The sequence below is a fragment of the Onychostruthus taczanowskii genome, unplaced genomic scaffold (assembly GCF_017590055.1).
Source record: "Onychostruthus taczanowskii isolate IOZ18803 unplaced genomic scaffold, ASM1759005v1 scaffold65, whole genome shotgun sequence".
Lineage (NCBI taxonomy): Eukaryota > Metazoa > Chordata > Aves > Passeriformes > Passeridae > Onychostruthus > Onychostruthus taczanowskii.
The window spans coordinates 3,794,438-3,934,275 of NW_024504233.1; the positions used below are offsets into that span (position 1 = coordinate 3,794,438).

The window sequence follows — 139,838 nt, forward strand, 5'->3', positions numbered from 1 at the left end:
TTGAGTAAATTAATTTATATTATTTCCTTTGTGGTATTTTTCTTTTGTAGGCCAACTGTAACCTTATTTGCAGCGATGAATATGGCCCAGAAACAAAGCACTCCATGGCTCAGCTGAACGAGAGAGAAACCTCTTTTGAACTCATTGAGGCTCTGCTGATTTATATCAGGACTCTGAATGTCCCAGGAGCTGTCCTTGTTTTCTTGCCTGGCTGGAACTTAATCTATACGATGCAGAAGCATCTAGAAATGAACCCACGCTTTGGTACAAGCAGCTATTTTATTATATTTCTTTTCCCAAGGAAACTACTGACTGTGTGAAGATGGGAGTTGGATGAGTGGCTTAGGGAGCTAATTTGTTGTGAGAGTGAATGGCCAGAAATTTTTGTTGTGGAAAGAAGACATGAGATTCACATAACAGTAGTTACTAACCTTTTTGTATTCCTGTTGTAGGAGGCCACCAGTACAGGATTTTACCTCTGCATTCCCAGGTTCCTCTGGAGGAGCAGCGTCGAGTGTTTGATCCTGTGCCTCCTGGGGTGACCAAAGTACGGATCCTTCTCTGTGCTCAGTTCTCTTGGGTTTTGGGGAACATATTGCTGGCTTCTTTAATAAATTCTGTAGTTTATCTTGCTGGGCATTATCAGCTTTTTCAAACCAAATAACGTCACTTTGCATTTCCTGGTTTTTATAGGTTATTTTATCTACCAGTATTGCTGAGACCAGCATTACCATCAATGACGTGGTCTTTGTTATCGACTCTTGCAAGTGAGTTATGAAGCAGCTTTTTGTTTCATAAACCCTGCCCTTGGGAATGCAGAAGAGGTTTTGGGAGTGCACAGAAGTGCCTTGTGTTCCCATGCTCCCTGAGCTGAGTTTGAGGACTTTAACTCCCTCGGGACAAATCAGCATTGTCTCTAGCTGGTCAGCACAGTGACACAACATGCTGGCATCTCAGGGGACTGGGTTGGTCACGCTGGCACTATTCATGGGAGGTGTCACTGGGTCTCCACACCAATTTGGTAGACGTCATCTGCCAAAGGAGTTTTACAAACTCTCAGTGTCTGGCTGATGATAAAGAGGAAGGTTTTTGTAGTCTGTTACAGTTCCTGCCTTGCTGTGCATGCCCTCTGAGAAAACTACACAGAGAGCTTGTGAATTAATGAGAATTCTATGCTTTTTGGACAGTTGTGAGAACATTATTCTGTGCAATAGTTTGGGGAGCTGCTTTTGAAAGAGTGTGATGCTTTAGTTTCCAGACTGATGCCTGACTAACACAAACAAGAGATGGTTGGCTTCTTAAAATCAGCGTGGCTGCAAGCCATAAAATATGAACTGATTTGGCAGGGCTTAAGATGAAGGACATTTGATCTTTAGTGGTGTTTTTCCTGTAACAGGCAAAAAGTGAAGCTGTTCACTGCTCACAACAACATGACAAACTACGCCACGGTCTGGGCCTCAAAAACCAATCTGGAGCAGCGGAAAGGCAGAGCTGGGCGCGTGCGAGCCGGGTTCTGTTTCCATTTGTGCAGCAGAGCTCGCTTTGAGAGGTGAGGCTGTGATCTCCAAAAATACCCTCAGGGAATTCTCCCAGAACTCTTGGGTGCTGCTTTGGGTCAAACTGGAGAAATCACTGCAGAAAGCACAGAGAGGAGATGGATGATGTTGGCTCAAAAAAAATGTACATATGTTATGTTTTTACCCATAGTATGAGGTGGATACATAGTTCATGATTTTAGTGTTAGGAATGTCACTGCAACCTACCAAACTTCTCAAGAAGAGAGCAATACTGCTTGGGAATTGAGGCAAAGGAAAGAGCTTTGTAATGAGGGCAAGGCTCTAGTCAGCCTTCAAACACTGGGGGCACCTGGCATTGCCATGTAACAGGCCATTTTGTCATGAAAGTGGTAAAAAGCAGGGATGGCAGATGTTAGTTTGCTCTCCATTCCCATTCCATGGCCAGGAAGCCACTTCCTGGTGCTCTAGCACGTTCCCTGTTGCTGAAACTTTTGATCTCTCTACCAGACTGTTTTTCCATTACTAGAGCCATGGAAATCTCTTTGGTTTTGATCTCTCTGTTTTTCCATTTTTCCATCCAGACTGTTTTTCCATTACTAGAGCCATGGAAATCTCTTTGCTGGTTGGAGAAGGCATCACAGCTGTTAGTTACACTTTTATCTCTCTCCTGAAAGTTTCAGTGCCCCTTTCTCTGGCTGTTACGGCATTGCTGTGTTTTGATGTTCAAATTTTTGTAAACTCTTGAAAGCCTCAGTTGATCAAAAACTCTCATTGTATTTCTCAAATTCATGTAGATCTGTTGTTCAGTACAATGCAATGATTTTAATTAATAATTTTTGACAGGTTACTGATTTTAGGCTACTGAAGTAATCATGGTTTTAAGGTTGCCTTCCTTCAGAGAATATACACCCAAAATACACAAGTTCCTTGGTGCTTAAGAAACCATGTGTGTGCACTTGTACAGATAGTTTTTTGAGAGAAATCATCTAAATCTGGTGCCAGCTGAATCAGGGTATCTGTTCAAGGTGTTTTGAAACCTTTCCTAGCTGCACTAGAAAAGTGCTTTTATGTAGAGCAGGCTGCAAGCAGGTTGTCTCTCAGGAGTATAAGAGCTTCCTTTTCAGAGCAGGAGAGGATTGTAAAGGACAAATGTGGGGCTGGACACAGCCATGCTGCTAACTCTGCTCCAGCCCTGCAGGCTCTCTGTGGTCAGCTCATGCTAGAACCCACAGTGGACAGGGGAGATGTGAGGACTATTCCCTCTGCATCCCCAGTGTAAATTTGCCCCAAGGAGAATGGAGAAGTACAGAATTTTGTGGTAGAAGGGCCCAAGTTCCAGGAGCACAGAGAGAGCCGATGGCTGGGCTTGGAGACAGAATTGACTTTGGAGGGCAGTGTTTTCTGCTGGTGGAATGACCCCTCATGGTGATCAAAGCCTGTGTTCACAGAAGTGAGACTTTGTTCTCATTCCAGACTTCAGACTCACATGACGCCCGAAATGTTTCGAACGCCCCTCCACGAAATCGCTTTGAGCATCAAGCTGCTGGGCCTGGGAGGGATCGGGCAGTTCCTGGCCAAAGCCATCGAGCCGCCCCCCCTGGACGCGGTGATCGAAGCGGAGCGCACGCTGAGAGGTATCCTGTGTGCCCACGGGGCTGTGTACTAATCCTGGCCTGGTGGAGCTGGCTCCAGGTGGTCTTCCATGTATGTGATCTCTGAGAAATGGCTTTACCACCTCGGGGTGGATTGGTGGAGCAGCATATTGTGGCTGACACAGCAACCTGGAGGCATCGTGTGGGTGGCAGTGGCTTGTGCAGCTGAAGAAATACTTGAATTCCCAGTGGAGTGTCATTCCTTTAAGAAACTTGAGCCTTCAAACTTGAGGCTTGTTTTGTTGTTTTACCAGTAAGTTATGTTAGCTTCCAGCTTCCTGTTTTCCAGCTGTGGCACTGCTGTGTTTGACACAGACTCAGTCCAGTGCTTGAGGCATTCACAAAGCTTCTCTAAAAGTACTGAAAAACAGAGGTTGGTAGTTTATTAAATAATTACCACTTTGTACAGTTTGCTGACCCAGTATCTCAGATTTTGTCAAGAAATTAAATCTCCAGTTTATGAATCTGCATGAAAAACAAAAAAACTGACGTGTGAGTTAGGTTGTCTCTCCACTCTCTTCATAAACTAGACTATGAGTAAAATAGAGCAGGCAAGAACTCTAAATTTGTGCTTTAGATGTAAAGCATGAAAGTGACCTCAAACCTCAGCACACTTCATAAATGTCACTAAATAAGCACTTCCTACAATTTTTAACAATGGAAATATCTATTTCATTGTTGATTTTGTGGAAGAATTGCGTGCTGAGCCTATGTTGCTTGTGTACAGGAGGGAGACCAGGATGAAAAAATATTGCTGGGGATATGTAGTCAGGTTTAATGACTTTCTGTTCTGAAAATTCTTAGTACTTTTCATGTTGTGCAGCTGAGAATTGCAGAGCCAGGGGAAAAGGCAAATGTTTTTGGTTCTAACAACAAATAGATGTGTCTTCAGGTGCCTCCCTTTTCTGGATGACTTGTGATTTTTCAGTGCAGGTACACTGCTAGCATGTTCTTAGGGAGGTGAAACATGTTATTCTTCAAAGTATTCTTTAAGCTTTTGGGTTCAATAGATACCAAGAAAATAGATTGATTTATGGTGGTCAAGGAATTCTTTGTCTTTCCTTTCCCATTTAATTGCTGAGGCTACTAAGCTTCTTTTTTATTTTATGTGAAAAAAAAACCCTTTGGTAGCTTTGAGGATGAATACACATGTAATTCTTAGGTAATGGGAGGAGGGCAAGGCAGGTAAAGCCTCAAGGAAGAGAGCCTGTGGTGTTTTCGTTTTGATGAAGAAGGTTCTGTAATTTAGCAATGGCAATGAAGACTCCACAGCTGGTTGTGACAGGAAGAAATTCTGAGGCAGAAATTAGGTTAGATTCATTAGATAATAGATGGTTTAATAGTGTAATAGGGGTTTGTACAGAAGCAAACTAAAAAGGAATGGGAAATTATGTATGTGAATTACATTGTGATTATTCTAATTGCAGAGGAGGTAGCAAAAATTCTGTAAAGCTAAAGTAAAACTTGTCTGACCTCAAACCAGTTTTGATAATCAGATTGGCAACAGTGTAACCAACATTAAATGTGAGTGGGACTCAGTTTAAGCGCAACTATTAAAAGTGTGAATTTCTTATCTAAAGATTTCTGGGGTTAGTTAATTCTCTTTGATAAGAAGGGATCTTGTTTCAGAGCTTGATGCCCTGGATTCCAATGATGAGTTGACACCTCTTGGAAGAATCCTGGCCAAACTTCCCATTGAACCTCGTCTGGGCAAGATGATGATCATGGGCTGTATTTTTTAGTAAGTTGAGTGGTCTCAGTGTTCATGTTCTTGTTTGTCTGAGTTCCTGAGCCTCTTGCAAGAAAGTAAAACCAATATATCTAGATGAGCAATAAATGCTTCAGCTGGGGAGAGGTGACTGAATCTTCATGGGAGCAGAGAAGAAATAACTTCCAGTGTAAGCCATAAAGTGGTCATGAAATTCAGTTAAAGGCAAGACATCAGTGGAAGCTGAGTATTTCTGAATTAGGAGTGGGGCTTGAAACACTTAGGTATAACAGTCAACTAGAAGTGAGGAGGTATGGAATTTAACAATGAGGCAAGGAGAGAATCAGTCTCCACGTTTTACTTTAGTAGATCTGTTCTTTGTCACAGTGATGGCTGTAGGATCCTGTGATTACTGTAGGGACCTTTTCACCAGAAGAATGTGGTGTATGGATGGGGGGGGGCGGGGCAGATAGAGCTAATTTGACATCGACTTCCAGGGAAGTGTTTCAGTGAAGGACTCTAGCAGATGAAGGCCAGATTCCTAAGGTTTCTAGCAGAGAAGCTTTCCCTGGTATCTGTAGCCTGCAGCAGGTGCTGGCAGCACTAACTCTGAATGATCCTGATCCCTTCTGTGGTTCCTTTCAGTGTGGGAGATGCTGTATGTACCATCTCTGCAGCTACCTGTTTCCCTGAACCTTTCATCAATGAAGGCAAACGCCTGGGTTATGTCCATAGGAATTTTGCTGGGACCAGGTATTCAGATCATGTAGCTTTGCTCTCTGTCTTCCAAGCCTGGGATGATGCAAGGTATGTTGTCTGGCACAGCAGGTGGTGGGGGGTTACAGGTGAAGAACACAGGGTGAGCTTTGCCTTGCCTTGGTCAGGCTTCTAATTCCCTCTGTTTGTTTTTCAGAATGGGTGGTGAAGAAGCAGAGAAAAGGTTTTGTGAACACAAAAGACTCAGCATGGCCACTCTTAGAATGACTTGGGAAGCAAAAGTCCAGCTAAAAGATATACTTATTAGTTCTGGCTTTCCTGAAGGTGATTCTGATTAAGTTCAATAGTTTAATGATGGCATTTTTCATTCTGAGAGGATAAATAAATAACCAGGATAATCTGTGTTGAGCACCCAAGCACAGGGGGAGTATAGTGGATTTGCCATAACACTACTGCACTTTTACAGCTGCGTTCAGGTGGAATTTTAGTGTTCTTTCCTAAAGTTGTGATGGCTGTGGTGCAAGATGAGGATTTTGGAGGTTGAGGTTAGAGTTTCAGGATTAAAACTCTATTAAACAAATGTCCTTAGAGCATTACCTCCCTGACTTTTTCTCCCTCACTTGTTGCATCTCCAAAACATGCTGTGCTGTGCTTTCCCCCTTCTTTCCAGTAGACCTTAGTGGGGAGTCTGTGTGATTGGAACAGAGTTCTGTGACTTCCTGGGTTTGTGCTGCAAGAGGGATGTGCAGCAGTGTGCCAGATTATTCCATTTTCTAGAGAAAAAAATTCTTAAACTTGACCAGGTTCTGAATTTTCTTGATGTTGCTGAGGAGCTCAGTGAAATGGCATGACTGCCTGGATTAAGCAGATGTTTATCACTGCTCCTTTTCATTTTTTTTTCTCTTTAAATTCCTTTAATTTTTTTCTCCTCATGCTGTTAGGATCACTGCTGCATTTATCCGTAACTTTTTTCTGGGCAAGATGACTTGAAAACAAGCCACCAGAGACCCTGGGGGAGATTTGTAACAAATGAACTAATAAAAACATCCATTTTAACCTCCCCCAAAAGATCTGTTTCCAAAACAAATGCAGTAAACACACTGTGGTACAGCACATTCTGGGCAAACCCATCTCTCCTTGTTTTTGAAGAGTTTGGGAGAGGAAAATATCTCTTTGTAGTAGTATTTTTCAGCTTTTCATTCTCCATTAAGAAATAAAAAATTGAATGTAGAACTTAAATGCTCTGAGTTCAGAGGTCGTTTGAGATAACATCTAGCAGTTGATTCAATCAGAAAAGGCATTGATCCAGGCTCCTAAACAGCTTTGCATTGATCCAGGATCCTAAATAGCTGTGTTGTGCTCTCCTACATGTCCCATGGATTTGAGCCACTCTTCTGTTCTCTGCCAACAGAATGTTTGATGACTCAGCCGTTTAACAACACTGGCCCTGATAACAACCTGGATGTTGTAATCTCCCTGCTGGCTTTTGGGGTCTACCCCAATGTCTGCTACCACAAGGAGAAGAGGAAGATTCTTACCACTGAGGGGCACAATGCTCTCATCCACAAATCATCTGTCAACTGCCCTTTCAGCAGCCAGGACATCAAGTATCCATCACCCTTCTTCGTTTTTGGAGAGAAGGTAGAGACTTTGGGTTTATTCTTGACAGGGATTTTGTCTTGACAGTCTGGATTCCCAATCCATAGTTCAGAGCTGTGGTGAGACTTTGCTGCTTCTTCACCGTTTGTATCCCAGGAGGGTTAGACCACCTTGACCATCTCTCAAGTGAGATTCCCCTAAATCCAGCAAAGAACTTTTGAGCTCAAAAGGTTTTGCTTTACTAAATGAAAAGTACACACAGCAAATGGAGAGTGACTAAGACGGTAGCTTAAGAGTGGCTTAGACAGCACCTGGGTGAGGCTGGGATGCAGGAAGAATTTTTGTGCATCTCTCTTCCTGCCCACTAGGTACCTCTTCTGTTCCTCTTTAAACTGAGGGGCAGGAGCCATTTAGCAGGGCTGTTACCTCTGGCTTGATGTTGTTCAAGTTCAAGCTCAAGGTCAGTGTAACATGATACAGCAGTGGCTGCATGGACATCTGGCAACTTCATGAGTAGGAGCCCACTAAAGCTTTTCATCACAGCCTCGGTAACTGAAGGGAGGGAAGAAAATTCAGATGTGCTCTGGTCATTTTAAGGCTAGCAAAGCATGAGGTGTCTCTTGCCAAAGCTGCATAACTGCAAACATGGAAAATGAATATTTTAAAATGGAAGATAGTTTTTGTTGAGGTTTTACACCAGCCTGTGCTGAATGCCTGTAAACTTCTGCCTGGCATTCAATTTTGTATGTGCACACGCTCTTGTAATTTCCTAACGTTATACCTGGCTTTGTTGTGTGTTGTTTGGGGTGTTTTTTACAAAATTCTCCAGTTTCAGTGTCCAGAGGAAGGTGCAGAACTCTGTTTTCCATTTCAAGAGTAATTTTCCTCTTTAACTTGCAGATTCGAACGCGAGCCATCTCTGCCAAAACCATGACCTTGGTGAGCCCACTGCAGCTGCTCCTCTTTGCTTCCAAGAAAGTCCTGTCAGACGGGGAGCTCATTCTGGTGGATGACTGGTATGGATCTGCTTGGTGCTCAGAATCATGGAATTATGGAGTGGTTTGGGTTGGAAAGGACAAAGCTCATCCAGTTCTGAGCCCCTGACTGAGGGGAAGTGCAGCTAATGCAGACCAAATGTCTGTAGAACAGGGATCCCAGAGCAAACTGTGCACCACAGGTGTGTTGGGAAGGCATCACCTTTCCTTCCTGTGAGGAAGGGACAGGTTAGTTTGAGCCCTGTTTCATGCAGATTATCTGCTTAAACTGAAAACAGGACAAGGCAGTTTCCATAAAAACTGCTGGTTTTTTCCCCTTTAACTGAAAGGAAGGCGTTATGTGTTTTTGACCTCCTCCTCTAGTGAAGGCTGAGGAAACCCTGTTTTCAAACCACAGAAACACAGCTTGAGGAGAGAAATGTCACTGGCAGTGTTAATTTTATGGTCATCACCAAATAACATCTGGATGGTTGTTTTGGTTTTTTTGCTTTTACCCCCTAGTTAGTAAAACAGAGACAAAGAAATCCTTTAGCTTAATTTGCTAACAATTTGAGGGTTGGACCTTTCAAAATCTTGGAGCCTCATGTTTTCAGTTTACTTTGTATTTTTGTATCTTGCTGTTTTGATGCAAGAGGTTACATATTGAATTTATCCCAGTGTAGAATGATAGGATCACAGAATGTTTTGGGTTGAAAAGAACTTTAAAGTACATCTCAGATGAACACCTTCCACTATTCCAGGTTGTTCCAAACCCAGTTCAACCTGGTCTTGGACACTCCCAGGGGATGGGGCAGCCACAGCTTCTCTGGGAAACCTGTGCTAGGGCTCTTCCCACCTTTACAAGGAAGAATTTCTTCCCAATATCCCATCTAATCCTGCTTTCCATAAGTTTAAAAGAATTCCCCCCTTGTCCTATCACTATCTGCCTGTATCTCCTTTTGAAAGTCCTCTTAAGGCAGTGGAAGAGGCTCTAAGCCCTCCCTGGAGCCTTCCTTTCTCCAGGCTGGACATCCCCAGCTCTCCCAGCCTGTCTCCAGAGCAGACGAGTTTTAGCCCTCAGAGCATCTTCATGGCCCTTTGTTAAATGTCAAGAGCAAATTTTACCAGAAGAACAGTTATGTTTTAACAATGCCAGATTTTAGCGATCTTTCAAATTTGCCTCCTGAATTTTTCACCCCTTCAGTGACAAATTAGAACTTCAGAGATGAGAATGTAGATCTGTGGCTCAATGAAAAGCCACTCTGCAAAACCTCTTCCTTCCCAGGTGCTCCCCTGGAAGCCATGGCAGCTCTAACACCCTCTTTGTGCTGCAGGATCAAGCTGAAGATGCCGCACACGGCGGCCGCCTGCATCACGGCTCTGCGCGCTGCCATGGAGGCCCTGGTGGTGGAAGTGACCAAAGAGCCTGGCATCATCCGGCAGCTGGAGCCCGCCTACGAGCGCATGCTGAACGTCATCCGGCAGCTGTCCCGCCCTGCGGCCGCGGGGATGGCACTCACGGCCGCCAGCACCAGGTCAGAGCCCGGAGGTGAGGGTGGGGACTGCAGGCTTTGTGTCCGTGCCCGTGAGGATGGGGACTGCAGGCTTTGTGTCCGTGCCCGTGAGGGTGGGGACTGCAGGCTTTGTGTCAGTGCCCGTGAGGATGGGGGCTGCAGGCTTTGTGTCCGTGCCCGTGAGGGTGGGGACTGCAGGCTTTGTGTCAGTGCCCGTGAGGATGGGGGCTGCAGGCTTTGTGTCCGTGCCCGTGAGGGTGGGGACTGCAGGCTTTGTGTCAGTGTCCGTGAGGATGGGGACTGCAGGCTTTGTGTCAGTGCCCGTGAGGATGGGCACTGCAGGCTTTGGTTTCAGTGCCCATGCTGTGAGATGTGTGAAATGCTTGCACTCAAAGCCTGATGCAGAGACATCACTGCCTGTTTGCACAAGGACACGCAGCTCTCAGGAATAAAAGCTGTCATCCCCTCTTCCAAAACACAAAAAACAAATTATCTTTTAAAGAAAAGATAATCCATATTTATTTTGGGCCAGAAAACACATACTTGGCTGGGCTTGCACCCCTCTGTTGCCCCTTGCTTCTGAAGCAAAGGAAACTTTTCTGAAGTGGAAAAGGTGCAAAAGTGCAACTGTAGTTCAACCATGGTATGAAAATCGAGGTGGCTTAGCTGAGGATCGTGCTCTTTGCCATCTTTTAGAGATGCAGTTTGTAAGATTGCCTCAAGTGTGTGGTGTTGTTCTTGGCCAGGTTTGGGGATGGCCCCCGCCCGCCCAAGATGGCTCGCTACGACAACGGCGCTGGCCTTCGAGGCTGGGGAGGATACGGCCACAGGGGCAGAGGCTACGGTGGCTACTCCAGCTGGCACTCGGCAGGAAGAGGATACCCAGGTAGTCCTGGAGGAGGCTACGGAGGTGGGGGTGGCTGCCGAGGAGGAGGAGGAGGATACCGAGGAGCAGGCAGGGGCTACCGAGGAGGCTATCGGGACATGGGCAGGAGAGGCTGGTAGTGATAGTTCAGTGGAGTCTTTCCACTTCAACAAAAGTGTGTTTCCTTCCCAAATTCCTGTCTTCCTCTTCCCAGTTTGTATGCCTCTTTTGGTTCCTTAGTACAAGTACAGCTCTGTAATATATCATGCCCTTAAGGAATTCCCTGCAAGTTGTATTATTTTTAATAAAGAGTTTGTTTCTGAAGACTTGAACGCTATACCCTTGATTTTGTGTTTGGATTTGAATTTTGCAGGCTTCTGTTGCTAATTGTGCTTGTTGGAGACTCAGGGCATTCTGAGGAAACCTTTTCAGTGTCTAAGACCGTTTCCTGCCAAACAGATTCCAAACCACATTTTAGGCTCAGTGGGGATTTCACTTCGGTGTCTAACAAGCTGTGCAAACAGTCTTTGCTGCAGTGGTTTTCAAACTGGAAGCATGAAGCAAAAGTCCAGTGGTTTTAAAGATAACTGCTTAATTTTAGTGTCACACAAGTCTGGGCTATGATCTAGTATCTGTTAAAGCTTTCTAATTTCTTCTGGCTGTAATTGGTCAGCATTTAAACAGGAGGCAAGAGATGGGTGCAAGGTGAAGAAGTAGACTAGGATACCAAGGATTATTTACAATATGAAGTACAATATTCTACAATACTAGCAAAAAATGGTTTTACTGGGGTATTTGATATTAAGTCCTAGCTAAAGGAGTGAAGTTGATCTTTCTCTAGTCTATTTACAGGACTGTTTCTAATTTGTAACTGTAAAGCTATTATTTACTATTACTGGGAAGAAAAGATTAAAAAACGTTGTCATTAATACCCTACTGGTTGTCCTGGGAGGTCTTGCTGATTCTGGTACTGATGCAGTGATGAATTTTGTAGCTCCCCAAGACATCTGTGCATCCTGGGTACAGCTCACCACCACAGCCCTGTTCATTCACATAAAGATCTATTTTATGTGATCCTTGGGGTGTCCTGTGCAAGGCCAGGAATGTGGGTTCCTTCCAGCTCAGGATGCTCTACTATTCTAATTTCATGTTGCTTTCAAGAACTGGCAAAAAAGTTAATGAGCTCTTAAGGGAACAGCCAGGTGTTGAAAAAAGTGAAAGTGTGTCTGGGAGCTCAGCTGCAGGTTGTGAAGGGAGAAGGAGCCACAGACTTCTTAGCATCTGCAAATGACAAATGGTTTTATTTATGTGCTTAGTGCTTTACATATTGAGTGTCAAACTGAAAGTACTGCTTAACAACATTCAGTCTGGTTTTTAATATCTAATCCTTCATGGCCAGTTAAGTGGGGAAGCAATAATCCTTGCCTGCACTTGGTGAATGACACAGTCTAAACAGGGATTGACATGCTAATGAGGAGCTTAAGCAGCCGGGATACAGAAGACCGAAAATTAACCTGAAATGACATGTACATTTTCCCAGTGAAGACAGAGCCAGCAGTGAGTTTACTGTGCCAGTGCATGGATCTGTGCTTTGCTTCAAAAAGCCAGAGGGTCAGAGCGCTATGGGTCTTGAGCAACATACCGAATTACTGAAATTCAAGAAGAAAGACCTGCCTGAGCCACGGTGCCGTTGACTGCTCTCTGCTGCACCCACCTGAGGCACCTTGGGTTTGTATATCACATATATCAAATATTTTTGGCTTTTGATATCACAGAGTTCTCATAAGGGGATTTGGAAACAATAATGATTTCTTCTGGCTTTCCAGTTCCAAGTGGAAAAGGAGAAAAGAAATATTAACAAGAGCCTCACAACCATAATTTGAAGGATAACACTTGACAGTTACTTGAATTTTTATCTTGAAAATTCGGCTTGCAACTCACTAACTGATCTGTTTTTTCTGCCTCCAAATCAAAAGAGTGAGGAGTGCCAGCCAGAGGAAAGCTAATGTCACGGGTACAACTTGACCAAGGTGAGTGGCTTAGCATGAAAGATCATGAGGCTTTATTTTTGTCTGAAAGCCATATGTTTGAGATGACCCCTCTAAATCTGGAACTGGTCTGCTCACCTGCAGCTTTGATGGGAAAAGTTCTGGAAATGGCTGTCTGGAAGCACTTTGTCAGTTCAAACATGGTCATAAACAGATTATTTGTTACATAATCTAAGATTCTAATTTCATGTTGCTTTCAAGAACTGCTAAAAAAGTTAATGTTAGTTAATATTATTTGATGTTAATATTAGTATCTGTTATTTGAAACAGATTTGTCACTGAATTCCTGTTCTCTGAATTCCATCAGTAGTATTTTTTGCCTAGGAAGTAGCTAACAAACTCTCCTCTGCTGTTTATTTTCTCACTGAAAGTTTTTAATCCCATTAAAAGCCCTGGGGAACTTAACAGTTCTCTGTCATTTGCTGAGAACCATTAATCAGGACTGTGTTGAGCTATGGTTCATAAAGGTAAATTAGAAGAGAACATAATACCAAGGCCCAATAATAATGTCTTTAGTTAACAGGGATAAGTTTACAGCCTCACATTCCCCTGGGAAAATGACCTCATGGTCTCCACTGTACCACTTACTAAAGCCACTTTCAAATTATGTTGCAGAAATGGAGGGTCTGCAGGAAAGTCACCTCACAAAGTTGAGCACGACTTCCTATATTTGAGCAACTTTAAAAAAAAAAGGAAAGTTTCCAATTTAAGAGCAATCTATAAATCTGCCCCGCCCTGTTTCCTGCAGTCAGTTCCTTTTGCAAAGAGGTTTTAGATACCAGGACTGTATTATAGAATTCCAGGTTTTCCTCCTGCCATCTGCAATGAGATGTTCAGAAAGATTATACTGGAAAATACATGGAGAACTGGTTTTTTTTTCCCCATAACTACTGGTTTCATGCACATCTCAACTCCTAACCTATAGTCAGTGCCTAATGTGTATTTCCTCACTTTTCCTCTTACTTTCTACTGAAAGAATTAATAGCCATCTGGATGTTTTGGGAGAAAGGGGAGTAAGAGTTGTCCCAGCTGCGTCAGTGCATTTTCCAAAGAAGGCAAGTGCAGAAAATCTCCATTATGGTGAGCAGAAAGAATAATAATATCAATATATAAAGTCATGTGACTCTATTGCCGTAATGATGGCCCAAAATTCCAACCTATGGATGGAGAACAGGAAGTCAGAGGTCCAGTCATAAATCATAGAATCACAGAGTGGTTTAGGTTGGAAGGGACCTTAAAGATCATTCCATTCCACCCCCTGCCATGGGCATGGACACCTTCCATGACCAGCAGAACACAGTCAGTTGTACACAAAATAAGCAAAACTCTCTTAAAGAGAAAAATTTGAGATGCACTGACATTATTAGCTGCTCCAAGGCATCTCCCAAATACATCCCTGCAGAGATAAAGCTGAAGGAAGTGAGAACCTGTGAACTCTCTGCAAAGGCCACTGTGGAAGAAGAAGGAAAGGCCTACTAAATTCGTAATACAAAAATTAAGCACAGCAATGGAAACTGCCTGGTTTTGATCTTAGGAGAAGCCAAAAAGTTTTCTAGTACATCCCTGAATGTGAGACAACTTCAGACTTCTAGATATTTATAATCTCCTGGAATTCCCCCATGCTTATAAACAAAGAAACCCAGAAGCTCTGGGGTTTGCACGGATTTATGCAGGAAAGGCAGAATGTGTATAATCAGATAAAAGTTTCCAAGTGTTACAGGTTTTGAGACCCATCTCAGAATAACCAGTCTCCCACTGGACAGAACAACCCCAAATTAATGAAGTAAATTTTGCTAATTCTCTAGTTTGTAATGTGAACCTCGCAAAGCCAGGAGAGAGCTTTGAATCACTGACTCTCATACAAACAACTCACGCATCCAAGCTGCTTGGATCACTGGGAGAGCAGATGAGCAGCAGCGCAGGTGTTTACTCCGTGACCTTTTACAGCTGCCATGAAATGGTTCATTCCCCTCCCTTATGGCTAGTGCAGACATTTGCTTTGGCTAGTGGAGCTGGCAGGCTGCTCACAGGAAGCTCAGCAATGCTTCAGGAATGGAATTTGGCTTTGCTCATCCTTTGGGCGTGGCAGTAGTCTGCCACAAGAGCAGAAAGAAAGAAGAGGGTGTAAAAAATACCACCCCTGTGTCTGCAGAGACCAGTTCTGTGCAGTCAGATGGGAGAGATGCTCCTGTATTAGCCCAGCAGCAGCACAGTGGCCCTGCTGTGCTGGTAAAGTTGAGCAAGGGCAATGAAGTTGAGGGGCTAAGCCATGCTGACCAAAAAGAACAGACCAAAAATAGACAGCAGTGGGTCAGCACCTTCATCTTGCACCAATCCTGCCCACAGCAGAGACCAACAGTACATTTCCAAGGGCTTGCTAAGGAACTTGAAACTTTCCTGTGCCAGGAGAGGCACTGGAGAGGTTGTGAGCCTCAGGAACATCTCTAGTGCATCAATTATAGAAGATACTATTGTTTTATAAACAAAGATAACTTTGCTTCCAAAGACTTTTCCTTGTTTTCAATAGGAGTGCCCATGGTAATGGTTCACAAAGCATCTACACCAGGACATGGATAATAGGTAAAAATTGAACGTGCAACACACATTGACCTTGGTTTGATATAAATTAGGATAAATCATGCAGAAAGATATTTCTCTGCACACTGCTAAGGATCATAGCCATCACCAGACAATGGGAGAATCAGAGCAAATCTCTGTATCAGTTTGTCCCCAAAGCACCAACACCTCTCCATTAAACAGGTGAGTGGAGGGTTCTGTAGGGCCCTCACCTGCTCTGCTGTGAGGTTGTGCAATTTTTTAAGCTGGCTATAACACATAACAAAGAGGAAAACAAAACCAAACTCTGAGCAGAAACATCTTAAAAGTTTCAGGCTGCTGTTTGATAGTCTTTATTCAAAGGGTGCAGCACCAATGAGCAAAACAAATCAACAGCTGAATGTGAAAGCATTTTCAGGTTTGCAGACTCTCAATACCTTCAGATTAAGATTTTTTTCTTCTTCCCTCACTCAGGACAAAATCCAAGAATAATTTTCTCAAAACTCAGAAGTTTTGTGTTTGAGTGTTCGCAGTCACATGCACTCAACAAAGTTTTAAAACAATTTAGTTAGTTCTTTTTCCCCCAGAGAAACATGTCTGGGATTCAGACTGATTGTGTCACCTTAAGTGACTGTAAAGTCTCTTTAAACTGTCACTTTAAATTTATCACTGGGACAAGCCAATGTTACAACAACCTTAATCTCCCTGAAAGGCTCTCAATCATGAGAGCCATCAGGATCCGTGCCAATGTTGCCTACTTGATATTTTTGACCAAAAAGATGCTTTAAAATGTCTGTCAGCTCTTGAGATAAATTGCTATAGCCTTAAAAACGCCATGTGTGGAGAATAGTGAAGCAACATGGAACAATTGCCTGTGGAATAACAAGAGCAAGGTGGGAAGCAGAAACACAGCTGGAGTGAGGAGACTAAGGTCAGAGATTTCTGTACAGCCAAGACTGTATTATCTATCTACAAGCTCATAGATATTTCTGTGTGAGGTCAGCTGAGCCAGAGAAGTTTCTGAGCAATGTGACATTAACATTTCCAGGCATACAAAGAACCAGAGAGCTGGACATAGCTGGATGGTCTTGTGATTCAGCTCACAAAGCTACTTAGATGAATGGTCTGTAATGTAAACCAAAAATCAGCACTTGTGAGAACAGCACCTTATCCTTCTGCAGTTCTTTCCAGGTAGAATGCTTGCCCAGACTCAAAAGTATTTAAAAAATATACATGAAAAAGAATGGCTACATCAGGTAGCCATAGTAACCAACATCTACAAGTGGGCAACAAAGAGCATTGAAGCTGTCCCAAATGCTGGTTTCTGTATTTACTTTTTAAAGGATGGCTCCTTTTCTCATTGCCCACGACTTCATCTATCCAAAGCTGTCTAAACAATGCAAGTAACTTGGCTTTTTCCCACATTATGTAACTTACTTTGCTTCCAGCTTCCATGGAGCCTTTGCTTTTGGACTGAAGATTTCCAGGTTCAGCCTCAGTAAGGTGACCTCTAAACTGAGTAGAGACTCTCCAGCAGAGACAGTGGAGGAGGAGTTACTGTGAACTTAATTACAGACTCAGGTCTGGTTTGTAAATGTCAATGATCTTTGTCAGGAAAGCAAGTTTAGTAAAACCACATCTTCAGAAAGCATTCTCTGAAAAGGGCTTAGAAATAATTGTAAATAAATAAGGGAAGAAAGAGACCTGAACACATAGTGGCTGCAAAGACATTTGTATAAAAACCATTTATATTATTTCTGTGTATCCTAATGAAAAGATTACTTCTAAATTGTACCCAAATCTCACATCCAGCATTTTTACACTGTTAAAAATTTGGAGAGAGTTCAAAGTGGTAACAAAGTATCTAAATTGGCAATCCCCACCACAGGATGCAAAGGGAGTAACACACTGGGAGAACATCTGCTATCCCAACTGTGACCTGGAAGGGAATGTGAGTGAGAGTACTTGGGTTAAATATAAGAAAAATGCCAAATATCTGCTACATACTTCAAGGGACTAACAAAGTCATGTGCCATCCATTTGTGCCGTGTTGTTCATTCTGTTTGCTCTGGAAAGCCAGATGTTGGTAAACTGGGACCTGGCCAGATGGCTTCCAGTTAGGGAATGGTTGTTGTTGCCTCTTGTCCTGAGAAATTGAATTTCTTAAAACTGGGGATAACTATACTTGTCTGCAGATGAGCTGGAGATGAGGTGAAAATGAGCAAAAGCTTTCCAGCCTGAGTTTTACAGGTTAACAAACCAGCAAAGTCTCCTGCTGCTCAGCTCCCTTGGGACTTGTGGTCTGATATCTAGGAACAGCAAAGAATGGCTGGAAGACATAAACACAAGGTGGGGCAAAAAAAAAAAAAAAAAAAAGAAAAAGAATATTTTAAATATTTTAATGGAATAATAGAATCCCAGAATAGTTTGGGTTGGAAAGGCTCTTAAAGCTGATCTTGTTCCACCCCCTGCCATGGGCAGGGACACCTTCTAGTAGACCTGGTTGCTCCAAGTCCATCCAGCCTGGCCTGGGACACTTCCTAAATTTAGATGAGCTGAAAAGAATTCTTGGTGATTACCTGGAAGCTTATGATGCCTTCAAGTACTGTGTGGGGAACTACATTTTTATTTGTATAAATTAATTGGAAGGGAGCAACCCTGGGGGTTTTGCTGGAAAAACTCATTAAATCAAATTTACCTGTTATGCGATCAACTTCATTGTAAGAAGAAACATGGGTAGTTCAGCAAAATGAGGGAGGAGCTGAATATTTCTGTGGATTTGTAAAGCCCTCAAAGAAGGGTATAAAATTAATACAGTTGTTATGTGGTGCTGTCAGCTGAATTAAAACCATTCAATATGGCAGTCTTCCCTGCTCATGGGCACACCTGGGGAAATTTCTTAATTTTAACTATAGGAAAATGCAGGACAAACACATATGAAGTTTCCAATATGATTTTGGAGCTTTGGGAATTGCACCAAAGCATTGGTGGCAGTGGTATGGTATCTATTACTGCATAAAGATGTTCGTGTTCTGGAGCCCTTTTGTTTTCTTAACCTTTGAAGTCAAACAGTTCAGGTGGCAAAAATTTGGTTGTCACAAACCACTGGCTGATGGGGAGGTGTGAAATGAGTTTTGAGAATGACTCAAGTCAAAAAGTAGTCCAAGAAAAACTACATTCTAGGTTAAAAAAACACTGGGCAGTCACAGTGAGATGCTATTTTAAAGAGCATTCTGTGATTTAAAATAGTATCTAAATCTCCAGTGTTGATTCAATGCTACTTAAAATACCTTTCACTGACAGGAATCTTAATCTTTGTGAGAAAACAGGAGCAGAAGAGATTGACAGTGTCATTCTAGAAAGATGCAGGTTCTCCTCTGCAACCTCCCCTGGTGTTTATTGTAAGTTAACTCTATCACAAACAATTACAATTCATTGTTTAATAAGTCAACATGCTAAATCTTGATTTTGCTTCTTCATGTGATTTTAAAATAACGGGCTTATAGCTGGAGGTAATTTACTGTATCAAAGATGAATGTTACAGTTGATCTACTCAGATGCTTTTAATACAATAAATATACTGCTTTTAATAAAATTAAACACATGATGTAAAAATTTTCCAGAGCTCCAAAATGGAAAAAATTAATAACAGTTGCAGCAGCTACAGATTTCTTATTCTTTAAAGATCTGACAAGTAAATAACAGGATAGAGGATATAGAATTTCCCATCCTTTTAAAACCACTCCATTTTGCTGAACACTTGACTTTGTTCCTCTGATATTTCCATGAAATGAGTGTCAGGGATGCAAATGTGGGTAATATGCTGAGGTTCCCAGAAAGCAAAATGCAGCCTACAGCTATAAAACCTGTGATTTTTTTTGCCTACTGAATTCTTATTTTAATAATAATAATAATGTTTAAATCTCCTCCTTAGGTAGTTTGCTAGTGGAACTTTAAAAAAAAAGATACTTTACCAGGAAACAGTCTATTTATAAAGTATTTTATACATTTTCCCACTGTTTATGGTATGCAGTGATGAGTTTAAAAATATCATTTCCTTTCCAACAATCTTGATTTTCCTCTTTGCTTTGATCTGTAAGTGGCCATGTGAGTGTTTAAACAGCATTTTGCATACCTCAAGCCAGCAGGAAAAATCTTCCTGTTATTAAAAAAAATTATGGGTACAGAAGGAAACAGGGATTCAGTTTCTCCTAATGAATGAGGTTCCAACATTCTGCCTTATGGATCAGGATTAATTGTAAATTAAGTGCTTTCTTTTATTTTGCACATGCAATTTATATCAAAGCCACTGCACATGTTTCACGGTGACTCTGTTTGATCTGAATGGCCATTTGACATGGGGATGGTATTGATGTTAAGAAGAAGCTTTCAGTGTTCTTGCAAGCAGCTACCTAAGGATGGCTGAGTTAGAAACCTCTGAAAATTGCAGTTCATGTATGCTCTGTAGCTTTGCAAAGACTCTGTAGAGCTAATAGCTATATTTTAAGAAGATTCTGTTCATTCCAAGTAATTTTTTTTTTTTTTAATTTTGGTTCTTGGCTACAGAGACCAGACAGATTTTCCCTCAATGGCTTCTTTTGTCTATTTAGTCTTTGGTGGCAGGGGGGCTTTGAGTTGAGAGAATGTCTCTGCTGTCCTCTCAACCGCTAATTGTCTGAGAGTGATGCAGGGGAGGACATAGTGAGCTGGGGGTACCAAGACTAGAACTGGCACATGCTGACAGACAGCCAAGGACATGGGTATGTGTCCCAAAAGCAGCCCTCCAGGTCAGATTCCTTGAAGCTGCTCACCCTTCACTGTATTCTTCCTGTCATGTGTCAGGGAAGCAGCTCTGCCTTAGTCCATGTGGGAGCAGAGACAAATTCTTGAGATATGTGGGGAGGGACAAGCAGCTGGCACAGATCAGTGATCTCCAGATCCCAAAATTACATCTAGTGTTCCCAGCCTCCAGGTGGACATCCAGGTTTAACTCTTCTGGCAGAACAGCAAACCAAACTGCGGCCTGCTTGTCAAGACAATTTATTTAGCAGGAGAAACAGGAGCTCTGCTTATTCAAAGTCAGTCGTTGAAAAGACTGGATTTCTCCACTGACTGTCAGAGAAGCACAGGGTGGTTTCAGTTGGAAAAGAACTTCAAGGTCATCTAGTCCAACCCCCCTGCAGTGAGCAGGGACACTGTCCACTAGATCAAATGTTTCAGAGCCCTGTCCAGACTGACCTTGAACGTCTCCTTGAATGCTCCTCTATTAGATGATTGAGCTGACCTTGGCTAAGAGTCATTAATCATAAGAGTCCAAAGGCTAAGAGAAACTTAGGCTAAGAGCATAAAGTATACAAGGCATTACACGTTTTTTACAGGGAAAAAAAAGTATCTAAAAGAAGATGGAGTTTCTCAGAGACTGCTTTTTTCTTTTGTTTTTGAGAAGCAAAGGAAAGTTTGTGAAAACTAGGCTTAAAGAACACCAGACTGCAAAGGTAAGCTCTTGTAATGAGGGAGACACTTGAACCAAGGTTGCTCTCAAGAGCCATCTTATATGAGGAAACGAAAGGTTTTACAAATGATAGAACATTACAATTCACTGGTAATGAAATTATAGTCATGGCAAGACTGATTGGCAGATGATGCCATGAAAAAACAGGCTGTGACCATAAATTATAAAGAACTGACTGGGATGAAAATTTCATCCCTGTTGTTACTTGGCAAAAGAAGTTAGCCAGCTTTCTGTTGAAACAATCTTGGGAATTCTGCTGGAAAGCCAGGAAGTTGTTAAACAACTTCATTGTGGTCATGCACCCTACATGGTGAGATTGCCATGACCACCTCCAATACACACCCTACTTTCTGGGATGCATTTTATCAGGCTTGGAAGATAGCTTCACTGAGAATGTTTTGATGTAGTGTAAACAGGCCCTGCTCATGTATTCGAAGGATTTGTGTAGCCAAGCAAGTTGGTGAAGAACAGGACACAGGCATTATCCAAATGGATTAGGGTACATGAGTCCTGCTCTTTACAAAGCAAACTTCATTGGCATGTTGGAAACCTAAATATTGCTGGAATTTTTTGGTGGCAGAGAATCCATCAGCAGACCCTGCAGTGCAAGGATGATGGTGGCTAAATTCTAAGAGAATTTAGTGTCTCTATACTATAAATTTAATACCATACAGAAATAAATCTAATCAAGTCCCCTGGTGCATTTTCATCCATGCAGTGCTGGTGTACTGTCTGAGAATGGGAGTGAGAAGGGAAGGGAAAAGAAATGCTGAGGAACATCTCCAAGAGATCCATTGGATGTTTCAAGGCTGAACACACCTATCCATGGATGTCTCTTTCTCCATGGGAAAGGTGTGGGACAGGCAAGGGGAGAGCTTGGAGAGGAAATGGGGTATAGTTTGGGTTGGCTCCTGATGTTACTGCCACAGTCTAATGTAGATTGCAAGATACGTTTGATTAAATTCCACACAGGCATACACGGCACAATAAAAGCAGGGAGTAAAGATAAAATATACAAATCTTATCTGCTAGGTATAAAAGATTACAAATTCAATGTATATACATGAGAATACTTAAAAGGATGAGCTGTGCTTGAATCCACAATAGGAAGATAGAAAGCTGCACAGGCCTTTCATGTTTTATTTTTGTTTTAGCACATTTTTTCCCCAACATTACCAGTATCAAGAAGAAAAAATGAGGCTACATCCCAGACTCACTTGAGAAAAGAGATAAAATTTTCCACTTACATCTTTCATTTCTCCAGGGTTTGCAGAAACTTGTCAAGAAGCAGCTTACCTCACGTGAACAGATTCAGAGATATATTTTTATTCACCTTTACAGCAACTACCCACAGTTGCTGTACAAGATTATTTAAGATATTCTGCAAAAGAGTGATGAAGAAAGTCAAACCTAAATAAACAAACCATTTTATGAAACACCTTCTGCTTGCATGGCTAATAGCTCTGTTTTTCAGTTCTATTAATAAGATTAACTTTCTGCTTCCATAAAATCATGATGAGATATGAATATTTAGTAACTAGTATGGTTGTCTGACTTATTCTGTATTTGGACTGATTGTGACTGCCTCGGGCCATTTAGCAAAAAAATTCACATTCCTTTCACACCTGTCCTTGATTGTGGAAGAATTTCTCCTAAGCAGGATGGCTTTAAGACTTACTTTAATATAAAATTGTGTATCTCGTACATTGTGACATCAATCTTGTGCTGTGTTAGTCCCCAGGGCACGACTGGAGACTGCAGAGGGTTTCTTTTGCATCCACCTCTAAGAGCAACTGAGTTGTCACCCAGCCTTTCTGAGTTTTGAGTCATCCTCACCAACTCTTTGGGGGATCTGCTGACTCACTTGCTTTCTTTTAAGTCTTTTTGTCTGTTTGGTGACCAGGGGGTGGATGTCTGCTGTGATTACTGTTGTTTTTATTTGGTCTGCCAAGAAAAGTGCTGGGGCCAGCAGGAAGCCCCCTGCATGACAGAGAGCAGGGCAGGAAGCTGCTGGAAACTTCTTCTATTGCCCAAACCAGCCAGATTATGACAAGTGACATTTCCTAAACTTGCTTGGGTGGCTCCTCCACTGGCTGGTAACTCTGTGAGGCTGATGGTGAGCATGGGGCTTTTCTGTCCTTCAGCTTTCAGTGTAAACTGGCACCTACTGGTAATGAAATGTTGGGGTGTACAACAGTTTTAATTGGGGAATCCTAAAACTATCTAATTACTTTTATTAGCAAAAGCAGGGGCTTTTTTCTCTGTGGGCGTTACTTTTACCTGTTTTAATAATTGACAGACATGGAGCACCCAATATCTGCTTTCACAGTCTGAAATTTCTGGTTTTTCTTAGCTTTTTCCTTTCCTGTATGCACACATGTTGTCCTTGAACAAATGCTGACGCTAAATCAGTACGGGAAGAGTGAAAATTAAAATGAGTGCTGCCCTGTGACTCTTGTGAAAAGCATTCTGGACCTCCTAAGCCCCAAATGGGTCAAATATCTTGGTGCATAGGTGTGCTAGCACTTTTTTTGAGCTCCTGTAGAAGGACAGAGGCCAACAGTGCTCCTAATTAATTATTTCAACTTGCTTGTGGGCACACACAACATAGTTGCAATTTTTTTTTTTTTTTATCAAAAGGAAAGAAAACACTGCTTTTCTTTTTCTGCCTTTTTTTTTTTTTCCTAAAAGGGTCTATTCTAAGAGGGAGACTGCCAGCCTTGGAAGTTCTGGCCTTCTGAGAGCTGACAGAATTTCCTGTAGGAATTGCCTTTATAAAAGCTGTTTCCTATCAGGTTTTTATGTTGCTTTTCCTTTTTTGCAATTCTTCTCTTTGTTCTTAGTCTCTCCCCACTTTTTCTCAATCATTTAACCTGATATGTATATGTCAAAAAAGAGCTGAAGAACATAGCCATTTAGACAGCTAACTTACAGTAACAATTAACTTACAGTCAATATGTGTGTCTGAGCCCAGCACAGTCATGAACCTTATCCACAAGTACTCTTGTTTTACAGCTGGTTAACTGTGATCCTATGAAATAGGATGTCACTTCCTTCCAGGCCACTTCTGCCACACAGGATGACTCACTCTGCATCAGGGGTGTTGCCAGCTGTAGCAATTTATTTACCAATGTATTTTTGTTATTATTCACCCTGTAAGCACTGCAAAGTCACAGAAGTTCTCTAGGTTCTGTGCTTTTAAGGTGCAGTTATTTTACACAAGGATGCTTTTTTTTCTGTGTTGGGAAGAAAATGGCTTTAAGGGGAATATGTCACAATGCTTTGATAGATAATTTCAGTAGGTAAAAAAGGAAAAGGAAAGCACAAATCATGTCTCCACAGGGATATGAGGTTTAATTCTGGTTTCAATTAAGTGAGTGTAGGTTTACTGAATGAAATATAACTGCATCACTTGATCTTTCGGAGTGTTTTAAGGTCAAATTGCATTAAGAGTATGAACTGGATTTTGATAGCAAATAGTAAATATCAGCAAATATGTCTTTGTCAGGATTTATTACCATCAGTACTATTAAAATGTCAGGGAGGACTTTAAATAAACTGTAGGTATATAAAGTATATAGGTACTTTAAAATGTTGGAAAGTGAATAGTTAAAAAACCCAAGCAAGTTATTTGGTTTAGGTACTAAGACTGATTATCTCTAAACCCAAGAATGTTGTGTGAAGCTGAGTTTTTTCCATTATCTATGGGAACCTTCTGCATATGGACAGATGATCTCATTGCATCACTGATAGGGATTTGTGGCAACACCCTTTGATCCTGCTTGGAGTCCCTGCCCCCTTCTCACCTCTATCCTAATCCTTCCCTTCTTCCCTAACGCTTGTTCCATGTGCCTTCCTTGCTGCCTGTCCTGCTGCGTGCCCTCTCAGCTGCAGGCACCACCAGGCTGTTGCTGGACCTGAGGAGCTCCATCAGCACGTTGTTTTCAGAGCTCCTGCCCTGATGGCATCAGCTCAGCGCTGCTTTCACAACAGACGGCTTGTTTTCAGAAAGGGAGGAAAAGTGGGGGAAGCAGCGGAAATCCAACTTTCCACTGGAGATGTGTCATCCCAGCCTGAACAATAGCGAGGCGGCGGTGACTCCGTGCTGCACTGCCTCCGTGCTGGGGGTGCCGGGGGAGCCCTCAGCACAGACATTCCCACCACGCCTCTGTGGGGAGGCACAAAGAGGAATCACCCCACTGATGTGTAATAACAGCCACACAAGTAAAAACAGCTCCCAGCAGCAGGATAATTTCCAGGCGTGCTGACCAGTCTGCTGTGCAGACCTTGTGAACAGTCCGGCTCAGGCTCTTAATGCAAGGACTTCTGTAGCATGCACGTGTTTATTTTAAAACAACAATGTGCATTTTTTCCCAGAACAGACTGTATTTTTTCAGTTCTTTCAGCCACAGGCTGCATTCAGGCTTTCTCGGGATATAACCAAGTTTACAAGGCCTTTCCTTGACTCCCCTATCAATTTTTTCTCAAGGAGTAGTTTCCTGTTTACTGAGAAGGCTTCTGGAGGCACTTTCTCCTGTAAAAGCAGTTTTATGGATTCACAGAATGGCTTGGGTTGGAAGAGACCTTTTAAGGCTCATCAAGTGTAACTTCCTGCCATGGGCAGAGACATTTTGGCTTTGCAGGATTTCTGGATTGTACACAATCTTTACACAATTCCTCAACCTGAAGAATTGTGGGGAGATCTTAGGATAGCAAAAAACTGTAATGCAGTCTATGGCCAGGTCTGGCAGAGCTGATGCCTTTAAGCAACAGAGAGATGAGATCTGGATTATAGTAGGGAAATAACCAAAAGTTCATTAAAAACTACAGTAGCTGAGGTGCATCCCCTCAGATCTGCTTAGGATCATGTCCTTGGATGGCACAAACCATCCGGGTTTGGCATAGCTTAGCTGGGTACCCACAACCAGTTTTCTTGCATTTCTCAAGAAACTTTTAACATTTAAATGGAAAAAGGACCTGGTGGTGGTGGACAGCTGGCTGAACGTGAGCCAGTGTGTGCCTAGGTGGGCAGGAAGGCCAGTGGCACCTGGAATCAGAAACAGTGACACCAGCAGAAGCAGGGAAGTGATTCCTCCCCTACACCCACACTGCTGAGGTACCTTGAGAGCTGTGTCCACCTTTGGGCCCCTCAGTTCAGGAAGGACATTGAGGGGCTGGAGCGTGTCCAAAGGAGGGAACGGAGCTGGGGAAGGGGCTGGAGCACCAGGAGCTGAGGGAGCTGGGAAAGGGGCTCAGCCTGGAGAAAAGGAGGCTCAGGGGGAAATTCTGGCTCTGCACAACTCCCTGACAGGAGGGGACAGCCGGGGGGGTCGGGGTCTTATCCCAGTAAAGAAGTGACAGGACGAGAAGACATAAGGACGAGGGTCCTAAGCTGAGCGAGGGAGGTTGGGGTTGAACATCAGGAAGAATTTCTTCATAGAAATGGTGATTAGACAGTGGAAGGGGCTGCTAAGTCCCCATCCCTGGAGGTGTCCAAGGAGTGGAGTGGCATTCAGGGCTCTGGTCTGGTTGACAAGGCAGGGATCGGTGAAAGGTGGCACTCGATGATCCTGGAGGTTTTTTCCAACCTGAGCGATTCTGTGATTGTGCAAAAGGCGCAGCTTTGCGGGGTGTGCCGGTGCGGAGGCGCTGACAGGCGCGGCGCTCTGCCGTGGTCACTCACTCCGCGCCGCATGAGGGCGAGGGCAAGAAGCCTCGCCGCGCTGTGGGAGCGGGCCCACAGCGGCCATCGCCGCTTTAAGCCGGCACATTCCGCGAGGCGGGGGCAGCTCCAGCCCTGCTACGCTGCGGGACTCCGCTCCCGGCCTGCTCCGCGCCCGCCCCGCCTCGCCTCGCCTCGCCCCGCCGGGCCTCGCCCGTCTCAGCCCGCGGCCGGCGCGGAGCGGTGGCACCCGGCGAGCGAGCGAGCCCCCTCCGTGCCCCCGCCGGCTCCCGCAGCCCCGCCATGGGGGGCGGCGGCGAGCGCTGGGCGCTGTGGCTGTGGGTGCTGTGGCTGTGGGTGCCCGCGCGCTGCGGCGCTGCCATGGACGAGTGCGCGGAGGAGCGGAGCGGGCGGGCGCAGCGCTGCATGCCCGAGTTCGTGAACGCGGCGTTCAACGCTACGGTGCTGGCCACGCACACGTGCGGGACGCCGGCCGAGGAGTACTGCGTGCAGACCGGGGTCACCGGCGTCACCCAGTCCTGCCACCTCTGCGACGCCGCCCAGCCGCACCTGAGCCATGGCGCCGCCTTCCTCACCGACTACAACAGTCCGGCCGACGCGACCTGGTGGCAGAGCCGCACCATGCTGGCCGGCGTGCAGCACCCCACCGCCGTCAACCTCACCCTGCACCTGGGTAAGGACGGGGAGCGACACGGGGCGAGGGCACCGAGGGAGCAGTTAGCCTGGGCAGCAGCGCAGGCTGGGGATGAGCTGCTGGAGGGCAGCTCTGCGAAGGAGAGCTGGGAGTCCTGGCGGACAGCGAGGTGCCCACGAGCATGTGCTGTGCGCAGCGGTGTCCTCGGGTGTGTTAGGACCAGCACAGTCAGCTCTTCAGGGCTGATCCTGCCGCTGTCTTCAGACCTAGTGAGGCACATCTGGAATGCCATGTACAGCTCTGGGCTCCCTTAGGACCTGGAGCAGGTCTAGCAGAGGCGGTGGAGGTGATGGAGGGACTCGAGCATCTCTTCTCACGAGGTGGGAGTGTTCAGCTTAGAGAGGAGATGGCTGAGAGGAGCCCTGTCTGTCCCTGTCTGCAGGGAGGGCTCAGAGGCTGGACACAGCATCCTGCTCCCTGGGCCCAGCAATGGGACAAGAGACCGTGGGCAGAAATGGATGCCCAAGGAAGAACTTCTTTCCTGTGCAGTGACCAAGCACTGGAACAGAGACCAGAGAGGCTGTGGAGTCTCTCACCTGGAGGTATTCCAGACCTGTCAGGACACAATCCTGTGCCATGTGCTCTGGAATGACCCTGCTTGAGGTGGGACCTGATAACCCACAGTGGTCCTTTCCAACCTGCCCCGTTCTGTGATTCTGTGCTGAAAGGTCACCTGCACACCGGGCATTGCTGAGGCCCTGCCTGGGTGAGTGCCAGTAACCAGGCCCTGGGTGGTCCGGTGTTCAGGGGGTGTCATTGAATCCCTGCTCTGCAGCTTCTCAGCCATGTTCACCAGGTCAAAATGAATGCTGCCTGCACCCCATGGTTGTGTTGGGGTGTCCTCAACCGGGGTCTGGCCCTGCACCGGTTCTTCACCCCTCAGCTGATAGCTTACTCACATCTGCTCAACAGTGCTTGGTAAACTTGATTTTCAGCATTCTCCAGTGAATATTGCAGGGATAGCTCCATGCAGTCTGCATTGGAGGTGATGCTGGTTTGTGAGAGGAGAGGCCTCCCTGCCAGAGGCAGCTGGAGTGGAGCAGGTTGCAGTGATCATGTCCCACCCCGTGCACCAGGGATCACAGAGCCATTTAGGTTGGAAAACTAGTAGAAAGAAATGGTTCCCTGTGAGGCTGGCGAGGTACTGGCACAGAGAAGCTGTGGATGCCCCATCCCTGGAAGTATCTTAGGCCAGGTTGGACAGGTCTTGGAGCAATATGGTCTAGTGCAAGGTGTCCCAGCCATGGCAGGGAGTGGAGTGAGATGAGCCTAAAGTCCCTTCCAACTCAAGCCATTCCATGACTCTGTGAAAAGACCTCTAAGATCAAGTCCAACTGGTAACCCAATGCAGCCGAGCTCAGGGTTGGATCATGGAGTTCTCCAGAATACAAGCTTTGGATGCAGGTGGGAGATGTTGGTTTGAAAAGTGGCAGGCACTGTGGGAAATCACGTGTGCAAGGGCACATCTGCTTTGTATCCTCTTACCCTCGGGACAGCATTGTCCTTTAATTGCTGGGTAGGTTAGGTGTATCAACAGCCAGCATTGCTACTGAACTGTAACAGCCAGTCAAAAAAAGAAGGTGAATTTTCTGATTGGTTGTCAATTCCAGAGGTTTCTTTGGGATAAAGTATTTTAACCTTCACTTCAGTTTGTGGACAAGCTTTTCTTTTCTGTTCATTCAGTTATTCAAACTGTCATGACATCGAGGAAGAGTAATCATTTAATAACTGGAAGACAAACCAGCAGAGAGAAAGTTGAAACCACAGCTTATATCCTCATGTCATTAAATCAAGTAAATATTAAAGAAAGCCCCACTGCAGCCATTCACAGCTTCTAATCAAGAGCAGCTGTTGAGCATTGTTTAGTATCAATAACAGTCTGATTCAGGGGAAAAATGGTGTTAGGGCTTGGAGAGCTGGATCTTGTGAGAGCTTGCACCTGCACTGGTGAGATGTAGTTGATGGCACTGAGTCTTGTACCAGGGTCACCTGATGAGCACATCCATGTGCCCCAGAAGCCTCTCTGCCCTAAAGTGTTTCCTTGTGTTTGGAGCTTCAACATAAATATACCACATAAGCATATCTAGTAGTCCCTCTTTATCTTCTTTTCTCTGCACATTAGGAATTTTTTTTCAAATTCTGGAAAGCAAAGATTTCAACTTCTTTCTTAATCACAGTCATCATAATTCTCATTATCAAGGCAAGACTTACAGACCCATCTGTACCACTGCAGTCCTTGGTTTTGTGTATTCATGTGTATATGGGTGTTCTTTGAAAAACAGTACTGGCAGCAGTGTGCTGTGTCCTGGGCTTTGAAGAAGTGCACACATTTTGCTGAAAACATCTGCATCTTCAAAATACTGTAGCACTGCAGCATTTGCATTTGTGTTCCAGGTTTGTTTGCGGGCTCTTGGAGCTTTGGGAATTTGCTTTGCCATGTTTTTTGAGTAGAGTACAACTTTAAAGCAGAAGCTGCCTGACCAACTTTGATATATTTGAGTGGGTTTTTTGGTCTGATTTTTCCTAGTTGGGTTTTTGGGTGGGGTATTTTTAGTATAAAGCCTTTTAAGAATCAGAAGCTTGTTGTGGGCTTGGTGGTGATGAAGTTGGTTTTAAGATGACAGCAGCAAAGCATTTATCTCTCTGCACATGTGCTGTGTGAGTCTCTGCATTGCTGAGTTTGAGGCAGGTTGAAGAGCTGTTGAGTACTGACAGTGCCTTTTTAGCCTGAAATGCCTCAAACTTCTCTGCAGCATTGCTCTTCCCTGCTTTTGTGAGGTCTTAAAACCATCTTTGTTTGGGTGAGCTGCTGGGTGCTGCTTTTGGGTTCTGTGTGCCTGCAGGCACTCTGGTCTGTGGGACACTTAATTATTGACATCACTAAGAGAAAGAGGCAAAGAGCTTGGCAAGTATTTATGCACTCGATAGGACATAAAGGCATTCTGGGGCACAAAGCCCTTTCATGCAGTTAGTTCTGCCTGGTCTTTGAGGATTAAGCTCTGTGCTCAGACCCATGTCCTTATTTGATGCTGCAATTGCCTTCATTTCTGAAAGCTTGGTGTCCTGAATGGTTAATGCTGTTTTGCACCTGGTCAGGACCAGCTGCACTGACTCTAGGTTTCATGTACATGCTGCCCTGTGCTGAGTTTTTTGGCAGTTTGAGATGTCTTGATTAACATCCAGCGATGTTCAGTCCGTGTAGAACAGCATTAACATTTCAGAGGGGCCTGCAAAAGGTCAGTATGAACTGCAGGTCTGTTGCCAACATGTGAATGTGGATTTCTTTGAATCTCCTTACAATGTGTGGTTCAAAACAAGTTTAAAAACCTTTGGTTTTGGGACTAGGTGCCAGCACAAAGTCTGATACAGAAAAATACAGCAAAGATCACTACTACTGAGTTAAAGGCTCAGATCCTGGGAGTGTTTGGAGATGACATCTGTGTCCAGAAGATAGGATGCTCCCTGGGGAGAGGGAATTGGGGTAATTACCACTCCTTGCACCAGGAACATCTGGAGTTACAAAGGCTATTGCTCTTTGTATGAGAGGGTATTAAGACCCCCTAAGTAAGGGTAGGTAAGAGGCCTGGAGACATGCATTTGCAGCTGTAAGTCAGGAGAAGGGGGAGCTGAACCTGTTCGTAGGGTGGTGTCTGGATAATTAGGCTAGTGAGTGAGAGGAGGGGAAAGCATTGCTGTGTCCGTTCTTCTGCATTTCTTGAAAGTATCCCTTGGCTTCCCCATTTTCCATTTCCTCAGAATTTATTACTTATTTAGACTTGACCCAGCCAGTATTTTTTTTTCTTACTGCTCTCCCACTGTGTTCCCATATATTCCCAAAAAAAGGAACTTTGAGGCAGTGGTGCCAGCTTTCAAATAGAAGATAGAAGCCAAGGCCTTACAGTGCGTTGTCTGCTTTGTTTTTGAAGCCAGGGTGTCGCGTTATTTTTACTGTCTGTGCTGTTTGCTTGTCCTGGGAGCACTGGGATAGTTCTGGCATCTCCCCAGTGCTTTGTGTGCATACGCTGGAGCACAGCATTGCTGTAGACCCCTGACACACAGAAACAACGCTGTGTTGTTGAAGATGCTCCCTTGAACACTGGAAGAAGGGGAAAAGAGACAGCATGGAGGTACATGGAGTATTTTTGGTACTGGGTGCTCTTGCTAGGGCAAAGGTTTACGTTTTTTCAGATGTTGTGTCATTTTTCAGAGCAGATTCTCACTCTTTCCTTCTGCAGCTCTAATTTCTAAGTGCTTTCTGTTGTTTCTACACTTTTTTAAATCCACTTCTACGTGTGCCTTTGTGTTTCCTTCCCAACCAGATCTGCTAGAGCCACCTCTCATTTTTCCCCACCACTTTTACTTTCTGGCCAGATCTGCTTGATTTCAGCTATTGTGATTTGTGACTATCCCAGGGTTTTGTTCCTCAGATAAAGAGGAAGCCTCCTCAGCATGCTGGTGGCTGTTCCTTGGTGGGGTAACTCCATCTCCACTGAGAGCAGCCGTGCTTTTATCAGCTGTGAGCTCAGGGATTCCAGTTCCTGGGGCAGGTGACTGTCCACTGCATCCCAGCTGAGATGGTGTCCAGATGTGTTTGACTGATGATGCTGGTGGCCTCAGCTATGAATTCAGGACTATCAGGACAGAAAAGAACAATTCCTTCCTCTTCTGTTATTGCTTCAGAAGAGGAGATTGATTGGGTGCTGGAAGCAGCCCTCTGGTAGGCTGCCTTTCAAGAAGAAAGATGAAATTGCTGGTTGCCTTGGTTAAAAACATGTTGGCTCCTGAAATCCTTACTATAGACTAGCCTGGAAACTCATGTCACCAAGCTGGATGGTGTCTTGTGTACATAAAGTAAAGAAAAACTTGTGAAAGCAGTTGGTTGCTGAAGAAATGAATTGCCCATCTCCTTCACCTCCCCCTTTCCTCCCCGCTCAGTCCTTTATTTGGCTCTGAGGAGAGCGATGATGCTCAGTATATATAACTGTGCCGGCAAAGCATGGTTTGAGGCATGACTGCCATTTGAAGGCATTTACAAGGAAACCCAGGCGAGTTGCCAGTTCTTGTGCTCAGCCCTGGCTTGATTTGCCTGTTGTTTTTAGCAGACCAGAGGTTTTTTTGAGTACAGAAAACCAGTGGGGTTTTTTTTCAGAATGGAGAGCTATAAAATATGACTTGATTTAAGTAGATAGTTTTCAGCACTGGGATGCAGTTGCTCTGTTTTATTCAGTGCAGTGATGCCCTCAGTTTGCCAGTTATCCCATTAAAACTTTATGAGGCTGTGGTTTGCTGCTTTCTTTAGGGAACCACCTTGGTAAAACCAAGTGCAAGTAAGCAGGGTGTATGCACGTGAAGCTTTGCCTAGTGTAACTGCAGTTTAAAAACTCAGTGGTAATTAAGGCGTTGGGAGGATATTTCCAGCTCCAAGGCCGGTGTTCAGGGCGTGTCGGGAGCCTGGGCTTTGCCGTGGTATTTGTGGAGCCCTCGGGGAGACACTATTTTAGTTGGTCTCGCAAAGGCTTGATTTACATTTTGCAGGTTTCAACACGAGTACTGATGAGATTGGGGCTTTTAGTGGCCAGCAGTTATTCAGTGCAGTTATATAAAGGTATCACTTCCTGCATACACTTCAAATTCCCCAGGTTTTTCTCCTGCTCTGTCTCGGGATGCTGATGCCACTGCATGATGCCTTTGGGAATACTATACTTGGCAGAACACTTACTTTGGGGGATGGAGAGAGCTGGAACTGTGTGGTATTTTGCTGCAAAACCAGCTGCTATTTGTGGTGCTTCCCCTGAGTTGGTAGAAGAAATAGTTGCAGGTTTTCACACACGGTTTCTTTTGTAGGTTTAAACCTTCAAAAGTTTGCTGCTCAGAATTGTTAGTGTGCTGAAAAGCTTCTGGCTTGTTAGGTACCGTTTCTCTTGTAGCCTGAGGCTTTGGGAGGCTCTTGTGGCCTCTCTGAGTCTGCAAGTGAAAATCCCAGACTGCCGCTTCCCACAGAGGTGAAAAACGGGATTGCTCTGCAAACAATACTTAGAGAAAAGAATTTCCAGTGTAGATGGATGGGATGGGAAACTTGGATCTTGGGTTCACCATAAGAAGGGCTGTGTTTTGCTTACCACCTTTGTCTGGCTAAGACCTCCTGCTTGTGTCCTGGGGCCCTAATTCAATGCTCACTGCCACTGATGAGGCCATGCTGAGTGATTTTAACCTCTGGCTGCATGTTCTCCCCATGGGTTAACTGGGATTTGGGATCTGGCATGTTAAACATGACATCTAAAGTCACCGTCTCTGGTCTGTAATAACCTTTGGAAGCTCACCCTGCCCCCCAAGGAAGCTCTGGCATGCCAGGAGCCATTCAAGCCTGCTATTGCACATCTCTTAACCATGGGATCTTGCTTATTGGTGGCTACCACTGTGTGCTTTGATCAGAAAATAACATGAGTTTCATAGTTTCATCATGAACTGCACAAATCTTGCTGGGTCTGCTGTCCCACCACACAGAAAGGAATATGATGTGGCATAACCCTGTGTGTCTCAAATCAAGCTTTGCAGCTTTTAAGTCAGGGATGAATGTGGCTGCTTGTGTTGAGGACATCACTAGCTGTGTTTGAAACTCTTTGTAAAATTAGTATAATTTTTCTCTTAGCCATTTCCAAAGGGTGTACTGGGAATTGCTCTCATTGTCCACAGCATTCCACGAGTAAGGTTGGGTTATTAGCAGTGAGCTGGTGATGTTGCTTGTCACATCAGCATTGATGAGAGCTTCACCACAGCTGCTAATAAACCATGAGATCAGAGAGCTGCTGCTAGTAGGCATGTGCAGTTGTCAAACAGGAGCAGGAATACTGAGAGGAGAAGCTGCTTTTTGTAGCTTGCCAGAACAAAGGTGCAAGCTGCTGGTAGCCTTGGTGGGCTTTTAGGTACTTTTGAGGTAAAACATAATTTTTAGGAATTATTCTCATGTGGAAGCTTGGAAAATGGTGAAAACTCGTCAGCTGTAACAGGATCTGAAATAACAAGGTAATTTTATTTAAATTTAAAGAAAACCTCTGTCTTTTTTTTCTACCAGCCCAGCCCTATTTGAGAGATCTTTCACAAAAAAAAAACCCCAAATTCCCACCACCCCCCTCATATGTTATTCAGTGGTCTTCAGCATTCTGTTTGAAACTGGGTGGCAAAGCACTTTTTGTTTCCATGCTTCTACTTGTTTTAGATATTCCAGTGTGATAGTCATCAAAGAGCTGTTTCCAGTGGTAATCATGCCTGCAGTTCTGACACAACACAGCTGTGTTCAGCAATGGAGAATTTCAAACTTTCCTCGTTTAGGAATATTATCCAAAAATAATTATTGGACCTTTTTTTTTTTCTTTTTTTTTCCTCCTTTGGTAGGTAAACTAGTACCATCTTGTACATGGGAGGTAGATTTCCAGGGAGCTTGAGGCCTTATTTGTACAGTTATTTGGGGGTTTGGTGTTTTTTGTGGGGGACGGGGAAGACTTTTAAGATGTTTGTAGAGATGATATATTGAGAACTTGACAAGACCCAGGGTTTGTGGGTTCTTGGCTCAGCTTTCTGCAATGTTCTCATTTCTGCTACAGACTTTGGTGTGCTTGGAGAACTGTTTATCTGACTTGGCTTTGTAGTGGGTCCTGTGTTTTACAGGAGAACAAGGTAAATGGCTCTTTCATCCTCGGGGGCTTGGGATGCTCCTGTGGGAAGGTCAGGGTGCAGAACCAGGGTTAAATGGCTTGAGGAGTGGCACCTGGCCTGAAGTGGAAAGCAGGCAGATCTGACCCTTCCATTGCTCTTAGCCCTCTGTACTGGAAAGATCACCTCTTAAAAAAACCATTCCAACCCCTCTTAAACCTATCAAATATTCAAACCTGCTTGGTAACAGAGATTGTTCATCACATGTGTGTTCAAGTGGGCAGTGGCTGGCTGAACATTGTAGCCCTTGGTTTCCCAGTGAGTTGCCCGAAATGCTCATTCCTTTTGGTGCTCCAAGGCTGAGAGGGTGCTGTGGAGTTTGGGCTTGGCACCAGCCCAGTTCTGAGCACTCTGCTTTCTTATTACAAGTTGTTTTTGTTTTTTTTTTTTTTTTCCCAAAGTCTGCTTTATAGCTCAACCTACTTGGCATCAAAAAAGGCCTTGTTCCTATCACAGTGAGCAGCTGCTTGTGCAGCATGTTGCACTTGGTCCGGTGTGGTTTATTTTTGTGGGGGGAAAATATCAGGGCTGCTCAACAGGTTGTTTTTTAATTTTTTAAACACTTTTCCATTCCCTGTATACTTTGTTTCAGGAAGGTCAATCTTTCTTATCTTTGAATTAAAAGATAATAAGATAATGTGTCTTGGAGTTTTTTTAAGGAAATGGTTGCATTGAACCTCTTCAAGAGGGATAAAGGGACTGTTTTCTTGGTGCCTTCTTGTACTCCACAACCTTGTAAATACAGAATAAGTCATGTACTTTGAAAGGCTCAGTTTGTTTTGGGTGTATCTCTTACTAAGATTAGTGGAATGAAAAATCAGTCCCTTCTGGAAAAAGTACCATCAAAATGCTTCTTGGTGTCAGTGTGTGGGACTGTTTGACTGAGAGAAAAGAAAATGTTCTTGTCCTGGGTCAGCTCTGATTGCGATGATTATTTATAGTCCCTTCATCTGCAGTCCTTTGCATGCTCCCATCTCGTGGGATATTGCAATGGGATTTTCTTCCCAGCAGCTTGCAGGGCTGGTCCCTGGGGAGCAGCCCTGGTCAGGCTGCCCTTGCTTCTCAGCTCTGAAAAAACATGGGTTATTTGTGAGGATCCAGCGTGTCTCCCTGTCCTGCTCCTGGCTGTGGCTGTCAAGGTGCTGGGCTTGGCCCGCAACCTCCTTTTGTTGTGTGACAGCAGCTGATGCTTCCCTTCCAGCTGCTGCTTCCTCTGCTTTTGCTGGCTGCCTTCTGGTCTCATGGCTCTGCTACCCTCACTGGGCTTACAGAGGACAAGGGATTTCTCAACACTGAATCTACTTGATGAACTTGTTAAGAAGCTCTTGATGAAGTCTGTGGTTGCTCAAAGCTTGCAGATCTGTTTACTGTCCCCTTTCTCCCTTTTTTCTCCTTCCCGAAGCTCCTTGCAGTCTTCCTGGGTTTCCCCTCCTCCCCACTCCTGTTTTCCTGGTGCTGAGATGTCCCTGGGCTGTGCAGATTGGGAAGGTAATCCCCTTCCTGGGATAAGGTTTTTTACCTGAGGTCTCCCACAGCCTTGGCCTGCCTGGGTAGCGCTGCCTCTGCCTTTGTACACTCACTGCCTTATGCATGTGTACAGACAAGCTGCTGGTGGTTTCATTTAGGTTAGACTGAGAAACACAGTGCAAGTTCCAAATCCATAAATGCTATTCCATAGTTTCTCATATAGTATTCCAAATAGTATTCTCAAATAGTATTCCATAGTTTCTCGTCTTGCACATGTTAGAGACTGAGCGGGGATGGGAGCCCCGCATCAAAGGGCTGTTACAGATTTTCCTCAATTGAAGCCATTTTTTTGGTCATAAAACCAAATGTTTGTCTCTGTTGATTCCCAGCGGGGTTGTGAGGAAGTTACTAAAAGCTTGGGGTAAAGACAGTTGGGGCTGCAGGGATGGGGCAGCTGCTGCAGAGCGGATGCCACTGCCAGAGCAAAATGTGAACTCTGTGTAAAGCCACGACCCACTGTCATTGTGCCATGTCTACTTAACGAAATCTAGTTTTTGCCCTGCTTTCCCTCCCTGCCTTGCTCTTCTGGGGTTGCAGGTGGAGCTGGGAGGGTTGCTGGGCACTGGGATGGCTCTTTTGTGCCCTCCATCCGTGCTCTGCAGGCATGAATTTACTGATCAAATTATGGGCATTACACGAGTCACTGCCCTTGTGCTTTCCAAGCAGAGTGACTCTGCACACATCCCTGTGTGCTGCCCCTTTCTCACAGCCTCCCTCCCAGGGCCAGCCCACATTGCAGGGGGGTGAGCAGGACAGTCCTGGGGCAGCTAAACCCTGTTTCCTTGTGGAACAAAGTACACATTGTTTTGGAAGTAATGATACAGAGATGAGCTTTTCCAAAAGCTTTGTAGCACTTCCAGGAAGTAAGGGCCTTTTTTACTGTAAGTGACTTAAGATATATTTTCTCTGCCACATATTTCCTTGTAGCTCTATTTTCCTGTGCTTCTGTTCCTTGTAAGATGTAGGAGCTGTGTCAGGAGAAGCCCACAACTTTTTGGGAGCTGCTGGAAAGGCTGTGAATCATGAACTTGGGGCACTCCTTTGCACCCCACATTGGTTCTCTTAATTCTCTGGCAGACTGCCACCAGTTTTTGATTATAAAGCACACGATTTCTAAAAAAATGCAAGATGCACTCCTAGAAGATCTTTAATTTTATATCCAGTGATACATTTAGAACTCTGTAGGAAAATACATTTTGCTGTGGCTCTGAAAGTACAAGGGTAGCCCTGGGAAAGAATATCACAAGATTCCCAAAGCCAGGTTTGCTGCCTTTCTGTGCTTTGATTTTCTTCAAGCAAAAATGTGGCAGTAACATGGTTTTTTGATGGTAAGTCATGTTTTGCTCATAATTCATAGCCCCATGGTGTTGAAAATTGCTTGGAGCAGCTATGGTGCAGCTGTGGCATTGACAGCTCATGAACACCACAGTCACCAGCTGGGTACAGGCCTTGTAAAAACTCTTGTGTCAGGGAAGGCACTGGGCTAGTTTTGTGGTGCATTTGAAGCAGTTGGCTCTGGTTGTGTTGTAGTTACTCAGCAAATTAATGGTTAATTTATCAGGGATTTGGATATGCACTTAGAGCAGTGCTGTGGTCTGACGCTGATCTCTGCCTGGACAGTGACACTAGCTATTGTGTGGAAAAGGTTAAAAATCTTCATAGGAATCTCAGTTCTTCCTGTTGTGAAATCTTGTACTGAATATGTCTCCTCGTTAATTTGTCTGTGAATTTATCACCTTCTTCATATCAGCCATTCAGTCTGTTTTGTAACTTCAGGGCTGTGGTATGTTCTTTTGTCAGCTGCGTGTTAGGACATTAACATGCTGCTCTGGTGGGTGGGAGGGACCCTGTCTTCCAGCCTTTCTGCCCTACAAATCCTGACTGTCTTTATTGCTATTACCCAGAAAAAGTCAAAGTTGACTTGAAAGCAGTGGGAGAGAATGGAGTGTTCTGAAAGGATGATGCCATCGATGGGAGCGGTATTGAATGCTGGGTACAGAGATGGGCTGTGGGAAGAGAGGTGGTTCAGCCAAAGGGACAGAATTTGGAATTGTTAATCTGCTTCGTTAGAGCTGTGTACTGGAAAGTTTCAACTGTGCCTGGCTAAATCGCGTGAGGTTTTGAAATTCACAGCGGTGCTGGCAGCCCGCTGGCGTTTGTCCTTCCTGCAAACAAACACACAGCTGCTGGGACCAGGCGTGCCCGGGGCTCAGCACCCCACCGTGTCCTCCCTCCGGGCCCCTGCTGAAAGCTGCTCTTGGCTTCCGGGAAACCGCAAGAGACCAGTGGGAAGAGACCTCCAGGAAATGAGGTGGTGTTGCCACTGGACCCATGGAGGACAGGAAAGCTTGAAGGGTTTGATTCACATCTCTGCTCTGTGTGATTTGCGTCACAGGGTAAAATGTTCTCTGTTGCTCCCCTCTGAGGAGTGACATGAGTGCTGTCTTGCTTAAAATATTTGCTGGTAAGAGCCTGAACTGTTGTTGTGGTTTGACACTGGCCAAAAGCCAGGCACTCATGAAAATAATGTTCTTCTTTTCCTCTGCTTTAGTTGAGCACAGGAGGGGGAAAAAAACCTGAAAGGCTAAATGATAAGGATTAGGAGAAAAACACTTTAAGGGCAAAACAGGTTCAAAATGAAACAGTATAAAGAAAATTTATTATTAACAGAACTAAAAGTGGGTAATGAGATCTAAAGAAACCTTTAGAACGCCTTTTCCCCCTTCCAGCCCCTCCTTCCTTCCCACCAACCATGCAGGGGAACAAAACATGGGGTCTTCAGTCAGTTTGTCACTTCTAAAAATCTTTTTTCAGTTCACTTAGGGTGAGGAGTCTCTTCTGCTATGCCATAGGGTCCTTCCCATGGGAGAGGAGTTTTCTGTGAACTTCTCCAGCATGGTTCTAATTTTCATGAGTAGCAGTCCTGCCTGACCTGCTGTAACATGAGTCCCTCCCATGGGCTGAAAGGTTGATCTCACCTGGGCTCTTTATTGGGGAATTGCTCGCTGTGGTCCCCACCACTGCTGCAGAGCTGGCACCATTCAGCTCCTCTCTTCATGGCACCTCTGCCCTTCTGCTCTCAGCATGGCTGGCTAAAAGCAGCTAAACACGCAAAGTTCACTGCGAGCTGTGCCGAGATGGCAGCAGCTGCGTGGTCCCGGCTCTGTGGCCCCGGCCGCGTGGCCAATCCCGGTGCCAGGAGGACCCCACCACCCTTGGAAAAAGAAGAAAAAACCTCTCCACCCCTTGGAAAAAGAAGAAAAAAAACTGGATGTGTTATTTTTTCCTCTTAAATACATCATCACAGAGGCATTACCAGCTTCTCTGATTGGGCCATCAACATGTCCATGGTCAGAACCTTCAGAGATTGACTCTGCTGGACACAGCAGAAGCTTCGAGCAGCTTCTCTGTCAGAAGCCACTTCTGTGGCTTCCGTCGCCCACCAAAAAAATCCCAGACTGTTTTAAACTAACAGAAATGTGAATAGAGAAATCGAGTGTGTGCTCCTATAACAGTCTCTGGTCTTGCTTTGTTCAGGTACCTGTGCTCAAGGGGAAGCTTATTTTAAAGCATAGAGCTGAAATCTATCAACTTTTGGTTTTCTCCTGCTGATGTCTTAAAGCTGACTTTCACCAGAGGTAACCCCCCAGAAATGGCAATGGATTGCAAAAGGTTTTGGCTGGATAGTAGGCATGGAGCCTGTTAAGGGTGTGGTATGTTCCTCATCAGGTTACACGATGTTTGGCTACCCTTGGGAAAGAAGTACAGTTGCCTCAGTGGTACTACAGGGTGTCTTGTCAGGTGTAAAATAAGAATAGCCTCAAAAACAAATAAGAAAAAATCCATGGTGGCTTTCCACATGTCCTGCTTCCTGAGGTAGATGCTAAAGCCACTTCCTTATTCTTGGATCTGCTTGCAGAGAAGAAAGAGCCCTTAGGCCAAGTGACCTTGATTTGCAGAGTGGAACATCATAGGCTTTTTATCACAGAGGTAATGATTAATTAATTAAGTTCTAGTAGCAAAGGTTTGCTTTGAAGTGTAAACAAGCATTAGTAGTTGAAAGAGTGTGGGTCTGTGTGCTTTCTTTGCATCCTTTAGAAAGGCATATTTAAAGATTCTGAAGGGGAAGATTCATATCCTTATTGGAAAAGATTACTGGTCATTCTGAATCAGTAATTAAAAAAGGATTAATAAATAATTAGTAAGGAATTCCTGAAACATCTTCATTTACTGTGCCTAAAGAACACATGCCACTGGTTTTTTTTTTGAGGTATGTTATCAAGGTAAAACAATGGAATCATCATTAAAGTTCTTCCTTTCAGTACTTAATGGGAACTAAAAAGAAAGGTGGGGACAGACCTTTTAAGAGTGATAGGACAAGGGGTGAAGTTTTTAAACTAAAGCAGGGTTGATGCATTTAGATATAAGGAAGAAATGAGGGTGGTAAAACAGTGGAACAGGTTACCCAGAGAGGTGGTGGGTGGAAACATTCAAGGCCGGGTTGGACGGGGATCTGAGCCACCTGCTCTAGTTGTAGATGTCCCTGCTTGTTGCAGGGGGTTGGACTAGATGGCCTTTAAAGATCTCTCCCAACCCAAACTATTCTATAATTCTCCTGAAAGAAGCATAAGCCACAAGGATGAGCTGGTGGGGGCTTGGTTTTCTGTCAGGAGCTGCTCCAAGACTCGCCATGTAACTCTGTACTGTATCACCAGGCCATTTTTGTCCTGCACATCTGCTGCTTCCCCTCTCTTCTTCCACCACCCAAGGCTTTCATGCTGACAGTCGTGCTTTGTGTTCAGTTGCTGTGACAACAGAGTGCAAGGCAGAAGCATTTAGATTGTGTGAATCGTGCAGTGCCCTTGCAGAATAGCTGTGCTGGTGCTCAGTGGAGTGCTTGAAATCTGGGCAGCAAGGAATGAAGATGTGACTTCACAGCCTCTCAGGGTATACTGGTGTCTCCCAGCCCTGCCCACGTATTGCAGCCCTTGGCTGGTAGGATCAGTTTGCTTGCTTAAGTGCCAGCAGTTAATTTGATGGAAAGATAACCTTTTGGTGGCCTTGGTGATACTGAGGTGTGCCTGGGGACAGGTAAGTGCTGGCTGCTGGGAAAGAGACACCAGAATGCACAGCCCAGGGACAGGGGATATACTTACACTAGTCACAGACAACTTTGAAAACATCCTAAAACTTTTTTAGAAGAACTTGTGTGATGAGAATTGAGGAAGAAATTCCTCCTTGTGATGGCGGTGAGGCCCTGGCACAGGGTGCCCAAAGAAGCTGTGGCTGCTCTATCCCTGGAAGTCTCCAAGGCCAGGTTGGACACGGCTTGGAGCAACATGGTCTAGTGGAAAGTGTCCTTGCCCTTGGCAGGGGGTGGAATGAGCTTTAAGGACCCTTCCAGCTCAAACAGTTCTGGAATTCTCTGACGCTAAGACAAACTCAAAAGTGTGGTCTTTGGATTATGAGAAGCTACTGTAAGCTTTCAAAACTCAGGTTTCTGTAAAAGGAATTTGAAATTTCCACTTTCATGTCTTGTACATGGGAGCAGCTCATTAGGTGAAGCAAGAAATGAGAAAAAGGTTGAGAGAGACCAGAGAACATTTCTGGGGGAGGGCTTTCTTAGAAAAGACATTTGTGTCTGTATTTAAGTTAAAAAACTGAATTCTTGTTGAGTTTTACCTCTTTATTTGGAGGTTGAGCTGTCCTAGCTTGTTTTAGCTGACTTTGCGTAAGGACTAATAATGAGATATGGTTTTTTTAAATAATAGCCCACTAAGTGGGCCAGGTGATATTTATACATTTGCTTGACTAGGTTAGAAGCAGATTCAAGGGCAACAGATGGATCTAGACTAAAAAAATAACTTGATAGATGGTCCAGTTGTTTGTCTTTTTAATGCTTTTCATCACAAAGAGTTGTTAAAAATAATGTGAAAGTAAAAATTTCCCATAAATGATGCTGAAGATGGAGCTAGTGGATTCCAGTGCAATTAAAATTATAGGCTCATTCATTTTAGAATTAATAACACCACAATAACTTGCTTTTTAGTTGGCCAGTTTGAAGTTCTCATGGTGATGGATGAGATAAAGCTCATGAAGGAGTTTTGCACCTCTGATATTCGCTGCATATCTAAGAGTTAAACATAAGGAGAGAGGGAGGCTGAAGTGATTTGGTTAATTACTAAACCAGCTCTTGCTGTTGCGTCAGCATTTCTTTCTTTTCATCTCTTAGGAAGCTTTTCAACAAAAGTTGGCATATGTGTCTCCTAGGAGAAGGTTTTCTTGCAAGTCACCTGCCACCTGTACAGGGCTGCTCTTCAGAGGCAGCCAGTGAATGGTGATAAATCTTTGCAGTTTATAGTTATAAAAATTGTAATGCCTTCTGGTTTTGGGGACCAAAAAAAGGGTGTTCTTTGATCCTGCAAATGAATTGTATTTATTGGTCCTAGAGAGAGGATTGAGGTTTTTAATGCAACTTTCACCTACTTGCTTAATCTTCCGGTTGCCTGGAGGAATGGAAAACAAGTTTAGCATACCTGAGGGCTTTTCTTACTGAGGTCTCCCTTTAGTTTGTGTCCTGCCCACACAGAGCTAAAGATGAGCAACAAAACCCCCAGAGCAACGCATTTTTGCATGGGTATGCAGCAGTTCCTGCCCAGTCGACTCTTGCTGGAAAGATCCAGCCCATCTGCTGACCTGGAGCTGCCTCTGATGTGCTGGGAGGAGGTACTGAGATCCCCAGAGGGGTGTTCAGGTTCTGAGGGTGTTTGTGTAGAGTGTGCACCAAGGACATTTCTGGTTTAATCCTGGTTGGAAACAGAGCATGTGGACAGATGCTCCTCCGTCAGATCAGGGAAAGCTCCTTTGCAAGGCCAGGCACAGCATTGTAGTGCAACTTCATCTTTCCCTCTCACTCACATTTGGGAGAAAGGCGGTGAAAAGTCAGCTCCCTCCTCCCCAGATAATGCCTGAAAGCTGTCCCCAGTGGGCTTGGTTTCAAAAGCAGTGTGAAGTCACTGCAAGATGTAAGCTGCAAAGTCTTGCTGGGGCTTTTGGGGTGCTGAGCCCTTCCTTCCTGCTGGGAGAAACTGAAAAACCTCTGGATCTTTTCATTTGTGATGCTGAATGCATCCTTACCTCCCAAGGCAATGAGTTTGTGACTGCTCTGGAGCAGGGTGGCTCCAGCTCCAGCACAAGCTGATTCCTGCCAGCAAGGCAAGCAAGGGCTTGTTAGCTAAAGATAGCGTGCACACATGTACACAGGCCAGGGGGCTTAGAGAGCTCTGCAAGCACTCTGATTTACAGTCATCCTAGACATCCTCAGGAAAATTAAAGGAACCAGATGTATCCAATAAATAATGAGCCATTTACGGTCAGCTTTATCCTTTATAGCACCTATTGTCAGTGGCAGCCATACCAGATGACACTGCATCACATGAGCATATAGGGCACTGACCTTCGCATCAGATTCAACTCCACCATGAGCCCCCAGGAGACCAGGCATCAGTTTTTGGCATCTCTTCTGTCTTTGAGGCCAGTATATGTTTGTAATTCAGTAATCCCTGCAAATCATTTGGGCTGCCTACAGTTGTGGCTTGTGCTCCTGTTATTTGAGCTGGCCCTGAAGAAAGTTCTATTCAACTCTCATTTAGTTATACTTCCTTTAGATTTATTAAATAGCTGTCTTTTGCGTGGATGGAAAATGTTAAAAATAGAGCAGTCAGGGCGGGGCTATTGTGTTGGTGCTGACAGGTTCACTGAAAGCTGAAGCATGTCTTGTATTTTAAGAAGCACCAGGTTTTGGAAGGAGTTGTGCTCGCTGATGTCCTCTTAACCCCATGCTAAGGAGGTGCTTTTCTGAGCTGAGGAGAGACTGTCTCTTGGATAAATTGGGGTTTAGTGTGCTACTATTCACTAGGTCATATGATTATTTTAAGTAATTGACTGAGCTTGGGATTTCTGAAGAATTGAGGTTTTTTTCTTGTCAGTTGCTGTGCAGGCATATGTAAGTGAACAAGACACAAGTGATGATACAGAGGAAAAAATGACAGTGTAGTGATCTGTACCATACAGAAAATAAGTTTTGGCAATTTTCCTTTCCCCAGTAGTTGTAACTGCTGTAAAAACCAAATTCTTTGTTTTCAGGACCCCTAACTTTGTTGAGCTTGCCCCAAACCAAAGCTGTGCCTTTCAGATGAGGAGGTAAAGGCAGGCAAGACCTTTATTTGGTGGGATTCTTTAACTATGAAACTGTCTGTCCCCAAACATAAACCTGAACTCTGGCCATCGTGGTTGCAGAGACAAGATTCCAGATGTAAATAGTGCATGGAATGATAGAGACCGATTTCCTGATTCTCCTATCTCAAGCTGTTTCTTTACAACAGCTGTCAGCTGTTAATATCTGCATTTTGTCATTGTGGAAATCTCAACAGTGACCACACAGCTTTTATTGCACTGTGTCTGGTGGTGTGAGCAGATACCAGGCTTATGTCAGGCCTGCGTGGGCACTTGCCAGGTATTGGCCTGCATCCATCTGTCTGTCTGTCTCTTGTGCAGCTGTGAAAGTCACCTGTAACTTGTGTGGAATTGCAGTTCTGTGGGAAACTGGGACGTGGAGCGAACCAAAGGGAAAGGTAACAAGCTGTGGGGCTGTGCTTTTTTGTTTTTCTTGTTTTGTTAGCCTTCCTAAAATGGTAGGAATAAGGGGAGGTTTTCTGAAGTTCAGGTTTTGGCAAGGTAGTGATTGCACCCTTCTGCCTTCCATTGCACTGCAGGGATATCTTTTTTGCCTCCTCGTCCAATGAGGATTCCCTCTGATTTAGCAGGATCATCTAATCTTGATAAAAAGAACTGGGTTACTTCCTATTGCTTACTGGTTGTGCCTTTGTTCCAGAAGTGCTGAAGTTTATTGCTTTGTTGGCCGTGGTTGGTGTGTGGCAGTGCTGAGGCTGGAGCTGGTGGGAAGCACTGCTCCCTGATTTCACATGGAGCACAGCTAAATGTGTTCAGAGTGAGTGCATACATGTACTTTCCATCTTCAGAAGTTAATTGTAAAATGATTTTAATATATCTGGAGATTTTTAGTTGAAGAGCTTCAACTTTCTTTTAAAAAATATCAGGGACTGCGGCTTTTTTATGAGAAAATGCTGTTATGCTGAGGCTTTTTTTGGAGTTCAAGTGAGTAACGTGCTTCTGTAAGCCTGTTTTTAAAGGTTCTATTTATCCTTGTGATCGTAAGTTATGAAATACTCACTGCCATAGGTCACAATATTTCTGTGCTAAATTTGGGAATATAACTGGCAGCTTACATTTTCCCTGGGAACTTTGTTGTCAGGTTGGTACAGCAAGCTTTAGCTCCTCAGCTGTCGAGGGGAAAGAGATTCCATTCCTTTTTTTAATATTTTTCTTCTTTGCTTCCACTGCATTTCTGTTCACCACCTTTTCCATGGCTGTGGAAGATGTAGAGACTCAAAGTGGTAGAGCTGTTGCAGCCACTTGGTTTTAGTGTTTGTCTTGCCTCTTGTGTCCAAGATTACCTTTCTTCTTTGTGGTTTCTCATTGTGTTTTGCCAAACCCCTATATTTCAGAGCTGCTTCCTGCTTGTGGCTTTGTACCAGCTTGGGAATCTCCACATAATTGTTCTTTGCTTTTAGTGTGTGATAGAAGCAAAACTGTGCAGGAGGTAAACGTGTAGAAAGCAATGAAAATCTGTGAAAGGCATCCAGGGGTTTTCCGTGCTTCTTTCCAGCTTTTTGCATATGATTATTTTGCATTTAAAAACCAACAACGCTATCTTATTTTTTTCCCCTGTGGTATTATAGCTAGTCAAATTTTTATTAAAAGAAATCAAATTTAAAAAGGCAGACCCAGAGATCAGTAGTCTTTACCTGGCTGTAAGTTCCTGGACTTCAACAGCCATGGCAAATGATGTGGTTTGTCTTGCAAAAGTGCAGTAAAAAGCCAAGCTGCTCTTCATGCCTTCCTCTTTTGTTTACTGGTGATTTTCCCAAAATTAAATGCTGCTGACGAAAGGGATTGCTCAGCACCTTGGAGAATGTGTCCCACTGGGTCTGTAGATTATCTGTCCTTCTGGCAGAGGCAGTGCAGGACTCTCAATGGCCAGTGGTTGGCTGGGCTGCAGCTTACAGCTGGGGCGTGTTGGAGGTGACAGTGGTCCAAGCACAAGCAACCAGGGATGCTCAAGCATGAGACCTTTTCAAGGATACTGCTCTAGTGAAAAGGGTAGAAATGGTACTGGACCAGTTTGAAACCTCAAGGCCAGGTCCATGCTATGAGTAGACGGTGGGTGGAAAGCCACCATCTCTGGCTTGGTGCCCAGAGTGTGTGGTGCTGGAAATTCAAGTGTGCTGCAAAAAGTCCTTTATATGTTTTAGTTACTGCTTTCCGAAGGTGTCATCGTTTGGCTGCTGCCTGCACCAGGTTGGACACCTGAACAAAAAAGCACTCAACCACCCCAAGCTAGGTTAACTTTATCCACAGTGACGTAAGTGCTGTCTCTTAGCTGGAATACCCCTCCCAGGCTCACCATGGCCCTCAGAGGCTTGTAGGGGATGTTCCAAGGGTTTGTTCCCCAGCCTAGCTGCCCTGTGGTACTCCAGCACACTGTTTACTGTTAGTTGGAAGCTAATAGGCTTTTCCTGAGGATTTCTTAAGCACACAGGCATTAAAATTCTCTCCTAAAACACAGGGAAACAGTTTGGGCTAAAATCCTAGGAAAGGAGCCTGGCTGATCCTATTGTTTCTGGGATCTGCAGCTTTCCTGTTTATTCAGTCAGGCCTTCAAATTTTTGTTCTGCTGCTTAGAAGTAAAGTGCAACCCAAACCAGTATTTAGTTCCTTCTGTTTCTCTTTGTATTCTAGGGACAGCACAGCCCCTTGAAAGGAGGCTTTGCAGAGCTAGAAATTGCCAGGTGTTCATTGTTACTATGCTTTTCTGCTGGAGACTTGCTGCCTTTGAGGTGAATTAAAATGTTTAAAAATCTCTATTATATAATTATACAGTCTTCTGTGTGTATGTGTTGGGAATTGACATACCACTTCATTGACTGACCCTGCTCTAAAAAATTTCAGTGGGCAATGGAGAAGTAGAAGACCAATTGGACAAGACTGAATGTTCTTTAGGGCTGTCTAGTAACTGACCATCAAAATGGCCTTTGCCCCTCCCATCCACTTGGTCTGTGTGGGTGAGGAGAAGGTTGTGATTTCTGGGGATCTGGGAGTGGCAGGCAGCTCTGAAGTTGAGGGTTTTGTCAGCAAGCCGAGATTGCTGGGGGCTCTCAGCTAGATGCTTCCTTCCTAACCTCTTCAGCAGAGCACTCTCAACTAAATGAAGTTTTGCCAAAATAAGCATTCCTGCTTAATAGCAGTATATCACCAGGAATGACTCTGACTTTAAAGCCTTAGGAAGAGGAGTTGTCTGGACACTGTAGCAGGATAACATTTTTATGTACTTATTTTTTAAACACAAACCTGGATTGCAGAGACAGGGTTTTGAGTTCTTGATCTGAAGTGAACCGGTAGGGAAAATGCCAAATTATTTTTCTAGAGTGAGAAATGTTTTGTATCTCTACCCAGCCTACTCATGGGGTGATGCCCCTGGAAGGAGCGAGGTGCTGATCTACAACTGTGATAACTCATTACAGTTTTGTTCCTGAAAAATGTCAGGGACATTCTGTTTCTGTCCCAGAAAAAGAACAGAAACAAACTTCAAAACCTTGGAGGTTGCTATGAAACAAAGTGTCTTCCCCTTGGCTCTATTAATAAAGCCTTTAAATATACTCAATGCTGAATTCCCTTGCCATTGCTGGTGAGGTACAGTGTCATGTATGGCTGGTAGGTATGTATCTTCTCTTGTCACCAAACATGTCCTTGGTTGTGGATTCACTGAAATACTTCAGGCAGAATTAGGGTCCTGTGGTACTGGTGCAGAGGAGGGTGGTTTTCTGTTCCTATTTTGTGCAGGTGGAGGAAAATAATTTTGATCTTTTAATACTTCAAAAATTTTTTAAAATATACTTATTTTAGAAAATACAGCTATCCTGCACATAACACTTCTGGTTTGTTTTTTTTTTTTCTTCTCTCTGGCTTTCACAGTTTCCTTAAAAGGGTTTGTGATTTCTTAGTGACTTACCTATGGAAAGCTTGATGCAGTTTGCAGGAAGGACCATGTTACCCTAGACTCTGTGTTTTCCCTGCCAGACCCAAGGTAGCTGGCACTGCCTTTGCATCTGCTGCATGCAGACTTCCTGCAGGGGCAGGTTTGGGTTTGTAGAGCAGAGATGAGCTGAGGGTCCTGGAGCCAGCTCAGAGGATGCAGCATCTGTTTCCATCTGCAGTGCTCAGCAGCAGTCCTGTTCATTTTGGATAATTTGTGTAAAAATTATTAATTAATAATTAATTTTTGGATAATTTTGTGTAAAAAACAGATCTGAACAATCTATTCTATGAAGGACAACAGCCCTAATGAGGAAACCTCTCTGTGTGCTGCTGAGGTGTTTTGGAGCCCTGTGTACCCAAATGTTTGCACTCTGCACGGAGGGCTGTGGCAGTGAAGCACATTGCCCTGCAGCAGTAATGTGCTCTGGCTGTGTTGCTTGGGCTGGATCCCCTCCCAGGGGTGGGTGTCCATGTGGAGCTTAGGTGTAGCTTTTGGTCAGTGAACCCCCAGACCCCTTCAGCTGACTTTGTGTGGTTGCTCTCCAAAGTCTCCTGACTGCTTTAACGTGAGTGCCACTGATTCTCGCTGGAGATCAGCCGTGTATATTGTCAGTTTATCTGTCTGCAGCCTGGACCTTAATCCCTTTCTACTTCTCTTCACAGTAGAGGTGAGTTTAGAAGGGACCACAGACCATTCTGGACTTCTAACCAAGACTTCTGCCTGGAGCACGATCAACATTGAATTCAGGCCAGTTTACCCAGGGATTTGTCCAGTTTTATTCTGGAAATAAGTTCTCCTCCTGACATTTATTCATGAAGTGATACAGTGATCATGAAGTGATCATGAAGTGATACATCAACACTCACATTGGTGTTGGTGCCAAGGGCGTCTCCCTGTGTAGCTGTGCCCCTTTGGATTTGTACAATTTCTTCTTCATGACAGTCATGATTTTCCAGGTAGCAATCACAAAGCAGACTGCTGAGCCCCTGCTTGTTAAGCATCAGTTATCAGATGACTTTTCAGATTAGGTTGGTTTGGGTTCTTTCATCTGTTTAACATGGAGATACTGTCTTAAGAAAAAACACTTAAGTGACTGGAAAGAAGGAAAAGGAGAAATTGAGTTGGTGACCTCTCTGCTGGGTCACTTATTTCTGTAGCTGACTGCTTGGGAATGTGTCATTCAGTGGTTGTGCAAAGCATGTGCTGGGCAGAGTTGAGGGATGGCTTGTTGCCCCTGCTGGTCCTCTTGGTGGGATGTGCTTCCTTTGAAGGTCTCTGGACTTGATGCTTTCCTACTTGAAGAATTTCTCGTCAATTTATATTTTCTGCAGAGCTCTATGCATTCTTTCAAGGAGCAAACACCAAATAGATGGGTTTACAAAGCCATATTAAGAAATCAGAAATGTTCTTCTCTTTAGATGTTCCTGACTCGAAACCTCAGTTGCAGTAACTGTAGCAGTAAATGAAAAATGTGAATTGTCCTGGTCTCCCCAAAGGGTTATTAAACATCTGAAAGACAGCAGTGGTGTTTGGGGCCTGGGGCTAGGGAGTGCTTCTGACAAGGCAGAGACTAACATGCAAGGTGAGTGTTGCACAACTGAGTGTTAAGAAAGAGGAGATGGAGCTGACCCTTCTCATAGGTGAGTGTGGTGGAGCAGCTGTTGCATCCTGTTACTGGAGCTTGGAAAGGATCTGAGCTGTTTTGAGGTGCCTAAAAAGCCTTAATGCTGAGTTTATCTTTAGAGCTTTGAAGTTTTAAAATGTTTGAAAGTACAAAGATGTGGCTAGAAAAAATCTGGAATGAGGTTGCTCCTTCAGGCAGTTTAGAAGTGCTCTCTTCATCACATCTTCCTGGGCTGATTTCTGCTACTGTTAGTAGCAGGCTGATCTCTGAATTTGAGTTTTTCTACTGTTTTGGAAAGCAAAAACTGAAGTAGAAGTAACATCTCAAGAATAGTAGGAGGTGTGTATGGCTTAACTAGCCTATACTTTGTGTGTGTGAAGGTGAGGTTGATGCAGAAGGCAACGAACTAGCCTATACTTTGTGTGTGTGTGTGAAGGTGAGGTTGATGCAGAAGGCAACTCTCCACTCCACATCGCTGGAGCCTGCTTCAAAGAGCTCACCCAAGCTGGGAGAGGGCTGAGCAGCCCAGAGGAACAGATGGTGCTCATTTCTGAATTTACAGTGTTTTCTCCTCTGTCCCCACCCCCTGCAGACATATGAAATGGTTCACCTTATTAATTCCAGAGACTTTAGTAAACAGAATGTGTAAATACATATAAACATTTACTTGATCTGCTCTGGTTTGCATGTCTGGGAGCAGTGTTTTACAAAACTTTGCTCCCAGCCTTGGGGCAGAGGAGGAGGAGTGGGAGAAGGAGCTCAGACATGCACCTCTTGTCTTTGCTCAAGTCCACCTCTAATCTCCTGAGCTGGTCTGGTAGCCCTTCACCCAGGGCAGGGTCAGCCCAGCTGTTTCAGCTGGGCTGGGAGGCTTAAGGCCCATCCACCCTTATGAGCTTGGAATAAAAATGGTCTGTTGTGATGGAGTGGGAACGAACCTTGGTCATGGTTTCATCTGCCTTCTTAGCATCCTTAGGACAGATCACTGTGTGCTAGTCTCCCTTTCCAGGTCACCATCCTTGTTTTTGCTGATGTTTTGATTATAGCTGGTGATGTTGAGCTCCTGAAGAGTGGATGTCATCAGTTAAATAGGTTTGTGCCACTCAACACTGCAGATGACATTGGGTCACTTTGATGACCATCTAGTTGGAGGCTTGACTTGGTGTAGATCAAGTCATGCAGAAGCTGCTTTCTGCTCTTTGTTGCTGAGCCTAAGGTGGTAAAGTCTGCCAGATGCCAAGTGTTACCAAGGGAGGGCAGTCACTGTCCTAATGAGGTTAACAGGTTTTGGGCACAGTTATCCATCCTGGGACAGCAGTAGTAGCACCTCAAAGTTGTTGCTCCAGTGATCTTAAGGATTTTTAGAATGAAAGAAAAAAAAAAAAAAGCCCAGTTCCTTCCTAATCCTTCTCTGCAGCCAGGAGGGTATTTTGGTGAGCAGCAGGAGAGAAAAGGAGGAGACTCATGGCTGAGTTGTGCTGGGAGTACAGTATAGGGCAGATCAGTGCAGTGATGCTTCTAAACTTAACTTGCCCCTTTTCAGTGAAATTAAAAAACCAAGAAGTTTTCTAAGGTGTGTTCTGGGATTAAAAAACAATTATGAGATTACTTGCTAGACCATGGAGTAGGCTTGGAAAGCTTTTACACTCCAGGTTTTGCTTGTGGTGAGGAGGGAAAAACTGGTGCAGTCACTCATTAGAGGTTAGAAATAGGTTTCTCTAGAACCTCTGTTGGCATCTGTGGTTTTTCATCTCTTTAGAAAGTGAAGAGGTAATATTTTCAGATAATAAAGCTACTGAAGTTACTGCTAATGAAGTTGATTACTTTGTTTCTGAGGAGCATAAAAGGAGCAAGATCAGATTGTTCAGTAGCACCTCAGCAGATAAAAATACCCCATGGATGTGTTTTGTATGGCATGCTGGAAAGGAAACATTGGAGTTATTCACTTGTATTGATGAGATCTGAATTAACTCTGGGAGAAACACTCAGCCGTGCATTATTTGGTGTAACTCCAAGGGTAAGTGGGATTAATGGTAGCTCAGCTCTAATTTTAGTAGTTTCCAGGTGATAATGGGAATGTCCAGTGGCTCCTAACACAGTACCACTGTGGCAGCTCCACAAGCTTTGTGTGGAATCAGTAATTCTAAAGAGCTCTCTGCTGGTTGGATTTGGTGAATGAGTTTAAGAAGGTTTTTGGGGAAGTGAGGGGGTTGACAGCATGGATTAAACTTAAAGTTGAAGAAAGGAGGGAAAAAATAGAGCAAAGGGAAGACCTGAGATGGAAGAGCTGGTATAGGAAGTGGCATCTTGGATGCTTTTGGGAATACCACAGTGGTGTTGGATATGACTGGAGTCTCACTTCTGAGGTTATGGGGCTCTGGTAGCATTTGACAGAGTACCTGGTGCAGAATACCTTATTGCCCATGGACCCCTGCTGTGGATCATTTAAACTCTGCTGACTTCACTTGGAATATCAGTTAAAGCTCTTGGGACTGATTTTTTCTGAGAGACTGTATGTACCTATACAGTCTCAAAACTCCTTCCTACCTTTTTCTGAAATTGGGATGGAGTGGATGGTAACTCACTGAAAGGAGCAGAACATCTTAAGACAGTGAAGTGCTCCAACTGTTAAGCCAGCAGCATGATGCTGTGATTTGCTGGATAATGCCCTGATGTTTAACATAAAGTGCTTGAATGAATATGAAGTCCTGCTGATGGTTTTTGGGAGTAAAAAAGTGACCACCACTACCCCCTATAAACACTTCTCAAAGGAGATGGCCATGTGGTCAAAGACAGAAATTTCTCTTGGTTTTCCTGCCACTCCTCGTGGGGAATGTGCAAGTCTGGCGCACACTGACTGCAGCACTGGCTGTTTTCCTGTCCCTGATCCGTAGCTGGAATTGGCTTCAACTCCCTGCATGTTTGGTAAGGGCCTGCAAGCTGAAGCAAGAGGAAAAGGGAAGAAGCAAGTGCTTCTCTTGTGCAGAACAGGGATGGGGCATGTCCTTTATGGTGACACCTCTTTCATTTAATCAGATTTGAAGGACAAGGGATTTCTCTGTTGCTCATGGCACTTGGCAGTTGCCCTGTCAAATGTGGCCCTGCTCTCTGGACCCTTGGCTGGGAAGTTGTGCATCTGGTGCTCAGTGGGGTGGGGTGAGCTGTGGCTTTGGAGCTGACACGTGGGAGCGGAGATGCTGGATTTACTCTACGTGCTGTTCTGCAGCTTGTGGCCCAGTGGGGCTGCTGTGAGGAGGAGAGACTTCCCACTGCAGCTGCAAGTTTAAGGGGTAAACAGGAGGAAAACCAAGAATGTTAGTACAGTTTGTGCTGGATTGGGCTGTCCAGACTGTGAGTGATCAAAAGGGAGCAGATGTGGTGTGTCTGAGTGGATTTGGAAGCCCTTCTTGGGCTTGCAGATTCAGATGGATGCAGGACATGAGGCTTCTGCCTCTGAACCACACTGCAAACCTGAATTGTATTCATTTCTTCCTCATTTTTTAACGCTTTCCCTTTGGGAGAACGGTGACTGTCTTGAGGAGTGGCAGTGATTTGTCTGAGCAGACCAAAGATTAAACGAGCAGTTTGCCTGCAAGTTCTTTATAAAGCTTTTGCTGGTTTATAATTTCCTTTTACACAGGTTTGAAGGTACTTTTTTTCCCCCTCCTGAATGATGTTTCATTTGAGTGCACTTTTAAGATCTGTGGCTAGTGGCGGATATTAGGCTTGAGGGATTATCCAAAGAGCTGTTGGAGCGCTTCATTGTTAGACTCAGAAGTGGGAGCTGGGTGAATTAGTTGCTTATAAAAGGATTTAATAGCAGTGTGAGAAAAGGGGGAGCTGTGAGTTTCCTCTCTGTGTTGGAACTCAGCATCCACCCAGTCCTGGAGAACAAGATCAGAGATCTTATAACCAGGATTTACTGGTATTTTTTTTTTAGTTTAATGCTAATTTAAACACTATGTGGAAACTATCCTGTGCAAATAGAATTGGCACAGCTTCATATTTGTTTGCTATAGAGGTAGAAATATTTAGGAAAACTTTGCTTAGCAAATCCACCTTTTTCAGTTGTAAAAGTGTCTGTGTCAGAGTGACCTTGGAAGCTCAGTGTGTTTTGGAGAGAAGGAGTTGAATCTTGAGAAGAGCTAATTACAAAAACCCAACAATTACAATTATTTTCTGAATTGCACTGTAATATATGACTGCAGCTAGACAGCACAATGATTTTCCTCTGCATCTTCATGCTCACAGATTTATCTGCTGAAGTTCATCTTACTTCCAGAGCTTATTGGTGTGTTCGTGAAAAGGCTGGGAACAGCCTGGCTGTGTTTTCTCAGGAGCTGTGGGAGACTGAGCGGGGGGAGCATAGATTACTTTTCAACCAGCAAGTCTGGAGGAGGATATGCTTATGTTGGGCAATGTGGTTTAAATTTGCAAGCTGTTAGTATCTAGTCACTTGGTTAATGAAGCAGTGAATAATTTGTGTACTTAATGTTCCTGGGAGATTGAAATGTACTTAAGAAGCCAATCTGTCCAGCTGCCTTGTCTTTCTGCAAGAGAACACAGCATGAAAAGTAAACAGACCTGGTTAGGTGACCAGCTCAGTTATACAGGAGGAAATGAAGCAGTGTGTAATCAGCATAGTAACATATTTCTTTATCAGTGACCTTGACATGGATGAAAAATACTTCGTGTACAAATTTCTAGCTGCACTCTCTCAGACTTCCATATTTCTTGGGTTTTTTATGATAGTTTTCCCCCCACTCATATTTACATATCTTCAGTACTTAGGGGTCTAGATAATTTCCACTCTTGGAGCTGAAGTGAGAGGTAGGAGGTTAAGCATGAATGCATCCTAAAACTCCCTGAAGGTCTCTTCCCTTGTTTTCCAGAGTAAGCTCTGCTTAGTCTAGCAGTATTTTACCAGAGTGATACTGCTCTGTGAAGTATATGGAAAGCTGTTCCCTTATCCTCAGCAAAATCAGCTATTCCAGGAAAATGCCCCCTGCTAAATTGTCAACACTATCAACTTCTTCTTGTCCTTCATCTCCACCATCATCACTGTCCTTCAGAAATCAGCAGTGCAGATCTGGATCTCTCTATGCTCTTGTTGAAAGAAATGTTAATTGCTTGGTTTTAGTGGACTGAAAATTAACTTTTTTCTGCTATCCTTAGATTGCCAAAAGCAATTGCAATAAAAGTTCAAATAATTTCTTGTAAAAGTAAAACAGTGTGATCTGGAAGTGATTAAATCATTGCTGGTATTGATATAAGGCTTTCTTCTTGTTATTTATGTGAAATCTAGTGTATCTGATTATGGGCCCAGAGCTTCTTTTTTCTTTTAATAGCAGTGCTTTTCTTTGCATTGGCTTGTGTAGGGAGACCTGAAGTTAAAGTAGACTATACTTGAGTCTTCTTGTGTGTATGTTAAGAAAATTCAGCAAGTATTGGGTAGTACTGTGTGCTGGTAGTGGAAATGTTGAGTGAGCATAAAAATTACTTTTTTTTCCTGACTTGTAAAAGAGAATATTTATTTTGTGAAAAGGCTTTTTGAGGTAAAATACTTTTTTTTGTTTTGTTTTGCTTTTTTTAGTAGTAATACAAATAATCTACAGCAAATATAGGGTCATCACACCTTGGTGGAGGGAAATCTGAGCATACAACTTGTCCATGCATTTGAAGTACTTGAAGCCTTCTTTTTTGGAAACTGGTAACAAATCCATTCAGTAAAGCTGCTCTCCAAGTCTTTGGAGGAGTGAGACATCCAAGAAGGTTATCAGTGTCCGTTTACTCATCCAGAGGGAGGCTGCTCTATCTGACATTGCTGCATAACTTTGTATGTTAAAGCTTTTTTCCTGACAGTGCCCCTGAGAGGCTTATGGAGTTATTTGCAGTGACTCAGGCAGGCATGGCTGTTAGCTGACTCTCTGCAAACAGCTGTGTTCCTCTTGCTGGAATGCATTGCCCTATGGAAGTAACACTCACCTAAGAATTTGGTCTGTGCCCTGTCATGTCTTGCATAGTTTCTGAATCCTTTGCTCTTCTGCTTGAATGGGTAGAAGGAAGAAGCTCTCCACAATAATGACAGTTATTTTTAGAGTTAGGGAAAAATTCAGCCAAAGAGGGAGCTGGGATTCAAACATCATCTCTCACAGCTTTTGGATTCTGCAGTCAGATGTGACTCTGAAGATATTCTTGTGGAGTTGAAAAGATGCAAGATTTCTCTCCTAAAACTCAACCAAGAAGCTGACAGCAGTCGGATGTGACTCTGAAGATATTCTTGTTGTGGAGTTGAAAAGATGCAAGATTTCTCTCCTAAAACTCAACCAAGAAGCTGACAGATAAGAAGCCCTGTGTTATTAATTCCTCTGCTCCCAGGACTCCTTCTCACCCCACTCCTTCTGTTTTACCAAAACTGGCAGTTCAATGTTATTTTGGGTGAGTGGTTGCAAATGTCTTGCTTTTCCTCCTGTTTTACCAAAACTGGGAGTTCAGTATTATTTTGGGTGAGTGGTTGCAAATGTCTTGCTTTACCCACTTGGATCTTGGCAGTCAGTATTTCTTCTGCTTGTCTTGTGTCCATCTGCTGCCTTGCATTTCAGGAGTTAGATCTTGGCAGTCATTAGTATTTCTTCTGCTTGTCTTGTGTCCATCTGCTGCCTTTCTGCATTTCAGGAGTCCTTCATAGGATCTTAATCTCTAGCAAGTCTTCTTTTCAAACTGAAGTAAAGCAAGGCTTTTCACTATTAATTTAGTGTGGAGTTCTATAAGGAGAAGTTTGAGGGTAGAAGGAAGAGTAATTGTTGCATGTGTTTGTGGTGAACCAAGATCCTTTCACCACTGGTCCACTGCATTCACAGCATTGCCTTTACATGAACAGACCCTGGGTTTGACTCATTTTTTCCTTTCAGAGGCCCTTGCAACTGATGAATCTCCTGTTTAGGCTCTACATTTTATGTCATTGAAGTAGAGACCCAACATGAAATGCATTGTGCCAAAAGAAGACAGCTCTCTACTATGGCTGATGTGTGCTGCTCTTAAGGGTTTAAAAATTAGCTCTTAGGGTTTTTTGCGTATGAATGCAAATTTTGCCCTATTAATTGCTTTGACGATAAGGACTGATACTCAGTTGAAATCAGAAGTTTACTGGGAAGTGGTCAACTTTAAAAAATAATTACCTGATCAGACCATCAAGGAAGCAAACCTCTAGAATTGACGCTGTTAGATATCTTTTGGATTTTCCTCCATTTCTGTTGCACTGTTCTACACATCTTTTTTTGAAGTGATACTGTGAAGGTTAACATTTGGGGTTGTGTGGTAGTAGCTTTCTGTGACTCCTGAGTGAGGTACCTGTCTAGGCAGGTAAAGAGGAACAGAAACATGGAATACTGTGGAGCCTTGGAAGGCTGAGCTTTTGGAAAAGCTAAACCCTCATTGCTGAGCCTCAGCAGTAATTTGAAGAATGTGATGCTCTTCATCTTTCTTGGGGTGCCTGTAGATTGAAGGACCATAAGTAGGTTGGTCTGGGTTTGACTTACCACTAAATTTAAGAATTTAGTGAAAACAAAGCCTTGAGAGCAGTGTGTTGTTTAATAGTTCACAAAGGCAGAGGCTTTCCAGATGGGACTAAGTGTCCGTTTCTTTCCCTAAAAAATACTGTCAAAAGTGTCAGCATGCAAACTAAGGACCCTGAAAGGAGAGCGAAGAAGAATTTGATTTAGCCCTATTTTGTGGGCTTCTACTGATGGGCAACAAATTACTTTTCAAAATTACATTAAAACAAAGTTTTAATGCATGATATTTTACATTACTAAGTTATGAGAGTTGTCATCTAACTTCAAATAAAGCTTTTCCATCACCTAGGGATTCAGCATTCTTTTAAATTAATGTTCTTAGCAGTAGTAATAAGAAAATGAATTTTAAAGTTTTTCTCCTGAGAAAAATATCTTCCTCTGGTGAAGTTCCTTTGGCTTCACAGCAGTGTAGTGTGCCTGAAGAAAATCTCACCACTTGGCATTCGGTGCAGATGGTTAAACTCACTTTCTGTGCAATGGCCCTGTTTTGGGCAGTGCAGTGCTACAGAAATCCCTGCCTGATGTTCTGCTTGAAGAACGTGTGCAGGACTGGGGAGGGCGTGGTGTGGTCCATCAAGCTGTGGCACGTGCTCAGGGATGTGGAGTCTGTCCTCCCCTGTGCACAATGGTCCTCAGTGTTTGTTGGGAGGCTCTGAACCATCTGGGCATGAAATGCATTTCTCTGCATAGCTCCCACCAGGCTGCTCAGCCTGTTCTTGGCAGCACAGCTGCCTCGCTGCTCTGCTGCTAACAAGGTGAATTAATTGCACATCTGGAATTCCCAGGGTCGCGTTGCATTCCTGCCGCTGGGAACCAGGCGCTAACATTCAGCTTCCTACCATGCTGTATGGGCCCAAGTTTCAACACCACCACACAAGCTCAGAAAATTAGAAGTTCCTGCAGAAGGTCTTTAAATGCATTAATGTTTCATTTTCTTGTATCTGCTGGGGTTGATGTAGGAAAGCACTTTTTCCAGGAAACTCATTTGATGTTACACTGTCTCAGCAGTATCCCAGGCAGTGTTTGGTCCAACTTCAGCAACTCTGTTGGTCTCTTCTCAATCCGTCCTTTACAAGCAGCAAAGTAATATCTCCATCTGGAAATCTCCCTCGTACAAAACAGTAAGGAAAGGCTGTTCATCTACCCATTCTTTTTCTTTTTCACAGTTTCTCTGTTCCTGGATGGGCAGCCTTTAGCCTGTAGAAGGAATTTTGATCTATAGGTAGCTTTCCAAATCAAGGTCTGGTGTGGATACCTTGAGGTGTTTTGGAGCCTGATGTGAAGCAGATCTTGATCTCTTCTAATCTGTCAGTTAAATCAAGAGCTGCAGATCTTGCAGCTGGATGTATCAAGAAGTCTGGACTTAGCATTACCTTTGAAGGGTCAGCAGGGAAGCACCCAATTTTATTCTCTTTGTTCATGATATTCCAAAATAATCTTACAGAATTGCTTCTGTCCCTTCATGCTAAGCCGTGCTGCCTTCTTGAGTACTTGTGTTTTTTGGCTAAACTCTTTTCTCAGAAATAGCCACTGCATTAAGTAGTACTTTGTCCTTCATGTGTCTCCAGATGGGATGTGTGGGTGAACATGAACTCACACACTTGTGTGTTGTGACTTCCACAAGCACTGACAGTGTGTACAAATTATTCTCCAGAGGCAAAGTTGAAGGCATATTCTGGCTGTTACGTGGGAATCAGGAACTGGAGTGCAGTTCCTTCTCTGCTTCAGTATAAATTTGGAAGAGCTTTGCTTATAAATTCCCAAAACATATTTGAAACATAACTCAGTGGCAAGCTTTGTTTTGGAAATGACCTCGCTCCAGCAATGGTTTTGTCAAGTCTGTTTATCCCAATTTCTTCTGCAGCTTAATAGGCTGAGAAATAAAACCATTGTGTGTGGGTGGTTGAAAATGGGCTCTATGGATATTGCTGCAATTTGTGTTTCATAAATAATGGTAGCTTGTGCATAAGCCTGTAATTGACTGAAAATGCATTAAAAGTTAACATGAAGGCAGGTCAACTGCTGCTTAAAATCCATTGCTGGAGTCTCTTGGGAGGAGGGGAAGATGGAGAGGCAGGAGATACACAAACTGCAGCGTTAAACAGCATGATTCAAATGTGCTCAAAGTCAGTTTTCTTAAATGTTTACTGAAGAGGGCAAAACTTAAATACTTGAGAAAAGAAAGCTGTTGATTCTGTATCAGGCCAGGTGATGGATGCTCACAGCCACAGTATTATTCCCAAATAACAGTGCTGTTAATTATGGCCTGTGTCTGAAAAAAATCCGGGGCTGGTGAGTGGGAGTTGGAAAGGCTGAAGGGAGAGTAAAACTTCAAAATTCCAAAGAATTCAACATTCTGTGTGAAGAACATTTCTGGCCACTCCATGGCTGTACAGCCAGCAGTGCGTGAGTCAGTCTGGAGGGTCATGTTACTCCCAGAGCTGCTGAACTTGCTGCTGCTTAGAGCACTCATTGTATACAGACATATCACTTAATTTGTTCTTAATTAAGCTCAACAATACGAGCTGTGTGCTTTTGATATCTAATTCAGATAGGAGCAAAGCCAGGTGTTAGCTGTTGCAGGCTGTGAGCACATGTGGGTCAGGGGTGAGTGGGTAAAGTGCTGCCTTTTGACAGGGGAAAAGGCTTCAAAATGTTATTTAATAGAAATTAGTGGCTGATTATCATAAGTGACAGAGCCATTGAACTGGGTGGAGCAGCAGTGCTCCAGTGGGAGCTGGTGTGCCCACCTTCAGGAGGGCTGGGCCTGGAGCAGGGGCACCTCACCTGCACATATGGGCACCATACAGAATAATTTTCATTCTGCCTTTGGTCAGGACACCTTTGGCTCTGATCATCTGGGTTTGTTGAACTTCTGAGACTGAAGCATCACATGCTTTGACTTTAGGTGTGCTGGTTGAAAGAGCAGGGGGAGGACATTGAGCTGCAGAAGGGTGAGGCTCCTGGGAGGGCATGCAGAAGGAAAACAGGCTCAGGAAAACCTGCTGACATTCCTGCACTAACAACATTCACAAAATGCTTTTTTTTTCCCCTTTTTTTTTCCCCCTCAGAAGCCAGTAAAATCTAGTTGTCCTTTAAAGAAATGGTTTCACAATTCTCACCACATTATCTGATACTACATTTCTTGCAAGGTACTGCACTATAATCTAATAGACTTTTTTCTTTTTACAGGAAATCGTGTTTTTGCCAATTGGCTAAATACCTTATTTAAATAAGTTGTGGCCTCAGTTTTCTTTAGCTATTTAAACTTTTGGAGTTTGAAAGTAGTTTTTAGTCTCTTTCTTCTCAGCTATTCTTCCACCCCCACATCTCCACCTGTGAAAAGGTGCAGTTGGAGCTGAACATCAGGAATACTCCTCCAACACCTCCTACTGTCAAATTAAAATTTCTGAAGGGAAATTATTGAAATTATTTGCGCTGTAAGTTGAAAACTATGAGAATGACTTGAAAGTGGGTAAGACTTGTTGCTTTCTTGTGATTCCTGTGGAGGTGTGGTCTTACACAAGACACATTCATGAGAGATTCTTTTCCTTGTTGCTGAGGATCAAGGATGGAAAGTGGCCAGTTCAGTGGAAAGCTTTTGGTGCATCTTCTGTGGCCTGCTGCTGCCACCAGCTCTGGTCTTTGTGGGGCTGTGGTATTGGCAGTTGTTTTCTTCAGATTTTACTGGATGGTAGTTGTATCTCCAACATGAGAAAAACTCTTTAGAAAATGTAATCTTGCTTGGTCACCAAGGTCCCACAGTTTCATGGAATGGGTGGGAATTGTCAGTTTTCAAGGGCTGTTATTGCTGCATGCACTGTTGGTGTTGTCATTGGACTGTCAGTAATGAAAGGAAGGTAATAACTGCATTCTTCTGCCAAGAATAAAAGCAAAAGACGAGTTTTGTCTTTTCTGCGTACATAAATTTTTCTGGGGTTTTTTTTTCTTCTTTTCTTGGGTAAAACTCCTGTTTTGTGAGAGTAAACTCCCACTTTCCTGTGTTCCTTCAGTTGTGGGAGTGACCTGTTTTCACCCATCCCTATTGTGTATGGGTTGTGGAGGAGCTTCTGGACCTTTGATACAAGTAAATGAACTTTCCAAGGATCCCAACGCCCAGTAACACCAACCCAGCTTGTTTTGGTTCAGATACTGGTTGCAGGAGGTGGCTTTGCAGTCCTGACACGTGGAAGAGATGGAGCCCTCCATAAAATGGCCCATGGCATCCTTGATCATCTGTGATCTGCTGTGCTTGCCAAGCATAAAGGGCCTTTTTAAAACGAGCTTTTATCATTTGTGCTGAAAAAGGACTTTGAGGCTTCCTGTGCAGCTAGGATTTTTGTGTTGGACATGCGATCTTCCCAGTCCCCAGTGAATAAACACAGCTGGCTGTTTTGGGAAATGGACTTAACATCTTTGCATCAAAGCTGTGCAAATAAGGCATCAAGCTGTACTGAATTAATAGATAAGGTTTTCTGACTTTTACACTGACTTAAAAGTGATCAAATAAAAAAATGCATTTTTCGCAAGGCTGCCTTCAGCCCAGAGCAGGGGGAAATAAGCCTCCCCCCTTTGGATACATGACTAAAACAAGCAGCCTCAATGACCTATCAATGTTGGATTATCATGCAATAATTTACTGGGCAGCCTTTTGCTGTCCAGAGCCGCCCACGCACAGGAGTCAATGGTGCCTTTGTTTGGGAGCGCTGGAAGAATGCATGATCTAATGGGGTGGTGGGAGTTTGCCTTCATTCCAGCATGCTCCAGGCTGTGCTCATTCCCCCAGTGTCCCAAACACATTTCCTTCCTCTGTCCCCATCTTAGAACGGGCTCCCAGAAAAAACAATCCATGTTTGTGTCTCTGTCAGGCTTTTTTAAAACCCCAGCACCCGTCTGTGGAGCTCCACATGCCAGAATCTTTGGTTTGGTAGGGCATGGTTTAAGACTGTTAAAATCCTTCAGGCCTTTCTTCATGATATATGCTCATAAATCTTGAGGCTCTTCAGGTGAGGACAAGAAAATAAACCTCAGATTTATTATTACTAGTTTGTGTTCCTGTAAAGGCCACAGCTCAGAATGTGAGAACTGTTGTCTGTGCTTCTGCATGGAGTTATTTCCCTAGTCGAATTCCTCAGAAAGTGGAAATCCTTTACTTTCCTTTTTCAAATGCTGGATATTCCATTTGCTTGGGCAGTTCCAATGCTCTTATCTTCCTTCTCCCCTACAAATTTTCTCAGAAAGCTAGGCTGTAGTTGTAAAAGGACACTTGCTCTAGAACTTAAAAATTTTCTTGATTTTGGTTCATAAGTGTGTTTTTTTCATGTACATGCGATGCAAGCGATATAATTCAACACTTATGTGTCTTGCAGGCTGTTGTTGTTTAATGAAAGTACTTTATTCTGAAAGAACAAGTGTCTCCAAGTGTTTCTCACTCTCCTCCCCTCCTTATAAACTGTCCTGCTCTTGTTACCCATCCGCATGCTGAAAAATCCTATCCCATTCCCATTAGATGGGACAACTCATTCTCCTTAAATACTGCCCTGTCATTTGCTGCCCCTGTGATCAGGAGGGAAGGCTCTGGCAGGGTTGCTAGCATGAGAGGCTGAACAAAATACTGAGATAGCTGAGAATTTGGAGTGGCCAGTTGGCTCAAGATGCAGGAATTGCTCTTGAAGAAGACCTTGTGAACTTGCTGGCCTCTGTCTGCTGACATCCAGGTTTCTGTCCCCTGCAGGGAACACACTGCTTGTGTCAGGTTCTGGGATCTGTGTGTCTGGGAGAATTGGAGCCAGTCTGTTTTGCTCATGGCTGGTCCAGCATTGTGTTGAGTGCTAGGAGAGATGATGGTTCAAGAAGGGCAGAGCTGAGGCAGGAATAAGAGTGAGATGGAGCACATTTTGGTCTAGTAGCTGGGAAAGCTGGCATATCTTCCTGGGAATGATGGGGAAAGAGGTTCAAAGAAAAAGACATAAAGAAATGCCAATTATATTTGATTGCTCTCTGCCCTTCACTGCAAAATGGAAATGAAATCCAGTCAAAAAGTACTAAGTAGGCTCTATTTGTTACTGGGTTTGTTTTCAATTATTTTAACCTTTACTAAGACATAGGTTGTCAGCAAGTATCTGTGTGAGAAAAGCTGCCTTGAAACAGGAGCCAACCAAAAGAGAAACAGTAAAGTTTAACCATTTCATTACTGCCCAGTGGATTTTTTAGAAAACAAATCTGCAAAGTGTAGTCTGCCCAATGCAGTCTTCTCAGGTGGATTATTTTTTCCCCAGCAAAGCTCAGTGGCTTTGTATGCAGGAGAGGTAGCATCGATTCTTTCCATGTGCCAGTCCCATGTGCAGGGCACTCAAGTGGACCGATAATGAAGGAGGCTGAGTGTCCTCTGGGCTTATCTCACCCAGGCATCTGCTCACAATTCAACACTTGTAGTCATCGTGCCAGCTGGCGGGACAGTTTTCCTGGTGTAAATTATCCATCCGTTCTGAGGGGCCTGAATACAAGGAGGTCTTTTGTGTGTAGAACGAATTCCTAACTTCAGGGAAAAGGGAGGAGTTTCTGAAGATCTAAATGGCATTGGCTTATATGGGTTTTAGTGTGGCACATTTCCTGGTGGACCTTGGGATACTGAATTTGGCGATGACCCAGCTGAGGGAGGGCTGTAATTGCTGATGACAGCTGCCCAAGCCCAGCAGTGTGAGCAGGTTGTTCGGGGCAGTGTCCCCTGAATGAAACAATGCTGAACATTTTCTGCTGCCTCTCTGGGCACAGGACTTGTTCATTCCTTTGAATCTGTAATTGCAATATTGTCTTGAAAGCTTGTATGTGTGCTTGCTTATAGTAGAGAAAAAGATTAAAGTGTTTTTTTTTTGTCATCCTGAATTGTCAGAGGGAGCTGGTTATCATGTCACATCACTTGCTGGTGAACAGCTCCATGCCTCAGAAAAGATGCATTTTTAAAATGTGTGGCTCATGATTTTGAGCTCTGGATGCTTTAAACACACATCAGGTTGTACTTGTGAAGCACTAAGCTCATGGTCACTGATTCCAGCATCTGGAGTTCTTCCTGCAAAACAGATCTGTCACTTCTCAATACACACGGGGAGATGCTACCTGACAGTTGACATTGTCAGACAGTTCTAAGCCAGGCTGAGCTCCAAGTCAGGACTGGCTTCTAGGAAGAGGAGAACAATGTCTTTTTGTCTTCTGAACATAATGTTTAAAAGTGCCTTTCACCTGGTTATTGCTGTCACCATTTCTTAGCGTAATATCTGTATATGTTTATTCAGCCTGGCAAGACATGAAAGCAACCTGGGCTGCTTATCTTTGCTAGAAAAAGTCTCTGCAGCCTCAAAGAACTGCCAGGCTGTTAAGCACAGTATTTATGTTCAGTGTGAACAGTAGGGAAACACATTTCCACACTGTGTCAGCTGGTCTTGGGTAAACTCCATTGTTCCAGCAGTATTTACCCAGCAAGGCACTGCACAGCCAGTCTCTGTGCATTAACTGCATTCCTCTTTAATGCCATTAACTGCACTGCTCAAGGAGTTACACTGCCAGCTGCCATAAATGCCTTTTTCATGTCGGTTGCTCAGCTGGGAGGGGTTTGAATGCATTTTCTTGGCCTGCCACATAAAACTGGAGATGAGAAAGGGAGGGTCCTTGCCATTTAGCAGAAGGGGTTCTCAGGGATAATGTTTTCACGCTGCCCAGGGTGCAGTTGGCATGTGCTGTGCCTTTAGCTGAGCTGGGGCTTTCACAAGGAGCAGTAGGAGACCTTGTCAGGAAACAGGGATCATAATTCAGTTATAGTGGAGATTGAAAAAAGTAGTTATTTTCTGGGGCAAGCAGCCTGTGACCCAGCCTTTCATCTAGGGCAGAAAGCTGTGTGTGTGAGTGAAAGCACATGCTCAGCCCCCTCATCATTCCCAGGATTCTTTTGAAGCATTTCCTCCCCATCTTGATGAAGCCTGAACACCAGGGGTTTTGCCTCACACCAGAGGAATGCAGTACTAGTAGAAAACTAACCACCCCAATTCAAAAGAGCAGGGTATTCCTGACAATTCAGCTGACATTGTTTGATGAAGTGACTTTCATTGTTGTCTCTGGCTTATTTTTTATCCCCTCTTGACTTAAGGAATGGCTGCTCTTGCCTGATGTTTTCCTATTTTCACTTGTCATCAAAGTTGCCCAAAGAAATCCCACCAGGGCTGACTTTCAGCATTATATTTTGCTTTATCTTACCATGTGTGCTCTCTCATTAAGCTGATGACACTTTTACTAGTGATGAAACTATGATAGTAGTTGTGGTTTTTAGTTGCTCTCCATCCAAGATGTTGGTGAAGTTCTGGGATAGGCTGCCAAGTTGCAGGTCAGCACATTGGGGTATTCCTGCAGAAGAAGGAGGAAGTATTTGCTTCCTGGACCCCTTGCCTTTTACCTGGAAAAGGTGTGAAATGTATCCTGAGTTTGTTTACCATGGACCTGAAAAAGATCTTTGTGTGTCTCCAGCCTATTGTCTTGTGTCTGTCATGAGTTCCTGCATGTGCACTTTGTTCCTGCCTCAATATTTTACCTTCAGTGTGGCAAAGAGAAGAGCCCATGTAGTAAGAGAAACAGGAAAGTTGGGAGGGTCTGATTTGTACACAGGATGCCTGCTTCTTACCTTTATTGCAGTTCATGAGAAAAACACTCAAAGTACACAGGAACAAGATTCATCTCTTGTACTGGGCAGGAAGAGGAGGGAATGCCTAAGCTAAGTAGTACTGAGTGTTGATCCTTTGGAAGAAAGCAGTTTGGCATTAATGGTGGTGCTTGCTTCTCACTTGTCTTCTGTGTGTAAGAACATCTTATTAAATAATCAACCTCAAACCAACAGTAAGGTGCTACTTACATAGCAAGAGCCATGACTGTGAATGTCTGGCTTCCAGTCTTGTGCTTAGGTCATCCATGATCCATGCACACGTGATATAAATAGGAAAAGGTATTTTGTAGGAAGTATCAGCGGGCTTGTATCTGTATAATGTCCCAGCTGTCCTGCATGTCACACACAGACAATACTATTTGGTGGGTAGTTTAAACACCAGATTGGTCTTTTTCTATTCTTGGGTGTCATGGTTTGATACTGGCCAAATGCCAGATATCCACAAAGTTCAGTTACTTTTGTTACAGCTGAGCAGAGGAGAGGAGAAAAAATTAACAAAGGGATCATGAGTTGAGATAAGGACTGGGAGAAAACACTTTAAGGGCAATAGTTACAAAAAAGTTAAAAAGTAAATTTATTATTAACAGAGTGAGAGGAGGATGATGAGAGATAAAAGAAGCCTTTAAAGCACCTGTTTTCCCCCAGACCCTCCTTCTTTCCTACCAACAGTGCAGGAAGACAGGGCATGGGTGTTTTAGTCAGTTCATCATTTGAGATCTTTTTGTTTTCACTCAGGGAGAGGAGTCTTTGCTATGCCGTGGGGTCCCTCCCATGGGCAAATAGTTGTCCCAAAGCTGTTGTGGCAATGGGTCATTTGTCCACAGGGTGCAGTTTTTTAAGGATAGTCTGCTCTAGTTTGGAATCAAGGGCTTTTTCTCTCTGTCTCTGGAAGCAAAGGCCCTCTCTTTCTCTAGTCGATCTCCTGCTAGATCCCAACTTTCCCTGCCATCACTTTTCCCATTCGCTGCAAGTGGATCTCTGCATCCCCTGTGGACTTCAGGCATTCCAAGGGGACAGTTTGTTTCACCACGGTCCTCACCATGGCCTGCAGAGGAGTCTCAGCTCTGATGCTTGAAGCACCTTCTCCCCTATTTATTTCCCACTGATCTTGGTGTCACCGTGTTGTTTTCCCTCACATGTCCTCACTTCCTCCTCTTCTCTGAGTAGAAGAAAAACTGCTGCTTGTAGGTACCATTGTCAACAAGTTCCAGTGATTCAAAGATTGTTGTAAGATCCCACAGTGCCAAGAAGTTGATCTTGTCTAGGTTGATCTTGTCTAGATCTTGCCAGGGAGTTGCTCGCCGTGTTTTCACTGCTGACCATGCAGCCCCATTGCCATTGTGCAGGCAGTGGTGGCTGCTGTGGCTCTGTTTAAGGCCTCTCTGTCACCGGGAGGAGCAGCTGCCACCCCTGCCCTCCTGCCTGCAGCACGGCTGGCTGGGGGTGGCCAGGCAGGCAGGGCTCGTGTGGGCTGCCCCGAGACGGCGTTGGCTGTGGTGCATTGCCACGGGCCACGCCAGGGCTGGCCCCCAGCAACGGTGCTTTGCCAGCCCTGGGAAAAAACTGTGTTGGTGCTGTTCTGATTTTCTTCTTCAATATGTCATCACAAAGACGTTACCAACCTCTCTAACTGGGCCACCAGCATGTCCATCTCCAGAGCCATCAGAGATTGGCTCTCTCTTGGACATGGTGGAAGCTTCTAGCAGCTTCTCACAGGAGCTACCCCTGTGGGCCCCCTTGCTGCCAAAAACCAGGCTGTGCCAAACTAACACATCGAGGGACGTAATTTTTCAGGTGCTGTATATCTTGACTTTTACTTTATTTTTCTTAGGTGTCCTGGTTTCTGGACCCTTTGCTGTGCTTCTCCTGCTCCTTTGGCTCCTCCCTTGTGCCATACAGGCTTTGGGTGTGACTTGCTAATGCAGGCTGGCCCCTGGCCTAATCACTGGGGGCCTGCAGGGCAGCTCCGTGGTTCGTGACCTAATTCATGGCTGTCGGGTTGTGCGTGTGCTCTTTGAGGACACTCTGTTCTTGGTCCATGGTGCCTCTGCTCTGCTCTCACGTGTGAAGGAGGTGAACACTTCAGCAAGTGCCAAGCCTTATGTTAAAATTTAACATGGTACAGTTCATTCATTTTACGAGTTGAGGTTAAATCTGTGTGACTTTTGCAGGTTGAAAAAACCTGTTTCTCAATCAGCTGAAACTCTTCTAGTAGCTTTTTTTTTTTTTTTTTGATCAGCAAAAGAACCAGTGATGGCTGCAAGTTCTGCTTAGAGCACTGTTTTTCTTGGAAGTGGTGGAAGCATAAAAGAGCATGGCAGGGACTAAACACCCGAGGTTTTATTCCAAACAAACTCAACGTTGTTTTAGCAAGCTCCCTACATGCTCCAGGATGTCCTAATTGTACACAGTCTGCTTGCTGAAGTGGAGCAAGAACAGCTGGTACACAGCTGTAGCTCCTCCTGGGAACCCTTGGCCAGTGTGGATAACAGACGAAGGTGGCTGAAGAGTGTTGTGGTCCTTTTCTCCTAATGGGTTCTCTCAGGGATGTGACTCCCCTGGGCAGCTGGTTTATGTTCCTGGGGATAGATGCTCAAGTTTCTGGAGAAGAATCGTGAGAGAGGATGATGTGCTGATTGCCACAGACCAGTTAGGAGGGGAACAGAGGGCAAGGAGGTGGATTTTCTTTCATTTTTCTAGGAATGGAGAACATGGGTAGCTTGGAAATCATTGCACTCTGATCTGAAAAATGCCTTGGTGACTTTAGTCAGGTGATGTGGGAAACTTAAACCTCATTTTGTTTTTCCCAGGGAATGAGTAGAAGAGGGCTGTAGTTGGTAGGTTCAATGCTGGAGGAAGTGCTTTATGAGCTGTAAAAAGAGATTAAGGTATTGTCTATGTAGGGAGGAAGCAGAGGTACAAGCCAGTGTGACTTACTCCTCTCTGGTTAATACTGTTTCTCCCATGCATATATTTGGGAGAAATATCATCAAGTGTCATTATTAACTTGGGCCTAGCTTAAGTACGCACAAACTACTCATGGGTCTCATGTAGTCTGTCATCTGTTAGGGATGTATGTGGAAGAGAATTGCAGCTTCTGAAATGTGTTTGGTTGCACAGAAGCCTGTAGGTCTCTATTCAGCCTGTCCTCAGTCTGCTTTCACCGTTCCTTCACCTTGTCTTTGGTTAGAGATACAATACCAGACTGGAAGAGATACTTCTGGTGTTGCTGGACACGCTCATCCTTCTGCATAATGCTGGGAGATGTTTCTCCAGAGAGAGAAATGCAGCGCAGCTCTTTCCATTCTTTCTCAGTTTTGAGTCTTTCTCACAGGCGTGTCCTCTCCCCCCCACAGGAAAAGCCTTTGACATCACGTACGTGCGCCTCAAGTTCCACACCAGCCGGCCCGAGAGCTTTGCCATCTACAAGCGCACGAAGGAGGACGGCCCGTGGGTGCCCTACCAGTACTACAGTGGGTCCTGTGAGAGCACCTACCACAAAATCAACCGTGGCTTCATCCGCACCGGGGAGGACGAGCAGCAGGCGCTCTGCACCGATGAGTTCAGTGACATCTCGCCTCTCACCGGGGGCAATGTGGCCTTCTCAACGCTGGAGGGACGTCCCAGTGCCTACAACTTTGACAACAGCCCTGTGCTGCAGGTATGTGAGCAGGACTGTGTCGGGCAGCTGGTCTGAGTTGAGTCTTCTGTTGAGGAGTCATTGTTCATGGTGGCTGTGTGCTGACTGGGCTGCACTACAGCCCTTACTCATAGTGAAAGGCCCTTGCACAGCTGAGTTGGGGTGGAAAATCCACAGAGACTCTTTTGAAGGAGGAGTTGAACTCTTGAGTCTGTTGATAGCAAGTTTATGGTACAAAAAAGCAAACCTGGTGGCATTAAGGGTGATTTGTCAGTAGGCATCATGGAAGTCTTCAGAGAATGAATGTAAATCTGCCAACTTAGAAAGCAGCTGTGGACATTCTGCTGTTGTTTCACATACAAGGACACAGAGAAGATAAAGTCTCAGTCCAGTTAATATTTAAGGTATCTTCATATATAGTTCAAACAGAAAAAAGTAAGAAATATAAGATTATTCTAAATACATAAAGCATTACAGGAATCCCTACCCTGTTCTCTTACATGTATGGTGAAGCAGAGAAGTTTGATTTTATCCCTGATATTTTTGTCTTACAAGTGGCTTGGCAAGGGGGCTTTGGCAGGGTTTTTTTGTTGTTGAACATTCTTGAATGGTTTTTTTTGCATTCACAGGAGTGGTTGGGCAGTGGTCAGGAGTATACTAGAGCACCAGTTTATCTGATTTACTTGCCAGTTTTTGTGTTCTGCTTGATGACTTCTCCAGTTTATATTGCAACAAGGAGCTAAACCTGTGGGGTTTGCCTCTCTGGGGCTTGTTGTCTTCCTTTCGGAGCTGTAATTACCTTCACTTCCCTTTGCTCTTAAAGTAGCAGGAGTAGTCTGAGACAGACACCCAGCAGGCTCAGGGCTTTCCTGTTTCCCATTCCCAGGCAGGAGAGCAGAATCTGGTGGGGTTGCTTCTGCAAACTAAAATGAAATGAAAAAATAAGATTAATGGGAAAGGACAAAGAACTTCTGAAGTGGAAAAGATCCAGTTTGGCCACCTCATTGGTGTAGCCAACCCTTACAGAAAACCATGTCTTATCGTTAAAGGTGAATAAGGAGATGTCAAGTTAGCAATTGTGTAATTTTCTGGTAAGTGTCTCTGTGTAAGGAATAGAGATCTGACTACCAGTTTCCTAAAATACATACCAACCCCTGGTGTTGCTTTTTAAAACTGAAGTAAATGTGTATATTGTGATTGGTATTTCCATGTGTTTACATCAGTGTTTGTAATTCAGTAAATAAACACTATGTTACTGGCTGAGCAGTGACACAGGTGCTGCGCAGTTGTACATACAGTGTTGTTTCTTTGTGTTCTTTTGTATGGTGTTTGAAGGAAAACAGCTTTGTAGAGGGTATAATAAAACCAAGGAGGTGCCAGTGTCAGTGCCTGGTGGAATGTGATATGAAATTTGGCAACAGGCTGTGTGTGCTGGCTGCTGCTGCATGAAGGCAGGGCAGTGTGTTACAGACACTGTGTAAATATTATTAAAAACTCTTGTGTTTCAAGTCAGATCTGTCTGTTTTTCTTCCTCAGCCTCCCCCAGCCTCACTCATTTGTCTGTCTGTATCTTTTAGTCTGGTGCAATATGCCTGCAGACAAATGTACCCTAAAGCTTTTCCCATTGGTGCTGCATGGCTGTGCAGGAAAACTGCAGCCAGACAGATACGTACAATTAGCAAGCTGGCATAATTGCCTGCCCTGCACTTTTTACTGGAGAGGTTATTCAGTGCTTCCCAGCTGAAAGCAGTCAGGATGTGAAGAGGCATTGGAAAGGGTCTCCAGAGAGGAGAAAGGGTCAGGAAAACCCATTTGAACTAAGAGGATGTGGCATAAGGCTTCTGGGGCAGGAGCATGTGAGCTCCTGAGGTGCAAAGGGGAAAACAATGAGGAAGGACCCAGCTGCTGAGGAGTGACTTTAATAGAACTGCTAATGGCTGTACTCTCTCAAGGGAAAGGGTGTTTCATCTGATGGGATTTCTGTCTGCTCTAGGAATGGGTGACAGCTACAGATATTAGAGTGACCCTCAACCGTCTGAACACATTTGGAGATGAAGTTTTCAATGACCCAAAAGTTCTCAAGTCTTACTACTATGCAATTTCTGATTTTGCTGTGGGTGGTAGGTGAGTAGACAATAAAACTCTGTTCTTACTAAAGTTTTTGGTTAGTTTTACTAGACTCCTTTAAAAATACCAATATAGGCAAATAATAAAAAGAATTAACTAAAATGAAAAACAAAAGAAGAAATTTTTTTCTGCTCTGTGGTATGTGTGGTTTTGAATGTGTTTTTAAATTATTCTCTCCTGTGCCTGCACTCTCGAATAAGAGTAAGTAGAAAATCTCTGTCTCTACTTCACTTATATTGAAGAAGCTATCTCCTTTGGAGGTCTGGAACATGGTACAACATGATTGTGGTTGTCCATTCCTGTTGCCAAAGTCTGTTATGGAATGTTTTAACCTTAAGTAGTTGATGATAAAATGTTTTACTAAACAGAGGTGAGACCACTGCAGGGTTTTGGAGTGTTTGCGTATGGCGGTCCTAAGACTGGGATTTGGCCACATGGGCATTTGTATTGGCTGCACCAGCAGTCTGGAAGTCCCTGGGCTTCTGTATTAGTCCCCTTCGTGCTATTTAATTTCCTACTGATACCACAATAGCCCACACTCAGTGAACGTACAGTGTTCTAGGCTCTCACAGGAGAGAAGTTGTGGAAAATTTACTAACATAAAGTCAGCTAAATCTTTGCTTCTCCTGCTCAGGTTAGTCTGAAGACTGCAAAGGAGTTAGTTAACTTTCTTCCCTTTGTTTCTATGAAACAAAGAGCCTACCTCTTTGTTTCATAGAATGGTTTGGTTTGGAAGGGACCGTCGGAGACAAAGGAGTTAGTTAACTTTCTTCTCTTTGTTTCATAGAATGGTTTGGTTTGGAAGGGATCTTCAGAGATCGTCCAACCCCCATCATGGGCAGGGACACCTTCCACTATCCTGTCCAGCCTGGCCGTCGGAGATTATCCAACCCCCATCATGGGCAGGGACACCTTCCACTATTCCAGGTTGCTCCAAGCCCTGTCCAGCCTGGCCTTGGACACTTCCGGGATGGGGCAGCCACAGCTTCTCTGAGCAGCCTGTACCAGTGTCCCACCACCCTCATTGATTCCTTATGTCCAATCTAAATTAAAATTTGAAAGATGTTTAAAATTACTGCCCCTTGTCCCATCACTACAGGCCCTGATAAAAAGTTTCTCTCTGTCTTGTAAACCCCTTTTAGATATTAGAAGGTCTCCTTAAGGTATCCATGAAGCTCCCTCTTCTCCAGGCTGAATGACAGCTGTTCTGTTCTCGATTTTGTTGTAATCATTTACCTGCAAATTTCTCTCATCTCAGATTTTGAGATCTGGGCCCTGTTTTTTGGTGTTGCTTTGCTAATGACCTGGAGCCCTGGAGTTTCAATCCCTGTTCCTTATCTCTCCTGAACCAGATGCAAGTGCAACGGGCACGCGAGTGAGTGTGTGAAGAATGAGCTTGGGAAGCTGGTCTGCAACTGCAAGCACAACACCTTCGGGGTGGACTGTGAGAAGTGCCTTCCTTTCTTCAACGACCGCCCGTGGAGGAGAGCGACCGCCGAGAGCGCCAACGAGTGCCTGCGTATGTGCGGGGACAGCCTGTCTGGGCCAGGGTCCCTGCCTCTGCTGGCAGCCACAAGCTGGCCCTGCCTTCTTTTAACTTCAGTCACAGCATTAAGCACAGTTTGTGGGACTCTTGGTCATTCCACTCCTGTCCTGTAGGAGCTTTCTGGTAGATCCCTAGGAATGGGCATCTCCTTTCTGAAGAAGGATGGGAACTACCCATCTTTCCTAAAAAAAGAGGTGTTCTGCAAAAATGTAGAGAAGGATGGGAACTACCTAAAAAACTACTATCTTTCCTAAAAAAAGAGGTGTTCTGCAAAAATGTACAGGCTTGTACTTTATGATACCCATGGGGAAAATATCTGTTTACTATGCTGGAGTATAATTGGCCTTTTTGTGTTTGGGTTATTGCTTTTTACAGTTACTTGTTGATTATTTAGCCTAATTTCCGGACCACAAATGCAGATCTCTGTCACAGAACACCAATTTGCTTGGTGTTTTGTCCCAGACCACAGCTCCTGGTAGTTTACTTTATGGGGAAGCTTTTTCAGACAGAAAAGTTTTCTTCCTGTCTGACCTCTGTGTGTCTAGATAGGTTCCAGCTGTTTGTGGCTTCCCTCAATGGGGTGGTGAAATTGGGATGTCCTGCTGTCTAGGGATTTGCAATCCAGGGGACAAGCTCTCATTACAGCACGGAGTAGCCTCATGTTACCTTTTCATGCTTGTTTGGATGACAGGGATTGGTGGTCCTGTGTGGGAGGACAATATTTTGGCAGCCTGATGTTGAAAGAAGCGTGGTAGAAAATGCTGGTTTTCTTTTGGGCATTGATGAGCACGGTCTCAAGTTTGTTTCAGGTCTCAGAGTGGTTAAAAGCTCCTTCCCCAACTCATCTACAGCGGGTGGGATTTGTGCTGTGGGGACAGGCTGGTCACTGACAGCGCCGTGTCTTTGCAGCGTGCGACTGCAGCGGGCGGTCCCAGGAGTGCCACTTTGACCCCGAGCTGTACCGTGCCACGGGCCACGGCGGCCACTGCACCGCCTGCGCCGGCAACACCGCCGGGCCCCGCTGCGAGCGCTGCCGCGACAGCTTCTACCGCCTGGCCAGCGAGCAGGACTGCCTGCCCTGCAGCTGCAACCCCGTCGGTGAGCGCTGCTGCGAGCACGGCTGCTTGCACACTTCCACGCACAAAACACACCTCTTCTTTCCGTCATGCAGCTCATTGCCAGCTCCGGGGTAAAAAGAGGGAGGGGAGGGGTTGTTTGGATTTCTTTTTTTCCATGTAGGAAATGTTTATTGGGTTGTATTTTGGTTTAAGTTATCCTTGGATCTAAATGGAGTGAGGGTGACAGGGGCAGATAGTCACCTCTGCAGCACTTACTCCTTTGAATGTATTCTGAAATAGATTTTTTTTCCACTGTGTATGTGTTACCCTAGATGCTACCAGTACTAAAGAACTCATTTAAATTCTTAATAACCAAGATGATGTGAGTGGGTATTTCTGGAAGTTGTTCATGCTGAGAAATTGTAGTGAACTTTAGCTGCTGCATCAGTTTCTCCTACCAAGTATCCAAGCACTATAAATACAAACCAGTGAAACATTAAACACAAAAGGGGGTGGGGTGAGATAAAACAAAGTAAACTCAAAATCTGTAGTTAAACTCCAATTTAAAAAAATGGGAACGGGGGTAATTCTGGCAGGAGAATAACTCTTTTGTTGTGAAGGGAACCACTTAACCTGTAAGGAGTGATCCCATCACTTCACCAGCCCACAGCAAGTAAGGTGGAAGGAAGGAAAAGGGTAACACATAGTAAGATATGATATGAGGTTTCAAAAGAGTAGCTGACATAAGTAATTGCTTGCAGCATGCCCTAAAAGCAGCCAGGGAGAGGTCTGCCAGGGTGCATCTCCTATCTAATTTTGTCAAGGAGTCATTCAGTTATGAAATTTTTGACCAATAAAGGCCCTTTCTTCTGACGGCTTTCCTGGATCTTTGTGTTAGACCTTATTTTAAGAGGGGTGTGGGTTGGTGTGAGCTGAGATGGTTGAAAAGATGCAGGGAGGTGACTTCTCAGGTCTTTAAGGACAGCTTTCAAAGCCTTTTATAACTTAGCCATTAGCTTGTGTGCCATGACGCACTGACACCCAGAGTGTATTTCAGTCTTCTGGATATGTTTGGATTGGTATTTTTTTGTCAAGTACTCTTTTTTCCTAAATAATCCTAAGTGGGAGTGCAAAGGGGATTTGAACTTTGGCTGTATAAGGTAAAGGTTTTGTGAGTTCTTCTGTCCCGCCCAGCCTAATCATCTTATAACTCTTCACTTTGCTGTAATCTTCTCGTGTGGATTGAAGTGGAAACAAGCAACTATTTCTGTATATTAAAATATTTTTCTCCTGCTAGTTAACTCTTACAGTGCTGACAGCTCTGAGGCTGGCAGCTACATGGATGCTTGGGAGAAAGCATTTTGTCCCTACGGATTGAAGAAACCTGCTACTGTTTTTTGTGCAAGACCACTTGAATGGAGCAGTACTGAGGAAGGCATCCTTCCAAAAATGAGAGTTTTGCTCATGAGTTTACTAGGATTCATAGTGGCACATGCAGCCTTGTTCCAACAAGGTAGTTTACTCTTTAAATGCAACTTAGGAATCAAGGAAAGAAATTGGAGTGTGAAAGGGAGAGGTCAGGGAAAAGTGAGATGCTTATTAGGGGGAACACAAGGGATTCAGGGAATAAAATCTTGGAAATTACATATTGCAGAGTAAAACAGATGTGGAATTGGAGACATGCAAATGTAGCATTGAGGATGAAGCAGGAGAAGGCAATTTGAAGTTAAAATTATATTTTATATATAAAAAGGTTGGTAGGAGTAAAAAGGCTGAGTATCGTTTGGGAAGACTAGATAAGAGTTCATCTGTCTAGAGCTACCAAAGGGGAAATCCCTGTGAACTAGAGGCAGTCTTTAGGTAGCTGTCACTCATCAGCTTAAGGCTGTGCTTCCTCCTTTCTTCTTCCTATTTCTTGGCTGTTTTGTAAAGTTTGAGTAGCTGATGGAGCCATATGTGTGTGCTGAGGTGCCTGTCCCTGCTGTCCCACAGGCTCCCTCAGCACACAGTGTGACAGCTACGGCCAGTGCAGCTGCAAGCCTGGTGTGATGGGGGACAAGTGTGACCGGTGCCAGCCAGGGTTCCACTCCCTCTCTGAAGCTGGGTGCAGGTAAGGAGGATTGCAGCTCTCTGAAAGGAAAACTAGGCTTTTTTTAAAGCTTTCTCTATGTGGCTCTTACTGAACTAACCTCTCTCCTGACTCCCCAGGCCCTGTTCTTGCAATGCTGCTGGCAGCACAGGGGAGTGCAACGTTGAGACAGGGCGGTGTGCGTGCAAGGACAACGTGGAAGGATTCCACTGTGAGAGGTGACTTTCTCTTCCCATGGCTTTGTTTCAAGAATGAAAAACATTTGAGCGAGGACCTGGGGTTAAGCATCAGGGAAATTAATTCTTTTTCCTTTGCATCTTCAGATGCAAACCTGGATTTTTCCATCTGGAGTCCTCCAATCCAAGAGGCTGTACCCCCTGTTTCTGTTTTGGACACTCTTCAGTCTGCACCAGTGCTGTGGGCTACAGTATCTATAGCATCACCTCCAACTTCGAGTTTGGTAAAATTGAGCTTTCCTTTGTATCTCAGGTTGAGTAGTAGACTCAAGTCAGAAGCTGTAAAAAACCCCAACTCCTTCTTTTCTGTGCAAGACCACAAACCTTGGGCAGGCAGATCTAGGATCCTTCTTTTGGAAGTGCTGAAGCTTCCATGTTTGCAGCTTGTTTGTTCAGATGGGGAGGCATGAATTCACAGCTCTGGCCTCAGGCACACATTTATTGTACACCGTGCAGGTGCAAGTGGGAATTGCAAACAGAAGCCTTTTATAGCCTGAGAGGTGTGCTGACAAAGCAGAGTTTCCTCAGTTCTAGAACCAAGTCAGGACTTTCTGATTGAGAGGAACAAAATCACTTTAGATTTGGGGTCTGCATGGCTCTGGATAAAACACAGTTGTGTTTCCAGTGAGTCAGTAAGCCCAGGAAAAATCAGTTTCTTTCATGCAGTCAGTTTCATGTGTATGCATGTTTTCATGCTACATAGTCTGAAAATAACATATTTTTAATTAAAATTCTAGTGGAGAACAGTTCATACAAAGGCTGCAGCTCTCAACAAATCATAGGGGCCTACAGGTTTTTCTGTCTCTGCTTAAGCTCTTTAGAAAAGAAGGTTTTGGACAAGTAATCATCAGAGGGTTTAAAGTTCAGAGGTTTCAAGTCAGCACTTGAGTCAGGGGCTTAAATTGGAAAGATGGTGTTTACTGACTAAATTCTTCTGCACAGCTGCTTTCTGCAGCCTGTCAGTGCCCATGCACATTAGATTAGCTAAGACACGAGCAACGTGATGCAAGAAGTGTGTGCGAATCTCCATCTTCCACGGGTGTTAATTCTTGCCCATCTGATTCTTCAGGAGAGGATGAGTGGCGTGCTGAGCAGCGTGATGGCTCAGAAGTCTTGCTGCAGTGGAGTGCCGAGAGCCAGGATATCTCCGTTATCTCTGACACCTACTTCCCCATGTACTTCGTTGCACCACGTAGGTCATTCCAAAAGCACGGCTTTCTGTGCTGCTTATGCCCTTTGTGTTCTGTCCCCTAACTCTAAGGATTTCTTCCCCTTTCAGGCAAGTTCTTGGGCAACCAGGTTTTGAGTTACGGGCAAAACCTGACCTTCTCCTTCCGTGTGGACAGGCGGGACACGCGCCTCTCTGCAGAGGACCTGGTGCTGGAAGGGGCTGGGCTGAGAGTGTCCGTGCCTCTCATTGCCCAGGGCAACTCCTACCCCAGTGAGAATGTGCAGACCTACACCTTCAGGTACAGTGGGAGCAGCTGTCACCTGGCCTGGGCTGCCTTTGGCCTCTGAGCCCTTGAGGAAACAGAGCTCAGTAGGTTTACACTTATGTGGGTGATGTTGCAATAGCACAGTGCTGCTGCAAAGGGAGCTTTTGAGAAGGTGCAGCTGTTAGCAGCTGAAAGCTGTGCTGATGATGCTTGGCTCTTCTCCCCAGGCTCCATGAGGCTGCAGATTACCCGTGGAGGCCTGCCCTTACGGCGTTTGAATTCCAAAAGCTTCTCCACAACTTGACTTCCATCAAGATCCGTGGGACATACAGTGAGAGAAGTAAGTTGCTGAGCAGAATGTCACAGAAGAGGGGGCAAACTCATTTGTTTAGTGCTTGAGTTGCTTCATTGTAGGGCCCAGCCACAAAGAGCTGTGGCAGCTTATTTGGCAAAGCTTGTGCCAATGGCTTTTCACCTGGCTTTCCTGTGTAGTGTCTTCTCCCAGGCCTCCTGAAGAGGATATGGGAAAGAAAAGTGTTGTCTTTGAATGTCTGAAAGCTAAACACTTAGCAAATGCTGGTTCCTTGCTGTAGACATGAGAATTTTTCTTTGTTTAATAGCCACTATCCTGCAGTTGGTAAAAATACATAGTACAGAGTACTGAAGGAGGATGTAGGAGGTCTACAGCTCTTGGCTTTAAGTTTTGCTACAGTGGAAATGGTTACATCCCCCCTCTTTCTGGGTCTTGCCTTGGCATGACAAATGGGAAGGACAAGGTCTAAAGTGCTGCCTGTGCAGAACCTGAGTGAAAGTTCCCCATAATGAAGATTTATAAAAATGGGCATGAATTAGAAGCAAAACCAGATCCTTAGTTATTGCTGTGTGATGAAGAATTTTTGCAGGAAGATGGAAAGGATGAATTTGCATTTGGGAAAGGTGGGAAAACTGCAAGTGTTTTCAGAGGCGTGGCCCATAATGAAGAATGTGGGGTTGTGAAATGGAGGGGATGAAAGGTGTGGAGCAAACCATCCCTGAGTGCTATAGCCACTGCTGATATGTAGGAGCTGAGGCTCTGCTCAGTGCACTGGGGCTGCTGCAGTGGTGTAAGTTAAAAGTCAACTATGTTGTGTCTGGGCTCTGTTTTGCTCCAGGGAAGGGGTTGGGAGTAGAGGAGGGAAATGCTGAAATGCCAGAGGAAGGAATGGCTTGAGAGGAATAGTTGAAGAGTTTGTCCTGAGGCGTGGTTTGCAGATGGTGTATTAAAATTGCTAGAGACATGGTCTGTTCTGGCTTGAAAGCCAGGAATTGGTTTTGGTATTTGATTTGGAAATGGAAACCATACACACGTAAAATATAACTTAATTTTAATTGACTGTACTTGCTGTTCTCAGATTCTCCTCTGTATTGTCTTTCTCAGATTTCCTACCCTGCATGCTCCCCTTGGTGAGCTCTAGTGCATCTTTGCTCATCTCTCTAAGCCTTCCTGGAGGGTTTTGCATCTTGATTCATCTTACCCCTGTTTGCCCCTCATACCGTTCAGCTGTGTTTGGGGAAGCTGTGATGATAGCCTTTGTGGTTACAGAGGGTTTGCCCCTTGGTGCTTTCTAGGTGCCGGTCACCTGGATGATGTCACCATCACAAGTGCTCGCCCCGGACCCGGTGTGCCTGTGGCCTGGGTGGAGAGCTGCTCGTGTCCAGTGGGGTACGAGGGGCAGTTCTGTGAGCGCTGCACCTCTGGGTACCGCCGAGAGACCCCAAGCCTCGGGCCCTACAGCCCCTGCGTGCCCTGCACGTGCAACGGGCACAGCGAGACGTGTGATCCCGAGACGGGTAAGAGAGAAACAGGGAGCAGCAAGAGGCTGGTTCTTCTGTTCTGGATTGGACAAGGAAGCAAAACTCACGTCCCTCTCTATTGCAGGCATGTGCAATTGCAGGGATAACACGGCAGGGACTCACTGTGAGAAGTGCAGCGATGGGTATTACGGCGATGCCACGGCCGGCACCGCCTCGGACTGCCAGCCCTGCCCGTGCCCAGGCTCCTCGAGCTGTGCCATTGTGCCCCGCACCAAGGAGGTTGTGTGCACCAGCTGCCAGGCTGGCACTACAGGTGTGTTCCTACACAAAACATCTTTTTCTACAGGCACATGCTTGTGGAAGTGTGTCTCCTGCTAGTTCTTGTTCTCTGATCCACAGTGAGTAGCTCTGAAAGCTGCTGCGTCTTCTGGTTCAAATTCTTCTCCCTTCCTCAGCCCTGTTTTTTGTCCTGTGTGAGGCTTGAGACTTTACATGTTTTTCATGCCTGTTTCTTGAGAACAAAAGGCTTGATCTGCAAAGTCTGACCATTTCTGTGCTGTATATGAGAGCCATACTGCCTTCCAGTAGAGCTCTGATGATGGCATGGTGTTGGGCAGAAAATAGATTTAAAAGAGCCAGGAAGGCAGGTCAGACTGAAATAAAATTAGAAGGTGCAGTTTGCCAGCAAGTGAGGCACTACAGGATGCTTCCTAGGAAGAGCAGGAGGGCTGCAGTGACTCACGAAACGCTGCCCAAAAAAATAGAAGATCAAACAAGTGCTCAGCAATTTTAAGAGAAATATGTGAACAGATACTGATCTTCTTTTCTTAGCAATAAGCTGTGAAGTCCAAGCATGTAGCTGAGTTGTTAAGCAGAAACTTTTGTTCTGCCTGCAAATAGCAAGGAAGCCATAGGATGATTGGCAGCCTTCATGCTTCTCTGCTGATTTCATGCTTGGCATGGCAGAGTCCAAAGTACAGAATACCTGTACATTCTTGAGTGCTTAGCAATGCCTCTGACCAAGTACATCAGCAGCTCATGGGGGTTCCTGTGGGTGCCACTGCATTGGGAACCAAAGCAGAGTCCAGGCCCCAGGTGCCCTTCAGCTCAAGTGTCTGTAGCAGCTGATCTTTCTTGTAGCTACGTGATTGCAGAGGAGTTTCTCCTGTCTCACACCACCTTTTTGGGATGTGAGGAAAAAGAGGGTTTGTTTGTGCAAGAACTGCCTAAGAAGTGGAGCTCATAACTGGCTGGGGAGGTCAGATCTGCAGTAAGTGTAGGAAGCTGCTGAATTGGATGCTTCAGTGGCTGCCTGTGGAGGTTTGGCAGGTCTCATTGGCAGAGGAGCTTCCTGGAGCAGTGATGCCCCACGGAACTCTACCTCTTTGGGATTCTTAAATTAACAACAAATTGCAGTAAATAGGTTTGGCTTAAAGGGATAGAAGGGGAAGGAACAATGGAAATAATTCATAATGCAAAGTTCCAGTGAAAAATGAGCTTGAATTTAGAGATGAGGAGGGATTTGTTTGTGGCCCCAACAGAAGGGTGAAAGGGAAGAAGCTGAAGAGTTTATTTTTCAGAAGGGACTGCAGAGGGGGTCCATGTGAGATGGCAGCCAAGGGCTTTCTGCTGCAGCACCCGTGTCTGTGTTGTGTCCCAGGCAAGAGGTGTGAGCTGTGTGATGACGCCTATTTCGGAGACCCTCTGGGCAGAAATGGTGCCGTGAGGCCCTGCCGCCTGTGCCAGTGCAACAACAACATCGACCCCAACGCCGTGGGCAACTGCGACCGCCAGACCGGCGAGTGCCTCAAGTGCATCTACAACACGGCTGGCTTCTACTGTGACCGCTGCAAGGATGGCTTCTTCGGGAACCCGCTGGCCCCTGACCCCGCAGACAAGTGCAGAGGTGAGACTTGCTTCTTGTTGCATTTAAAAATGCTTTTGTCCCCAGAGCTGCTGTCAGGCTGTCACTTGTGCCTGTCGGCAGCAGTGTGTGGCTCTACCCTGATTTGGTGGTTTGAGCTTGCTAAAATCCTTGTTTGTGGGCACTTAGTGCTATCGAAGCAAAAGCATGGTGTGGTGCAGGGGCTGGGTGGCCAAGTGGTTTGTATCCAGGCCCATTAGGGTAAGTACCAACACCACAGGGATTTCTAACTTTGTGCGTGTTTCTCCATACCTTTTTGTTTTGGCAGCTTGTCACTGCAATCCCTACGGCACAGTGAATCAGCAGACGGTCTGCAATCAAGTGACTGGGCAGTGTGAGTGCTTGTCTCACGTCACTGGGAGGGACTGCAGTGCCTGTGAGCCTGGATTCTTCAACCTCCAGAGTGGACGTGGCTGTGAGAGGTGAGGTTTGGCTTGGCTTGGAGCAGAGACCCTGATTTTGGAGGGTCTGTGCTAACATTGTGCAGGAATGTGATGTTTGTCACAAGTAACAGGTGTGCCTCTGCTGCTGTGGGTGGGGAGGAGCAGTGGTCAAGGAGCAGCTACTAAGGCTGTACAAAAAGCCTGACTTATAAATAGCTTTATAAAGAGCTCTAAATCAGGGTTTTAAATAGAAAACTGCCACATGACTTCGTGATTGTAGCAGAGGCTCTTGGGTTCTTTTTTTAGTGCAGGCAGCAAGTGACCTTGCACGGTTCAAAAGCTCAGTGCCTCGCCTGCTGCATCTTCACAGCAAGAAAAGCGGCTTTTGGCAAATGCAAATGTTGAGCTGTGCTCTTCAGAGAAGCACTTGGCCCCACGTGTCCCTTCTGTGTCACATCTGACGTGTGCCTGCCTCCCCAGGTGCAACTGCCACGCGCTGGGCTCCACCAGCGGGCAGTGTGACATCCGGACGGGGCAGTGCGAGTGCCAGCCAGGCGTCACCGGCCAGCACTGCGACAGCTGTGAGGGCAACCACTTCGGCTTTGGCTCGGAAGGCTGTAAACGTAAGTCTGAGGGGCCAGAGTGAGGCATGCAACAAGGATGTTGCACACCCAGCCCTGCCTTTGCTTTCCTTCTGCCTCTGGGGAGGGGTTTTGTCACTTTGCTCCTCATCACAGCAGAAGCTGGCACTTCTATGTCCACACTGTGCGTGACAAAATTTGATTTCTGTGCTACAGCTTATCCCCTTCTTCTTTTGTTATTTTTTTCTTGTCTGATTTACTAGATATCCAACTCAGTAGATACCTACTTCTTGGTGTAAATATATTCTCTGCATCTTGGCCTCCAGCAGCCCTGTTTCCTAATGTGTCCCTGCACAGTTACTCTGCAGGTGGCCTCAGTATCCAGGTTCTGTCTTGAGGAGCAGCTGATCTTGTAAACATGATTGCAAAGCAGGTTGATCCAAACTTTCCTCATTGATATCTCTGCCTGTAAAGAGCAGCAAAACGAACTGCAGCTAGTTACAATGCAGTGGGGTAGAATGATGCTTTGTGAGAGAGGTAATAGCAACACTGAACACACACAGTGAATGTTGGGTCCTGCTTGTGAGTAGAAGCACTGCAATCAGGAGGGAGGTCCAGCAGTGGGTTTGTGCCCCATAGCTCTTGCAGATGTTTTAGGGTATTAAGCATATCCTCTCATCCTGTGAGTTATAGGGTATTTCTGCCTGTTCTGCAGTCTGACTGAGGTTTAACTCCCCTGCAGCCTGCGACTGTGATCCCGAGGGCTCGCGGTCCCTGCAGTGCCGGGAGAACGGTCACTGTGAGTGCAAGGAAGGCTTTGTGGGGAGCCGCTGCAACCAGTGTGAGGAGAACTATTTCTACAACCGCTCGTGGCCTGGCTGCCAGGAGTGTCCAGCCTGTTACAGACTAGTGAAAGATAAGGTAAGGCCACAGACACTGCTTGGTACCACTGGAGATGGTGGCACATGTCCACTTGTACAGCATTCTGTTTGTTGGTGGTTGCTGAAAGCAGAGCGGCTCAAGGTGCTTTGCTGTGTCAGAGCTGTGCTCTGTCCTTCTCATGTAGGTGGCAGAGCAACGTCAAAGGCTGCAGGAGTTGGAAAATCTTATAGCAAACCTGGGTACCAGAGAAGACGCTGTAACTGATGAAGCCTTCGAAGAGCGGTTGAAGCAGGCAGAAAGAGAAGTTACGGAGCTGCTCCATGAAGCACAAAAGAGCAAAGGTGAGTTGACCTGATCAGACATGGACCAACTAAATGAGTTCTTTGCCTGATGTTCCTGTTCCCTTTGGAGACAGCAGGTTCTATTTCAAGCCAGTTCTGTGCTCCAGGATTGACAGCAATTTCAGGCAGCACTGAGTCAGTGAACGTTATAACAACGGTGGCTGTGCTTTTATCCATGCTGTTTGACCAGTGGTCTTTGTTGTACGTGGAAGTAAAGATCTGCCTCTAGCTCTGTATACATGGAAGTGTTTGTGTGTTATCCTCTTCTCTTGATGCAAAGGAGGGTTTTATTTGTTAAACAAGCAGAAAACTTTCCAGTATACTTGCTATGCTTTAAATTTGCTCAAACGTCTTGAGTTCAAGCAGTTTTTGTTTTTCTGGTCATCAGCAATCAGAATGAAGGCTTCAAAATGCTGATGGCAAACTTAATTATCCCACCATAAAGGGTAGAATATTCTGAAGAATGCTGTTTTTCCTGTTAAACTCAGTTTCAAATTGATTCTTGTGTTGTCACCACGGGATGTCTGTGAGCAGGATGTTTGTCATGTCTGTGACAGTGGTTTGTCCTTAGGGTCTCTTTAATGTATAAGATGATGTGTGTTTTGGAAAAGAGAGCCCTGAAGAAGACTATTGACTTTGCAGTAAAAGATGTTCCCCTGGGAGCTGGTTCAGTGATTTCAGACCATTTTGGGAAAATTGTCCCCTTTGTGTGAAGCTGGGTAAAAGCTCACATGCATCTAATGCTAGCATTTGCTTGGGAAGATTCCTGCCAATGAGAATGGTTGCTTAAGCTTTTTTCAGCTTTAGCTGAGGTAGATTTATACTGCCTGCTTGGCATCCCTGCCTAGATAATAGTCCCACATAAGGGGATAGCAGGGTGGGGATTGGAGAAAGATGAGGGAATGGATTTGGTTTTGCGGTGGAATTTTTGATTGCTCTCTCTGTCTTGGAATCATAGAATCATTTATTTGGAAAGACCCTTAAGATCAAGTCCAACTGTTCCCTGCCCCCCAGTACTGCCAAGGCCACCACTAACCTATGTTCCCAAGTGCCACATCCACCCAGCTTTCAGATCCCTCCAGGGATGGTCATTCCAGCATTTCCCTGGACAGCCCTTTAAGTGAAGAAATTTTTCCCACTATCCAGCCAAACCTCAGGCACAGCTTGAAGTTTTTTCCTTTCATCATGTCCCTGTTCTGTGGGAGCAGAGCCCAGCACCCTGGGTGCACCCTCCTGTCAGGGAGTTGTGGATAAACAGAAGGTCCTCCCTGAGCCTTCTTTTCTCCAGGCTCAACCCCTGCCAACTCCTTCAGCTGCTCCTCGTGAGACTTGTGCTCCAAACCCTTCCCCAGCTCCAGGTTCTTCTCTTAATAAGAGGGCATGGTAAATGCAATAAAAAGTACCCTTGCAAAAATCTGTGCACACCTGAAGAAGTTATTTCAGTTTTTCTGTGGTGGTGTGTTTTTGAAATGTGTTAAATGTCCATGTTCAATACTTACGATGTGCTGCAAGGTCAAGGTATTTGACCAGTCTTAATTTTGGAGTTCTGTGGGCTTATGCATGCACTTTAATTCTTGGTAACACTCACAGCTTTTCCAAAGTAACTGCCTTGGTTGTGAGGCACATACATAATGGAGGCTCTGATGCCTCCATTATTAAGATGGTGTTGTGGGGAGTTACCTGATGGCCCAAAAATTTGTTGAAGTGTGGGTGCTTTTTAAGTCCTACATATGTGAAAACCAAGGCTCTATCCTGCCAGCTTTTGGCAGTCCTTTGGTTTGAGGAGAGTTTGGAGTGGGTTTGCTATTCCACACAGCTCCTGGCTGCTCTGTATGAAGCTCCTTAGGTCTTTCTTTGGAGCAGCCATTGTTGCCCTGAGTATGGAAAAATATGTGTCTGCACTATTCGTCCATCCCTGCTCAATTTCTAGGAGATAAGCTAAAGAGAATTCACCAAACAGACATTTCATACCTATTGAGGAACAGCTCTGTTGTCATTTTAAGTGAATGAGAGAGGTAAAACATGATTCTGAACACAAAATCTCCCATCAGAGTCAGTTCCAACACCCAGCAGGATTGTCTTATTAGCAGTTAATGGCTTTTCATTTCTCCTGTTTGGTGCACATTCTGATTATGACTTTGATCTCAAGTAAGTGACTTGTGAAATCTCTTCCAGTAGGGGATTAACCTACCAACATGGTGCCTGCTGTGCTAAGCTGCTGCTCCAGCTTCTCTTCCTGCTCTAATTAATTTTGCTTCCTCTCTTTTTTGTCCTGTGTTTCAGACGTAGATCAGGGCCTCATGGACCGTCTCAAAGACATCAACAGCACCTTAGTGAGTCAGCTCAACAGGCTGAGGAACATCCAGGGCACAGTGCAGGACACGGAGAGCCTGGCGGAGCAGGCCCGGGTGCGGGTGGAGGATACTGAGGACCTGATCAGCATGGCTTCTGATATGCTGGAGAGGGCCAAGATGGCAGCTGACAACGTGGTGAGTGTGCTGCTGACATCCCACACAGCTGGGAGAGGCTGAGAGCCTGTCCTTCTGTGCCTCTGGTGTGTTTCTCCACTTGCTCTCTCCCTCACACAGTAAATTTGCATCAGGGTCATGGGAAATCAATGAAGGAAGTTCACCACTGTCAGTCACAGATAGTATCTTAGCCCAAACCAACATAAAAGTCTTAAATAAGTATTAGCACTGTTGTTTTTCAAGGGGTAACCAGTGGTGGAAACTGCATGGACTTAAGGAAAACATACAGAGAAGTGAGAAGTAGGTTAGACACATCTCTAAACATTTAGATCATGACAATAAATATTTAAAGCAAATACAAATAAAATATGAAAAAAGAGCTTTAAGGGTTTTTTTTCCTTTCTTTTTCTCTTCCAGTCCATTACACCTCCAGAGCAAAGTGGGGACCCCAACAACATGACTCAGTTGGCAGAAGAGGCCCGTAAGCTGGCAGAAAGGTAGGCTGTGGCAAGTGGCCTGTGTCAGGGCCCTGCTCTTCTCTGCAAGGGGGAAGCAGAATTTCATTTGCTGGCTAGGAAACACACACTCTTTACTGCTTAAGGGACTGGTGCTGTGGGATGATGACTGTGTAGCTCTGAGGGCAAACATTGCTCACATGGATGACAGACATGGCAACCATCTTCCATTGCAAATGTTTCAGCATCTCCCAAATGGAAATCTGGGGGAATAAAGAAGGAAAAGTAAGAGAGAATATAATCAAGAACTGAGGATAAAAACTGTTTGCTAACAAATCTAATGGCATTATTTTTCTTTTATCATCAGGCACAAAAAGGAAGCTGATGAGATTGTTCGCACAGCCAAGGCTGCAAATGATACTTCCACGGAAGCGTATCAACTGCTGCTGAAAACGCTGGCTGGAGAAAACCAAACTGCAATTGATATTGATGAGCTCAACCAGAAGTGAGTCAGAAAATTGCTTTTATTTCCTGACTTTAGAGCAGTACTTAAAACTAAGACAACCCTCTGTATGCTTTGGATTTTTGTGGGAGGTGATTTTTGATTTCTTAGCCTTTCTTACTAAGTTCAGTTCTACAAAAAATACTGTTGCATAACTGGATCCTTGGGGATTTTATAGGTACAATCAAGCAAGGAATATTTCTCGAGACCTAGAGAAACAGGCCAACAAGGTGCTTGCAGAGGCAGAGGAAGCTGGAAACAGAGCCCTGCAGATATATGCTAATCTCACCAGCCTGCCTACTGTGGATTCCACGGGGCTAGAGGTACGTGTGGGCACCATCATGTGCACTGTTTCCTGGGGATTGCTGGGTTGCTGCCGTACCTTACATGTGCTCTGCTAATGTTCTCTGCATAAGAATGCTCTGTGGGTTTCTTGTCCATCTAGGCATAATCCAGCTTTTATGCAATTGCAACATTTATGCAGGAGATGGAAGTGCAGAAAACCACCTACATAAACCCCACCTCCCCCAGTTTCTGAAAGACAGAAATCTGAAATGTTTGCCAGATGTCTTGGCTTGAATGTAGAAGTGGCAAAATTTACCACCTGTTCAGGAATTCCTTAACATTCAGGAATCTCTGTGTGTGATTTCCACCTGCAGAATAAAGCAAATAAGATCAAGAAGGAAGCAGAAGAACTGGATCAACTAATTGCCAGGAAGCTAAAGGATTACGAGGACTTGAGAGAAGATATGAAAGGAAAGGAGCTAGAAGTAAAGAACCTCTTGGAGAAAGGGAAGACAGAGCAGCAGGTCAGTACCACTTTGTGCAAGCTTTTGTTCCCTGGGGGAAAAAACAAGGAAGACTGGCCAGATGCAGATGATTTTGTCTTAGTCTTAGTGTTATTTATTGATTCTATGAATGCTGAAAAATGGCCCCAAAAAGGAGATGCAGAAAGAGGTTAAAAGCAATGGCTTTGAAGCTGTGTGGGAAAATAGGAGATATTTGCCAGGTGTGGTGTCAACTTTGTGTTCAGAACAGTATTCTCAAAATACATACACTGATCTGGTCTCAGAGGAAGCTCTGCTCTCCTGGATGGTGTTGTTGTTTGAGGCTTAAGAGTGCTTTTTCATATACTTGCACGATTGTCCTTCAGAAAGTGGGAATGCATTGGTACATGTCATGTCTCCTCAGACTGCAGACCAGCTCTTGGCTCGAGCAGATGCAGCAAAAGCCCTGGCTGAAGAAGCTGCTCGGAAGAGCAGTGGCACACTACAGGAGGCCAATACCATTCTCAGGAACCTGAAAGGTAAAGAGGAAGCACTTGGAGTGAATCCTTCAATTCCAGTGTGACAAGTCACTTGGCAGTAGGATATTCTGGTTAAAGAGGCCCTGCTACTGCCCTTATCTCAGTGTTGGGTGTGTTCTTTTGGCTCGTTTTTCTTTAAAGAAAAAGTGTAAGCATTTTCAGGGACTGGAAATTTCCTTTAAACTTCCTTATTTAGCATCAGAAGATGTGCAGTGGGAGAGCTGACCCCAGTTTGCTCTTCATCCCTCCAATGTCAGGGCAGCCAAGCCTTGGGTAGCTTGGTCAAAGGAGCATCCCACGGCTCTTCTGGAGCACACGATAAGGATCTGCTTTGCTCCCTTAGACTTTGACAAGCGGGTGAACGATAACAAGACGGCGGCCGAGGAGGCGCTGAAGAAGATCCCTGCCATCAGCCAGACCATTGCAGAGGCCAACAACAAGACTCACCAGGCAGAGCTGGCACTGGGCAACGCTGCAGCCGATGCCCGTGATGCCAAGGCCAGAGCAGATGATGCTGAGAAGATTGCCAGCTCCGTTCAGAAGGTGGGTCTGCTGCAGCTCACCCCCTCTGAGATCCTGCTGTGGGGTTGCATGAACTCCTGTTACAGTATTTCCCGTGTGCTCTCTGCTGTATTCCCCACTGCAAATGCCAAATATGGCAGGATAGGAAATCAGGGCGTTTTGATGAGAAGGATTGAAGGAAGTTCTGCCCCTTCACCACCTTTTTCCATCCTCTCCCACCTGTTGGCTGCAGAGTGCTGCTGCTACCAGAGCCGAAGCCGACAAGACCTTTGCTGATGTGACAGGACTGGCCAGGGAAGTGGATGACATGATGAAGCAGCTGCAGGATGCAGAGAAGGAGCTGAAGCGGAAGCAGGCCGATGCTGAGCAGGATATGAAGATGGCCAATGAGGTAAGTGCTGCTGGCAGGTGAGAGCAGTGGCCAGGAGCTGCCTTCTCCCTGCTGTCCTGGCAATGAAGGCTTTCCTCCTGCTCTCCTCTTACAAAGACAGCGCTGGGTCCAGCCAGTATTCTGACTGTTCCAAGTTTTAAATGGGCCTGAAGAGGAGACAAGTTCTGGTGCATTAGCATAGGCTCCCTGCTGGAATTTGAGAGCTGCTTTTCCTTTTATTATAGCTAAAACCTGACTGTATAGCCCTATTGATTCCATCCTGCCCTTTACTGCAAAATCCTGCTCAGTTTTCAGGGATCTCCACCCTGAAATACTCAGAAAACTGATTACTTGAAGATTGTCAGTCTTATCCCCAGCCCTGTGGTAAAGATCTTTGTGCAGGATTGTAATCCTGGGGTGAGAAGGCAGCGATGTGCTGACTAACTGCAGAGGAGAAGCAACAGTTTTGTAATCCCTACACCTTTTTTGTGCTCTCGTTTTTTTTATATCCTGCAGGCCTCACAGGCTGCCCAGGAGGCAGAAGACAATGCAAGAAAAGCTAAGAACTCTGTGAACAGCCTGCTCACTGTCATTAATGACCTGTTGGATCAACTAGGTAGGACTGGCTGTAATGTGCTGTATGCCTTTGAGTGTTTTCCTGATGTGTGCTGGGTTTCCTGCCAGTTTTGTTTGAGGAACCAGATGGATCTGTTGATCTCTTGAAATTGGTTTTGTGTGTTTTTGGCAAGGACTTTGGGATTTTTTCTTTCCCGAGTAGCCTCAGAGCTTGTTTGGCAATGCTCTGTGTTGGTTTTCAGCAAACTGAAGACTTGTTGAGACAGTAAAGATGTCACCAATATGGTTGGTCCTGCTTGAGATTCTAGAGGTGGCCTGATGGCTGTGGGCTCAGCTGCGTGAGCACCCCTGTGTCAGAGGGGTTTTATTGCACTTCACTGTTTGCTTCTGGCTTTTCAGGGCAACTGGAGACGGTGGACTTGAACAAACTGAATGAAATTGAAGGTACCCTGAACAGTGCCAAAGACCAGATGAAAGAAAGTGACCTGGACCAGAAAGTGTCTTTCCTTGAGAGAGAAGCCAAGAAGCAAGATGATGCGATACAGGCCTACAACAGGGACATTGAAGAGATCCTGAAGGACATTAGCAACCTGGAAGACATCAGGAAGACCTTGCCATCTGGCTGTTTCAACACCCCGTCCATTGAGAAACCCTAAGGGTGCACTGGGGGTGGGGGGAATCGCCCTGGTGAGCGGTGGTTCAGCCATGGAGTGCCTTAACACACATTACCTTCTCCAAATCCCCAACTCTTCGCTGCTCGCAGCCACTGTTTCCTTTCAAATCAGGATAAGTTGAAAGGTTTTTTGTTTTTTTTTTTTGTTGGTTTGGTTTTTTTATTTTGTTTTGTTTTGTTTGGGTTTTTTGTGGGATTTTTTTTTTCCGTTTGTTTCTTTGTTTTGGGGTTTTTTGAGAAGCAAATTAAATATCCGTCTTTGGGCATCAAAGGGTTTTTTTTATATAGATTGTTTTCCTGAGCACTCCACCTTTGCCCCTTCCTCAGACACAGTTTCCCTTTGATTAGTGCAAGGATGAGAGATGCTCTGGACTCTTTATACTGTGGTTCAGAAATAACCATGTGAGCTGTATACAGCAAGGCAAAACTAACACAACTTTCTCTCCTGTCTTCTCCCTTTGACTGTAAAATCCTCAGTCCTGGAGCTCTTTGTCCCTATGAAGGAAGGGGATGGCTACCAAAGTATTACTGTAATGGCCAGTATAGCTGCACTCAATTCAGATCCTTCTTCCCAACTTCTAACCCTGTGAATTTATTTTTTTTATCATTAGGTAGTGGCCAATCCAACAGTGTTGGTAGCCTTTGGCAAAATCGCTGAAGCCTCTTTCTGAAATGCTTTCTGTGATGATGCATTGCTATGAGAAAAAGGCAGCCTCTGATTAGGGCTCTTTGGGAAGATGGGATACTGGTGGAGTGGTGGATCTTGCCAGCCCCATTTCTGTTCCGTGGAGAAGTTTTGGGTCTGGTCTGAAAGCTGCTGCCTGCTGGCTAGTCCAGATTGTCAGAGTGTGGAAGCCACGAGCTGCATTCCCATCTGTTGCTACTGAATTTCCAGAGGATCTGGTTTTCTGGGCTTGGAATGTCAGACTGACAAATGAGTTTGTTGAAGCAGGACAAGTCTTGCTGAAGAGGAGAGCTGCCATCCAGAGAGTTCTGACAGCTGCACTGGCCTCCATGCTGAATGTCTTTGGGTGGGGAAGGAAGGGGGCACTTGAATGGAAATGGAAAGGTCTTTTTTTTCACCCCATCTTTTTCCTGAAGGAGGACAGTGGGATTTTTATCTCTCCTGCCATTGCTCTGGCCTTTTGCCTGTTTCAAAGCTGGGAGGAAGAGCTGGAATTTCCTGGTGCCCTCCTTTCTTTTTGCCTCCCAATCTCCCAGTCACCATGAAGCTGCCACAGCACAGGGACCTCAGGCCAGGCTCAGGTGGCAGCTGTGCCTTTTACACCACTCCCACGGCTTCCCTGCAGGCTCCCTCCCCAGGCAGTGCTCGCTGGTGCTGGGTGGGAGTGGTGGGGAGCCCCTTGCTCCCAGACAAGAGCATCCTCTGCAGCTTCCTCCTTGCCTCCAGCCTGGCATCCCTCCCCCCTTTCCCTGAGATCCAGTATATATCTATCCTTAAACACTATGCAACTTTGTACGTTTGCGTAGCGGGGAAGAAATTATTATCTGACACACACTGGTGCTATTAATTATTTCAAATTTATGTTTTTTGTGTGAATGTGATTTTTTTTCCATTTTTTATCATGATTATAGTGTGAGGAAGTCTCTCATGTGTGTGTATGTGTGTGTAAATATACTCAGCCAGATTTCCAGAGTGGCACAGCCTGGCCTCCTCCATGTGCTTTCCCCTGTAGCCACTGGGGCAGGTGCACTGTGTATTGCTTCTCTCTGTATCATTCCCTTCAAACTTGGGATTTCTCCTAGCTGGGCTCCTGCTTGCTTCCCTCTACCATATCCCCAGCACCCATCCATAACCACTTTGCCTGTCGGGTGGATGCTTTCCAGCCCTGTCTCCAAAGCCAGCCCTGCTCCCCGTGGTGCCTGCAGCCCCCAGTTCTGTGTCCCTTGTCCCCTGGGATGCTGTGCCAGGAGTGGAACAGGGGCTGTGGCTTTGCAGCTGAGCTGGGAGGAGCTGTAGCACTGTTGGGAGACCAGACCAGCGCTGAGGTGGTCAGAGAGCTGCATCTGGGGACGTCTTGTTACCACTGTGCAAGGCAGGAGGCTTGGTGCAGACAGTGCTGCTGGGCAGGGGCTGTTCCCAGCAAACTCTGCATGGCTTTTGTATCCCTTCCCTTAATGACTGTGGGATTTCCCTCCTGCTTGGAAACACCTCTGGAGGAGAGCTCCCTGTGCCTGCACGCACAGGGACATTGGGTCGCTCTGGGAAGATAGCTGTGACCACATCACCTCTGCCAAGGCTGTGAGAAGAGCAGATGTGTGCATCATGCCCTGGCTGACCTCAGGCCTAAGGTTTCCTGCTCTCTTGTGTTGTTTTTTTTTTTTTTTTTTTTCTTAAGCCGTTTTTAACAGAATTTTATTTTTAAATAAAAAAAAAAATCTTTATAAGCGATCTGTTAATCAGTACTGCATTACAGCCATTATTCATTGTATAAGTCCAGTTATTTCTTTACGTAATGTGATGATGTGACAGCTGCTGGTGGAGTGCTGGGTGTCATGGGTGACACGTGACATCCCTTCATCACCTTATTCCTGACTGTGGCCCCCTCAGTATGTGCCTTCACTCCAGCTTTTTTTGCCTTAATCTGTGGTCTTGCTGTCTGGGGCGGTGAACAAAAATGCAACACTTGCAGTTTTTATGTATAAAACAGTATTTCTTATTTATAATAAAGTCTGAATATTTGTAACCCCTTATACCTGGGAATTCTGTTGAGTATTGCTTTATTTTTGGTGGTAGGATATCGATGGTGATGTGTCTCGGTTGCAAGATTCACCTCTTGCTCCCTAGACAACCTGGTTTGGTATGGGAAAAAGGGAGAAGAAACTTGGAAATGCATGTGGTGGGATACAGATGACAAGGATGATGGTTTTTCCTTGTGTCCACTGCTCCACTGCCTTGGCTGTGATGGATTTTAAGCTGCTGGTTTTCCAGGGCTTAAAAACACACTGTGTTGTTGGTGCTGATGCTGTTGGAGTAGCACTGTCTTCCTGGAAAGCCTGGAGGAATTGGGGGGAGTTTATTTATCCTGTAAGGGAAAAATCCTTTTTATAAACAGGTAGAAAAGGATAGGGCTCCTGGGAAAAGAAAAAAAAAAATCTGAATAAAGGAGCTGAAATTACTGGGAACTGCCACAAATCTGGGTGCTCTGTTGTTCCTGTCTCCCAGACCCTGGCCTGAATGAAGCAAATTTTTAAGGGCAGATTGCAGTGATAAGAGACTAGACTGTTTTCTGCTTTCACACTTGTCTTAACAGCTCCAGCTGGATTTCTGTTATTTTTCTCAGGAGAGGAAAACACACAGGTCTCATTAACTTGCATCAGAGCTAATCCCCTCTCAGCTGGTAAATTCTTATTATTTTTGCATGTCAGTTTGTGTACTTTCAACCTTTCATTCTTCTTTTGTCACTAATGAATTTGTTTTCTAAAATATGTTGTTTTTTTTTTTTCCTTGCCAATGTTTTTGGGAAGCAAATCCCAGCTGGTAAAATCTGGCTGAGGTTTCAGCTGGATTGTGGGGAGCAGTCAGGGAGCAGAAAATTGGATGGTGGGACAGTTCTGACCTTGCATGGGCCGTCAGTTGACATGGAGCCTCTTACCATTTTGAGGAGAAAATGCTTAGATTAGGAAGCAAGTCTGTGTCCTTTATTTCATCTTCAGGATTTTTATCTCCAGAAGGTTTTTGTGGGCATTGTGCAGAGGTGATCTTGAAGGAGGATGAGCCTTGCATTCATGTGGAGGATGACAAGGTAAGAGTGACCTCAGTAGATACTCAGAAGTCTCTTACAGGGAGGAGCAGACCCAGCTCCAAGGGACCATGATAATGGCTTGCAGGTTGCCGAACTCTTGTGCCAATATTTTGAAGCCCACGCAGAGATGCCCTGCCTGGATACTGTCTGCTCAGTGTAGCCAGTACCTGACTCAGGGTGGGTGAGGAGGCACCTTGCTGAGCAGTGACCAAGCTGGTAGCCTTTATTCTCCTTCCGTTCCCTGTGTTTCTTCTCACTGCCCAGGTTCAAGCCCCATCTTCTCTCATGTGCTCTCTGGAGAAGCAGGAGGCTGGCAGGGGCCAAGGGGCCTGGTGAGAAGGTGGCAGTGGGGAGGGCTTGGACAGACCTCAGCTGGGTTCTTCTCATTTCTGGGGAGGACAGGATATGGTTACAGGTTATAAAACGCTGGGAACAACCGCCTGGAGGGAGATGTCTCTGGTGTGTTTGTGTGGATCTGAGGAAGTGGAGGAGGTCATAGAGCTGTCACATCGAGCTGGCAGTGTCCTGTGCTCCCCATCTACAACTGTGACATGTTGGACCACGTTCTGGTTAGTTATTTTTTGTAGTTGGCTGCTGGCTTGACACTATCAGTGCCCCCCATCCCAGAAACATCAGGAATGCCATGTCAAAGTTATCCCACGGAGGCTGGGCATGGGGCAGAGAGGGGAATGGCAGTTCCCCTCATTGCAGTTTGATGACAATGTCTTCTTCCTTCATCCCTGTTTGTCTCAGCCCTCGCTGGGCAGGGCAGAGGCAAGGCAAGGCCAGGCATGACAGCACTTCCTTGCTGTGCCACTGCTGCTGCCCTGCCCTGCCCCGCTTGCTCACTGCCGGCGTGATCCCCGCCTGCCTCTGCCCATCCCGGTGCTGCTGCTGCCTCAGGATCTCTGCTCCACTGCCTCTGGCTGTCAGGAGGACTTTTCCATGGGCACCCAAATGTCAGAGGAGAGACTGAAGTCCAGGCTCCATCGCTGCACTGGTGTTTGGTGTTACCAGCACATCACAGTCACTGATTTTCCACACTGTGAGGAAATCCCAGAGGATTTCCTCCTGGATGATGTGGCAGATCAGATGGGCCCTTGCAGGAGGAGGCTTGGGGATGCAAGGGTTGACTTGGGCTGCAAGGGCTCACAGCATCATGGTGTTCATCTGGCATAAGTCAACAAAATGGGTTTTCTCCCTTGATGACATTAATAAAACCATCATTCCAGGGTTTTTATATACCCATCACTTTCCACCAGCAACCACCAGAAAAATTTAGATTACTATGTTGTTCCAGACTGGTTTTGGGGCAGTTAATTCTGCCACAGCCACATCCTCAACAACTGATGAACTTGTGAGCCTGCAGGAGCAGCTTTTTTGGCTCTGTTGGGAATGAACATAAAACATTTTCAAGAAGGACTTTTCTTGTGTTGCAGATTGAAAGGCAGGTTTTCTAGTGAAACAAAACTGTTTCATTGCAGTGTCTGATGAGCACAGCTGTTCTTTATGCCTCCCTTTGCTTACACTTTTGCTTACTGTAAAAGGTAAAACATCTCTGGTAATCCTGTTGGTGTGAGGCCTTTCCTAAAGGGTGCTGCCATAGGTTGCAGTGGGACATTTGTTCCTTGGAGGGTGGTGGGCAGCTGTTCATTCCAGATCTGATGTGTTTAGAAAATCAGGGCCCCAGGAAATACATTCTTGGTAGTCTCATGGTATGTGGTTTCCAGAGGTCCTGTTGAAGCAGAGTGGCAGATGGCAGGGTGAGAGCAATCTGAGTCAATAGCAGAGATGACTGAGGAGCGAGCTGTCACGGCCTTGTTTGCACAAGTGGAGTGAGAGGCGGGGTGGCAAGGGTGAGATAAATGGGATAACATGGACGAGACAGATAAGGGAAAAGCTTCCTGCTGGGGAGGGCTGGTTTTCCAGGAGAGACGTCAGCCAAGGATGTGGTCTGGGTGAGGTCTAAGGGAACTGGTTATGGACCAGGAGATAACCTTCCCAAGCAGAGGGGTGTCAGCAGGTAGGAAGGACACAGCAGTGGTGTCGTGGGCAAGTGATCTACTTAAGAGTAGAAGGGATTGTCTCCTCGGAGGTATGAGTGGATCCTAGGAACTGCTGAATTGATGGGAACACCATAAATAATGTTATCTCACCTGAAAACTAGTAATGAAAACCAGATAAAAGGACATCAGATGCCAAAACCCACCACACCATTACTGCGTTTGGGAAGCTGTGGTCCTTGTCGGGAGCTGTATTAATATCCAGCAAGCGAAATGAAAAGGAAACCTCGTGTTTATAAAAGTGAGTTGACTCAATCAGCAGGGGCAGGTACAGTTGGCAAAGGGAGGTGCAGAGATGTGGTGTGTTTGGGCTGGCTGCGCCCATGAGATCACCAGCAGCCACAGAGGAAAGCCCTGTGAGTCAGCTCCAGGTGTCTGGAGTGTCTGGAGGCTGTTGGGCAGTGTCAGAGGCTCAGACAAGGAGCTCAGTGTTAATCACCTGCTCTGTCAGGCCTGAAGTGAGCAGCATGTCACGCCTTGGATTGAGTTTGAGTCCCTAAAGCAGAAGGGGACCTGAAAGGCAATTTGTGTCTCTGGGGATGCACTTGTTAGGGGTTTTCATTCTACTCAAAGGTGCTCCTGGACCACTCTCAGTCACTTGTGACATTAGGAGTCCCATGGCATTAGGCAGGGGAGCCGCTGTGATGCAGCATGAGGGCCCATCCTTGCTGTGCCCCTCTGATGGGCTGCTGTCACAGGGCAGGTGGATATGCCGGGGTCCTGCTTGTCCTGATGTGTGCAGGATGTGGAGAACGCCCGCCTCCAGATTTCTCTATTCCCCTGTAGGAGTGGTCATGTCCTCCTGCGAGGCACAGGCAAGGAGTGCTGTGGAAGGCACATGCCACACATGCCCTGTGTGGCTTGTCAGCTACCCTTGAGAACAAAGTGCTAATGGACCTGGGGCTGTGGGCCTGGCATCTTCCTGGCTCTGTCAGCAGCCTCAGACAAGCCTTTCTCCCCTCTCTGTCTCCACTCCTCATCCTTCTTCTAGCATAAAAATGGTGTAGTAGGTGAGGGCAAGGACCCATCTAAGCTCATTTTCCATCTCGGGAGCAAAAGGAGACAAATATGTGTGATGACTTCCACCTCCGCCTCATTTCTAGGTCTGGGGATTTCCTGAACTTGATGATTATCTGGTAAATCCCAATCCATCTGCTTTCTGGGCATTTACTCAAGCTGATCTTGGGTCTCTTTCCATCTCCAGTCCTGCTAGTCACCTGAAATGAGCCCTGCTCTCGCAGGTTGGCTGGCTGGACCTGCCTTGCGAGCAGGCAGCCCCCATCCACCCTCCGCAGGCTCCCTGTGAGCTCATCCCGTTCCATTTCGTTCCCTGCAAGCCTGCGGCGTGCCCGGACAGCCCGGCTGTCCCCGCCAGCCCCGCAGCGGGGGCAGGGGAGCTGTGCGAGCGGCACGGGCAGCAGGGCTGGGCAGCAGGGCCGGGCAGAGCTGCAGCCGGGTTTGAGCTCCCTGGGGGCTGAGCAGCAGCTCCCTGAGGGCTGAGCAGCAGCTCCCTGAGGGCTGAGCAGGAGCTCCCTGAGGGCTGAGCAGCAGCTCCCTGGGCTGCTGTGCCCGTCAGGGCTCTGTGCCGCTGCGGCAGGCGCCTGTGCGCGCTGCCTGGGCCGGGCCCCGGCCGTGAGTCAGCCCACGGCACAGCGCTCTTCCTGCTGGGAGTGACTCAGGTGGGGCAGCGATAAAAAACGCCCCAAAAAAAGGCACCTGGTGCGGCGCCCCGGCGGAGCGGGGCCTGTGCTCGGCGGCGGCAGCGATGGCCGGGCGCTGGCTGCTGGCCCTGGCCTGCCTCGCCGCGTCCCTGCTGCCCTCAGCGCGGAGCCGCGGAGAAGGTGAGCCTCGGGCCGGGCCGCTCCCGCCGCGCTGCCCCGGCACAGCGGAGCTGGGAGCTGGGAGCTGGAACCCTGCTGGGGCACTCCTCCCCTCCCGCCTCGGGATCGGTGCTGGAGCTGAAGGGGCTTCTTAGTTTTCCTCCGAGGTTAAATATCCCACGCGCAGCTGGTCTTCGTTTTGCCCCTGGCATCCCCTTTCAATAAGTTATTTATGCGCAATTTCCTTGCTGCTGTCGGAGCAGAGCTTTGCTGCCGGGGTGGGATGTGGGTGTGAGCACAAGCATCGCGCCGGCGGTGGCTGATCTGCCCATCACCGCTGGAACCAAAACCTTCCCCGAGCCTGAAGAAGAGCTGGAAGCATCCAGGATCCAGTTTGCTGTAGTAACGTGGTGTTTGGATTTTCTGTGGGGCTCACAGGGTGCCACAGCCTATGGGAGACAGGAGTCTCATGCTGTCCACAGCTTTAAAAATCCAGCAGATCCTCTTGCACGTATGAAGCTCACAAAGTGCAGAGTGTCACGGAGGGAGATTCGAAGCCCAGTGGTAATTCAGCTATCCGAATTTCAGTTTCATTGCCCTGTAGTCTGGAGATGGGTATGTTTGGCCGAAGTCAGGTATTTTGTAAATACTGAGTGATTTAAATTTATTTTTGTTTCCAGTGCTGATGTTCTGAAATAAGCTTTCTGGGCTTGAAGTTGAGTTTTATCCGTTTTTAGTTTGGTGCAATGGGAAGTGCTGAATAAGTGTTTTGGTTTGGGTTTTTCTCAAAAGAAAAAAATATCTGCTTTGTTGTACATGCTACTTGGGTTATATCACCTTAATTACATCTAAGTTTTAAAATACTGATATCAATTCTTCCTCTACTCCTTCCTGGCAGTGTGTGAGGAAACTGCTGCTTTCCCAGGGACTCTTGAACCCGATTCTGTGTGTATGTAAAGCCAGTGGTGGGTATGTAATTTTATGCTGCAGCATAAAAATTTGAGTGGGCTCAGTGGTGTAACTTGAGTCTGCTGATGGAGCCCTGGAAGATGCAGGCAGGTCTTCCTGCGGTGAGAAACTGTGAGGCTGGGCAATGGGGACAGCCAGCCTTGGAGCAGCAGGTGGGACACAGCCTGGTGGGGCACTGTCCCAGGAGCACAGAGCAGGGAATGGCTTGAATTGACATGGAGCCTTCACTGCATGCAAAGCTCTGTCGTTCTCCTGAAGGAAGGAGGGATCTTTGCAGGCTGGCTCACGAGTACAGGGCTGTCGGATCCTCACAGACCAAGGGCCACCCTCTTTGCCTGGTTTTGGGAATTTAAGGAGACAGTTTAAGAAGCTGAAGCTGTCTGTCTTCTTCTCCAAGCCTTTCTTATGTGAGAATTCATCTGAGCACAGCCATCAAGCATTTTTCATGCTTTCTTCTTGGGTGGGAGCTGGGGGAATGGCATCCTGCTGGAAGTATGCCATGGATCTCCTGCATCCTGATGTAGCACTGAAGGAACCAGTTGCAAAACTTTTCCTCCAATGGAGCCTGCTCTTTTCCATGGATGATCTCAGAGCAGAGCCTCAGGGCACCCAGATACAGAAGTGATCTCTCCTCAGTTGGTCCTCATCCTCCAGCAGCTCCTTCCTGCTCCATCTCATTATCAATTCCAGTGCCTTGCTCTTGGTAAGGATTGGCCTAGCCTGAGCTCCTGGGTTTCTGGGAGATGACGAGGAGCAGACACACCAGTGCAGTGGTGGCACTAACCTGCCACAGTGCCTTAAATGGCTTTGAATCAGCGAGACAGGAATTTGTTCCAGGGCTGGAGAGCTGGTTCCTAACATGCTCCAGCAGCAGAGAAACACTCAAGGAAAGGTTTTCATTCCCTGGGGGAATGGTGCTCATGCCTGTAATTTAGCAACCCAGTAAATCCTCTGGATTGCGTAGACGTGGGGTGATGCATGGGTGGAGTTCAACTCAAAGATCCCTACGGGTCCCTTCCAACTTGAGATCTAGCTGGAGTATAGAGGGATGGGGAGAGGGATCAGCCTGAGCGAGATCTTTCTGCTGTGAAGGTGAGCACAAATACTGGAAGGCAGTCTCACACTGCTGCTCTCCATTGGTCCTTCACATTGTCCATGGCCTTTGGTCACTGGTGGTGCTCTCTGAGGCTGGAGTTGCTTTCCCAGACCCGAGAGGCAGGAATTCTGTGCCCACAGGTCCCCTCCCAGCAGGCTGGGGTGGCAGAAGATCTCCTGAGCTCGGTCTCGGATTCCTGGCAGCCAGATTGTGAGGGAAGAGCTGTGCTTACTGAAGTTGGAAAAGCCTCTTTCCCTGTTTGCTGGCGCATGAGGTCATCTCTGCTCTTGGCAGAGGCGCTACTGAGTGCCTCCCTCTGGAATGCGGTGCCGATGGGTGTGTGGGAGGGCGGCGCCCAGGTGTGAGCACTGAGAGCAGGAGGCTCTGCCTGGCCCCAGGAATCACAGATGCAGAGGACAGGGACGTTGTACCCTGGGGCTGAGCTGTGCCACAAGAGAGCTGGGGAGGAGGAGGCTCAGTGTGTATGAGTACAAGGCACTCTCTGCATCCATGCAGCAGGTTTCTGCCCATTTCTGGACTCCCTCCACCTCCTGTGCTCTCAGAGGTGACCTGGGCAGGGGTTGAGTAGCTGGGAATCGCCTTTCCTGTCCTAAGGAAGGCAGCATGAGCAGAGGTCCTTAGAGGGAGGTCGAGGCTCCCATGGCAGCATCAGGGTGGTTTGGAGCAGTTCCTCAGCAGGCTCTGTGCCCCTGAGGACCTGGCTTTTCCCTTCGGATATTTCTTTCTCCTGCCTGCCTTTGCCAGCCATTCCCTCAGCTGTGCCTGCTCTCCCCAGTGATCCTGAGGAGCACGTTTGGAGTAAAGGTCCTCAGGATTAAATGCTCCAGTACTGGCCACTGAGGGATTGCCAAGTAGGTGTGAGGTGGCTTCAAGAGAGCAGCTGGCCAAGGCAGTGGAGTGCTGGGGAAAGCACATCTGGTGAGATGCCTGAGTCTGGTGTCCAGAGGGATCATCTGTCTTGGCTACGGAGGAGTGCAGAATCTCATGCCTGTTCTTCCTGCCATCCCTCATGCAGCAGTGTGGGCAGCTGCAGCTTTTCTTCACGATGAGGGAGGGTGAGGTCCAATCCCACCCAAACCTCTTTTTGTTAATCCCCTTGTGGCTGGCACACTTCCACCAAACTCCTTGGATCACAGACCACTCCTCATCACCTGCACTGCAGACCTGGGTGGGGGACCTGGTGGAAGTTGGTTGAGCTTTTCCTACTCAACTCACTCTTGGCCAGGTGAAACAAAGGATAACCCCAGGAAACTTTCCCTTTTCCCTGAAGTCTCCAGTAAGGTTACCCATGCTTTTCTCAGGACAAGACTGGAGTTTTTTTAAACCATCTCTGCGTATTCAATGTCCTGGTTGTGTTGCAAGACCTGTGAGAGAATGGAGAACAGCCCTGGCAGTGCTGTTGTGTGGATTACGGCTGCTTGACTTGGGTTTGTCCATCATCAGCAGCGAAATGGGGCATTCCTCTCCAGTGTGGGGATGCAGAGCACGGTGTGGACACCAGTGGCACTGGGCTGGCTGAGGGACACAGACATGGGGACAAACACGGAGCTGTGGGGAAGCAGCTCGCTGTTGGCAGAGCACGAAGGGGAGGCTTGCAGCGCCTGCACCCTGCTCCTTGCCCCAGGGAGGGATTGCTTCATCATCTGAGATGTGCCTCTGCTCTTCTCTCCCCAGTCTGTGACTGCAACGGGATGTCCAGGCAGTGCGTCTTTGACTGGCAGCTCCTGAGGGAGACGGGGAACGGGTACCGCTGCCTCGGCTGCCTGGGCAACACGGAGGGCACGCGCTGCGAGCGCTGCAAGGAGGGCTTCTCCCGACGGCGGGGGGAGCGGTGCTGCCTGCCCTGCCTCTGCCACCCCTGGGGTACGTGCACAGCGCTGCTGGGCAAAGGGGGCTTAAGGCGCCTGCTGAGCACCTGGGCAGGCCAGCCTCTGAGCCCCTGCATGCCAGACCACAGGTTTCAAGACCCACCTGCCCTCTGAAATAATCACAGAATGATTTGGGTTGGAAGGTGCCCTTCCCAACCTCTCCCTCCTGTCTTTCTGCAGGATCCCTCGGCCCACAGTGTGACAGCGATGGCCGGTGCAGCTGCAAGCCTGGAGTGATGGGGGACAAGTGTGACCAGTGCCAGCTGGGCTTTGAGTCCCTGTCCGAGGCAGGCTGCAGGAGGAGCGGGCAGTGAGTGCTGGCCACCATTGTGCCATGAGGCCAGCAGGAGGGCCAGCCTCCAAAGCTCTCCTGGGGCCTGTCCTGGCTGAAAACAGCCCCTGCAAAGGCAGGGCTGGTTTCATAGCAGCTCATGGACAACCTTAAGCAAACCATGCTAGGAGATAGTGGGTTTGAGTGAGGCTGGACCTCCGTGCCAAACTGCAGGGCTTGGTGTCCTGCAACACCATCAAAATCTGAACTTAGCCACGCTCTGAGGTGATGGTTTCATTACCCAGATAATGCCCAACAAGCTACAGCCCTGTAAAACAAAACCTGCCCATTGTGGGGCTGCCTCATGTTGGTGCCACTCACGAGGAGATGCGCGTGCAAAGACCAAACCCCTTCCTTTTCATGAAGCCCTGTTTAAACACCTTTAGAAATGTTTCTGATCTGACTTCCTCAGCTGTGTCCTCTTCTTCCTCACCTCACCCTACTGTTGCTCCTTTGGGGCTGCTGGCAGGAAAAGGGTGTTAGCAGGAGACAGCTGCCTGCAGTCCTGCTGCTGCTGGGCTCGGCTCCTGCCCAAGCCTCCCCAGGGTGCTGCTCTTGGTGGAGCTCAGCCAAGTCTATTGAACTCAGCCAGGGTTTATTAAGCTCAGTGGAGCTTCACTTTGCACTTGTGGGCGGGTCTGATGCTCTGGGATGCCCTGGAGCAGTAGCAATGGGCACTGGCTCGACCTGGCACCCACAGTTTTGCAGATTTTGGAAAGAGGTGGCTGTGCAGCTTATGTCCCCGCTTCTTACATGGGAATGGTAGCTGGGAGGGTTCTCCTCTGTCTCGTGTAGTAGCAGGAAGCACTGAGCTCCCAGGCCAAATGGGAAATCCAGGTAGAGGTTGCTGCTGTGCCTTTGCAGGAGCCTGCAGTGTGAGTGTGACCCAGCAGGCAGCGTGGGAGGCTGTGACTCTGGCCACTGCATCTGCAAGGAGAGCGTCACCGGAGAGCAGTGCCAGAGGTGAGGGTCAGGAGGATGTGCTGGACACTGCTTGGCACAGCCTCCTCCTCTCTGCAGTCACTTCCCTGGCAGTTCACCAAGTCTTAGAATGGTTTGGGTTGGAAAGGATGTTAGAGCTCATCTCATTCCACCCCCTGCCATGGGCTGGGACACCTTCCACTACCCTGGGTTGCTCCAATCCCCATCTAGCCTGGCCTTTGACACTTCCAGGGATGGGGCAGCCACAGCTTCTCTGGGCGACCTGGGCCAGGCCCTCACCACTGCCACAGGACAATTTCTTCCCAGTATCCAATCTAGCCCTGTCCTCTCTCTGGTCGGAGCCATTGCACACGCCCATCTCGCCATCCCAGCCCAGTGATGACCTTAAATCTTGCTGATGGCTGTATTGTTGTGTGGGCCAGTAAAAGGAAAAAACAACTTGAACATTGTCACCTTCTTGCATTTTCCCAGGTGCAAGCGACACTTCTATAACCTGGATGCCAGAAACCCTGCAGGATGCTCCCCCTGCTTCTGCTACGGGCACTCGGTCACGTGTGTCAGTGCGGACAGCCACAGTGTCCACAACATCACCTCTACCTTCCAGCAAGGTGAAGCCCAAGCAGGACATCCCCACGGCTCCTGGGCGTGTTTGTTTGCCACCCCTTCTCTTCAGTGGGCTGAAGGAACCACGTGGTTCACAGCCCTGCTGGAAGTCAGCCTTGGGCTGTGCTTGCTCCTTGGCTGCTCACTCAACCTTCCTGTGGCTGCAGCAACCTTGCTTTGATGGGATGGCTTGGTCATAGGCACGGTATAGTCCAAGGGTTGAGGGGAGCATAGGAGTTCTTCATTATGTCTTTCCTGCCCCTTGGAAGGAGGCCTCTGTGCCCAGCCAGGCTGGGCACAGGGATAACTGTGCTGCCCCCTCAGAGGTCGGGGTGGGAAGCTGGAGAGTTTTGATAAGACACAGCTCAAGAAAGTTGCTGGAATCCTAGAAACACCTTCCCTATCCACACTGACTGCTCCTTGTTTGTGCTCCAGGTACTGAGGGCTGGCGAGGTGTCCATGAAAGCGGCTCCCCAGCCCAGCTCCAGTGGTCCCCACGCCACCAGGATGCCTTCATAGCAGCAAGGACATCGGAGCCAATATACTTCATGGCACCTGGTAGGCGTGGGATCAGTGGTGGCCAGAGCAAACCCTTTGCTTGCTCTCATCCCATGACTGAGCCTTTAGGAGGAAGGAAAGATTTTAAGCCTTTGATTTTCCCTTTGCAGCAAAATTCCTTGGGAACCAGCAGCTGAGCTATGGTCAGACGCTCTCCTTTGGTTACCGCCTGGACCGAGGGGGACGCCAGCCATCTCCACACGATGTGGTCCTGGAAGGGCATGGCCTGAGGGTCACTGCCCCCTTCCTGCCCCAGGGAGAGGTCCTGCCCTGCGGCATCAGCCAGATGTACACGTTCAGGTAAAGTGGGAAGCTGGGGCGCTTGGGGCAGGGGGAGCAAGAATGGTTGTGGCTTCAAGGAGATCCTGGTTTCAGCTGTGGTCCCTTGGTGGTGACAAATGGCTGTCTGGTTTGGGCTGGGTGCACCTCAGGTGCTTCTGTTCTGGATGAGGAGGTTACTTTGTGAGAGGGGCAGCAGAAAATGTGGTTTGAGAAAAAGGGGTTTGGTTCTTGGCTCTGGATCAGTTGCATGCATGGAGGTCATTCCCAAAGCCTCGAGCTCCCAGGAGGGAGAGGGGCGAGGCCTGTTGTGTTTTTCAAAAGAGGCTTCTCAGTTTTTTAAAACCAGCTCCACTTCCTCCCTCTTCCACGGCAGGCTCGACGAGCACCCAAGCAGCAAGTGGAGCCCAAGGCTGAATCACTTTGAATTTCGCAGGCTGCTGGGAAACCTGACAGCCCTCTGGATCCGAGCCACCTTTGGGGAATACAGTAAGTGCAAGAGAGCTGACAAGGCTGGCTTCTCCTTGTTGTTGGAGACAGCAAGTCTCTGGATGGGTACACCTTTGCTAAAATTTATTGAAAGATAAAAATAGTAAGTGCTCCAAGGGGGCAAAATTAAATAGCAAAGAGATTGAACAGCACAGCAACCGATTTGGCTGCTCCATTTGCCCGTGGGCATTGCAATAGAAGGTGCGACCTGTGCAGGTCCTGGCTGGGGGAGCCGGGCAGGGGGAGCCGCTGTCCCGCGGGTGACTGCCCGTACTTCCCTGCAGGCACCGGCTACATCGACAATGTCACCCTGGTGTCAGCACAGCCCGTCCCCGGCGTCCCCGCGCCCTGGGTGGAGCGCTGCCAGTGCCCGGCCGAGTACCAGGGGCAGTTCTGCCAGAGCTGCGCCCCTGGCTACCGCAGAGACACCCCCGGGCAGGGGCCCTTCAGCATCTGCGTGCCCTGCAACTGCCAGGGGGGAGGAATCTGTGATCCCGACACCGGTAAGGGAAGCCAGCACCACGCCGTGCTTGTGGGCTCTATGGGAATGCAGGGAGGCTGCCTGTGTGCTGAGAATAGAGCTGTGGGAAGCACAGACCGCTGGCTTCACAGAAGTTTCTTCACGGAAGCGGTCATTGGATATTGTAAGGGGCTGCCCAGGGAGGTGGTGGAGTCATCATCCCTGGAGGGGTCCAGGGAAGGACTGGATGTGTCACTCAGTGCTCTGGGCTGGTTGGCAAGGTGAGGATCTGCCACAGGTTGGACTCAACAGTGTTGGAGGGCTTTACCATCCTTAATGAGTCTGTGGTTCTGTGGGTCACCTGTGATTCTGAGATTCTGTCTGTGATCATGAATCTGTGACTTGGGTCAGAAATGTGAGGACCATCCAAGACAAAACACCCCAGAGCCTAGAAGCACTGCAGTCAGATGCATTTGGAACAAACTGGATGCATGTTAGAGAGAGAAAAACCATCTCCTGCTGCCCAGATAGCAATATTTCTTCACTTCTGACTTCTTATTTCAAAGTTAAGCGTGGCAATGTCTCAGGGTGGACAGAGCTTGAGCAGCCTGGTTTAGTTGAAGAAGTCCTTGCCTATTGCAGGGGAGTTGGACTAGATGACCTTTAGAGGTTCCTCCCAACACTAACCATTTCATGATTTTATGTGGAGTGTGATGTGAGCATGCTGGGGGTCTGAAGAGATCTGAGGTTGCTGGACCACAGGTGCTTGTGTTGCTGTGGCTGGAGTGGTGGATGTCCCACCAGGAATGTGAGTAAACTGCCCTAACCCCTTTCCTTGCTCCTCCAGGCGAGTGTTACTCAGGAGATGAAAACGTGGACAATGGTGCCAGCTGCCCCTTCGGCTCCTACCGAGACCCCCGGCAGCCCTCCCGCTGCAGGACCTGCCCCTGCGGGCCCGGCCAGGGCTGCTCCGTGGGGCCGCGTGGTGAGGAGGTCGTCTGTGACCACTGCCCTCCTGGAGCTGCTGGTAATTCCCTTCTTGCTTCTGCTCTGCCTTTTCATACAGGTGTGCTTGGAGCTGGGCTGACCCACACCATCCTCTCAGCCCAGCTTGCAGGAACACTGTCCCTCCTGCCTGCGGTGGGGTGTTTGGGCCCCAAGGGTGGGGGAAACACACCATGATCTCTGGGAAGAGTTCTCGTCTAAATGTAACATGGATGGAGAAAGGATGGGTAGGAAAGGGAGTGGAACAAAAAATAAGTTAAAAAAAGAAAAAAGAAATGACTTGTAGAAGGTCAGTTATGGCACCCAGTTTTCAAGAGCGTGTGTGGGGCATTGTGTGCTGGCCGTGGTGGTGATGACAGCAGAGCAGCTGTTGTGCCAGCCCTGATAGGGCTGAACACCCCCATTTCTGTGGGACACAAGCAGTGAGTCAGCCTCTGCCTCCAGGCACAAGCATTAACTTCTGCTCATCCCTCCTTTCCCAGGTGCCAATTGTGAGTACTGTGCTGATGGCTATTTTGGAGATCCAGCGGCTTCCCAGCCCTGCCAGCTGTGCCGGTGCAATGGCAACGTGGAGCCCAACGCCGTGGGCAACTGCGACCGCCAGACCGGCGAGTGCCTCAAGTGCATCTACAACACGGCTGGCTTCTACTGTGACCGCTGCAAGGATGGCTTCTTCGGGAACCCGCTGGCCCCTGACCCCGCAGACAAGTGCAGAGGTGAGACCCAGGTGCTGTCTGAGCTGGGAATGAGTAAGAAAACCTGTGACTGACTTTGGAGTGGTTTGATGGGAAGGAGGATGCTGGAAAGTGGGAATGGTGAGCAGGAACCAAAGCACCAGGCTAAATGGTGGGAGAAAAGCAGGGAGAAATGTGCTGTGGCTTGAGGTGGGGGCAGGCCCCCCTGAACCTGTGTTGCTCTGATCTGCAGCCTGTAACTGCGACTCAGTTGGTGCTGAGCCCCTGAAGTGCAGGAGCGACGGGAGCTGCATCTGCAAACCTGGCTTTGAGGGTCCCCACTGTGAAGAGAGTGAGTGCCCAGCTTGCTATGGCCAGGTGAAAGCACAGGTGAGCATCTCTGCCAGCCCCAGGGCCACTGAGCAGCAAGGAGTGCTGTGATTTGATCACTCCCAGGGTCTCCTCCTGTTCTCCTCAAGCACCTATCTACTCCTGGTGCAGGTGAAATGTCAATTCAGACCTTGGCTTTATGCTGGATTCAACTGATCCTTTATGTCCCATCCTAAAATGAGCCTTCATTTTAGTCTCTGTCCTCGAGCCTGACTGTGGTCCTGGTTCCCCCTGGTCTTTCCCCGTGGGTTTGGTGTGCTGCTGGCTGACGGCCTGGTCTGTGGTTGCAGATGGAGCTGTACCTGCAGCAGCTGGCAGAGCTGGAGCTACTCTTGTCAGAGGTGCGAGCTGGCGGTGGGACCAGCCAGGAGCTGGAGGGGAGGATGCTGGTGGCTGAGGAGATGCTGCAGACCATCCTCAGGGAAACCCTGAACCTTCAAGGTACCACCTGCCCACCGCCCTGGGATGGGGCCATCTGGGCTGTACCAGGGAGGGTTTTGCTGCCTGGGCCTTTTTGCACAGCAATGTTTTCTTCAGCCTTTCTCTTTCCTTCTCCCCAGCCTCTGACAGGTCTCTGGAAGGCCGTGTGGCCAGGATGAAGGGGCAAGGGTCCAGCTCCCAGAGTCGCTTGGATGAGGTCAAGGCAACAGTGGAGAGACTGAGGTCTCTGGGGAGCCAGTATGAGAGGCAGGTGCAGGAGACCCGCCAGCTGCTGGAGAGAGCCAGGCTGGACCTGGATCGCAGCGGCGCCGCTCTCCTTCGGGTGGTAAGAGCATCCCAGGTGACACGCTCCTAGTTCAGCTCAGGGCTGGGAAAAAATCAGCAGAGAAAGCAAGGATTTAAGGAATTACAGACATTGCTTTGTGAATGTAGGTGTTCTGGTGGTCCTTTGTTTGGGGTGAGGACCTTGAGAGGAGCTGGCAGGGGTCTTTGGGGGCGGTGGAAGTTTAACGTGCTGTAGTTGCCTCTTTCACTGCCAAACTGGATGGAGAGCAGGGAGGAGCACTCACACCTCTCTTCCTTCTTCCCTCCTCAGACCATTCCTGTTTCAAGCTTTCCTGGGGGTTCGAATCAGTTCTTGCTGCTGGCCCAGGAGGCTCTGAGATTGGCCAACAGGTGAGTTGCTCCCACTATTAGCCACGAGAGAGGGGAGGAGGACTGAGATCCTGCTAGGTGCCCAGAAGGTCCTTTTTGGAGGGCTCTGTTTGACATCTGCCAGCCCTGCAGCAGGGGAAGATGCAGCTGCTGGGCTGTCTTTGCTCCCCTATAGACTTGTCCTCAGCTGTTTTTGAGGATGTAATTGGATGTGATTTAGAAACATCTTTAGGATCAGAGTTTTCCCTTTGGGTATCCACTTGGAACAGAGAGCTTGTTCCCTCCCCAGTGCTCTACCCTTGGGAGATGCAGGAGGAACAAGCAAAATGCGGGTCGCCTTCGCAGACATGCTGTTTCCCAAGGGGCTGTGATCCAGCATCAGTGAATGCAACAGTAAAGGAAGCTGGTGGAGCAAAGCTGGGTGGGAGCCCTTTCTGACGAGCCCCTCTGTGCTCTGCAGCCACACCCAGGCAGCCAGTGCCACCGAGCAGGCTGCGAAGGCGGCGCGGGAGGATGCGCGCCAGGCGCTGGAGCTGCTGCGCGCTGCCGCCGGCGGAGAGGCCGCCGGGGGCTCCCTGCCAGGGCTGCCCGGGAGGTGAGCACAGCCTGCCTTGGCCCGAGTTCTGTGTCACCTGGGAGGGAGCAGGGGGATGGCCAAGAATCCGGGCCCTCTTCCCTGCCTCCCCATCTGAGCAGCAGAAATGGCAGCTGGAGGCAGGGAATTCGCAGGCATCTCTGAGGGGTGCAGATGGAGGGTCGGCAGCTCTGTGAAGGGTTTGCTTCCCACCTCACAGCCCTCAGCGCTCCTGGGGTCCTGCCTGCAGCTGGGCAAAGCATCACCACGTGTGTGAACAGGCTCCTGGAGATGATTTCCACATGTGATTGAGAATCTGGGCTGGGTTTATCCCAAGGGTGAATTTAAGCCCACAGTTTCTCCTTTGGTTAGACTTGGCTTCTGCAAAGCCCACCACAATGGTGCTGGGACTTTACACACCATGGGTGGGATGTGAGCAGCAGCCTTGAAAGAAGTTAAGAAGTTGAACAGGTATGTGCAGGAGAAAACATACAGTGGGGGGGCAGGGATTAGCAGAGCCACCATGGAGCCTGTGAGGGTTCAGATGTATGAAACAACCTCTGATTTTGGAGTGGGAGTAAGGAGCCAGAAGATGCCCTGCTCATTGGAGGGACTGGGATGCAGGGAATGTTTGCAATTGACTTTTTATGTGGGTAAATCTGCATGGGGCCTTGGAGAATGTGAACAAGTCAATGCAGATGGTAGTATTAATGCTGGGGTGGCAGGCTGGCAGCTTGGCTGGTACCAGGCTCTCTGACCTCACATCTGCACAGGTACGAGGAGCTCAAGTCCCTGGTTGGAGGCCTGAAGGCTGATGCTGATGGAATGGCCTCCAAGGCAGACACAGCCTATCAGGACAGCCTGGTGCTCCTCAGCTCCTTGTCCCGCCTGGCAGAGATGGACATTAGCTCCTTTCAGGTGAGGGGTTCCTGCCTGTCAGACCAGGAGATCCCCTTTTGTTCCTCCTGATGCCCTCCCTGCTTATCCCACCACCAGCTCAGCCCTTCCCAGGGGCTCCATCCCTATTGGAGAGCCACTAGATAGGCATCTTCCTACCATTTTTCCCCTTTTGCCTCTGGTTCCTGGGGACCTCACTGTGTCTCTGTTTCAGGAGGAAGCCTCGAGGTTGAAGCAGGACTCGAGTGCCCTGCTGGGCCTGGTGGACAGCTCCCTGTCCCAGTACCGGAGCCTGCAGAGCCGCGTGGGGCAGTGGGAGGAGGAGGCCAAGCAGCTGCTGCAAGGGCAGGAGGGCGAGAGAGCGGTAAGGGGCTGGCTGGGGAGGGCTCATCCCCAGCAGGAGCTGCAGCCTTGGGGGTGCCTGTGGCCCCACCACTATCCTTGCACGGCTGTCCAAGGCAGCTCTGCCTGCCTGGTGCGGGATTGGACCCTTCCTTGGGGCTGGTCTCAGGCCTCAGTGTGGGCAGGGAGCTGCTGGTGCAGGGTCTCACCTGCATGGCTCCTCCATGTAAGGCAGGATGAAGATCTGTTCCTGCAAAGGTTAGGGCTAAGATGACTTGGGATAGAGCTGGAGCTGGCTGAGGAGCACCGGCACAAGCTTCTGATGGCAGATCAGCCTGTGGTAGTCTTGATTAAGGAGCGAGAGCAAGCATCTGGGAGCAGACTGATGGGTCTCTTCCAGCCCAGCTCCTCCCAGACTGCTCTGGGACCATGTGATGTTCCCATATTGTGTCCTTCACCCACCCTTTGTGTCCCTGATACATTGCAGAAGCTGACACAGCTGCTGTCCCGAGCCACTCTTGCCAGGAGCACAGCCCTGCAAGCCGTGAGCGCTGGCAATGCCACCTTCTATGAGGTGGAACAGATCCTCAAGAGCCTCAAGGGTAACATGCTAGAAACCCTTCGTTTTCCTTTCCATGTGGGATCTCACAGAGGTAGTATGGCTTCATCTCTTCATCTCTGTGTTTCTTCCAGAGTTCAACCTGCAAGCAGATAACAAGAGGAGGCAAGCCAAAGATGCCATGAGGAGGCTGCCCATTATCAGCAGCATGGTCACCACTGCCAGGGAAAAGACAGACCGAGCCAAAGGGATCGTGAGCAGCGCTGCTTCTGAGTCCAAGGCAGGCAGCAGCATGGCAGGGGAGGTGAAGGAAATCACCACGGGGATCCAAGAGGTGAGGACAGACTCTGGTGCTATTGCTGTCAGAAAAGGATTTGGAAGGGGAAAAACATGGAAGAAGAGGAGGTGGTTAGCAGCCTCTTGGTGGACCTGATGGGTTGATTTTTCAGCTGAAGTTTCTCTACAGTGCGTCCTGCAGATACCAGTTTGGCTGTAGATGATTTCTGCAGGTACATTTCTCCCATGAGGATCCCTGTGGCATCTCACTGCAGCCACCTTTCAGTGACCAAGGGGATTTTTTTTTTACTCCTGCAGCCAGAGTCACTGGCAAGCTTGTGATGTCCCAAAACTGGTGTTTGTGGGTTCACCTCCCAGATATGTGTTGTAATTCCCCAGGGATTTGCTGATGTGTGAGGGAGAGATTGAGCCATGAGCGTAGAAACATCTCTCTGGAGCAATTGGTGGGAGAACATGAGGACAGCTTGTGATCTTTTGGATCCCTTCTAGAAGGAACCAGTTTCTACCAATTCCCTATTAAAGTGCACCCAGAATGATTTTGGTTGTGTCCTGCCCTCTAAAAGTGCCTTTTCCTATGCACAACGCCCAGGAGATTGCCCGGCTGAAGGAGGAAGCCAACAAGACGGCTGACGGCGTCCTCGCCCTGGAGAAGGCGGTGGCCACCCTGCGGCACGAGGCCAAGGAGGTGGATGATGCATTTGAGAGGAAACTCTCGGAGGTCCAGGCGGACGCTGCTGTGATAGAGAAGGTGGGTCCCCATCTCCCTTGCCTTGTCTCCTTCCCTGTTGACTTGTGGGCTTGATTTAACCTTACAGCTCCTGCCTTTCCCCCTTCAGACAGCTCAGGAAGCTCAGAGGGTCCACGACAAGGCTGGCCAGGCAGGGGCAGCTGTGCAGAAGATGCTGAGTGCCCTGGAAGAGCTGCTGCGTCTCATGAGTAGGTTTTGTGATGCCACTGTGGGGTGTGGATGGAGACAGGTCCCCACTGGGGTCCACGCAGGGCTTCTGGGAGTTTAGTGGGAAGCTAAATTACGTGGTTGGGCAGTAGGGTGGAGATGAAGTATCTAGGAAGATCTAGTCCTCAGCCTCCATGCATGCTTTCCCATGCCTTGTTTTCCTTCTGTGCAAAAGACCAGCCTGGTGCTGTGGATGAGGACGGCCTGAGGCAGCTTGAGGCGAATTTCAGCAAAGTCAAAAGCAGAAGCAAGCAGCTGAAGGCGGAGATGTCGGAGCTGGAGCAGACGGCTGCCCTGCAGAAGGCCCGGGTGCAAATGCTGGAGAGCAGCATCGATGGCATCCTGGCTGATATTAAGAACCTGGAGGATATCCAGAGGAGTCTTCCTCCAGGCTGCTACAACACAAAAGCCATTGAATTGCCATGAGCCAGCTCTGGAAAGGCTGCAGCACCTGCCAGGAGGGCCTCCCCAAATCTGGCAGAACTGGCTGTGTTTGGTTGTGTAAAACTGATCCTTACCCTCAAGATCAGTGGGGCAGATGAAGTTCACAATGTTCTGCTGGCCCTGGAAAGTCCCTAATTTTTCCAAGTGCTCCGTCCCTTGCTCATGGGAGGAAGGAGATTCCTGGTTTGTGAAGGTGCTGCTGTCTGAAGAACAGCCCATTCCTACAATAACATATCTCTGAGGTGCAGGGTTGGGTGTCAGCCTTGTGAGTTTGCACAGTTTGGACGCTGAAGCTCATAACTGACAGGTTCTCCATCACCTGTGGATACCCTGTCCTGGTCCGGCACACACAGAAGGACCAGGGTCTCTGTCCATGCTTTTGACACTGCCACCACCAGCTCCACCTCCTGTTCTCCATGGGGTTTTCCTCACCTTCAGCAGCCACAGGGAGCAAGCAGCATGAGGCTGCTGGGGGAGATGAGTTCTGAGTTGAGGCACTGGTGATGCTTCATGAGGCGTCTCCTCCCAGGCTGGCAGTCCTCCCCTTGCTGGGAGTGGTGCTGGCATGCTGTGGCTCCTGTACCTGAGAACCCCATCCCATTCTGCTGCAGTGCCTGTAGCCTGATTTCAGTAGCTTAAAAATAGTGAAGATGTCTTTAATGTGTCTCCAGCTCTGGTTTGGTGCTGCCTGTCCTCCTCCCTCCCTCATGGTATGTTTCTCAGAGGCCACCATCACCACCAAGGTAGCTCTCCACAGGGGTTTCCCACTGTTCATCTTAACAGAGCTTGGATGAGGCAAAGACACAGTGCTCCCTTCACCCTTCACTGCAGCTCTCATGTGGGTCCAGCTGCATTCTGGGACACTGCACACTGCTCCCACCTTCCTTCAGATGCCATGCAGGGGAAAAAAGTTTCTGGGGAAATAAGTGCCACCAGATGCTGGAAGCTGAAGCTCTGCTGAAGCCCCTGCTCTACCTGCTGGTGAAAGAGGAGGTCCCAGATGGAGAAGGACACTGGGGACCCACTCACCCCTCCTTATCTCTCGAGTCTCTGATAAAGTGGTATCTGATAAAGCAGCACATGTGCTTTTGCTTCATGATATACCGACTATTATGTCTGCTTTACACTTTTATTTAAGTGAGATGTATTTTAGCCCCTAGCATGTCCCTTCTCCTGTTGTACAGCGTAGGGACAGCTATTAGGGAACCTGTTTTTCCATGAGTTGGCTTTTTTGAAAGGTAGGTGTAGGCACAGAGTTTGTGGTGATTGTGAGTGGGGCTGGCCCAGCCTCATCCCCAGTGGCACAGCTGTGAGCAGCAGGTGAGCAGCACTGACAGCAATGAGCCATGGAGTGCCCAGGGGCACTGAGCAACCACCAAAGGGAGCAGAGGGACACAGGGGCACTGCATCAGCATGGGGGGATAAAAGGCTGGGCTACAGGACAAGAAGGGTGGACATTTGAAGCCTTCTGAAATGATGTTACTCTCTGTGGGTTGAAGCTTTCTGAAGTTGTGTGGTGATACTCTGTGTACTGTGGCTGCCTCAACTGTGACAGGTAAGAGGTCAATAAATGATGAATACTCTTGGCTAGACCTTGCTTATAACTTTCTTTTTTCAGGCTTCCTCATTTGGGGGGGTTTGGCCATGGGTTATCCCAGTAGTGCAGGCATTTGCTCTCTTGTTCTGACTCAGTCTTGGGGCTGTTTTAAAATCACACCAGTAACATCTCTGTTTTGTTTTGTTTATTACATAATTTAAACATTTTGCTGATAAAGTATTTTTTGTCAATGACTGTTCTTTCATATAGCAACAGAAAAAAGAAAAAAAAAAGGCTCCAAAACTTTTGACAAAGGTGAAATTGGTGGCATGGCAACTTCAACCCCTTTCCCTCCCCCCTTTATTTATTTTCTTTCCCCAAAAGACATTTGAAGTTCATTTCACTTTCAGCAAATTGACTGTTAAAAAGTGGCGGTTCAAATACCAAAACCCACGAGCTTCTTCCCATGCCTCTCCTGCACCCTGGAAACCCCCATCCTCACCTCCCCAGCAGTCACATGGATCATCACAGATGATTATTTTCTTCCCATGCCCACCCAAAGACATTTTTCCAAACCAGTCCCGGAGCTGAAGGCCCCATTACAAACCCCTGTCCCTCCCCCCATCCTGTGAGTTTTACTGGGTGGGTACACGAAGGTAAGAGCAGTAGGACAGAACAAACTCCTCATCCTCACCACAGCTAAGCTCCACCATCCCAACCCCATGGATCAGGAAGCCATGGCTTTCCCAGGTCCCCTTCTGTGTACTGGAGGGAGGATCAGAGATGATTTTCACACATGACTCTTTCTTTCTTCCCCCCTCTCCATTGTTTAATTTTCTGTCTTTCCTTGGGGAAAACCCACTCTCTTTGCTCCCACCTCAGAGGTGTCGCTTCCCAGGAGGTTCAGTCCCTCTTGTGTTTTGGAGGCTGGTTGCCACCATTGCTGTTTCTCTGGCTTGGAGCTGAGAAACACATCTGGAAAGGAGGGGACTTTGCTGTCTGGGATAACTTGTGCATTGGGGTGGACAGGCAAGGGAGGCAGACAGAGTGTGTGAGAGCAGTCCAGCGGTGGCTGACATACACTGGGTGTCCCAGGGCACTCGGGGGTGTCACTGCCAGGCGAGCTCTCTGGGGTGGTGGTGGTGACCTGGCTGAAGAGTCACCTGGAGCAGAGTCCCACACACACACTCGCCACCTTCTCTGCTTTGACATCTCCATGTCTCCTCATCCTATGGGATACCTAGCCTACCACCTGGAGGTACCAGAGCTGGCACTGAGGGACTCAGCTGCCAAATTTAGAACAGTTCCCAAACTCATTTCTCTGTGCAGAGGGAAATCCTTGGCAAGGAAACACCTCTTCTAGCCTTTGGGTGAGTCACATCACTTCTGCATTTCTGGGAAGGGCTGTGCCTTCCTGAGAAGTTGTCAACTACTGCTCCTGGAATCCTGTCTGCTGCAAGGACCCCGTGGCTGTCTGTTTCCTTGTTTGTCCAAAGTGGCTTGTTTTTCCATGGATGCCAGCAGCACACAGCAGGTCACCAAATTTAGCACAAAGTCTCACCTTTGGAGCTTGCCTGAGAGCTACTTGTGACCCTTATGGACATTAAAGGGACAAAATAAATTAATTTCACATCTTTCCTTGAAAGACCCTGGAGGACTCTCAGCCATAGGCAAAAGGACTGTACCCAAGGTGATAAAATGTTACAGGGAGCAAAGGGAGTGAAGGTGAGGGCTAAACCTTCCTCATGGCTGTGACCCTCCCCAGGAGCTGTTCAGGGTCCTTGTGCCCTAGGGATGATCAGCAGGACAAGGCCCTGCTCCAGCAACCCTCCTCTCCACAAGACTTCAGTAACTGCTCCACATTACCTGACTTGCTTTTACTGTGAGCATCTCCACTAGGATCCATCCCTGGCATCGGGGTGTACCAGAGGCAGGAGCTTGGCCTGTCCCAAGGGATGTGCAAAGTAGCCATGGCTGGTTTGGGAGGGGGAGGTTATCATGCATTTAATGAACTCTTCAAGGAGAGGCAGAGAGTAGGAGTGGCAGGAGAAGATGGATGGAGCAGAAATGGAGATCTGGAGGGTAGAGGAGGGGGATGGACGTGGCCAGGTTTGGGGCAAATTCTCACCAGAGGCTTTGGCTCACCACCTGCTTCTTTCTACCCCATTTCACGGCCCCATAAAAGGCAGATCCCTTTTTAGATGCTGTGGGATGCCCCCTCTGACACTGGGTAAGAGTAGAACATCACCCCAGCTTCACTTTCCTAGGGAGTGGCTTCAGTTCTTGCAGCTAGGGGAAGGTGAGATGTGACATTCTCTCCGTAATGCTTCAGCAGCAGTGCTTACCAAGGCCTCTGCTGCCTTTTAGAAATGCTCTCTCCGTGGTTTTCAGGGGCAGGAGGAGGATTTTGTTAGCTGGGCTGTCTCATGGCTGGCCTGAGGAGATTCCCCTGCCGTGGGCACTGAGCTGTTGTTACTACTGGCTGCTGCCAACCAGGGTTTTGTTGGTCACTGGGCTGAGAGGCCCAAAGGGCTCACACTAAAGTTACTTAATTAAAAAAAATCCACCCCGATTTATTGAGCTTAGGTTGTGTAAGATGATGCAGAATAGGCAGCCCCTGCTCTGAGCATGCTGGGAAGATGGACTGAGGGGACCATTTCCCAGGAACATGCTGGGAGCACACGGAGCATGTCGCTCCCTGACCAGCCCCTCCTCCCTCCCCATGCACACAGGGCAGGGCAGTACCCCCGAAAAAGAGACCAAACCATTCCCTGGACATGGCTGCACAACAGAGTGTTGGTGCTGGGGGTGAGAGGCAGACACGGGCAGGAGGCCATGGGATGGGGAGAGAGATGGAGACACGGACTGAGAGAGAGAGAAGAGAGATGCAGAGCTGTAGGCAGGCGGGACGCGAGGGCGGTCTCGCTGCGGGGGCTCGGGCACTTAGCCAGAGGCGTTGATGTAGAGCTGGCTCTTGAGGATGTAGTCAATGACAGGCTGGCAGAGGTAATCCACAACGTGTCCATCCCCGTGCTGCAGGGCCAGTCTGGGGGCGTGGGGAGAGAGAAAGGTGTCAGAGCCCACTTGGGTGGGTCAGGTGCCCCTGCAAATGGACAGGCAGGCTGGGGACATCCTGCTGGACACCCTGCTCTGTAGTGGGAGTAGCCCTGCTTCACTCACCTGCTTTTGGTGGAGCTGACAACTGACATGGGGTGGTTTGAGTCATCCTTCACCACCAGGATGTTGTTCTGCAGGGGAAAGAGGAAAGCAGGAATGAAGGGATGGCTTGAAATCAGATATCTGCTGCTCCAGCCTCCCCACCCTGCTGTGTGGTGACCCATTGCTCATCCCATCCATCACCTGAGAGCACCTGACCCTGAGATGCTTTGTGTCCCATGACAAAACTGTCCCCCTGGGTGGAGAGAGACTGTGAGTTCTCTCACAGCCTTCCCTGGCCACAGGTGCACCCACTGACTCACTTTGTACTTGCGGAGTATGGAGGAGTGGTTCATGATCCGCTCAGGGTCTGCTCCATCCCGGGGCACCACCACAATCCCAAACTCCCCGACAATCACCTCCATCTGGGAACAACACAGAGTGTGGAGAGCTTTACAGCCGCCCCATGCAAAACCTGCCACCATCTGCCAACCCCACCCTGCCCTATGAAAGCTGGACCATGGTCTGGAGGGAGATGGTGAGTGATTTTGAGGCTATGTCAACAACCTTTGGCAGAAACATGGAATTATGCAGGCAAATGGTCAGCAGTAAATCAAATAAAAGGCACAAGGTTAAATTCTGTTAGTGGATGTTGAGGTCAGGCTTTGAGGAGAACTTGTGGCAGAAGGAGGTGACAGCAGAAGAAGTTGCCCAAGGTGAATGTGATCTCTGCCTCGCTGGAAGGGCTCATGAGCAGGATGGATGTATTGGTCCTGACAGAGGTCTGAGAGGATTGTTCTGCCAAGCTTGTTTGCCCAAATTTGCTGCTGCATGAGGGCTACTAGTGCTCACACCTCTCTCAGATGAGACAAATCAGGCTCGTCCAAAAGAGCTTTGGGTCAGTAAGTTCAGGCAGCAGGAGTCTATGAGGAGGGACTGCTGCAGAATGCATCTTCTGCCTGTGCTTTGATGTCATTTCTGCATCCTTTGTGCTGGGCTCAGGGCTTGGCTTGTGTCAGTTTTTCCAGCCTTTCAAAGATGCCTGCTGCCTAAATGCTTTAAAAAGTTAAGGATTGAAGATGTGGTAACGGATTTTAGAAAGCTGAGAAGTTCAAGGAGGGAGGTTTGTTTTGACTGACTGCTTTTAGGGAGGAGCTGGGAGGGCCCTCACAGCCAGCATGGCTCCAACCAGGAGCAGCTGATGGGTCAGCAGCCCAGCCCCTCTCCAGGGCTGGTGTTCTCCCATGAAAATATGGCTTCTTCCAGCAAGGACCAACAGTGAAAGGTGTTGATTTGGCTCTAAATATGTTTAATTCCTAACATCTGGACCACTCCTGTAAATACCTTATTTCCTACCTGCATACCTCGCTCTGCTAGGACTGTCATCTGCTTGATACTGGCTCCTTCCAAGGGACAAGGAGTGGGAGCACAGCCTTTGGGATGGGCTTACCCTCCACCCCAGGTGACATCCTCTGCACTAACAGTGAACAGGGTACAGGTTTGGGACCATGGAAGCCCTGTGGAAATGTGCAGGGGAGATGACAGTCAGGGTTGGGATGGAGGAGGCAGTGGAGATGGTGGGCACAGCTCCTGTCATCCCAAGGGATTTAGCGGCTCCAGGAGCACTGGCTGTGGGAGGCAGAGGAGGAGGAGCATGGAGGGGTTTCTGGCAGTGGTGACTCACATCTGCCTCGTTCCAGAGGCCAGGGATGCAGAAGGACTCCAGCAGGTCGCTGCCACAGAGCAGCAAGATGCGAAGCTCTGGAAAAGAGAGGAGAGAAGCCCAGAGGTGGGAGCACAGGGGGCTGAGAAAGAACCCCCTCTCCCCCCCGCCAGCTTTGAGGGTTGGCTTTGCTGCTCAGCAAGAAAATGGTGCTGTGAGAAGTCTTCTGCTCTGACAGGCCCATAAAGATTAATTTATTTGCACAACTGCCCGATAAAAGCCATAAAACCATCCACCGCAGAGGGGTGAGAAGAGGTGGCTACATGGGAAAATGCCTCCCTGTTTGGCATTCCCAGGTGGCCAAAGACTTTAGGCTCTGCATGGTGCTAGTGCCAGGCTGGCTGTAGTCCCAGGCTATGCGTGAAAAGGGTTTCAAAACCACGAGCCAACTCCCCATGCAGAGCTCTGGGTGATGTCTGCTGGGGCTAAAACCCCAAAAAGTCTTTAGAGCAAGAGGCACCGTGGCTGGTCAGGCACCAAAACGTCTCCTGCTGCTCCATGAGGCTCTGCAGGGCTGCAGGCAGTGTGGGCATAGGGTGACACCACCATGGGAGGCCAAGTTTGATGGCACTTAAGGGGACTCTCAGGACAGGGTGCCATGGCAGGTCTGTGCCAGTGCTGGGAGCTGTGTCCCCACTTCACTCCCTTATTTCAGACTGTTGTCTGTCAACAGGACTAGGCTCAGCCCAGTTAGAGCTGTTTCTGTTGCATTCCTGAGCCCCAGTAGCTGGCTCCAAGGTGACATGGTCCTGTGTCTGCCAGCTGTCATGCAGATGCTCCCAAGCCATGCAGCGCTCGCCCAGAGGAGTGGGAGCAATGTGGAGAGGGGCTGTGTACTTACCAATCTCCTCATATCTCATCACTGTCCCCAGGTTGGCATTTTCATCTGAGAAAAGGCAGCAAAAGAGAGGTGCTGGTGCCCAGCCTCGAAGAGGGGTGGGGAGGAAGGGTGGGGAGTGGGTCTCTAGAGGTGATGCTGGACCTTTCCTCTACATACCCACAAAGGTGAAGCGCTCCATGGGCGGGCGAACGCAGCAAATCCGGCTCAGGCTTTCTCCCACCTTCCCCAAGATCTTTGCTAAAGGGGAAGAAGGAAAATTCATGGGAGGGAGGCTGTGCAATTAACCTGTCCACGTGCTTCAGCCACCCTGGTTCTGCAAAATGCTCCTGTGCCTGGGTGTGCAACTACTCCCAGCATTTCCCAACAGCTCCTCATGGTCTTAACTCCCAAGAATCCCCACTGTGCCTTGAAGGGACCAGCTAGACAGATAAAATCATGAAGAAAATCATAAGATGTCCATTTTTATGGGATTTAAGTAATGTTCCCTCTTCTCAGCTAATTCTTTTATGGTGTGCATTCCTCTGTCTCGTCCTACAAGTGAATCCCACTATATCATCTCTCCTGCCAGTTCATCCCTTGGTACCAGGCAGCCTTTCCTTTTGTTGGTCTCACTGCCTAGACATCATCCAGCTGAAGTCCAAGGAGATTCACAGCCATCCTAAGCTGTTCTTGTGTTCTGCCCTTGCTGTGCTGGATACTGACTCCTGCATCACACCCCTGCCCCACCCTGGACTTGCTGCGCCAGGACTGATGAGACGCCTGTCCAAAAATAAGGTGATGGAGCAGTGGTCTAATATTTGGCATTCCTGGCTGGAGGTGGGGGTAAGTAGCCACGCCTCCCTTCCCACCCCGCCCCACGTACCCGCGGTGGGCTTGCTGGAGACGTTGTTGTTGTTCTGGTAGATGTTCTGCGAGGACTCGTTCTGCGGCTGGCCGATCACAGGGGTGATGGAGGGTGTGTTGACATTGGAGAGGATGCAGCCAGTCACTCTCTGCAATCAGGGAAGGATGTAGTTGGAACAGTGTCTTCACCCCAGCACCCTTGCAAAACCTTTCTGACCCTGCAACAAGCCTCTGCAGTCCTGGTTCAAGGTTACCTTTTGTCACAGGTACATCCCAGCCACTTTAGGGTCTCCAGTCCCATCTGACCTCACCAAATGGGCCTGGGGCTATCAGGACCCTGTGGATAATGACTTGTGTTTAAGGTGGTATCACCTTTTTTGTGTGGGCTAGCAAGGAGCATACATGTCCTCTTCTCCAGCCATCCCAGCAGGAACAGGAAGGTATCACCAGCAACTACCTGGCTTCAGCACCACAGTCCCTGGATGCACTGGACATCCTGCTGGGCTGGCTAATGCTCCCCCTGTGCCTCCTGTCTGGGCTGTCCATGAGTTTGTGCAATGCTCTTTCATCCATTCCCTGTCTTTGGTTTTCTTCCTATATCTGAGTGTACCAGCAGCTCTGCCACCCCTGTCACCCAAGGGCAGTCACCTTCCTCCTTGGCTTTCAGGACTGCCTAGAACTTTTCCTCCTGGGGTTGTGCTCCCTGGGGACTTCTCAGATGCTGAATTTTCCTGTCAAATCTCTCTGTCAGGTTCATAGAGTAGTTCTGGCTCAGCTGGTGAGCGGGGAGTCCCTCCCTCAGCGAGGAGGGAGCAGTGTGTCACTACTGATGTGGTTTATGCCCGCCCCTGCTTTGAGTCTGCCTTAAGCCCTGCTGCCCTCCTGGTGTTGCTGGGTCCAGGTTGGCTGCTGGCTCCAGCTGGAGGACTCCATTTCCTTCTGCCATCAGGGCCCAGACCTCAAAGCAGCTGTGACAAGGTCTCGCCCCTCCCAGGTCTGGATTTCACTGTGTTCCTGCAAGTCTTCTCGCTCTGTCTCTGATGTGTTTTGATTGTTGATGGCCATGAGCTGGGGAAGGGCACCCCCACCCCTGCACTGTCCCCATGCCCTCACCCTGGTGCACCCACGGTGTGGGGGCTGCCTCACCTTCATCAGGTCACGGTGGTGCTCCAGCACACTGCAGGTGGTCTGCCAGGTGTCCTGGTAGCACTCCCAGGGGTCCACCCTGCCGGAAGCACAGCAAGGAAACAGTGTCACTCATGGCCACTGCCTGGAGCTCCTGCCCACGCCACCTCCTCCCCACTGGGCTGGCCAGCAGTGCCATGAGCAGTCATCATCAATCCCTGAGCCCTGGCATGGACCATGTCCCTCCTCCAGCCCTTCTGCACTGTGATCCCTAACAGCTCTGGGGACCTGAATGTCTGCCTGGTCATCTTTCCATGCTTGGTACCCAACTAACCAGCTTTTTTTGGCTCGGATGTGACCGTGTGTGTCATAACCCTCTTTCTGAGGGCAGCCCAAGATGCTTCTGGTGTCACTTCAAGCACCAGATGCCACATGGCAGTGCTGGGAAGGTGAAAGTCTGCAGGCTGGTGCTACATGTGAGGACAGGGGAAGTGCCACAGCACAAGGCTGGAGTGAGCCGAGTGACTTTGGGTATCACCCAGACACCAGAGGCTCAGGGAGGGGCTTGAATGACTCCCCAAATCCTGAGGGCTCCCTTGAAGGGCAGTCTAACCCTCCTTGTCTGTTCTCTGCTGGACTGGGAGCAGAAGGTCTCTGATTTTCAGTCAAGCTCGGGCTGGGAGAAAATGGAGAAAATTCATCCTGGAGCTCTACCAGCTGGTGGCATCTCCACTTTGCATGCAGGACTTTGCCCCCACGGCGCAGGGAAGGGGCAGGGGCTGCTGGTGCCAGCTCTGCATCAGCCACCCACCTGATCCAGTCGGAGGACTGCACGGCCAGCTGGCACATGGTCAGGCGGTGCCGGCTGGAGACCAGCCCCTGCACAAGAAGGGGAAGAAGAAGAGTTATGAAGCCTTATGCTCTGGCCAGCCTGGGCTTGCAAACACTTGCAAACCCTTCCTGCCCACAGAAGTTTGTTTAAGCTCCTGTTTGCTGGCGGGGAGCAGTCTCTGCTGGGCTCAGCCCTGGCTACGTGCTTGGGTGGTGAGATTTGCTCAGCAGCACCACTCCAGACCTGTGCTCCAAGGGGGCCAACCTGAGGGGCTGGTTTCTTGATGAAATTCCTCCAGCTTTCAGGAGACAAGTGAGCTCACCACTCCTAATTTGACAAGTGCTTCTAAAGGTCACTCATTTGCATAATTTCAATATTCCCGCCCCCCCCCAAAACCCCAATTTGCTTTGAAATAATTCAAACTAAAAAACCCCCACTTAAGGCATCATCACCACGACCATTTTGGATGGGAATGTTTGTACTTTGGCTCATTTTAGGGCCTCACTGCAGTTTTTATCTAAACAGCGAGAGGTTTCATCCTCTCCCTTCTCTCCGCGGCTTTCCCAAGGTCGGGAGCTGCCCCAGGCAGAAGAGGGCCATGAAGGGACCGCAGGTCAGGCAATGCTGCCCAGCGCTGAGCCCTAGTTTTGCAGAAGCCACCTCAGAGAGGAGGCAGAAGGGCAATGGGGCCAACGCACCGTTTTCCCGTAGGAGTCGTGCACGGGCGAGACGATGCCACCGATGACAATGAAGCGTCCGGTCTTGTGCAGGTAATCCCGGGCTCGCTCTGGACAGGGGGCAAGGAAAAGGGTGGAGGGGGGTTTAGCAGGGCCCAGCCAGCCCCTCCGCAGCCACACAGCTGTTACACCCCTCCCTGGCCTGTGTCAGCACCTTGTGCTGCCCGTGTCCCAGCTGTGCTGAGAGGTGTTCAGTTTCAGGCTGGTATTTCCTAAAGGTGGCATTTGAGGATAAAAGTGCTCGTGACAAACTGCCAAACCCACCTGATCTCCTACATGTCTACCCCAGCTGTTGAGACAGTAGCAAGGGAAAAGAAGACATGAAGGTAAGAGCAAACAGGCAGGTAAGATTGATGAGCCATTAGAAAGTTAACTTTTTCTTCAAGGTCTACAAAATATTTTGGATTTGCAAATAAAAGGAGCATTTCTGAAATGGAGGTGGTGATTTCAGGATCCATCAGCCATCCCAAGATGTCACTGTGCATCACATCTTTCAGACACTGAACTCAGTGTCTGGCACTGCCCTGGGGGATGGTGAGAGGTCCTTCCTGAGGGGCGGGTGTTCCCAGTGGAGCAGTGGCTGTCACATCCCTGGAAGTGTCCAAGGCCAGGTTGGATGGGGCTTGAGGCAACCTGGGTTAGTGGAACATGTCCCTGCTCATGGCAGGGGCTGAAATGGGATGAGCTTTGAGGTCCCTTTCAACCCAAACCATTCCAGGATTCTAAGTCACTTTTGGGCAAATTTTTTTTCCTCCAAATTTTTTAAATTTCTGCTAGGGAATATTATTCAGTTACTGTCAGTTGAAAGTAAATTAAGGAAATATAATTGCCATGCACTTTTTTCCCCCCCTTGAGGGCATTGAGCAGCCTCAGGCCTCTGTTGACAGCCTGTGGGAAATTTGCCAGCCTTAATATAGCCTCTTCCTCAGACTCACCTGAAATCCTCACTCTGGCTGCCTTCCCAGCTCTTGTGCCTTGGACACACCAGCCTCCAGAGAGGGAAAAGTGGGCTTAAATCATTTGATTGGTGCAGGGAGTAGAATTTGATTGCCTGAATTGGATGCACCAAAATTATCCTTCCTGCCCTCAAAATCCCATGAGAGCACATGCAGCAAAACACAGTATGCTTGGGTTTGGTTTTTTTGCACAGGTAGGGAGAAGCAAAGATTGATGGATCAGCATTTCCCTTTTTATCATAATGCAAATTAAAATGCAAATTACAAGAAAAAGGAAATTCCCTAACAAAAAAGGTACCGTTGAATTTTAAATGAACACATTCTTTCATTATTTCCTGATTTGCCCTGACTTGACTTTCCCTGCCAAAGGAAGATTATAAACATTGATCTGTCCCTCTTCACTGTGACCCCTTTATAAAATGCATCTTTCAGAGGGGCTGAACTCTTTGCATGCAAACTCTGCTTCAAGCTCTCAGGGGTGGCCAATGGTATTAATTTGCCTTGAGTTCTTGTTGGCAAAAGCCAAAGGTGTTTCCTGGCTACCAATATCTCAAGGTCTGTATTTAAACAGTCTGGCACCCTCTCCATATCTTCAGGCAATGTGACCCGTGCTGCTGGCATGTCATCTCAGCTCCAGCTCCCACCAAACATCCACCACCACCTTCTGCCTTAACAGAGCATTTCTCCTGCAGAAAACAGGCACTGGCACAGGATGCCCTGAGAAGTTTTGGATACCTCATCCTTGGAAGTGTCTGAGGCCAGGTAGGCAGGGGTTTGGAGCAATCTGCCCTAGTGAAAGGTGTCCCTGCCCATGGCACTGATCTGAGAGGTTGTTAATGGCCTTGCAGCACTCAGGGGAGGTTCTGCTGCTGGCAGGAGAGGGGTGCTGCTGCTCTGTATTGCCATCAAAACTGCTCATTGGGGTTTTAAGCTGCACAATCTGTAAAAATGAGGTTGCTTTCAAGCTGGGATCTGCATTTCCAAGAGCTTGTTGTCTACCTCAGAAGCACCACATGTAATTTAAATATGCTTGGAAACAGCAACATATTTATTGACAATTAAATCCCTGCAAGGGAAGTATTTGGGCAAATGTGGGCTAAGAAGCAGCAGTGTGGTGTAGGGAATGGCAAAACCTGCCTCCTGGCTCTGGCTTGCCCACAACTTGCAGAGCACCCTTTGACATCCCAGACTGGCCTGCTCTCACTTGGTTTTGGGGCAGAGCACACTGTTTGCTTGCAGGGCTGTGTCTGCCAGGAAACTCTGCAGCTTCACTTGTTCATACAACCATCAGCTAAGCCAGTCCTCACAGCCCTCCACTTCAAAACAAAAGCCTTTGAAAAGATTGCATTCTCTTAAATAACACCTCAAATCCTGTTTGGAGAGCAGCTGTGTCACTGGTAGGGCTGGCATGGTGACAGGAGCAGCTGTCCTCACTGCTGGGATGGTGGCAGAGGATTTGGGGCAGGGGACACTGTGGCTTCAGGGTGACAAAAAGAAAAACTCTGAGGGCCTGTAGCATGTCCAGAGAAGGGAACAGAGCTGGGGAAGGGTCTGGAGCACCAGGAGTGGCTGAGGGAGCTGGGTAGGTGCTCAGCCAGGAGAAAATAAGGCTTAAGGGGGACCTTCTGGCTCTCTGCAATTCCCTGGTGGTGGAGCCAGGTGGGAGTCAGGCTCTGCTCCCAGGGAACCAGGGACAGGACAAGAGGAAATGGGTGTAGATGGGATATTGGGAAAAATTTCTTCATGTAGATGGTTGTCAAGCCCTGGCACAGCTGCCCAGGGCAGTGGAGGAGTTCCTGCCCCAGAGAGATTTAAAAGTGGAGGTGGCACTTGGGGACATGGGTTAGTGGTGGCCTTGGCAGTGATGGGTTAAGAGCTGTACTCAATGTAAAAGGTATTTTCCAACCTAGATGATCCATTATTTTGTGATTCTAAAATTGCAGTGTTAGTTTGCAGCATCTACATGTGTCCTGCAATCATGCTGCTGTGTTTAAAGCTTATTTTTATTTTTTTTACAGTTTGAATCTCCTTAGGCTGATGCACCCTTCAGTGGCTAAATGAGGGCCAATAGTCCATCATAGCAAACCTGTCCTGATGTGTTAGTTCATCAGGCCTCGAGCCCTCCCCTCTGCACAAGGCCAGACAAAACTGCTTTAGCTCTTGTAAGAGACCTCAGGGGTGCTGGTGGCTCGTGGCCCACCCTGGGCTGAGGGTGCAGTGCCTCCTGCCATGGTTTGTGCCCCTGGCACAAGCTGCAGGAGTGGATCCCAGCAGCAGTCATTCCTCTGGGTTTCTGGAAACAGGGCGCTGGATTTTGTGGGTCATTGCTTCAAATGCTGTGGCTGCTTTGATCTTGCAGTGCTTGCTCCAAGCCCTCAAGTCCATTTTTTCAGAAAAGGCCTTTTTCTTTCACAGAAATTGTTATGCCTTTCTTGCAAAATATGCTGCTTGTGGGGGTCAGGCTCATGGTCTCCTTGTAGACATGGCTAGAGCCAAAGACACTGCAGCAGGTTGGTATTCCTGCTCTCAGGTGTATTCCTTATGGTCAGCTGTCTGCAGCTCCCAGCCTTCCTTCCCTGCTCGTGCAAAGATTTTTGCCTGGGGAGAAGTAGATTTTGGCCTGAAAAGTCCTAAGTCTTTGGCATCTTTGCTCCACTTCTCTGACAATTAGTTGGGTATCTGGCCCGTTTGTTGTCCTTGAGCTCAGCCCTCTGCCACAGCTTCCCGTCCCTTTCCCAGCCCATTTCTTGCCTGTTGAATACCTGTGATGTGCAGAGATTACACCAGACCACAGAAAACCCCTCCAGTACTTTATATCCTGCCACACCAATGCAGGGATGTCAGCTTGTAAACGCAGGGCTCATTCCTTTTCTGGAGTAAATAGTCCATAATGCTCCAGGCAGCCTGGATGGCTTTTAGACATTGTTAACACAAATAAACTTGGGGCGATGGCTCTGCCAAGACATGCATTAGCCCCCTGGCAGCCTACTTGTGGCACGGGAAGCTTTCAGCCATGGCTCTGTGCCTGGCAGCTGCTGGGTGACCACAGCCTTGCTGTGCTGGGGAGGGGAGGGACAGGGGTGACACTTGAACCCATCCCAGGCGCTGGTGACACTTTCCTGCTTTCCCAGCCCGGCTTTGCTCACCTGCCCTGCAAGTGCACTTCAGGTGTTTTCATCTCTGCTGCTTTCCTGAGAGATGGTGATAGGGAAAGACCAGTCAGAGGATATGCTACAGGGCTGCAAAACTGAAAAGTGATGGTTTTGTCCAGTTTGAATGAAAAAATAGCATCCTATTTCCCCAACAGGAAATCAGTCCTTATTTAAGACATGTTTCTTTTTGGAGGTTCTCCCTGAGAATATTTAATCACAATGTTTGGGCTCCTCTGGCAGGGCTCCATCACCTAAATTGATGTTACTGAAATCAAATATTCCTCATGCTTAATTTTTCAAGGTGTAATTTCAAATTGTATTTGCTTTGCCTTTGTACCTGGTTCACCTGCACCCCTAAGACTTCCTTTTTTTATATTTTTGTTTTTCTTACAACAAGTAAGTAAAGCCACAGGCCAGCTCTGATTTATGCCCTTCCCCCCAGAGAGGATTGAAGCTGCAGCTTGCTCACACTGTGCCAGCTCTCTGAACACACACACAAAGTAGCAGGGAGGCAAGAAAGCTCTGCACAGCCTTCATTGCACAGCCCTAAGAGTTGGGACAGAGAAGCTGCACAGCCACAGGTGATGGAGAAGGCAAAACCATTTCCCCAATGTCTCATTTTTATTTTCAGCAATTTGGCTTCTGACATCCTTGGACAGGAGGTGGGACATGGCCATTAAAATCCCTTCTTCTGCAGGAGAGAGTGACCCAGATATGCCAGCACACTTTGTTTTATTCTCAAGCTAGCAGCACTTGCAGGACCTAAATGGTGCTTCCAGAGCTCAGTGTGGGCAAGGAGCCAGCAGTTACTCTCAGTCTAATTGAATGATGTGTATGTATATAGATATATATAGGTATTAAAAAAGAAAGCCCCTTCTGAATGCCAAATCAGGGATGTATTCATCAGAGGTGTCCTTCTCCCAGAGCCCAGCTCTCCTGCCTACCCCAGAGCCTTGTTCTGGGTCCCGGCCAGTGTCCTCACCCACTGTCAAAGCTTGCTTAGAGCTGGGAAAACTATTGGCATCTCCCTTCCCTGGGCTCTCAGAAGAGACATGTCTACCCTGGTTGCTCTTGAAGACAGGTCCCTCTTTTGGGAAGAAGCAGGAGACTGATTCTTCACCGTGGGGTTGGCTCTTCCCAAGGCAAGCCTGGGGAGATGCTAGTGTCCCACTGACCCAAATAACCTCGTGCTCAGTGCCTCTTAGACAATTTCAGTCAGATTCTCAGGAGACTTCTAGCCGGTAGAAAAATCCCATTAAGCCCCCTCATGATTTTTTAAAAAGATTTTAATCTCTGAGCTAATTGTTCTGTTACACTTTCCCCCACCCCATTAGTCCATAGCTGTACCCAGACACTGTGGAAATAAAAATGGGAAGGGCTTTGTAGGCACAGAGTTTGTGGTGATTGTGAGTGGGGCTGGCCCAGCCTCATCCCCAGTGGCACAGCTGTGAGCAGCAGGTGAGCAGCACTGACAGCAATGAGCCATGGAGTGCCCAGGGGCACTGAGCAACCACCAAAGGGAGCAGAGGGCACACAGGGGCACTGCATCAGCATGGGGGGATAAAAGGCTGGGACAAAGAACAAGAAGGGTGGATGCTTGCAGCCTTCTGAAGTGACTTGGTGTCACTCTGTGTGGGTTGAAGCTTTCTGAAATTGTGTGATGATACTCTGTGTACTGTGGCCAACTCAGCTGTGGCATGTGCTGCGACAGGGCTTCAGGTGCTGCTGCACATTAGCTTTATCAGCTTTTCATAAGCACAAAAAAAGCATTGGCCACTGAATGCCTCAAGGTTTGTGGTGGAAGTGGAGGCTGTGAAGGGCTCTGAGAGGTGATGCTGCAGGACCTGACCCTGCCAGGCACCCAGGTCCCCACCCGTTTCCAACTCAGAGGCACAAGTGGTGACTAATGAGACTCATGCTATCACCATCTGTTGACCACTCCTGACTTCAAGCAGCAAAGTGAAACTAGGTGTTTAAAACTAACTAACTAACTAAAAATAATAGAAGTAGGAGACTGAGTCACAGTAAGTTGAGCTAGAAATAGCAGAGCATTTCCTGGAGCCCCAGCTAGATGGGGCCTGGGCAGGGGACCTGGCTGGTCCCAGAGAATCTGGGTCTCCTCTATGGAGCTGTAGAGGGACAATAGAAATAGAAAGTGAAGACATCCTATTTTTCCCTCTTTTATCAGAACTGAAGTATTGCAAGAGTCAGTGTGTCTGAGAAGTTACACAGGAGTCCAGGAAGAAGAGCTCTCGGGCCCTAGAGCTTGAGAAGGAGCATCTGAGGAAAAGCATGGCAGAACAACCCAGGCCAAGATGCTTTTCCCTGCTGTAGCTGCTACTCCTGCTGCTATGGAGTGGGAGGGAGCAAGCAATGCCCATCAGGTCACAACATAAGAAGAAGTACAAGGAGCTGCTTCTTGAGTTGCAGTGCCAGCAGCTCCAACAGAAAGGGACTGAACCCTTTCTGGAACTGAACTGAACTTTTCTGTGATCAGCACAGTGCTGCCATTCTCTCCACTGACAGAGAAGCAATATAACTTCTTGCTTGGAGATCTCACTCTGCTGTCACAGGGAGAGCAGGAACGTTCTCAACACCATGCTGGATCTAACCTGAGGTGTGGGTGGACATGTGAAATACCTCCACGAGGTGTTCAACACCTGGTATCTCAGAGCTCTTGGGGCTAAAGAGGTAAGGGAAAGCATCTAATGAGGTCAAGGCAATTCCTACAAGATAGTTGGATGAGGCTTCGAGCAACCTGGTCCAGGGATTGTTGTTGTAACAAGATGATTTTTAAGATCTCTTCCAAACCATTCAGTGATTCTAAAAATGGATGAAGAAGAGGCCCCTAAAGAAGGTTTTTTGAACTGTCTTCTGCAGGACAGCACTGAAACAATGTGCTTAGAAGTCCTTGGAGAAGGGTGAAGCATCTCTAGGTAAGATGATTTTTTTGTATGTGTGGTATTGAAGTGGAAAGTGAAAGGTCATGTGCCTTTCCCTGTCTGGTGCATTAGCTGTCACCCCACCCAGCAAAAGGGTAGCAGCAAAAGGCAAGATTTTCAAAATTCTGCCATGGTTTTGTATATCACTTTAGTCAAAATGTGGATAGAAAATCCAAAATAGGACAGGCACCTTAATTTACATCCCTGGAGAGGTCACAGTCCCCCTCTCGCTCAGGGAAATTGGTGTCACAGAGTGCCTTGAAAAAAAATGAAGGGGAAATAAAACCCCAACAGATTTTCACACTTGTTTTCCAGTGCCCTAATTTCCCTGTGGAAGCACTCTGTTTGTTTTCATTTCCAAGCTGTTGTAGCACATCAAAGGCAGCGCTTTTTACATCCTGGCATGTGTGTTGCTGCTCCTTCGGGCTGACACGTGGCAAGATCACAATCCTACCAGAGCAGAGGATTTATGGTTCTCAATTCCCCTTGTAGCAGGGATGAGGAGCCTTTGTCCAGCTGGTCTGGGCTGCCTCCACTTGGAGCTGACACCCGTGTGTCTGACCCAGGGCTTGCCTTTCCTGGCAAAGTATCTGAAGATGCTGACCTTGTCTGGGATCGGTGTTGGCTGAAGCAGGACTGTGCAGGCAGAAACATCCCAGCTACAGAAAGGCTGGTGAGGGTGTGGGGTGACAGAGCCATGGTAGCATTTCAGGCTCAAGGTGACACCAGAGGGATGTCACATTCCCATTACTGCAGCTGTGTAGCAGTGAAACCCTATCTCTTTGCAGACTCATTCCCAAGACCCCATTTTCCCCAAACAGAAACATCATCCATGTCTTTGCACAAAGCAAAGGTGCCAGAAGCACAGTTATGTGTTTAAGCATCCCCAACCCAGCTTGTCCTGGGAAAAGTGGATTTTCTGCTTTCCCTTGCCAATGAACCACAGAGAAACGTCATCTCCTCAGGGAAGGCTTAAACTCAATTAGGTGCTCTTGGATTTTCAGTGAAAATAGAAACCTTTGTGTAGCAGGGGCTGTGCAAGTTCTTCCTTGCCTGGCTCGGAGATGGGTTCTCCACCCATCCCATGGGGATCTCTTCTGCCTGTGCCTCCTATTCCAGCCCTGAAACAGGCTTATCTCAGTTAATCTTCTCCTGGGGCAAGCCCTACAGTGGCTTTTGAAAATGCATATTTCTGAAGAATCTAGGCTTTTCTGTTCCCAAATATTGATTTAGCAAATTTCTGCTGTTATGACCAAGATACATCCAGTGGCTCAGGCTTACTGAAGAACACTGATGCTGAAAAAGGAGAGGAAAAAGAAGTGTTTCTGAGCCAGGTTGCCTTTTCCAGCAACAATAGTGTTTCAGTGGAATGAGAGCTTGTGCCTTGGCCCTGGTTTGTTTTCAGGGTTGTCATGGGCACTATTGACTTTCTCCACACAGGGTATCTATCCCTGCTTGGCTGGGCACTGGTGGCATAATGGAAATGCTTGGATTAAGGGGTTATAGATACCACGGAGGGCATGCTCATGTCAAAATCCAGAGGTGCCCTGGCTTTGTCTCTATCTTATGCTGATTTTTCAGTCTTTAGAGGTTGTTGGGTCTTCTCAGGGCTGCTCTGGGCTCCCTGGTCCCAGGTGGAGGTTGAGGTTAGGATTAGGATTAAGGGTGGAGGTACGTGTGCTGCACTTCAACACAGGTGGACTTCCTTGGCTCAGAGGACCTCTTGCAGCCCCCCAGCCTTGCTGCCAGAAGGGATTTTGGAAAGCCAGAGCATTCAGAGGTGAGGATGCCCATTTTGGGCCAGTTGCCACTCAGATGCAGGAAGATCAGCACAGTCATGACCCACTCCTACCCCTGGCCCCCATCACTGGGGTACCTGACCCACAGCAGCCTGGCAGCAGAAGGATGTGGCTCTCCCCACTGCAGCACTCAAGCAGTTAAATGAGCTGCCCAAGGATACATGAGAGATGTGGGCTGCTGGTGTTTAGCATGCAGCTAATTGATACCCTGGCATTGCACAGGCTGATGTTAAAAAGCATCAGAGAAGACAGTGCAGGAGGTGAGAGCATCACAGTGAGTGCAAATGTTTTTTAAATAGAACTAGAACCCCTGTTTCCTTCTTGAATGAGGTTGTAGGACTGGATTTCTCACTGCCAGGTTTGTTTATAGTCGGTGGAAGTAAAAGAAGGAATGTGGCACATTTTGGGAGGTGGCATTATCATAGAGCCAATGTGATGTCTCAGAGACTGTAATAAATACTGCTAAATATTTAATAGCTCATAAATGTTTTAAAAGAATCCCTGAATAGTTATTGATGGAGTTTAGTCTCTTGCTCGGGAAAACTCCTCACTCTGGGTCACGAAGAGGAGATGCTTGAGATGCAGGAAGCTGATGATAAAGGCTGTGAAAAATGAGTCTGTATGGGATGCAGTGATGGGAATGTGACATCAGCTGATATAAAACGTCCCCAGAAGAGCCATGGGAGCTGCAGTCCCGCCGGTGCTGCTTTGTGCTCCCAGCACAGCACCCGGGTATCTGCAGTTTCAGTGTGTTTGGGGCAGGTGCTGGCTGTGGAGGTGTGCTGGTGACACAGGGCTGGCCTGGCGGGTGTCGCTGCCCCGCTGAGCCGGGGGCACTCGGCGCTGGGCACAACTCGCCTTCCCAGACCCCTCGTACCGAGGAAAGGCTCCGGCTGCTGGCTGTGATTGCAGCGGCTCGCGTGTCAGTGGGAGCTCCTGTGCTGTGTTGCGGAGGGGCGAGCAGGGATGCCGCAGTCTGACACATCACCCCGGGTGTTTTGAGTGAGATCTGCCCTGGTCGAGCCATCCCCACGCTCTCTGGCGGTGCTGCTGAGCTCCAAAGCCGGGCGGAGCTCAGCCAGCCTCTGTCTGTCCGTCCGTCCGTCCTCCCGGAGCCCCGCGGCACCTCCCGCTCCATCCATCGATCCCTCCCGCTCATTCCGCGCTCCGATTTCAGCCGGGGAGGAAATGGAACCACGAGGCAGCCTCAGAGGGGCCCGCGCTTCTTTCTCATGTTGCACACGGCAGAGCAAAGTCTCTCCCAAGCTCCTGACAAGCTTTTGTTAGACGGAGGGGGAAGGAATTTTGCTTCTGGACATCTGCCGATGTATTCTTATTGCAGCAAAGGGAAAGGGTGAAGCTGTCAGGCCGCTCAGGCATTTCTGCCAGCTCTGTCCCAGGCAGCGACGCTCTCATTAAACTGCTCTGCAGCTCAGTCATCTCAATCAAATAGGAAAAAGTGATTCTTGAAATTCAGGATATTAAGACAGTACATCATTAACAGAAGCCTCAGCTCCTGCCTCTTCATCCCTCTTTACTTAGAGACTCCATCCTTTCATCTCAAATCCCTTGCTATGGGATGCAGCAGCCCTAGGTGCTGCTCCTCTACAAGGATTGCAGTGGGTAATCAAAGAGCAGCCTGCTGGGATTTTTAATTGCTCAAGTTTTCTTAAGAACTAAGCAAGAGGGTTTTATGTTTGATAGCAAAGTCCTCTTTCATTGTTTTCCACCAGAAATGTTTTTTACCCAACTGTTGGTTGGGATATTAACTCTTTTCAATAACAGATGTGCACAGGACCTAAGGAAAATTTAATTAGACAAAAAGGAAAGAGTGGCAGGGATTTGCTGACTTCCAGGATTCAGGCTATTTACTGGCAGTGTTTTTCTGTGCAAATCCAGGTCCTGGGCCCTGTTTGAAATGAGGTAGGTGGGGAAACTCCATGGTCAAACAGGTTTAAAATATCTGAGATACCAAAACTCTCTCTCAGAGAACCATCTCACAAATCTCTTCCCCCCCAGAGAAGCTGACCTGGAGCAATGCATCACCCCTTAAATCCACCTGCAAGAGATGAGGTAGTCTGGATACAGGCAGATGATACAGATTTGATTAGGATCCTCTATTTGCCATCAAGTGCTTCATAGTACCCAAAACCCAGCTGTTAAAAAGGCAAGTACCTGTGACTAAGTCAGATATGTTCCATTTTTTAGGGGGGTTACCCAACCTGCTGCCTCTGAGACCAGCTCTGAACATGCCCATGGACCCCAAACTCTGCATTGCTGGACTCTGTGGGCACTGTGCATCCAGAAGGGAGGAAGGAAGGAAGGCTGAATTCTTCCTGTGCAAGAGCAGGGAAGCCCCAGTGAAGCTCTGCTCCTTGCAGGCTGATAAGCAGAGGTGCAAAAGGGAATCAAGGGGTCATCCAGTCCCTGGAGATGACGCTGTTCTTAGAGCTGGGCAGAAATAAAACTGTGGTTGATGAGCAAGGCTTTGTGAATGAAGACAGAGGTTTGCACATGAAAAAGAATGTGCAATGAAAAGAATGGATTGTGAAGAATTTCAGAACTTTAAAAAGGAAAAAAAAAAAAAAAAAAAAAGAAAAGTCTAAAGTGCCAAAATAGGAGGTATGGGTAATTCCAGAGGGGCCTTTCTTCTATAATTGAAGAAAAATTAATTAAAGAAAATAGAGGGGAAAAAAAAGTCAGTATCAAAACACAGCATGTTGATCAACCAGATATAATTTCACTCCACCAAAACCCTCATTTTGGTTTGAAGAAATCATCAGAACAATCCTCCAATTCTCACATATGCACAGGACAGTACAAGCCCTTTGCACTGCAGAACCTACAAAAAAACTACTCTCAGCACCTTCCTTCCAAATCTAGCTATTTTTTGGCTGTCTCCAACTCTGAAACACCATGACAGAGAACCTGGAGCTCCTGATCTTGTCTGGTGATGCCTTTGATCCCAGCATTTTACCCAAGACCATCTTCAAAATAAACAATATTTTTTGATTGAAAATTTGCTTTCTACCTTGCTCTACAGAGCTACCTTTTGGTTTTCAAGATCTGCATGGTTGTACCAGGGCTCCCTGAGCTGGGGCCACACGGGGAAGTGATTTAATTGTCAAAGCAAGCACGAGCTCATTGTCTGGCAGAGTGCCAGCATGGGCTGTGGCGTGTTAGGAGAGCTGCATGGATTAGGTTTTGCTTTTGACGTTGGTGCCTTGGCTTTTGTCCTTTGGGTGGCATTGCTTGCATGGGAAGGGGGGAGGAGGCAAACTGTGAGGAGGCCAAGATGGAGGAGATGCACTTTAGAGAGCAGAGCCCACTGCTGGGTGTCTGTGCCACTCGGCGTGCCCCAGGGCTTCGTGCTGAGACCCAAAGGCAGTGTGGGGATGTCTCAGAGCTTCCCCTCCTGAGCTGGCTGCAGGGCAGCGGGGAAAAGCAGCAGCCCATGCTCAGTGCTCCTCTGAGTGGCACCAAGAAATGGAAGTGAACAGCTTGGGGCTGGTGTGTGCTGGCTGAGGTGAGCAGGTGGGCTCCCTGCATCCAACACTGGTGGGGGTTTTATCTGGCTTTAGTGCAGGACTTTGTTCAGAATTCTACCTTTCTTTGATTATTAAGATTTTTTGATTGGGATCTGCTTTTTCTTTTCCATATCTCCTTAGGCTATGAATGAAGTTTCATTTTGGGTTAAAGGCCACCAATGTTTGTGTCAAGCTTTGGAAACAGCCTTTGCCCTCTCTGTCCTTCTGTCTTTCCTCCCCACCACAGTAACATCCCAAACTTTTTCTCATAGCCACATAAAGCTAGAAAATACAACTGAAAATTGTGATTCAGAACACCTCTCAAAGCACAGCTGATACCACAAATAACTAAGAGTGTTTTCAGGACTATGTGGGTGTTTGTTTCAACCCCTTGGTAGGGATGGCTGTACATGACTGTGTCTCACCTACTTTTCTGTTATATGTCATATGTCTTAGGCAAAGTATTAATTTATATGTATGATACTCATTTTGTGTACACAGATACAATTCAGCCTCATTTGGGGAGCCCTAGAGATCCAGAATTTTAACTGGAAGGAGCTCTGTTGCATTAAGTTCAGCTGCTCACAAGGTTCAGTGGTGGGATGCAGTTGCAGATTTGGGGTTGTAAGAAGAATCCCAGCTTTCTGGAATCCCAGTGATGAGTCTTAAATTCATATGACTGATGGAAAGAATAACTCAATGGAAATCTTTCCCCCACTAGAAGAGACTTCCACATAATTAACTAATCCCCTATTCAGGCAAAAATCCTATGGGAAAAGGTTGGGTTTTGATCTGAATAAAACATGGTAAAATCCACACTGAGGAAAATGATGGTTGACATAAAATGGTGTGTTTACAGTGACATACCTGAGCAAATATTGTTCTTCCTTTTGGCTTAATTAGTGCCATTTGTTAAAGAGATAAATTATCTTTCTCTATGCTAAGCAAAAAATCCTCCTATTAGGTTCTCAAAGCCCAAATATTTGTCTGAATGATGAAGACAATATTTTTGTCCAAATTCAGCTGTTTGAAATGCATCATTTACAGGATACAGCACTGTTTTGGTTGGACTCTATACTGCAGAGCTAGAAGAGTAACACAGATTTTGGTTTAGATTCCTATGGCTTCACAGGATTACACTTTTAGACTTGGGGAGAAGTGTTCCTCAAACAAAAATGGTGAGGTATTTAGAAGATAAATTCCATGTCCTTTCCTCATGGAAGTCTCATTTATTCCTATCAGGTATCTCAAGTATTGTATTCCAGGAGCTCTACAGGACACATGCATAGAAAAATTCCACATCAAACCACCCTATTTGAGCTAAAACTTGTCTTCCTGAAAGATGTCTGGGTATTCATTTACAGCCTTCCTGTGACAGAGAATCCGCCAGGTATCCAGGTACTTTCTCATATTACTTGATTACCTTCACTCAAACCCACACAACAGATTTGTAGCTTGAGGTGGTTGTCTGATCCACTCTTGGCATCTCACCCGTACTTGTTGTGCTGAGCAAAGTTGCCCACTTTCATCACATGTCACATATCCCTCCCCTAAGCAGGTCAAGATACCCTTTAACATATTTAAGGATGGATCTAGACTGAGCCTCCCTAGTCTCCTCCTATAAAGCCTGGCTTCCAAAACTAATGTAAGTCTTCTCACTGTTCCTCAGAGAAGGGTTTCGCTAATGCTGTACATGAAAATAATATAACCTTTCTTTTTCTGCTTGATATTCCCCCGCTCATATCTACCAGGGTCACATTTGCTGCTTTATTTACAGCACCACACAGAGTTTGCATTCAGTGGGTTGTGCACAATCCCCCTCAGTCCTTGGCACCACTGCTGTGTGGCAGAAGACATTTGCCTTTTGTTTATATTTGAAGTGTGTTCTTCCCCGCTGGACATATGACTTTGCCTTTGACTTTGCTGTTGAACAAGCCCTTTTTATCAAACAACCAGAGTTAGGCAGCACAACTGCTATTCTGCCCACTTTGGGGTCAGGGCCACTTTTTACCATCAGGGATTACATATTTTCTTTCACATCTTTGATAAAGGTACTGAGGAGTACTAAGCAAAAAGAAAATCTTACTGCGAGTCTATAAGAACATGCACTGCATACTAATATCTCACTGATCCTTAATTTCTAATACACATTTTGTTGCTTGTTGTTAGTCCACTGAATAAGGACCACATGGATATCCTTACTGTTACTTAATCAAAATAAGACTAAATATGAATTACAGAAATATTTTTCATCAGTGGTTGCTTCCATCAACCAAGTCCTTGTAATTTAATTTAATAATTGTTTTTATTTTAAAATAGTTCCTCTTGATCCTTGTTGGCAATTTCTTTTTGCTTAGGGGATAGGATTTTTTTAATTTTAGTTTCAAGCATGTTGGTGTCCAGGCCTACATTTTGCTGGCACTTATGAAATGGAATAACAATGTGATCCTTTGCATCTAGAAAAGCATCATTTTCTAACCTGATGTGCAACTCATTATGTTCTACAAAAACAAGGTCTGATGCAGAAATACCCCAAGCTGATTTCAAGTATTTTTATATAGTTTATATATTTAGAAACTTATATACAGCTTTTAGAAACCCCAGGGATGCTTCTCCGCTGGTAGCACACGACCTTCAGTATCTACTTCCCAGCCTTAAATCTCCTATCAGACATAAAGGCTGAATCCTGTCTCAGCACTCCGAGGTGGTCTGCAGTGGGCACTTCACCCTCCCAGGACTCCTCCACAGCCAAGAGAGCCACTGTTTGCATTGGGATTTCCAGGCATTTTGAGCTTTACCCAAACAGTGTCTACGGCATGTCAGACCGCCTTTGATGGAGACTGCCCTTCCTCTCTCCCTCCTTCCCTCCCTCCTGTCTTGCCAGGCTGTAGCAGTGATTCCA

At 47.1% G+C, this 139,838-nt stretch overlaps 4 protein-coding genes across 5 annotated transcripts in view; 3 read left to right on the forward strand and 1 right to left on the reverse strand.

The window, feature by feature from the left end:
- DHX9 (DExH-box helicase 9) overlaps positions 1 to 10,896 on the forward strand; it is a 25,820-nt gene extending 14,924 nt beyond the window's left edge. For both annotated transcript variants that reach the window (XM_041420738.1, XM_041420739.1), the window contains 12 exons: positions 51 to 264; positions 453 to 547; positions 694 to 767; positions 1,397 to 1,549; positions 2,991 to 3,151; positions 4,799 to 4,910; positions 5,523 to 5,684; positions 5,791 to 5,918; positions 7,006 to 7,235; positions 8,094 to 8,209; positions 9,502 to 9,702; positions 10,428 to 10,896. In XM_041420738.1, coding sequence (XP_041276672.1) covers positions 51 to 264; positions 453 to 547; positions 694 to 767; positions 1,397 to 1,549; positions 2,991 to 3,151; positions 4,799 to 4,910; positions 5,523 to 5,684; positions 5,791 to 5,918; positions 7,006 to 7,235; positions 8,094 to 8,209; positions 9,502 to 9,702; positions 10,428 to 10,686 — 1,905 coding nt within the window. In that variant the 3' untranslated portion in view covers positions 10,687 to 10,896. The remainder of the gene's footprint in view (positions 1 to 50; positions 265 to 452; positions 548 to 693; positions 768 to 1,396; positions 1,550 to 2,990; positions 3,152 to 4,798; positions 4,911 to 5,522; positions 5,685 to 5,790; positions 5,919 to 7,005; positions 7,236 to 8,093; positions 8,210 to 9,501; positions 9,703 to 10,427) is intronic.
- A 15,600-nt stretch (positions 10,897 to 26,496) lies between these two features.
- LAMC1 (laminin subunit gamma 1) lies at positions 26,497 to 93,983 on the forward strand. Its single transcript, XM_041420646.1, has 28 exons — positions 26,497 to 27,018; positions 69,716 to 70,020; positions 71,993 to 72,123; positions 73,479 to 73,645; positions 74,582 to 74,770; positions 76,723 to 76,840; positions 76,939 to 77,037; positions 77,143 to 77,279; positions 78,125 to 78,247; positions 78,335 to 78,524; positions 78,719 to 78,831; positions 80,100 to 80,321; positions 80,410 to 80,598; positions 81,946 to 82,191; positions 82,478 to 82,631; positions 83,073 to 83,215; positions 83,916 to 84,094; positions 84,240 to 84,396; positions 86,680 to 86,885; positions 87,282 to 87,361; positions 87,687 to 87,824; positions 88,000 to 88,144; positions 88,481 to 88,630; positions 89,013 to 89,127; positions 89,471 to 89,670; positions 89,882 to 90,040; positions 90,536 to 90,635; positions 90,995 to 93,983. Exons 1-28 carry the CDS (start codon positions 26,628 to 26,630, stop codon positions 91,249 to 91,251), a joined length of 4,803 nt encoding a protein of 1,600 aa, XP_041276580.1. The 5' UTR covers positions 26,497 to 26,627; the 3' UTR covers positions 91,252 to 93,983.
- A 4,880-nt stretch (positions 93,984 to 98,863) lies between these two features.
- LAMC2 (laminin subunit gamma 2) lies at positions 98,864 to 113,748 on the forward strand. The gene is made up of 23 exons (XM_041420648.1): positions 98,864 to 98,939; positions 102,679 to 102,867; positions 103,053 to 103,182; positions 104,068 to 104,166; positions 104,617 to 104,753; positions 105,184 to 105,306; positions 105,417 to 105,606; positions 105,962 to 106,074; positions 106,359 to 106,577; positions 107,382 to 107,561; positions 108,022 to 108,255; positions 108,467 to 108,603; positions 108,894 to 109,044; positions 109,164 to 109,369; positions 109,640 to 109,719; positions 110,159 to 110,293; positions 111,046 to 111,190; positions 111,384 to 111,533; positions 111,999 to 112,113; positions 112,205 to 112,404; positions 112,957 to 113,115; positions 113,204 to 113,303; positions 113,498 to 113,748. Exons 1-23 carry the CDS (start codon positions 98,864 to 98,866, stop codon positions 113,746 to 113,748), a joined length of 3,519 nt encoding a protein of 1,172 aa, XP_041276582.1.
- A 4,103-nt stretch (positions 113,749 to 117,851) lies between these two features.
- The window catches only part of NMNAT2 (nicotinamide nucleotide adenylyltransferase 2), a 22,640-nt gene continuing 653 nt past the window's right edge, over positions 117,852 to 139,838 (reverse strand). Inside the window, exons 2-11 of the mRNA XM_041420751.1 lie at positions 124,522 to 124,610; positions 123,803 to 123,870; positions 123,013 to 123,091; positions 121,886 to 122,015; positions 121,180 to 121,260; positions 121,024 to 121,068; positions 120,144 to 120,220; positions 118,783 to 118,884; positions 118,484 to 118,551; positions 117,852 to 118,349 (exon numbers count right to left, since the gene is read on the reverse strand). Of these exons, the coding sequence (XP_041276685.1) occupies positions 118,247 to 118,349; positions 118,484 to 118,551; positions 118,783 to 118,884; positions 120,144 to 120,220; positions 121,024 to 121,068; positions 121,180 to 121,260; positions 121,886 to 122,015; positions 123,013 to 123,091; positions 123,803 to 123,870; positions 124,522 to 124,610 (842 nt within the window). The 3' untranslated portion in view covers positions 117,852 to 118,246. The remainder of the gene's footprint in view (positions 118,350 to 118,483; positions 118,552 to 118,782; positions 118,885 to 120,143; positions 120,221 to 121,023; positions 121,069 to 121,179; positions 121,261 to 121,885; positions 122,016 to 123,012; positions 123,092 to 123,802; positions 123,871 to 124,521; positions 124,611 to 139,838) is intronic.

Excerpts from the sequence above, each read along its gene's own strand:
- LAMC1 (XM_041420646.1), top strand. The coding sequence starts at position 26,628 with ATGGGGGGCGGCGGCGAGCGCTGGGCGCTGTGGCTGTGGGTGCTGTGG. Across the intron at positions 72,124-73,478 it reads GATTTTGCTGTGGGTGGTAG|ATGCAAGTGCAACGGGCACG; the intron begins GTGAGTAGACAA and ends CTCCTGAACCAG. Across the intron at positions 89,671-89,881 it reads TTGCCAGCTCCGTTCAGAAG|AGTGCTGCTGCTACCAGAGC; the intron begins GTGGGTCTGCTG and ends TGTTGGCTGCAG.
- LAMC2 (XM_041420648.1), top strand. The coding sequence starts at position 98,864 with ATGGCCGGGCGCTGGCTGCTGGCCCTGGCCTGCCTCGCCGCGTCCCTG. Across the intron at positions 108,256-108,466 it reads CCCCGCAGACAAGTGCAGAG|CCTGTAACTGCGACTCAGTT; the intron begins GTGAGACCCAGG and ends TCTGATCTGCAG. Across the intron at positions 111,534-111,998 it reads GGCAGGAGGGCGAGAGAGCG|AAGCTGACACAGCTGCTGTC; the intron begins GTAAGGGGCTGG and ends GATACATTGCAG.